Source organism: Cervus canadensis, chromosome 11 (genome assembly GCF_019320065.1).
Source record: "Cervus canadensis isolate Bull #8, Minnesota chromosome 11, ASM1932006v1, whole genome shotgun sequence".
NCBI classification, from domain to species: domain Eukaryota; kingdom Metazoa; phylum Chordata; class Mammalia; order Artiodactyla; family Cervidae; genus Cervus; species Cervus canadensis.
The window spans coordinates 39,472,065-39,573,559 of NC_057396.1; the positions used below are offsets into that span (position 1 = coordinate 39,472,065).

At 40.9% G+C, this 101,495-nt stretch overlaps 1 protein-coding gene, 1 long non-coding RNA gene and 1 other non-coding gene across 5 annotated transcripts; all 3 read right to left on the bottom strand.

Moving 5' to 3' along the window:
• Positions 1–377: 377 nt before the first annotated feature.
• LOC122449507 lies at positions 378–56,931 on the bottom strand. 2 transcript variants are annotated; one of them, XR_006271963.1, is made up of 4 exons: positions 56,488–56,931; positions 41,688–41,768; positions 6,769–6,848; positions 378–518 (listed from the first exon to the last, which is right to left on the bottom strand). It is a non-coding gene; the product is annotated as an uncharacterized LOC122449507 (long non-coding RNA). The 2 variants fall into 2 exon arrangements; XR_006271962.1 differs by lacking the exon at positions 41,688–41,768.
• Positions 56,932–58,172: 1,241 nt separating this feature from the next.
• On the bottom strand, positions 58,173–58,236 carry LOC122450664. Its single transcript, XR_006272166.1, has one exon. It is a non-coding gene; the product is annotated as a U7 small nuclear RNA (small nuclear RNA).
• A 16,444-nt stretch (positions 58,237–74,680) lies between these two features.
• Positions 74,681–88,984, bottom strand: WEE1 (WEE1 G2 checkpoint kinase). 2 transcript variants are annotated; one of them, XM_043482162.1, is made up of 11 exons: positions 88,129–88,984; positions 86,468–86,673; positions 85,947–86,010; positions 85,334–85,506; positions 84,549–84,670; positions 80,974–81,120; positions 78,711–78,806; positions 78,538–78,623; positions 77,007–77,177; positions 76,769–76,914; positions 74,681–76,025 (listed from the first exon to the last, which is right to left on the bottom strand). In XM_043482162.1, the coding sequence occupies exons 1-11, from the start codon at positions 88,702–88,704 to the stop codon at positions 75,872–75,874; spliced, it is 1,941 nt and encodes a 646-aa protein (XP_043338097.1). In that variant the 5' UTR covers positions 88,705–88,984; the 3' UTR covers positions 74,681–75,871. The 2 variants fall into 2 exon arrangements, with proteins under 2 accessions (XP_043338097.1, XP_043338098.1); XM_043482163.1 differs by lacking the exon at positions 88,129–88,984 and adding an exon at positions 87,466–87,892.
• Positions 88,985–101,495: the final 12,511 nt, after the last annotated feature.

Below are 101,495 nucleotides of genomic sequence, written 5' to 3' on the forward strand. Positions count from 1 at the left end.
GAAGTCCAAGGGACTCAAGAGTCTTCTCCAACACCACAGTTCAAAAGCATCAGTTCTTCGACACTTAGCTTTCTTTATAGTCCAACTCTCACATCCATACATGACTACCGGAAAAACCAAAGCTTTGACTAGACGGACCCTTGTTGGCAAACCAATGTCTCTGCTTTTTAATATGCTGTCTAGGTTGGTCATAACTTTTCTTCCAAGGAGCAAGCATCTTTTAATTTCATGGCTGCAGTCACCATCTGCAGTGATTTTGGAGCCCAAAAAAACAAAGTCTGTCACTGCTTCCCCATCTATTTGCCATGAAGTGATGGAAGCAGATGCCATGATTTTAGTTTTCTGAATGTTGAGTTTTAAGTCAGCTTTTTCACTCTCCTTTTTCACTTTCATCAAAAGGCTCCTCAGTTCCTCTTTGCTTTCTGCCATAAGGGTGGTGTCGTCTGCATATCTGAGGTTATTGATATTTCTCCTGGAAACTGATATTTCCACCTTATCCCTCTTGAATTCCAGTGGGACTAATAATAAAAATGAGATAAAATAGATTAACAGGCAAAATGAAACATTTTAATTCATGCACATGGAGATGCCATAGAAATGGGACCTAAGAATTGGCCAAGGCAAGCAACTTTTATACTTTTTAGATAAAAACAAAACAAAACAATAAATTTGTGAAGAAGTGACAGGACAAAGAATTTTTGGTTTTGGACGCTCAGTTAGTGAAGAATCTAAACAGAGTTTGGGCTTGAGGTAGTAAATTAAAGAAGTAACAAGGTTTGTTTAGGATTTGTCTGTTCAGGATTCTTGGCCTGAATTCCTTATCTCTAGGGATAGGGTCTCCTTCTGCCTCCAGATGCAGGGAGGGCACCTTTCACATGAGAAATCTATTTCCTGCTTTCAGGGGGAATGAGGGGAGGTCAAAATGTCCCTCTTATGTTGGCCATTTCTTACATAACTTTATTCAAAATAACCTATATGCTATGAAGAGCATTTTGGGGTGGCCTGCCCTAAGCCCCAGAAATACACAGAATATACCTACCAGAAGAATCAAAGCAGCCAAAAATATTAACACCTACTTTGAAAATTAATAAGAATTTAAATGTATTTTATTATATTTAGCCTCCTTTGGCATTATAATTACCTTTTTATGTGCTTCTTTAAAACTTTCACTTTGAATCATGGACTTTAGAAATGTTAATTAACTATAATTATTATTCTTTTTTGATGGTCAAAGAGACAACATGGCCATTGAGAGCCCTGTTATATTGGCTTCAATGTCCAGTCAGTACTATTTCAAGTTTTTTTGGAAGTATCATTTTCTCAGATATTATGAGCCCTCCCTGGTTTTCCCCTGTTCCAAGACACGGAATTAACTATGCTTTAAAAAGTCTTGGGAACTTCCCTGGTGGTTCAGAGGCTAAGACTCCATGTTCCCAATGCAAGCGGCAGGAGTTAAACACCCTGGTCAAGGAACCAGACCACATGCCACAACTAAGACCTGGAGCACCAAATAATTAATATATATGTATATTTTTTAAAGTCGAGGCTTTTTTTAAAGGAGCATAGTAGAATCCAAAATCTGGATATTGGGTGTGCAAATCAATTTGGTAGTGAGTAAAGTTGTTTACAGGTGACAAAGTTGAAAAGTATTTTTCTTCCTGAGTCCCCATCAATTTGCATTAAATCTTTCCACTTTTATCCAACTCTTACTTATTCTAATATATGAATATAATAATTTAATATACATTCTACATCCTTAATTTTTAACTCCTCACCAAATCTATGATTATAAGTTCTTCTCTTTTATAATCTTTATTTGAATCATCTATCACCACTCAGAAGTCTCTTCATGGATGCAAATTTGTTTGCATTCTTTTTTTGGTCTGAAATGAATTTAGGGCTCAACTGTAAGAAAGATTTTCTTAGCTGTTAACATCTATACCTTGGTTATTTAGAAATGACATGTGCTCTGCTTCAATTTTGATCCTTTTGGGGGAATAATGTAGGTATAAATATGAAACAAATGAACAGCTTAGTGTTGTAATCAAATAAAATTTGGTAACAAAGCAAATCTGATACATATTTCATGAGTTGTTATTGTGATAATAAGATAATTAACTATGTATGGAAAAGTTTGCATAAATGGTGGTAAGTATACACCTGAAGATCGTATGTCAAAGCTTAGATATTAGGAGAGCTAAGGGAAGACTGGACATATGAGAGAGATCAGGAAGCTATTCTGAGGACCCTGAACAGTTCTCAAGTGGTGCTCAGCAGCACCCACATGTCGAGACCTTTTCAAGTCATCAGCAGAAAGGACAGGACATCTACCCAACTCTAAGTCCATGAGGGGAATGGTTTACCCACATGTTCTGTGTTGGATTTCAAGTGACTGCCATAATACCTGACACAGAGAAGATGCTCAAAGCTTATTCGTGAAAGGAAGAAAAGAAGGAAGGCATGAAGGAAGAAAAGAAGGGAGTGAATGCTTATATTTCCAGTCATTCCAAACAACTGTGTAAATATATAACAAAGGCAGCACAACTAATTATATAATACAAGCATACCTCAGAGATACTGCGGGTTAAATTCACTTCTGGCTATCACAATAAATCATATACTGCAATAAAGCAAATATGCAATAAAGGAGAGTCTATGAGTGACTATGCAATAAGGTAAATCACATGAATTTTTTGGTTTTCCTAGTGCATAGAAAAGTTATGTTCACACTATACTGTAGTCTACTTGTGCAACAGCATTGCCAAAAAAACCCACTGTACCTACTTTAATTACAAAGTACTTTATTGCTATAAGCTGCTGTCACCTGAGACTTCCGTGAGTCATAATCTTTATACAATAGTAAAAGTAGATAATATAAAAAATCAGTGTTCACATATCACCATAAAAATATAATAATGAAAAAGTCTGAAATATTGTGAACCAACAGACTTGTTCAATGTAAGGTTGCCACAAACCTTCAATTTATAAAACTCACAGTATCTGTGAAGTGCAATAAGTAAAGCACAATAAAATGAGGTATACCTGCACTAACTAAGCAAAACTACATCATTTCAGGAAATCCCCCTATAAAAGGGATGTGTGTGTGCTAAGTCACTTCAGTTGTGTCTGATTCTTTATGACCTATGCACTATAGCCCACCAGGCTCCTCTGTCTATGGGAATCTTCAGGCAAAAATACTGGAGTGGGTTGCCATGCCCTCCTCCAGGGGATCTTCCCAACCCAGGAATCAAACCCACATCCCTTACATCTCACAAGAGGATTGGCAGGCGGATTCTTTACCACTAGTGCCACCTGGGAAGCACGTGAAACAGAGAGACATGACAAATGCCACTGATGGAGCATGTGAAGTGTTTAATGATTAAAAGGGTCCCACCTCCATACAGGAGAGCCTCCACAAATGGTTCCATTTGAACAAAGTGTCCAAAATAGGCAAATCTATAGAGACAGAAAATGCCGTCTCTGCTGGTTGCCTGGGACTTGGAAGAGGAGGGAAGTGGGGAGTGACTCCTAATGAATTTCCCATTGCCATGATGAAAATGCTCTAAAATTGATTGCGTGATGGTAGCACAACTCTGTGAGTATACTAAAAGCTATCGAATTGTATACTTTAAATGGTGAATGATATGGTATGTAAATCTTATCTCAGTAAAGCTGTTACAATAAAAGGGAGGAGGGCAGACTCATGCACACTAGCTCAAGTTTAGAAGATGTCACCAAATCCTCTGCTCCAGCCAAGAATCAATTATAAGTAACCCCAAGACTTCCCTGCTAGTCCAGTGGTTAAGATTCTGCACTGCACTTCCAATGCAGGGGGCCCAGATTTGATCCCTGGTCAGGGAACTGGATCCCACATGCCTCAACTAAAGGTCCTGCATGTTGCAATGAAGATTGAAGACCCCATGTGCCACACTAAGACCTGGCACTGCCAAATAAATGAACTTTATTTATTTATTTTTTTTTAAACTTTTTTTTATTTTAAATAACCCCAACCTACATAAATAACCTACAACCCTGGCCAGTATGAAATAGTATTATTTTAATTTGAGGTCTAGTAAAATCACTGTAACCTAAAAAAAGTATCTAAATAAGTATTATATCCATGAATAAGCATAGAAGTAATGAAAAAGAAATTAAATCCATAGTTTTAACAATTCAGACTTAAATGTGGTTATAGCCTTTGTGAGTATTTTGTTTTCACGTTTCTGTCTGCTATTTGGTGTGTTGGGATGTTTCAGATGTTTGAGGAATTAGTCTTACTGGATTTGTGATTATTACTCGGATTGGTTAGGGGAATTTAAGTAAGTGATGTGGTGATCATTAGGATGGACTTCTCAACAGTCATTCCACTCTGGGATAATTAGTAAAAGCCAACTGGCCATCCCATTCTCCTCACCAGTGACTGGTTTAGGAACAGGCATGTGACACAACTCTGGCCAATGAGATGGGAGTTAAGTCCCCAGAGAGCTTCTGGGAGTTTTCCACAGTTACAAATAAGGGAAGTAAGAGTCTTGCTTTCTCTGAATTCTTGTGTCTGGATATGACAATGTCATTGCAGCAGCCACAATGCTACAAGCCTGTGGGTGGTGCCAGCCCACAGAGAAGGGCAGAACCAAGAGGATCTTAACGCAGTGGAGCTGCAGCCCAGGGGCACCATGCCCGCAGCCCACCCCCCTTCAGGGCGTTCTGTTATTTCCAGCCAAAACAAACATTTTATAATAGGATTTAAATGTAAAACTTTATTTTGAGAAGCTTTAAAAATTTATTAGTTTTGTCCATTGATTAGGCATATAAATTTGATAAACTGAGCATCAGTTAGACTGGAAGTTGTAGAAAATGTTTCTCTGCACAGAAAGAAATCCCCTGGACTCTGAAGAACCTAGAAATAGTGTGGCAAGGCAAATTGCAAAGAGAGCTTCATACCCTTGATCCTCGTAAGAGAACCTACTGGTAACATGACACATGTCTTCACCTGTAACGTTTATTATAAACTCAGGGAAGGAATCACAAACAACTGATTTCTGCTGGTATCTATAGGAATCACAAACACTGGTTTCTGGTGTAGGGCAAGAAGTTTGAGAGCCCAAAGGAACAGATCACTAGTAGCTATGCTCTTTTATCAACAACCAAAGGAGACTTCACAGACCAGGAGTCCCCAGTTCAAATGCCTTCAGGGCCCAGGCAGGGTCCATACATGAAGGAAAATGAGTGGAAATGAAACAGTAGGGAATGGTGCCCCCATCTACAGGCAGCATCGCTACTCAAACCCAGTGATGCTATGGTGAGGAAATGCAGCTTTATTGTTGCCAAATCTTCCCTTTTTCAAGAAAAACCAAAAAACTGGATCATGTGAATCATATGAAGTTTTAGATTAGGGCAACCAATTCAATTTTTTAAATATTTATTTGTCTGTGTTGAGTCTTACTTGTGGCATGCAGGATCTTCATTGCATCATTTGGAATCTTCTCGATGTGGCACATGGATTCTCTAGTTGTGGTTCTCAGGCTTGACTGTTGTGGCATGCAGCATGTGGGATCTTAGTTCCCCAACTAGGAATCGAACCCACATCCCCTGCATTGCAGGGTGGATTCTTTATCATGGGGCCACCAGGGAAGTCTCCAACCAATTCAATTTTAAAAACAAAACACTGTGGGGCCAAATAGAATACCTCTACAAGCTATCTGTGGTGCATAGAGTATCAGTTTGCAACCTCAGCTGGTAGGTTTAAAGCACGTCCATAGGATGGATATATGTGGAACTGTGCAAACATTTCCTTCTCACAGGAGCTGCTCATATACTGAAATTTGGCGCCACATAGCCGAAAAGATGTAATCCATAACAATAGCCCAGCAAGGATGAGCTGCAAAATGCACATGCACAGTTGAACAAAATAATCTGTTGCATGCAGCTGATCAGTGTCATCTGCTTAAATATCAAACACGAAGACAAAATTTTTATTTCAATCCTTGCCAGAGCCAAATTGGGTATTTATGATTAGTTACCAACATGATCAGTCCTACTAAATTCCTTTATTGTGTTCCCAGATTTTATAAATCAGGATCAGTCATTCACTTGCAACCGAAAAATTAAAAGAGAGAGAGAAAGACTTTGACCACTGGCCCAAATGGCACATGAGTCTCAAGAGAGTCTTGTCATACCTCTCTGGAGCTTCCAGCATAGCCCAGCACAGTCCCTGGTCTGCAGGGGTCACACAACAAGCATTCCCTGGTTTCTTGAAGATAAGAGTAAATCCAAGGCCTGTGAATGCCTCTGACTCATAGAAAACTCTGCTCATTTTCATAAGTCTATTTGTGTGTCATTTTTTAAAAACTGTGATATGACACATGGTAGTAGGAGGAACTTAGATATTAAGAACAATTTCCGGACCAACAGACTGTGAAACATTAGAGCAGGTTACAAATGAGGAAGTGGAGGCTCCATCTATGCAGGAAGTTTCCCCCAGTGTAAACGCCTGATTCTGTTGGTCAGATGCTATCACTGGTGACACAGAGGTGATGTTTGTGCAGTGCGTCCCTGCCAGTCTGCTCTTCCCTTTCAGTAACAGCGGCCACTGACCAAGGGTCAACCTGCTCACTATCCTAGGTCTTTAACTTATCCAGTCCTCACAGAAACCCAGTAAGATAAATTATCCCCATTTCACAGATGAGGAAATTGAGACTTCAGAGAAATGAAATATCTTGCTCAAGTTCATCCTGTTAAATAAATGGCAGAACCAGGATTAGAACCCACCTCTGTGTAGCTTCCAGGTCTAGGCCATTTCTCTCAGGCCATGCTGCTACAGGTCCCGTGGGCAGAACACCTGTGGCTACCTGTGGGAAGGAGAAATCAAGCAGCAGGTTCAAGCAAGAAGAGCATTACGCAAAAAAGTCATGAGAACTCTGCTGAGACCAAAGAGGAAGCCAGTGTCAGGAAAAGACAGAAAATGCCAACTGGGGAAGTGACAGAGACATGCAGGTGGTAAGGTCAAGGGGTATCCTTCCAGAAATGAATCTGTAGTGACTTGGAGAGTCCAGGAAGTGAAGAGGGAGTTCCTTTTAAGCTACACCTAGCCTGTGAGCTCAAGCTTGCCAAGCAGCAGACTGGGAGCTACTGACTCATCCACTCAGATTTTCCTTTGGTGACTCCTAACCTACTAACAGCGCCCACGGACAATTTTCATTCCCACTCCCCCACCAACCTGCAACTTTCTTTGATATAGAGGAGCGACAACACTATTTCCAACAATGATTCTACAATTTAGTCAAGTGCTTATGTCCATATTCAATATACATGTAATCATGTAACTATCCTTCTCTAAAAAACTGTCCCTGTTGTTTCTGCCATGATAGGGCCCAAGTTCTTGGATTAGCATTATTGCTACAATAGAAGAGGGCCAGCTTGAAAATTAGTGGGTCCCTACAGCTTCCATATATTTATATGTTAAGCCAAATCAAAAGATTCAAGGGATTAGATCTGATAGACAGAGGGCCTGAAGAACTATGGATGGAGGTTCATAACACTGAACAGGAGGCGGACCAAAACCATCCCTAAGAAAAAGAAATGCAAAAAGGCAAAATGATTGTCTGAGGAGGCTTACAAATAGCTGAGGAAAGAAGAGACGCAAAAGGCAAAGGAGAAAAGGAAAGATATGCCCATCTGAATACAGGGTTTCAAAGAATAGCAAGGAGAGATAAGAAAGCCTTCCTAAGTGAACAATGAAAATTAATAGAGAAAAACAACAGAATGGGAAAGACTAGAAATCTTTTCAATAAAATTAGAGATACCAAAGGAATATTTTATGCAAAGATGGGCACAATAAAGGACAGAAACAGTATAAACCTAACAGAAGCAGAAAATATCAAGAAGAGGTGGTAATAATACACAGAAGAACTATACAAAAAAGATCTTCATGACCCAGATAATCACGATGGTGTGATCACTCATCTAGAGCCAGATATCTTAGAGTGCAAAGTCAAGTGGGCCTTACGAAGCATCACTACAAACAAAGCTAGTGGAGGTGATGGAATTCCAGCTGAGCTATTTCAAATCCTAAAAGATGATGCTGTGAAAGTGTGGCATTCAACAAGCCAGCAGATTTGGAAAACTCAGCAGTGGCCACAGGATTGGAAGAGGTCAGTCTTCATTCCAGTCCCAAAGGGCAAAGCCAAAGAATGTTCAAACTACCACACAATTGCACTCATTCCACGTGCTAACAAAGTAATGCTCAAAATTCTACAAAGTAAGCTTCAACAGTACATGAATCGAGAACTCCCAGATGTTCAAGCTGGATTTAGAAAAGGCAGAGGAACCAGAGATCAAATTGCCAACATCTGCTGGATCATAGAAAAAGCAAGAGAATTCCAAAAAACATCTACTTCTGCTTCATTGACTATGCTAAAGTCTTTGACTATGTAGATCACAACAAACTGTGGAAAATTCTTAAAGAGATCGGAATACCAGACCACCTGATCTGCCTCCTGAGAAATCTGTATGCAAGTTAAGAAGCAAAAGTTAGAACTGGACATGGAACAATGGACTGGTTCCAAATTGGGAAAGGAGTATGTCAAGGCTGTATATTGTCACCCTGCTTATTTAACTTATATGCAGAGTACATCATGAGAAATACCAGCCTGGATGAAGAACAAGCTGGAATCAAGATTTCAGGAAGAAATATCAATAATCTCAGATATGCAGATGATACCACCCTAATGGCAGAAAGCAAGGAGGAACTAAAGAGCTTCTTGATGAAGGTGAAAGAGGAGAGTGAAAGAGCTGGCTTAAAACTCAACATTCAAAAACTAAGATCATGGCATCCGGTCCCATCACTTCATGGCAAATAAATGGGGAAACAATGGAAACAGTGACAGACTTTATTTTTGGGGGCTCCAAAATCACTGCAGATGGTGACTGCAGCCATGAAAATAAAAGACACTTGCTTCTTGGAAGAAAAGCTATGACAACACAGATAGGGCATTAAAAAACAGAGACATTACTTTGTCAACAAAGGTCTGTCAAGTCAAAGCTATGGTTTTTCCAGCAGTCATGTATGGATGTGAGCGTTGGACCATAAAGAAGGCTGAGTGCCAAAGAACTGATGCTTTTGAACTGTGGTGTCGGAGAAGACTCTTGAAAGTCCCTTGGACTGTAAGGAGATCCAACCAGTCAGTCCTAAAGGAGATCAGTCCTGAGTTAGCAGAAGGAAAGAAATCTTAAAAATTAAGGCAGAAATAAATGCAATAGAAACTAAAGAGACCATAGCAAAAATCAACAAAGCTAAAAGCTGGTTTTTTGAAAAAATAAACAAAATTGACAAACCATTAGCAAGACTCATTAAGAAACAAAGAGAGAAGAACCAAATTAACAAAATTAGAAATGAAAATGGAGAGATCACAACAGACAACACTGAAATACAAAGGATCATAAGAGACTACTACCAGCAGCTCTATGCCAATAAAATGGACAACTTGGATGAAATGGACAAATTCTTAGAAAAGTATAACTTTCCAAAACTGAACCAGGAAGAAATAGAAGATCTTAACAGACCCATCACAGCAAGGAAATCGAAACTGTAATCAAAAATCTTCCAGCAAACAAAAGCCCAGGACCAGATGGCTTCACAGCTGAATTCTACCAAAAATTTAGAGAAGAGCTAACACCTACCTTACTCAAACTCTTCCAGAAAATTGCAGAAGAAGGTAAACTTCCAAACTCATTCTATGAGGCCACCATCACCCTAATTCCAAAACCTGACAAAGATGCCACAAAAAAAGAAAACTACAGGCCAATATCACTGATGAACATAGATGCAAAAATCCTTAACAAAATTCTAGCAAACAGAATCCAACAACATATTAAAAAAATCATACACCACATCAAGTGGGCTTTATCCCAGGAATGCAAGGATTCTTCAATATCCGCAAATCAATCAATGTAATACACCACATTAACAAATTGAAAGATAAAAATCATATGATTATCTCAATAGATGCAGAGAAAGCCTTTGACAAAATTCAACACTCATTTATGATTAAAACTCTCCAAAAAGCAGGAATAGAAGGAACATACCTCAACATAATAAAAGCTATATATGACAAACCCACAGCAAGCATCACCCTCAATGGTGAAAAATTGAAAGCATTTCCCCTGAAATCAGGAACAAGACAAGGGTGCCCACTCTCACCACTACTGTTCAACATAGTGTTGGAAGTTTTGGCCACAGCAATCAGAGCAGAAAAAGAAGTAAAAGGAATCCAGATAGGAAAAGAAGAAGTGAAACTCTCACTGTTTGCAGATGACATGATCCTCTACATAGAAAACCCTAAAGACTCTACGAGAAAATTACTAGAGCTAATCAATGAATATAGTAAAGTTGCAGGATATAAAATTAACACACAGAAATCCCTTGCATTCCTATATACTAACAATGAAAAAACAGAAAGAGAAATTAAGGAAACAATACCATTCACCATTGCAACAAAAAGAATAAAATACTTAGGAGTATATCTACCTAAAGAAACAAAAGACCTATACATAGAAAACTATAAAACACTGATGAAAGAAATCAAAGAGGACACAAACAGATGGAGAAACATACCGTGTTCATGGATTGGAAGAATCAATATTGTCAAAATGGCTATTCTACCCAAAGCAATCTATAGATTCAATGCAATCCCTATCAAGCTACCAACGGTATTTTTCACAGAACTATACCAAAGAATTTCACAATTTGTATGGAAATACAAAAAACCTCGAATAGCCAAAGTAATCTTGAGAAAGAAGAATGGAACTGGAGGAATCAACCTGCCTGACTTCAGACTCTACTACAAAGCCACAGTCATCAAGACAGTATGGTACTGGCACAAAGACAGAAATATAGATCCAATGGAACAGAATAGAAAGCCCAGAGATAAATCCACGAACCTATGGACACCTTATCTTTGACAAAGGAGGCAAGGATATACAATGGAAAAAAGACAACCTCTTTAACAAGTGGTGCTGGGAAAACTGGTCAACCACTTGTAAAAGAATGAAACTAGAACACTTTCTAACACCATACACAAAAATAAACTCAAAATGGATTAAAGATCTAAATGTAAGACCAGAAACTATAAAACTCCTAGAGGAGAACATAGGCAAAACACTCTCCGACATAAATCACAGCAAGATCCTCTATGACCCACCTCCCAGAATATTGGAAATAAAAGCAAAACTAAACAAATGGGATCTAATGAAACTTAAAAGCTTTTGCACTACAAAGGAAACTATAAGTAAGGTGAAAAGACAGCCCTCAGATTGGGAGAAAATAATAGCAAATGAAGAAACAGACAAAGGATTAATCTCAAAAATATACAAGCAACTCCTGCAGCTCAATTCCAGAAAAATAAATGACCCAATCAAAAAATGGGCCAAAGAACTAAACAGACATTTCTCCAAAGAAGACATACAGATGGCTAACAAACACATGAAAAGATGCTCAACATCACTCATTATCAGAGAAATGCAAATCAAAACCACAATGAGGTACCATTACACGCCAGTCAGGATGGCTGCTATCCAAAAGTCTACAAGCAATAAATGCTGGAGAGGGTGTGGAGAAAAGGGAACCCTCTTACACTGTTGGTGGGAATGCAAACTAGTACAGCCACTATGGAAAACAGTGTGGAGATTCCTTAAAAAACTGGAAATAGAACTGCCATATGACCCAGCAATCCCACTTCTGGGCATACACACTGAGGAAACCAGATCTGAAAGAGACACATGCACCCCAATGTTCATCGCAGCACTGTTTATAATAGCCAGGACATGGAAGCAACCTAGATGCCCATCAGCAGATGAATGGATAAGGAAGCTGTGGTACATATACACCATGGAATTTTACTCAGCCGTCAAAAGGAATTCATTTGAACCAGTCCTAATGAGATGGATGAAACTGGAGCCCATTATACAGAGTGAAGTAAGCCAGAAAGATAAAGAACATTACAGCATACTAACACATATATATGGAATTTAGAAAGATGGTAACGATAACCCTATATGCAAAACAGAAAAAGAGACACAGAAATACAGAACAGACTTTTGAACTCTGTGGGAGAAGGTGAGGGTGGGATGTTTCAAAAGAACAGCATGTATACTATCTATGGTGAAACAGATCACCAGCCCAGGTGGGATGCATGAGACAAGTGCTCGGGCCTGGTGCACTGGGAAGACCCAGAGGAATCGGGTGGAGAGGGAGGTGGGAGGGGGGATCGGGATGGGGAATAAGTGTAAATCTATGGCTGATTCATATCAATGTATGACAAAACCCACTGAAATGTTGTGAAGTAATTAGCCTCCAACTAATAAAAAAATTAAAAAAAATTAAAAAAATAAAAAAATAAAGACACCTTGAAACAGAGCAATTACCATTTGAAAAGAAGTACTGCTTACAGAAACAAAAAAGACATTTTCCAAGATAACTTTGATACCTTACTCAAATTACTGGCTTAAAGGCTTTGTATCCTCAATAACTGTTCTTTATTGTCCTTGTTCAACCATTACTTTTCACCTTGTTATTTATTAATTTTTTCTTTGTAAGTAATCACACCTGGCCTTATTAAAAAAAAAAAAAAAATGTGCAACAAAAAAAAAAAAAAAAAAAGGAGATCAGTCCTGAATATTCATTGGAAGGACTGATGCTGAAGCTTCAATACTTTGGTGACCTGATGTGAACAGCCAACTCATTAAAAAAGACCCTGATGCTGGGAAAGATTGAAGGCATGAGGAGAAGTGGACAACAGAGGATGAGATGGTTAGATGGCATCACCGACTCGATGGACATGAGTTTGAGCAAGTTCCGGGAGATGGTGAAGGACAGGGAAGCCTGGCGTGCTGCAGTCCATGGGGATGCAAAGAGTCGGACACAACTGAGTGACTGAACAACAATAAGCCATATCACCTTTCCTACTTAACAACTGTGACTGAAGACTTGGTATTTTTATTGCAAAATCAGTCAAAAAATGAGGTCCAGGCCAACTTTGGAGCAGGAGTCCCCTGTAAACTATTTTAAGAGGTGATGTGGGGGACTTCCTTGGTGGTCCAGCAACTTAAGATTCCATGTTCCTAATGTAGGAGGCCTGGGTTCGATCCCTGATCAAGGAACTAGATCCCACATGTCACAACTAAGAGTTCACATGTCACAACTAAAAGTTCCTGTGTGCTGCAACTAAGACCCAGCGCAGCCAAATAAATAAATAAAATTACCAAAAAACATACAAAAAAATGTGTGATTTGAAGGATTTCCCTGATGGTCCAGTGGTTAAAGAATCCGCCCTGCAATGCAGCGGACATGGGTTCAATCCTTGGTTGGGGAACTAAGATCCCACATGCCATGGAGCAGCTAAGTCCGTCAGCCACAATTACTGAGCTTGTGCGCTCTGTAGCCCATGTGCTATACCTAGAGTCTGTGCACTGCAATGAAAGACTGTGCATGACGCAATGAAGATCCCACTGCAACTAAGATCCAATGCAGTCAAATAAATAAACATTAAAAAATTTTAAAAAGATGTGCTTTGGATCCTTCATCCCCTCTCTTGAGAGTTCATTTCCTAAACTCCAGTATGGCCCCAGTAGCTCCAGTCTCTATGTTCAGATAGGAAATCCAAGGAAATGAATACAATCTCAGAGACACAGAAGAGATTCACTGGGCTGGGCTTCCAGCTGCTCAACTATATCTGATATCCAGTTCCTTTAATTAAACTAGAAAATTCCTGGACACACAGGTCTCAAGAAGCAGGAGGGAGCCCCAAACCTGTCCTGCTGATCAGTGCCTTTGGGAAATTCTTTCATTCAGTCCGTACTTTCTTGAAGCCCATTCCCCACTAATTGTGAGGGCAGGAAGAGAAAAATAAACCAGAAATCAAATAAGTAAACAAACCAGAAGGACTTTTCTTTTCTTTCAATGGCCTTAGGTTGGCCAGGTCAACAAATCAACACAAGGACACATCTTCCTGAAATTATTTCTCACCCTACCCTCCCAGGGGTTTCCCAGGTGATTCAGTGGATAAAGAATCTGCCTGCAATGCAAGAGACATGTGTTCGATCCCTGGGTTGGGAGGATCCCCTGGAGAAGAGCATGGCAAACCACTCCAATATTCTTGCCTGGAGAATCCCATAAGGTTACAGTAGCTCCTCTCCTGCAAAGAGTCAGTACCACTGAAGCAAATGAGCATGTACCCACCTACCCCTCCAGACACTATGAAAAAAGTTAGAGCTGACTTGCCTATGACTACACTGAAAGCGTAAAGTTCCCCAGTCCTTCAAGAGTTTGGCCTAGGCATTAGCACAATTCTGGGAAATGTTTGGGATTTTAGGCTCATTCAGTTAACCCATAATCAATTTTTGAGTACTTTCTATTTTCTTTGTGCTGAGTCAGAAATAGTGAAATACCCCCCCAGGATCTGCCCAGGACACAGATTCTGCTCTTTAGCTGCTCAGGGTGCAGTAAAGGAGATAAAGCATGAATTTGATGACTGTAATTGAAGGAAGAAAGTGATACATGCCACAGAGAGAGATAACCAAAGAATAATCATCATTTATATTTGAATGGGGATTTCTGAAGTCAGTTTCCTTATATTATCTCACTTGCTCCTTGACAAACTTGTGGTGGACATCTGCCATGACTCTCATTCAGCATCGTTTCCCCCTTTGGGTTAAATGTACCCTAACTTCTCAGGGAAGAAACTCCACCCACCCACTCTGATCCTGTGTCCTACTGCCAGAACAAGTTTCCCAGGCCCCAGCCAATCCAAGCATGGTGTTCTCCTAGCCATTGGTGACCACCTCAGGGACTCACTCACTGAGGGCAATGAAGTTTCAATTGGGATTTCTTTGTTTTTGGTCACACTGCAAGTTTTGTGGGATCTTAGTCCCTTGACCAGGGATCCAACCCGGGCCTCAGCAGTGAAAGCACAGGGTCCTAATCCACTGGTCATCCAGGGAAACTTCTAGTTAGGACTTCTGAGAAAGAGATTCCAAATTAGTCTGCTAGATTTAGAGCACAAAGACTGTGTGTTCTGGCACTGCTGCCACTCTTTGAACCTGAGCCTGGAGGTGACAGAGCAAAAAGCAGAACTGAAAGGAGAGATACCAACTCTTGATTGTATCATTTGAGCCTGGACTTCACCCATGCCTGAAGCCATCTCTGCCCCTCAACTTTTCACTTATATAAACCAATAAATACTGTTTCATCAGAAGCCAATTTGGTTCAGCTATATAAACCAATAAATACTGTTTCATCAGAAGCCAGTTTGGTTTGGGTTTTTCTGTCACTCAAAAGCAAGAGTCACAAAAGAAACTTGAACTCCATGGGGTAGATATTTGTACCTCCATTTTATATAAGAAAAATTGAAGAATTTCCCTAGTGGGCCAGTGGCTAAGACTCTGCACTCCCAATGCAAGGGGCCCAGGTTCAATCCCTGATCAGGGAACTAGATCCTACATGCCACAACTAAGAGTTTGTATGCTACACTTAAAGATCCAGCATGCCACAACTAAGACCCAGCACAGCCTAAGTAAACAAATATTAAAAAAAAAAAAGAAAGAAAGAAGAGAAGAATTGAGGCTCAGATCGCTAAAGAGTAGAAGAACCAGTACTTCATACTGCTTCCCTCAGTGACAGAAACTCAGAGGAAGCACAGGTAACTTGAGGCCAGAAGGATCAGCCAGTCTTTGCAGGAGCACCAGCTGAGCCGGACTTTGAAACGCAGCTTGGATTTGGCCTGAAGTGATGGCAAAAGTATTCTGAGTAGTGGGAGGGAGGTTCGTGAGGGAGGGGACATATATATACTACATATATATACTAATAGCTGATATAGCATTAGTATAGCAATCACATTGCTATACGGCAGAAACCAACACAACATTGTAAAGCAATTATTCTCCAATTAAAAACAATTTGTTTAAGTATTTTGGGTGAGGGGTAATATGAAAGGTCATGGATGTGAGAAACTTCAGCGGCACTTGGAAAATAGCAGGTACTTGGGTGTATCAAAAGATTGGGTGTATAGGAGAAGATAATAAGAAGTAGAGTTAGGAACATACTTAGGATCAGAATATTTGGGGAAGAATCTACAAAAATACTAAATCACTATGCTGTACACTTGAAACTAATTAATATTGTAAATCAACTACACTTCAATTTTTAAAAATGTTTGGGGAACTTGACCTCTATCCTGAAGGTCAGAAATTCCCAAACCCCACTGTATTAAACATTGGTTTTAATTAACCAAAACTCAATTTTCACCAGCTTAGTTGTACTAGATCTTAAAGATGAGCTCTACTGACACAGGAAATAAGACTCAAAAGAACCCAGTGAGGAGAAAGAGTTAAATACTTGGCTTTGTATTCCAAAACAGTGTCTAGAAACCAAGACAAGCTGACGGAACTGAAGCAGAACTCACTGCTCACACAAAGGAAAATGCTGGATAATTTTTTCTTAAGATGTATCTGACATTGAAAGCGAGAAAGGGAAATTCGCAGGGGCCAGAAATCAATAGGAACCCAAAGCCATCACGGTAAGCAGAATGCAAACCTGAGACAGGACAGGTCTTAGGGATTAGGGGTGAGATTTTAATGTTGTTATGGCAGCAGAAGATGAGGCCTTGAGCCCTGACAAGATCTGAAATTGGAATAAAAGTCCTATCTACTCCCCACAGAAGGATAGAAAAGCTCTGCTTACTACCCTGGGGAAGGAGCAAGAATGTTCTCCACTGGCCTGGGTCACAGGCAGAAAAGGAATCACCAATGATAATTTGGGACCCCAAGCCTGTTCTGCACCAGTGTGGGACCCAAATTCACATTATCCATCAGGTTCAGGTGACAAATATTAAGCAAAATACAAATAAATTCAACCCTAGACATTATAGTAAAATGGAAGAACATCAAATATAAGAGACAAAATTTAAAAACAATCTATGGAAAAAGAATACCTACAGAAGCTGAATAGTCTTTAGCAGGCCATCATCAACAACAGTAAATGGCAGAAGACAAAGGAATATCTTAAAGCCGCTGATCTATTGAGATGCTAAAGGGCAATGAGAATGAGAATCAGGAGAATGCTGGGTAGCCAAGCAGAGGGATGTTTTGAGAACAGAGCAAGTAGTAACATCAAAGCTGCCAAACAGTCAGGTACGATCGGGACAGGGAAAAGTACACTGCATTTGGCAACCTGGACATTATCATCAGTGGCTTTGACTTAGTGGTTTCAGTAGAGGGATGGGGGACAGAAAGCAGGTGTGAGGAGGCCAAATTCAACACAAGGAAGTGAGTTTTTATCTCCCCAAACCCCTTACTTCAAACACATAGCCAGCCATGACATTTAAAAATATAAAAATTATTTTTTTAAAAAAGATACAGCTGGGGACTTCCCTGGTGGTCCAGTGGTTAGGACTGCATGCTCCCGAAGCAGGGGGCTCAGATTCCATCCCTGGTCACGGAACTAGACCCCACATACCACAGCTAAAGCCCAGGTGCCACAACTTAAGATTCTGCATGCCGTAACTAAGGCCCAGTGCAGCCAAATAAATTAAAAGTAAAAAAAATTTAGCTGTACCCTCATATACGTCCATGAGCCAGAAATGAAACACAGTAAGATCAGTGGGGCCCATGTCTCAGGCTTATGGGCTCCAAGTCTGGAAGCTGGAACTGCCAACCCAATTGGCAGTTGGGTACACATTCAGTGACTATGGGGATCAAGTGCTCCCCTTAATGGAGGTTCTGAAACTCATGGCTTGATACCAGAGGCTTATGTCTGCTCCATTGTTTGTGAAAACAACCCAAACAAAACAGCTGGACTCTGGCTTTATTAGTGTCTGGGGAGGTGAGGGCACCTTCCTACCAAAGACCAAGTCATCTCCTGGCCCTTGATCAGATATGACATTCCTAACCTCTGGGGATGGAGGATCATAATCCTCCTGGCTCTATCTAGGTTGAGGGCCAGACAGTGGCATCTTGAGAAGGCATGAAAGGAAAGTCAGAAAAAGAGAGAAATCAAACAAAAACAAATATTCTCTTACTCAAACTATAATTCCAAAACATATGAAAGAACCTACTTGGTGAGAGAGATGGCCTTTGAAATTAACCATCAGATCAGAAATTTTCTCAAATTTCCACTGGAAATTTGTGAAAGTGTGTAAAGAGACTTTAAAATAGGATGTTGAAAACGTTCCGAGGTGAATGCACACCTTCCATTTCAAGAGGAAATTATTAAGCAAAAACAGACTGAAATGAAACAATATGAACAATAACCAATCAGAAATCCTTGAAATGAAAAATACCCTAATTGAAATCTAAAAGTCACCAATGGGGCAATTCTCAGTCTTTAGGACACTGCACTTTGACTGCGGAGAGCCTGGGTTCAACCCCTGATTAAGATCTGATCCTGCAAGTCACAGTGCAGCCAAAGATAAAAAGCTTTAAAAGGCCATAATAGGAGAAACTCTAGATTGAACACACTCAGAGAGTGAATTAGAGAACTGCAAGAAAGAACTCAGAACTCACTTACAGTATAACATGAGAATGGAAAGTAACAGTAGTTAAAACATGGAGAACAGATTAAAAGGTTGAAATATTCATATAACAAGAGCTTCAGAGAAAGAGAATTGAAAGAAATAGCAGAAAGAGCAATATTTGAAAAGCACTGAGTATTTTTTTTCCAGAATTGAAGAAAAAGTCTTAGGAATGAAAGAAATTTATTTCATTTATTTATTTTTAGTCAAAGCAAGCATGATGTTTAGTTGCAGCATGTGAACCCTTCATTGCAGCACATGGGATCTAGTTCCCTGACCAGGGATCAAACCCAGGCCCCCTGCATTGACAGCGCCAAGTCTTAGCCACTGGACCACCAGTGAAGTCCCTGAAAGAAATTTAGACTCAGCCAAATTATTATTCAAGAGTGTTAGGGGAGTTGAATCTCAGCATATAAAAACTAACAAATTCTTACCCCTCATAGGCCCTTCCTAATGAACTAGTGGATTTTGATTCTAATATGCACATTTGTTCACATTTTAACATCTCTGAAGTCACAATGCATATTACAATCAACTGGCAACTTTTAGTTTTGTTTCCCCTTTTTTAAAAAGCCTAGATTTTTATTTCCTTTAGTCTTCTATGTCCTTATCCTAGTGTATCTTCAAACATTCCATCAGCTGTGTGAATCTCCTTTCAAGCATACTTTTTCCCTTTAGTCATGCTATCTATCCCATCTCCTTGAAATCTTCCCTGGAGCCTTCTGACTGGTTCCAGTGTGAGCTGGTTGTCCTCTAAGCCTGCAGCATCATCATCATCTTGGCTTTTTCATTCACCATTGTTTTGGGGACTTCCTTTCCCTCCCTTTCGAGACAAAGACCTGGTCCCCTAGTTCCCATTCTTCCTCTCTTTTGGTTTATCCCATTGTTTTCCTGGAGCAAATTCTCCTGTTATGTCCCAAGAATGCATTGGAAGCAAAATTTTTTGAGACTTTGAATGTCTGAAGAATTTTTTCTACCATCACTTGATAGCTTGGTAGGGTTAGAATTCTACTTAAAAAATATTTTTTTTTCTCAGTATTTGGAGGCATTTTTCCATTGCCTCCTAGCTTTCCATGAGAAAGGTGAGAATTCCAATGTCTTACCTTTAAGGCTTTGTAGAAAATGGTTCTCTCTGAAAGGTTTTGGGAACACCTCCTTGTTCACACTGTTCTGAAATTTCTCCACAGAGTACTAATTTTGACTCACTCTGCGAGACTTTCAGCAGATTCTTTCATGTTATGATGGGACCTTCATCCCAGGTCCAAGTCTCAGCAAGTCCAAAGCCTCATCTCCTGTTGCCATAACAACATGAAGTCCCATCCTGAGACCCATCCTGTCCCAGCTTTGAATTCTGCTCAGCATACTAGCTTTGGGCTACATTTTGATTTCTGCCTCCTGGAAATTTCCCTTTCTTGCTTTCAAGCTGCCTTGGTGACATCATCCTGTCTCATGGTCTTAAAATACCATCTATACCCTGAAACAACTTGAAAATTATATATCCACAACAGACCTCTCCAAACCTACATATTCAGCTGTTCCGTGATATCTCACTTGTATGTCCAACAGAAATCTCAAGCTTAAAATTCCAAAGTGGAATTACTAACAGTTCTACTAACCGTGCCCCTCCCCTAGTCTTCTGCTTCTCAGTAAACAACATTCTTCCAGGTGCTCAATTTGAAAACCCGAGTCACCCTGAACTGTCTGTCTCACACCTGCATACAATGCCACCAGCAAATCCTCTCAACTCTACTTTCAAAACACATCCAGAAACCAATGAATTCCTCCCATCTCTGTTGCTAACACCTAGGTCCAAACCACCCTGTTGTCTTGCCTCAATTACTGAAATAGCTTTCAATTCAGTGGTGCTGGACTTTCACTTTGGTGCCCTCAGAGAACTTCAGCTCCTATATTCATGCCCTTGAATGGTTCCTCCCTTCAAATCAAAGCTGGCCCTATACCTGCTTTAAATAAAGAGAATGTGGCAAAACTGATGCTGAGCCAAAGTCTTTAGAAGGCTTTCCAGCTTGTACTCCTACACTTCTGGAAGCCCTGCACCGCCACATAAGAAGTCTGGCTACCCTGTTAGAGAGGCCACATGAAAAGAGGCAGAGGCTACCAGACCATCTGGAGGGGAACCAAGGAATCCAGCCAACAGCAGGAGCCAAGCTGCCCCAGACCTGTGACCCCAAATGTTGTTGCAGCCAGACCCTGACTGTGAGCACACGTGAGTGAAGGAACCACATGGGACATTTCAGGCCCAGCAGAAATTGGTAGTCCCGCTGTGCTTTGTCCAAATTCCTGGCCCGCAGAACCATGAGTGACAATAAAAGTTTGTTGCTTCAGTCTCTAAGTGATGGGGTGGTTTATTTTGCCCCACATACAATCTAAACTCTAGCATCCCTGCTTCCTCCTTCACACAGCACCCCTCCCCACTCCTTCGGCTGTTCTCCACAAAACAGCAGGAGAGATCCATCTGAAATCTAAACGAGGCCCTGTCACTCCTCTGCTCAGAACCCTCCAGTGCCTCTCATCTCACTCAGAGTAAAAACAAAATCTTTAAAACAGTCTATAAGGTCTCAGAGGGTGGCAGACTAGGGCCAGTGGGCCAGACCTTTGTACTACAGAAAAAAAAAAGACTTCGACACTTTTTAAAGGTTGTTTAACATTTTTAAAGGAAAAATATGTGATAGAAACCATATGTGGCCTGCAAAGCTTCACATATTTACTATCTGGCTCTTTACAGGAAAGTCTGCCAAACCCTGCCTGTCACAGTCTGGCTCCTTGATGACTCTTGGTCACTCCCTTGGCTCATCTAGCTCCAGGCCAACTCCTTGAGAAGTCTGCAGTTTCTTGCAGTCACTCCACAGCCAGGCGTGCTCACTCCCTGAGGCCTTTGCTCCTGCTCTCTCCTTCGACCCTTTCTTCCCCAGCTAACTCTTCTACTTTCCTCAGGTCTTTACTCAAATGACCTTCTCAGAAGGGCCTTATCTGATCATGTTATTTAAAGTTACAATCCCCCTGCATATATGCCCCAAGTCTCTCAGCTATATTTTCCCTTATATTACATATCACCAACATATACTTTTAACTTTTTATTGTCATTGCTTATTTCTTATATTCTCCAAAAGAAGAGTAAACAGCATGTGGACAGAAACCTCTGCTTTTCACTGATACATTCTCAGTGCCTAAACCTATTCCTGGTGCATTGTAGGTACTCAATATATATTTCATGAATGCCCTTATGAGTCACAAAAACCACCACTGTCCTCTGTTTTCTGTGTAGCACTTGCTCTAAATGCCATATTTAGGGGTTTACCCACCAACTCATGACAGTGGGAACTGCAGAATAAAGCTCAACAGATATCAACTATCCAATGTAATATTTTAATCAATAAATAAATATACCTCCCATGCACCTTTCAAAAGAAGGAATGGGGATTGAGGAGGTAGAAACACAGTAAGTTGACAATCTTCTCAAGAATTTTTGCTTCTTGTAAATAGAAATGGAGAAATGGGATGACTGACAGAGTAAATATGATCTAGGGAGGGTTAAAAATGGGGATCCAAGGCATAATCAGATTAACACAATCAGTAGCATAGCAGAAAGTTCAGTTCAGTTGTTCAGTCTTGTCAGACTCTTTGCAACCCCATGGACTGCAGCATAGGAGAAAGGAGGGGATTAAAGAAGTAGATTTCTTGATGAGATGAGGGCAAAAAGATGTAGAGCGTGGAGAAGAGGTTGACTGGTTATGGGCAAGATCTATCTTTTCTAGAACAGAAGGGAAGAAGGAGCAGACTGCAGCAGAGCTTAAAGCCTTGTGGATGGGAAGATGAGGTAGTTCACATATCCTGGCTTCACCTTCGTGAATGAAGTGTGGGAGGTGAGGCTATCAGCTGAAACTAAGGGGTGAGCAGGATACTGGAAGTTTGAGACGAGAGAAAAGTTAGAGACCGTACTAGAGAAATGTGAAAGGACAGCCAGGCAGTTGTTGAAGGACCATCTGGAATCTGTAATCATATATTTAAACAAAAGCAGTCAGCCCAATTGGTGCTTTCTCTTAAGCATTATCCAGCTAGTTGGTTGCAGGTGCAGAAAAGACAATTGTTGTTCAATCACTAAGTTGGTCCAACTCTGCGACCCCATGGACTGCAGCACGCCAGGCTTCCCTGTCCTTCACTATCTCCTGGAGCTTGCCCAAGTTCATGTCCATTGAATCAGTGATGCCATCCAGCCATCTCATCCTCTGTCAACCCCTTCTCCTGCCTTCAATCTTTCCCAGCATCAGGGTCCCTTCGAATCAGTTGGCTATTTGCATCAGGTAGCCAAAGTAATGGAGTTTCAGCTTCAGCATCAGTCTTTCCAATGAATATTTAGGATTGGTTTCCTTTAGGATTGACTAGTTTGATCTCCTTGCTGTCCAAGGGACTCTCAAGAGTCCCAAACTCATGTCCATTGAGTCGGTGAGGCCATCCAACCATCTCATCCTCTGTCGTCCCCTTCTCCCCCTGCCCTCAATCTGCTGAGTTCAATTAGAGTGACCATAGTAAGGCAGGGGTTATGACTGTGTTATGATTCAGACCAGGAGCATCAGAATTATTGAAAACTGGTAAGAAATGTAAAGTCTCAGTCTTCATTCCAGATGTCCTAAATCAGAAACTCAGAAGGTAGGGCCCGGCAGCCCTTCAGGTGACCCTGATGCTACACCCAGTCAAGTTTGAGCAGCACTGCAATAAAGGGAAAGAACAAGCGACTTCTCTGATGGTCCAGCGGCTAAGACTCTGTACTCCCAATCCAGGGAACCCAGGTTTGATCCTTGGTCAGGGAACTAGATCCCGCATGCTGCAACTAAGAGTTAGCATGCCGCAACTGAAAGATTCAAATGCCACAATTAAGATGCTGTGTGCCCCAACTAAGACCTGGTGTAGCCAATAGATTTTTTTTGAAAAAGGGAAAGAACAAAGAGATCTGACAGTGTTTATAAGGGAATAATTAAATGGCAGACTAGAGAGTCTAAACTGGAAAAGAAAGGAAGTAAAGGCATGAGGGACTGACCAATAATGATAAAGTAATGAGGCTCAATGGCTTAGAATATAATGTAAATAACCATAGTATGGTATATTCATTTTCTATTGCTGCCATTACAAACTACCATAAACTAAGTGGCTTGGAAGGTTTCCATGGCAGCCCTGTGGTAAAGAACCCGCCTGCCAATACATGAGACACGTGTTGGATCTCTGGGTCAGGAAGATCCCCTGGAAAAGGAAATGGCAACCCACTCCAGTATTCTTGCCTGGGAAATCCTATGCACAGAGGAGCCTGGCAGGCTACAATCAAGGGGGTCACGAAGAGTCAGACACTACTTAGCAACTAAACAACAATAAAGTGGCTTGAAATAGCACCCATTGATTATCTCATAGTTCTGTGGGTCAGAAGTACCAGTACAACATGGCTCAGCTGGGTCCTCTGCTCAAAGTATCAAAAAGGCTGCAATCAGTGTGTTGGTTGGACTGCATTCCTCACAGGAGATTGTAAGGAAAGATCTGCTGAGATTATACAGGTTGCTGACTAAATTTAGTTCCTTGAGGTAGGAGGTATGCAACGCAAAACAGGAAAACTTTTGAGGTCACCTCCTCCTGCAGGCACACAACTATTTACACAGCAACTATCTGTGAGAACGTGCTGACAATCAGCAGAAAAGATTTTTCACCACTAAAAGTGGTGGGCTTCCTTGGTGGCTCAGATGGTAAAGAGTCTGTCTGCAATGCAGGAGACCTGGGTCCAATCCCTGGGTCAGGAAGATCCCCTGGAGAAGGAAATGGCAAACCACCCCAGTATTCTTTCCTGGATAATTCCATGGACAGAGGAGCCTGGCAGACCATAGTCCATGGAGTCCATGGAAAGAGTTGGACATGACTGAGCAACTAACACTTTCACTTTCTTTCAAAGATATAAAGAAGGAACTATGATGAGATAGGTAGGAGGGATAGAGGCACAGTATAGTCGAGACCCACACCCCCAGGGAAGTGACCCACAAAGGGAAAGATCATCACAATTGCAGAAGTTCTCCCCAAGGAGTGAAAGGTTCAAGCCACACATCAGGCTCCAGAGGTCCTGCACCAGAAAGATGCAGGGCTTGTGTACAAAGAACCAGAGAACTGTGGGCACCAGAAACTCTGTTCTCAAAGGGCACGTGCCAACTCTCACAAGCTTTAAGCTCCCAGGCAGAGACAATAATTTTAAAGGATCTTGAGTCAGATCCATGTGCGAACCTCGGAGAGCCTCCTGGAGAGACAGAAGGCAACTAGGACTCCCCCTGGGGACACAGATTCTGACCACCACCAACTCTGAGAGATTGTTCCATCATTTAGACACTAGTTTGGCAAGTGATTTTTTGGCATACTCTCTCTAGTTTATTAGCCCTGTGAAATTACCCACCCACCAGCTGGCCAGCACCAGTCCTTGGGACCGCCCCACCCTCCCACCTGAGACCACATAGCCTGCCCACCGGGTCCTACCCCCACAGTCAGCAGGCTGGCACCAGCCCCAGGCCACCCCAGGCCATGCCGCCAGTCACACAGGACTCATCCCCCCCACCACTGAGATTATACAGCCCACACAGGGGGTACCCCTAGAGCATTCAGTTCTGGTGACCAGAGGGGAGTGTGCTGCTGGGCCCCATAGGACGTCTACATAAGGACAGTTCCCCAAGAATGGAAAATGTTACCAACCTACCCAATACATAGAAATAAACACAGAGAATCAGGCAAAATGAGGAACAGAGGAATAAATTTCAAACTAAGGAATAAAACAAAATTCTAGAAGAACTAAGTGAAATGGAGATAAGCAATCTGGGTAGATAAAGAATTCAAGATAGGGATCTCCCTGGTGGTTCAATGGCTGAGACTCTGAGCTCCCAATGCAGGGGGCCAGGGTTTGATCCCTAGCCAGGAAACTAGATCCCACGTGCTGCAACTAAGAGTCCGCATGCCACAACTAAAGATCCTGCGTTCTGCAAAGAAGAATGAAGGTTCCCAGGTACTGCAACTAAGACACCATGGAACCAAATAAATAAATATTAAAGAAAAAAAAAGAATTCAAGATAATGATCATAAAGATGATCAGTGAACACGATGAGAAGGATAACAAAGACTCAGAAAATATAAAGGAACAAACAATAACTGAATAAAAAATACACTAGAAAAAAATCAACAGTAGATTAGATGATACAGAGAGATAGATCAACAAACTAGAAGAGGAATAGAAATTACCCAAGCCAAAGAGAAAAAAAAATTTTTTTTAATGAGGATAGTTTAAGAGACCTCTGAGACAACATCAAGTGTATGAACATTTGCTTTCAGGGTTCCCAGAAGAAGAGAGAAAGGGGGCAGAAAATTTATTTGAAGAAATAATACCTGGAAATTTTCTTAACCTAGGGAAGAAAACAGGTCCAGGAAGCACAGGAAGTCCCAAACAAGATGAACCCAAAGAGGGTCACCAAGTCACATTATAACTAAAATGGCAAAAATTAAAGATAAAGAAAGAATTTTTAAAGTAGCAAGAGAAAAAGCAACTAGTTACATAAGAACTATCATAAAGCTTTCAGCTGACTTTTCAACAGAAACTTTGCAGGCCAGAAGGGAGCTGCCAGACATATTCAAAGTGATGAAAGATAAAAACTACAACAAGAATACTCTAGCCAGCAAGGCTATCATTCAGATTTGCAGGAGAGATAAAAGAGTTTTACAGACAAGCAAAAGCTAAAAAAGAGTTCAGCAGCACTTAACTGGCTTCACAAGAAATATAAAAGGGACTTCTCTAAGCAGAAAAGATCACAAACAGAATTATGAAAATTACAAAAGGAAAAATCTCATTGGAAAAGGTAATTATAAGTAACGGTGGTAGATCAAAACTTACAAGGCCAGTAGGAAGGTTAAAAGATAAAAGTAGTAAAATCACCTATATCCACAATAAGTAATTAGAGGAAAGGATATGCAAAACAAAAAGATATAAAATATGATGTCAAAACAGGGGGGTTTTAAAATGCAGGGTTGTTAGAATGTGCTCAAACTTAGATTAACAACTTAAAATAATCATGTATATTTAAAGGTGCTTATATATTAATATGAACCTCATGGTAACCATAAATCAAAAACTTATAACAGATACACATACACAAAAGAGAATAGAATCCAAACATGACGCTAAAGATGGTCATCAAATCAGAAAGGAGGAGAGCGAAAGAAGGAAGCTACAAAAAAGAACTATAAAAACAGTCAGAAAACAATTAACAAAATGTCAGTAAGTACATAACCTTTTACTATATGGATCACAACAAACTTTGAAAAATTCTTAAAGAGATGGGAATACCAGACCACCTTACCTGTCTCCTGAGAAATCTGTATGCAGGTCAAGAAGCAACAGTTAAAATTGCACATGTAACAAAGGACTGGTTCAAAATTGGGAAAGGAGTACAGCAAGATTTAATACTGTCACCCTACTTATTTAATTTATACGCAGAGCACATCATGTGAAATGCTGGGCTGGATGAATCACAAGCTAGAATCAAGATTGCTGGGAGAAATACCAATAACCTCAGATGAGGTTACATGCAGACAACACCACCCTAATGGCAGAAAGTGAAGAACTAAAGAGCCTCTTGATGAAGGTGAAAGAAGACAGTAAAAAAGTTGGCTTAAAACTCAACATTCAAAAACTAAGATCATGGCATCCAGTCCCATCACTTCATGGCAAATAGAAGGGGAAAATGTAGAAGCAGTGACAGATTTTATTTTCTTGGGCTCCAAAATCAATGGCCAGTGACTGCATCCATGAAATTTAAAGATGCTTGCTCCTCGGAAGGAAAGCTATGATAAACCTAGGCAGTGTATTAAAAAGCAGAGACATCACTTTGCCAACAAAGATCTATCTAATCAAAGCTATGGTTTTTCCAGTAGTCATGTACAGATGTAAGAGTTGGACCATAAAGAAGGCTGAGTGCCAAAGAAACGATGCTTTCTAATTGCAGTGCTAGAGAAGATTCTTGAGAGTCCCTTGGACTGAAAGGATATCAAACCAGTCAATCCTAAGAAATCAACCCTGAATACTCATTGGAAGGACAGTTGCTAAAGCTGAGGTTTCAATACTGTGACCACCTGATGAGAAGAACCAACTCATTGGAAAAGACCCTGATGCCGGGAAAGATTGAAGGCAGGAGGAGAAGGGGACGACAGAGGATAAGATGGTTAGATAGCATCACCAACTCAATGGACATGAATTTGAGCAAACTCTGGAAGATAGTAGAGACAGAGGAGCCTGGCATGCTACAGTCCATGGGGTCACAGAATTGGACATAAGATAGCAACTGAACAACCACCACCACATACCTATCAATAATTACTTTAAATGTAAACGGACCATATACTCCAGTCAAAAGACAGAGTGTGACTAGATAGATAAAACACAAGACCATATACATATTGCCTACAAAAGACTCACCTCAGATCTAAAAATACACACAGAAAGAAAGAGAGATGATTGGGTAAAGATACTCCATGCAAATAGAAACAAAACAAAAAATCTACAGTAGCAATGCTTAAACAAAATAAACTTTAAAACAAAGACTGTAACAAGAGACAAGCAAACACATTACATTATGATAAAGGGATAGATCCAAGAAGACGACACAACCATTATAAACACATGTGCCCAACATAGGTGCACCAAATATATACAGCAAATATCAACAAGAATAAAGGGAAATTTTGATAGTAACACAGTAATAATAGGAGACTTTAACATCCCACTTACATCAATAGATTATCCACAAAGAAAATTATTAGGGAAACTATCACTGTTTGCAGATGATATAATACTATGTACGGAAAATTCTAGATGCCACCAAAAAACTTTAGAACTAATAAATGAATTCAGTAAGATAGCAGGATACAAAATTAATATACAGAAATCAGTTACATTTCTGTACAATAACAACAAAATCTAAGAAAGACAAATTAATAAAACAATCCCATTTACAATTGCATCAGAAAGAATAAAATACCTAAGAATAAATCTAACCAAGGAGGTAAAAGATCTTTACTTGGAAGACTGTAAGACACTGATGAAAAAAATCAAGCATGACATAAACAAATGCAAAAATATACTATGCTCATGGATTGGAAAAATTAATATTATTAAAATGACCATACTTAGACCACACTCTCTAAGGCAATATATAGATTTAATGTAATTCCTATCAAAATACTAATGGCATTTTAGTTCATTCTAGTTCTAGTTCACAGAACTAGAACAAATAATTACAAAATCTGTATGGAAACACAAAAGGCCCCAAAGAGCCAAAACAATCTTGAAAAAGAGGAACAACGCTGGGGGTATCATGCTCCCTACTTTCAAACTATACTACAAAACTACAGTCATCAAAACAGTGTGATTCTGGCATAAAAAGAGACAAACAGATCAACGGAACAAAATAGCCCAAATATAGACTCACACTTACATGGGCAGTTAACCTACAACAATCCCAGGTGGCGCTAGAGGTAAAGAATCTGAAAACCAATGTAGGAGACCTAAGAAATGGAGGTTTGGTCCATGGGTTGGAAAGATCCCCTGTGGAAGGAAATGGCAACCCATTCCAGCATTTTTGCCTGGAAAATTCCAAGGACAGAGGAGACTGGCCGGCTACAGTCCATGGGGTCGCAAGGAGTCAGACATGATTGAAGCAACTTATCACCGGACAATATACAACAAAGGAGGCAAGAATATACAATGGCGGAGAGACAGCTTCTTCAATAAATGTTGCTGGGAAAACTGGACTGCTACATGCAAAAGTATCAAACTGGACTACTCTCTTATACCATGCACAAAGATAAATTCAAAATGAACAAAACATTTAAAAATAAGAACTGAAACTTTTATAAAACTCAGAGAAGAAAATACAACCAATATATTCTTTGATATAAATAGTAGCAATAATTTTTCAGATATATCGCCTCCAATAGGAGAAACAAAAGCAAAGATAAATGAGATTACATCAAACTAAAAAGCTTGTACACTGAGAAGGAAATGATCAACAAAATTAAAAGACAGAAGGAATTCCCTGGTAGTCCAGAGGTTAGGATTCTGTGCTTTCACTGCCATGGCCCTGGGTTCAATTCCTGGTCAGGAAACTAAGATTCTGCAAGCTACATGGCACAGCCAGAAAGAAAAAAATGAAAAGACAGACTCTTAAATGGGAAAACATGCTTGCAAATGATACATCCTATAATGGATTCATATCCAAAGTAAAGAACTCCTGCAACTCAATATAAATAAAACCAAACAACCCAATTAAAAAATGGACAGGGGCTTCCCTGGTGGCTCAGTATGAAGAATCCACTTGCCAGTGCAGGAGATACAGGTTTGAGCCCTGTGCTGGGAAGATCCCACATGCCTTGGAGCAAGGTGGCCATGCACCACAACTACTGAGCCTGTGCTCTGGAGCCAGCAAGTTGCAACCACTGAGTCCACGTGCCCTACAGCCTGTGCTCCACAAGAAAAGCTACTGCAGTGAGAAGCCCAAGCACCACAACTAGAAAGTGGCCCCCATCTCTGCAACTAGAAAAAAGCCCTCAGAGCAACAAAAAACCAGCACAGCCAAAAGAAAAAAAAAAAAAACAAGCAGAGGACCTGAACATTTCTCCAAAGAAGACATACAGATGGCCAACAGACACATGTGAAGATGCTCAGTATCACTAATCATCAGGGAAATGCAAATAAAAGCTATGAAATATCATTTCACACCTTTCAGAATGGCTACTGTCAAAAAGATAACAAGTGTTGGTGCGGATGCTGAGAAAAGGTGGACTGCTGGTAGGAATATAAACTGGTGCAGTCCTATGGAAAACAGTATGACATTTCCTTCAAAAACTAAAAATAGAACTACTATGCTTGTGTGCTAAGTCACTTCAATCATTTCCAACTCTTTGCAACCCCATGAACTGTAGCCCACCAGGCTCTTCTGTCCACGGGATTCTCCAGGCAAGAATACTGGAGTGGGTTACCATGCCCTCTCCCACAGGACCTTCCTGACCCAGGGATCAATCTCACGTCTCTTACATCTCCTGCACTGGCAGGCAGTTCTTTAGCACTGGCACCACCTGGAAAGCCCAGAACAACCATACAAGACAGCAATTCCATTTCTGGGTATTTTTTTCAAAGAAAATAAAAACACTAATTTGAAACGATATATGTACCCTTATGTTCACTGCAGCCTTATTAACAATAATCAACATAATGAAAGCAACTTAAGTGTTCACTGATTGATAAGTGGATAAGTAAGATGTGATATATATATTATGTATATCACATATATTAATACATATATATATATATATATATATATACACACTCACCATAAAAAAGAGTGAAACTTTCCCTCTGTGACAGCAGGGATGAATCTAGAAGGTATTATGCTAAGTAAAATCTCAGAGAAAGACAAATACCATATGATTTCACTTATATGTAGAATCTAATCAACAAAACAAAGGAGTAAACATATAACAGAAACAGACTCAAAGATATGAGAACACACTGGTGGTTGCCAGTGGCTAGGTGGGGTAGGGGTAGCATGAAATAGGTGAGGAAGATTAAGAGGCACAAACTTGCAGTTATAAGATAAACAGGTCATAGGGATGTAATATTCAGCATGAATATCATCAATATTTTAATAACTCTGTAGAGTGACAGTAATTAGATTTATCATAGTGATCATCTTGTATAAAAATATCATATCACTATGCTCTACACCTGAAGCTGATAAAATATTGTAAGTCAATTACACTTCACTGTTAAAAAAACAAAAAAAAACACCTCAGGGACTTCCTGGTGGTCCATGCTTCCACTGCAGGGGCCACAGATTCAATCCCTGGTCAGGAAAGCTCTGCGTGCCACAGAGTGCAGCCAAAAAAACCAAAACAACAACAACAAAGAACTCAGTTCCCTATGGTTGAAGGACTCAGGTCCCCATTCCTTACTAGCTGCCAGGCAGGAGCCTCTATAACTTTTTAAAACTCCTGCATTCCTTTTGTTATGTTGTCTCATCCATCCTCCAACCAGCAACAGCACATGAAGTCTTCCTTAAATCTCAAATATCTCTGACTGCCCCTTTGGCCACATCTCTTCTGCTTTACACTTTTGGTTGTAACTCCCTCTCTCCACCCAGGGAAAGTTTTCTGCTTTTACGGCCTCACGTGATTAGGCTGGGCCCACTTAGACAATCCAGGATAACCTACCAATCTTAAACTTCATACCTTTTCTACATCTGCAAAGTCCATTTTGCCCTGTATAGTAGAATATTCACAGGTTCCAGGATTAGAATGTGAACATTTCTGGGGGACCTCTATCCTGCCCCAACAGCATGGAGTAAGCACAACAGTGAGCTGGAGAACTGGAAGGGGGAGATTTTGCAGGTGGTGAAGATTTTCGTGGTAAGATCTCAGGTGAATCCACAAGAGTAGTAAGGAATAGAAGAAATGTCACTGATGACAAGAAAGTCACAGAATTGAGGGACTTCCCTAATGTTCCAGTTGCTAACACTCTGGGCTCTCAATGTAGGGGGTTACCCAAGTTCAAATGGTTGGGAAGCTACATCCCACATGCCACAAGTAAAAAGATCCTGCATGCCCCAACTAAAGGTCCCATGTCCCCATATCTTGGGTCACAAATCAAACCTCAGTAAATTCAAGGAAACTGAAATCATATCAAGCATCTTTTCTGACCACAATGGTATGAGACTAGATATCAATTACAAAAAAAAAAAACAAACCTGTAAAAAACACAAACACATGGAGATTAAACAATACATTTCTAAATAACGAACTGGTTACTGAAGAAATCAAAAGGGAAATCAAAATATTCCTAGAAATAAATGACAACAAAACATAACAACTCAAAACCTATGGGATGCAGCAAAAGCAGTTCTAAGAGCAAAGTTTATAGCAATACAACCCTACCTCAAGAAACAAGGAAACCATCGAACAGACAACCTAATGTTATACCTAAAACAACTAGAAAAAAAGAACAACAACAAAAAAAATCCCCAAAATTATCAGAAGGAAAGAAATCATAAAGATCAGAGTTGAAATAAATGAAAAATAAATGAAAGTAACAAGAGTAAAGCTTAATAAAACTAAACGCTGGTTCTTTGAGAAGGTAAACAAAATTGACAGATCTTTAGCCAGACTTATCATGAAAAAAAGAAGAATCAAATCAACAAAATTAGAAATGAAAAAGGAGAGGGTACAATAGACAATGCAGGGATACAAAGGATAATAAGAGACTATTATGAACAACTATATGGCAGTAAAATGGATAACCTGGAAGAAATGGACAGATTAAATAGAAAAATTCAATCTTCCAAAACTGAACCAGGAAGAAATAGAAATTATGAACAATCCAATTACAAGCACTGAAATCGAAACTCTGATCAAAAATCTCCCAAAAAACAAAAGCCCAGGACTAGATGGCTTCACAGGTGAATTCTCTCAAACATTTAAAGAAGAGCTAATGCCTATCCTTCTAAAACTCTTTCAAAAAATTGCAGAGGAAGGAACACTTCCAAACTCATTCTATGAGGCCTGATACCAAAACCAGACAAGGACAACACAAAAAAAGAAAACTATAGTCCAATATTACTGATGAACATAGATGCAAAAATCCTCAACAAAATTCCAGCAAACAGAATTCAGCAACACATTAAAAAGCTCATACACCATGATCAAGTTGGGTTTATTCCAGGGATGCAAGGATTCTTCAATATACACAAGTCAATCAATGTGATATACCATATTAAAAAATTAAAAAATAAAAACCATAGGATATTCTCAACAGATGCAGAAAAAGCCTTGGACAAAACTCATTTATGTTTTATGATTAAAACTCATTTATGATTAAAACTCTTCCAAAAATGGGCACAGAAGGAATCTAACTCAACACAGTAAAGGCCATATATGATAAGTCCACAGCAAACATTATTCTCAATGGTGAAAAACTGAAAGCATTTCCCCTAAGTTCAGGAATAAGACAAGGGGGTCCACTCTTATCACTATTATTCAACATAGTTTTGGAAGTCCTAGCTACAGCAATCAGAGAAGAAAAAGAAATAAAAGGAATCCAGACCAGAAAAGAAGTAAAGCTCTCACTATTTGCAGATGACATGATACTATACATAGAAAACCTAAAGATACTATCAGAAAATTACTAGAGCTAACAAGTGAATTTAGCAAAGTCGCAGGATACAAAATCAGTACACAGAAATCACTTGCATTCCTATATACTAACAATGAAAAATCAGAAAGAGAAATTAAGGAATCAATCCCATTCACCGCTGCAACAAAAAGAATAAAATATCTAGGAATAAACCTACCTAAGGAGACAAAAGAACTGTATACAGAAAATTTTAAGACACTGATGAAAGAAATCAAAGACAACATAAACAGATGGAGAGATATTACATGTTTCTGGGTAGGAAGACTCAATATTGTGAAAATGACTATACTACAAAATGCAATATACTGATTCAATGTGATCCCTATCAAATTACCAATTGCATTTTTCACAGAGACAGAATAAAATATTTCACAATTCATATGGAAACACAAAAGACCTCAAATAGGTAAAGGATTCTTGAGAAAGAAGAATGGAGCTGAAAGAATCAACAGTCCTGACTTCAGGACTGTTATACTACAAAGCTACAGTCATCAAGACAGTGTGGTACTGGCACAAAAACATAAATACAGACCAATGGAACAAGACAGAAAGCCCAGAAATAAACCCATGCACCTATGGGTACCTTATTTTTGACCAAGGAGACAAGAATATACAATGGGACAAAAGCAGGCTCTTCGATAAATGGTGCTGGGAAAACCTGGCAGCTACATATAAAAGAATGAAATTAGAACACTTCCTAACACCATACACAAAGATAAACTCAAAATGGATTAAAAACCTTACATTTGTAAGATCAGAAACTATAAAACTCTTAGAGGAAAACATAGGCAGAACACTCGACGACATAAATCAAAGCAATATCCTCTATGACCCACCTCTCAGAATAATGAAAATAAAAACAAAAGTAAACAAGTGAGACCTGATTAAACTTAAAAGCTTTTGCACAGCAAAGGAAACTATAAGCAAGGCAAAAAGACCACCCTCAGAATGGGAGAAAATAAGAGCAAATGAAACAACTGACAAAGGATTAATTTCCAAAATATATAAGCAGCTCATACAACTCAATACCAGAAAAACAAACAGCCCAATCAAAAAGTGGGAAAAAGACCTTTAGAGAAATGTGAATCAAAACTATAATGAGATATCACCTCACACAGGTCAGAATGGCCAACATCAAAAAGTCTACAAACAGAACCCCTAGCTTCTCACAGGGATGGAGCCGGAAGAAGGGACACCCTTGTGGCAGCTGCAGAAGCTTCCCACAGAGCAAGGCCTGCAGCTTCTTCACAAAATAATTGATGGCATTTGTGGCCGAATTTATCCTCTCTACCAGGATTATCACAGTGTTTGGGATTCAACAGAATGGATGCATGTTCTAGAAGACCTTACCACCTTTTTCAAAGCTGTAGTTGGTAAAAATTTATCTGATGAAGCGATATCTCAGCAGTTGAGTCAGCTGAACCCATCTCACCAAGAAGCTATCACGAAATGCTTAAAAAGTAGGAAAGATGAAATCAAGCAGACTCTGTTGGAAGAAATAGTTGATGTTTCCTCTGCACAGCTATAGGATTTTGATTGGCAGTTAAAGCTTGCACTTTCTAGTGACAATATTCAGTTCAGTTTAGTTCAGTCGCTCAGTCGTGTCCGACTCTTTGTGACCCCATGAATGGCAGCACGCCAGGCCTCCCTGTCCATTACCAACTCCCAGAGTTTACTCAAACTCATGCCCATCGAATCTGCGGTGCCATCCAGCCATCTCATCCTTTGTCGTCCCCTCCTCCTCCTGCCCCCAATCCCTCCCAGCATCAGGGTGTTTTCCAATGAGTCAACTCTTCACATGAGGTGGCCCAAGTATTGGAGTTTCAGCTTCAGCATCAGTCCTTCCAATGAACACCCAGGACTGATCTCCTTTAGGATGGACTTGTTGGATCTCCTTGCAGTCCAAGGGACTCTCAACAGCCTTCTCCAACACCATAGTTCAAAAGCATCAATTTTTCGGCAAGATTGCTACATTACAAATGCCACTTTTAAACCTTCAGATAGATGTAAAAAAAAATGGTGAAGTCAAGCCATATTCTGTTGAAATGAGTAAAGAAGAGCTGAAGAATCTAATAAATTCCTGGCAAACAGCTAATAAGGTGGTCCTGCAATTGAAATAACTGGAAATGACGAATAGCAACATTATCAGATTCCACTGATACAACTGATACACAAAGAGAATACCATGTGTTCAGAAAATCTGAATGGCCAGTTGAGAAAGCAGCAGTGTTGAGATTACAAATACAATAATTTATCAACTATCCTAAGGAAAAGGAAATGATATGGTTGACAGGAAATGCATAAAAACATGAAAGATGAAAAGGCTGTAAACACAGTTTATATTTTCATAATGACTGGTTTGCTTCATTTATTAAATATTTGAGTAATTTTTATAGATACAGTTTTATGGAAAGTTAAAAATAGGCTCTAAAGTAATGTAAACATACAAGCACAAATATCTTGAATATTGTTTAAAGAACTATGTGAACAGTGAGGATGCTTATTATGGATATATATGGTGGTTAATCTGTGATATTTTTTAAAAATAATTTTTAAAGTATGTATAAGTTGCATGTAACTTAGGAGATTCCACGTTTTTCTCATATTTCAAAGGAAAAGTTATAAAATGTAAAATTTTATAGAGAAGCTCTCTAGACTTGAATGAAGGGAAAAAAACTAAATCTGGGTGAAAAATTTTGAGTTTTGAATTCTAGAACTAAAATCTTATACTCAAGCATAGATAAAAGTGAAAATAACACTGTTACTTCTGCATTTTTGTGTCTGTTCAGGAGACTATGCTCTGATAAAAAGAATATGTGTCACCGTATAATGAATACCTTACTATTCAGATATCAGCTAAGACTACATAGGTCCCTATTTGTGGTAAATTCTTAACTTAATGAAGTTCTGGATGTTAAAACTTCATTGGAAAGTAAACCATTTTTAATTTCAGTGACCTTTAAAAACAAGCATTCTGAGCAAATAAAAATATATTATCTTTAAAAAAAAAAAACCTCTACAAACAATAAATGCTGGAGAGGGTGTGGAAAAAAGGGAAACTTCTTGCACTGTTGGTGGGAATGTAGATTGATACAACCACTATGGAAGATGGTATGGAGACTCCTTAAAAAACTAGGAATAAAACCATGATGTGACCCAGCAATCCCACTCCTAGACATATATCCTGAGGAAACCAAAATTGAAAAAGACATATGTACCCCAATGTTCATTGCAGCACTATTTACAATAGCTAGAACATGGAAACAACCTAGATGTCTATCAACAGATGAATGGATAAAGAAGTTGTGGTACATACACACAATGAAATATTACTCAGCCTTAAAAGGAACGAATTTGAGTCAGTTCTAATGAGGTTAATGAACCTAGAACCTATTATACAGAGGGAAGTAAGTCAGAAAGAGAAAGATAAGTTTTGGCTACTAAAGTATATATATGGAATCTAGAAAGATGGTACCAAAGAATTCATTTGTAGGGCAGCAATGGAGAAACAGACATAAAGAGGAGACTTACGGACACGGGGAGGGGGAGGAAAAGGTGAGATGTGTGGAGAGAGTAACATGGAAACTTACATTACCATATGTAAAATAGATAGCCAATGGGACTTTCCTGTATGGCTCAGAAAACTCAAACAGGGGCTCTGTATCAACCTAGAGGGGTGGGATGGGGAGGGAGATGGAAGGGAGGTTCACAAGGGAGGGGACATACGTATACCTATGGCTGATTTATGCTGAGGTTTGACAGAAAACAACAAAATTCTGTAAAGCAATTATCCTTCAATTAAAAATAAATTTACAAAATAAAAATAAAGATCCTACATCCCACAATAAAGATCGAAGATCCCTGCATGCCACAACTAACATCTGACTCAGCCAAACAAATAAATAAATAGAATTGAGGTCTGGGTGTTGGATGCTGGAGTCACTGAGAATAATCATCCAGGAGGGATGGAAGCAAAGGCTGTAAACCCAGAACTCATGTTCTCATTAGAAGGCTTTAGTATCATTGAAGCCATCAGAATTACTTAAGGAACACTGTAAACATGAATGTTCTGGAGTTATACTCTAACAATCCTGTATCATAATCTTTGGGGGTAGGACCCATGCTTCTGATGATAATTAGAATAGGAGCTACCACCACAGGCAATAAGAAGCCATTCAAAATTTTAGTTGGGAAGCTGAGAATCAGAACTGTACTTTCAGATAATGGTCTTTTAACTAGGCTTTCAACAGCTATGCAGGTATGGACAGTTTAAGGGCATCAGTTTAAGGGGATCTTTGACTTCCATATGCATTGTTGCCTCAAACTGAAGTAAGGATGCACCTTCCATGTACACCATCATGCCTATTGTCTATCCCCACTACAGCTTTCACAACTGTCCTTCTCTTTACGAAAAAATAAAAAGTGTATTACCCACCCATCCTAAAAGAGAGAGATACCTTAAAAAGTCATCTTTTAAAAGAGGTCACCCAGAGTAGTAGGCTTAACTCTTGCCATCTCCTGTTTCACCACTTCTAATTTACCTTGATTCATGGACCTAACATTCCAGGTTCCTATGCAACATTGCTCTTTACAGCATCAGACTTTACTTCCGTCACCAGTCACATCCACACCTGGGCATTGTTTTTGCTTTGGCTCCATCTCTTCATTCTTGCTGGAGTTATTTCTCCACTGATCTCCGGTAGCATACTGGGCACCTAACAACCGGCACAGTTCATCTTTCAGTGTCATATCTTTTTGCCTTTTCATACTGTTCATGGGGTTCTCAAGGCAAGAATACTGAAGTGATTTGCCATTCCCTTCCCCAGTGGACCACGTTTTGTCAGAAGGCTCCACCATGACCCATCCATCTTTGATGGCCCTACATGGCAGGGCTCATAGTTTCACTGAGTTAGACAAGGTTGTGGTTCATGTGATCAGTTTCATTAGTTTTCTGTGATTGTGGATTTTCATTCTTTCTGAATCAGTGAATTAATATGGACTGGAATGGGCGAATTTAATTCAGATGACCATTATATCTACTACTGTGGGCAAGAATCCCTTAGAAGAAATGGAGCAGCCCTCATAGTCAACAAAAGAGTCTGAAATGCAGTACTTTGGTGCAATCTCAAAAATGGCAGAAGATCTCTGTTCGTTTCCAAGTGAAGCTATTCAATATCACAGTAATCCAAGTGCCCCAACCAGTAATGCTGAAGAAGCTTGAAGTCGAATGGTTCTATGAAGACCTACAAGACCTTCTAGAACTAACACCCAAAAAAGATGTCCTTTTCATCACAGGAGACTAGAATGCAAAAGTAGGAAGTCAAGAGATACCTGGAGTAACAGGCAAACGTGGCCTTGGAGTACAAAATGAAGCAGGGCAAAGCATAACAGAGTTTTGCCAAGAGAACGCACCAACATAGAAAACACCCTCTTCCAATAACACAAGAGAAGACTCTACACATGGACATCACCAGATGGTGAACACCGAAATCAGATTGATTAAATTCTTTGCAGCCAAAGATGGAGAAGCTCTATACAGTCAGTAAAAACAAGACCAGGGGCTGACTGTGGCTCAGATCATGAACTCCTGATTGCCAAATTCAGACTTAAATTGAAGAAAATAGGGAAAACCATTAGACCATTCAGGTATAACATAAACCAAATCCCTTACAATTATACTGTGGAAGTGACAAATAGATTCAAGGAATTAGATCTGACAGACAGAGTGCCTGAAGAACTAGGGATGGAGGTTTGTGACACTGCACAGGAGGCAGTGATCAAGACCATCCCCAAGAAAAATAAATGCAAAAAGGCAAAACGGCTGTCTGAGGAGGCCTTACAAGTAGCTGAGAAAAGAAGAGAAGCTAAAGGCAAAGGAGAAAAGGAAAAATATACCCATCTGAATGCAGAATTCCAAAGAATAGCAAGGAGGGATAAGAAAGCCTTCCTCAGTGATCAGTACAAAGAAATACAGGAAAACAATAGAATGGGAAAGATAAGAGATCTCTTCAAGAAGATTAGAGATACCAAGGGAACACTTCATGCAAAGATGGGCTCAATAAAGGACAGAAATGGTATGGACCTAACAGAAGCAGAAGATATTAAGAAGAGGTGGCAAGAATACACAGAAGAACTGTACAAAAAAGATCTTCATGACCCAGATAATCACAATGGTGTGATCACTCACCTAGAGCCAGACATCCTGAAATGTGAAGTCAAGTGGACCTTAGGAAGCATCACTACGAACAAAGCTAGTGGAGGTGATGGAATTCCAGTTGAGCTATTTCAAATCCTGAAAGATGATGCTGTGAAAGTGCCGTACTCAATATGCCAGCAAATATGGAAAACTCACCAGTGGCCATGAGACTGGAAAAGGTCAATTTTCATTCCAGTCCCAAAGAAAGGAAATGCCAAGAATGTTCAAACTACCACACAATTGCACTCATCTCACACGCTAGTAAAGTAATACTCAAAATTCTCCAAGCTAGCCTTCAACAGTATGTGAACCGTGAACTTCCAGATGTTCAAGCTGGTTTTAGAAAAGGCATAGGAACAAAATAGATCAAATTGCCAACATCCACTGGATCACTGAAAAACCAAAAGAATACCAGAAAAACATCTACTTCCACTTTATTGTACTCCAAAGGCTTTGATTGTGTAGATCACAACAAACTGTGGAAAATTTTTTAAGAGATGGGAATACCAGACCACCTTACCTGCCTCCTGAGAAATCTGTATGCAGGTCAAGAAGCAACAGTTAGAACTGGACATGGAACAACAGAAACTGGTCCCAAATTAGGAAAGGAGTACATCAAGGCTGTATATCATCACCCTGCTTATTTAACTTATATGCAGAGTACATCATACGAAATTCCAGGCTGGATGAAGCACAAGCTAGAATCAAGTTTGCAGGGAGAAATATCAATAACCTCAGATATGCAGATGATACCACCCTTATGGCAGAAAGTGAAGAAGAACTAAAAAGCCTCTTGATGAAAGGGGGGGGGAGTGGACGGGGCTCCAAAATCACTGCAGATGGTGACTGCAGCCATGAAATGAAAAGACGCTTGCTCCTTGGAAGAAAAGCTATGACCAAACCAGACAGCATATTAAAAAGCAGAGACATAAAAAAAAAAAAAAAGCAGAGACATTACTTTGCCAACAAAAGTCCATCTATTCAAAGCTATGGTTTTTTCCAGTAGTCATGTATAGATGTGAGAGTTGGACTATAAAGAAAGCTAAGCGCCAAAGAATTGATGGTTTTGAACGGTAGTATTGGAGAAGACTCTTGAGAGTCCTTTGGATTGCAAGGAGATCCAGTTAGTCAGTCCTAAAGGAAACCAGTCCTGAATATTCATTGGAAGGACTGATGCTAAAGCTGAAACTCCAATACTTCGGCCACCTGATGCAAAGAACTGACTCATTAAAAAAGATCCTGATGCTGGAAAAGATTGAAGGCAGGAGGAAAAGGGGATGACAGAGGATGAGATGGTTGGATGGCATCATCAACCTGGTAGACGTGAGTTTGAAAAAGCTCTGGGAGTTGGTGATGGACAGGGAAGCCTGGCATACTGTAGTCCATGGGGTCGCAAAGAGTTGGACACAACTGAGCAACTGAACTGATCGTAGGCTTCATGTCTTACCCTTTTTAACACATATTTCTGCTAAGTTTGAAGCATCACATTTTAAATGAAGTGATTTGGCACATATTGAGATGTTCTAATTTAGATATAATATAGAACTGGCACAAATAATGATGGCCAGCTTTATTCCTTCTTACATCTCCAGGCAGCTGTGAAAGAATGTATTTCTTCAAAGATAGAATCCTGTGAGAACAAAGCAAAGAGAAGTTCAGCAGCAAATACCTGAGAATAGCAGCACCTTATATCATCCATGTGCAGGATCAGGGCAGGGCTCTCTGCTTTTTCTAACCATTCGATATGGACCTAGAAATCAGATATGTTTACCACGGGGAAATACTACAGGTTTATTGCAATTGAAAAGTTCAGACTGATGGAATAATTAAATTGATAATATCTGGGTTTGCTGATATTTTTTATATGACAGACATTTCCCTTAAATTGAATAAGCCATATCTGCAGCTCTAAGGTTTTAACAAATTATACTCAAAGCCCATAAGAAAAAAAATCACATCTTATTTCTTTTAATTATATAGTTGACCCTTGAACAAGATTAGGTGAGCCAACTCCCACCCCTCCCACATAGTCAAAAATCACATTGTAAAGTTGTGACTCCCTCAAAACTTAACCACAGCCTACTACTGACCAGAACCCTGACATATAATGGCCAACTAACACATATTTTGCATGTTATATGTATTATATACTGTATTCTTAAAGTGAGATAGAGCAAAGAAAATGCTATTTAAGAAATCTTAAGGAAGGACTTTCCCAGTGGTCCAGTGGTTATGCCTATGTGAGGATAGGCACAGTTTAATACCAGTTTTACACGTCATGTTCTACACGACGAATACTTACATGATGATGATGACACAAAGACATCTTACACAGTTCTTACTGAGCAATTATTAGACTTTCATACAAAGACACTCACGCACAAAAGCAACAGATAAGTTTATTAGCTAAACTGCATGATGGAAGTGTATCATCATTAAGGTTTTCATCCTTGTCATTTTCACATTGAGTAGGATGAGCAGGAGGAAGAAGAAGAGGGATAGGCCTTGCTGTCTCAGGGTGGCACAGATGGAAGAGGTGGAGGAAATGGAGGGGAGAGGATGGGAGGCACGCTCTGTAACTTATTCTGGAAATACTACGTAATTTCTATCTGATGCTTTTGCCTTTTCATTTCTCTAAAAATGTTTGTGTGCAGGACCATTCTTTCTGCCACCATTTTCTTTATTTTTGTTTTTTATTTGGCCTTGTCAGATTTTCATTGTATCATATGGGATCTTTCGTTGCATTACACAGCCTCTCTAGTCTTGGAGCTAGGGCTTAGTTGCTCCGGGGCATGTGAGATCTTTAATTCCCTTGTGGTGGTTTAGTCACTAAGTCATGGCCGACTCTTGTGACCCCATGGACTGCAGTCAGCCGGGCTCCTCTGGCCATGGAATTCTCCAGGCAAGAATGCTGGAGTGGGTTGCCATTTCCTTCTCCAGGGGATCTTCCTGACCCAGGAACTGAACCTGGGTCTCCTGCATTGCAGGCAGATTCTTTACCAACTGAGCTACGAGGGAAACCCCTTTAGCTCCCTTACCAAGGATCAAACCCACAACCCCTGCATTATAAGGCAGATTCTTAACCACTAGCCCATGAAGAAAGTACCAAAAGCAGTCTTAATTAATCGGAACCCTTCTGCCAGACTGTCTAATGTCAATTTGTTTTCTGACACTGCTTCTTCTGCGTCTTCTTCCTCTTCGTCTGACACTGGCTCAGAAGCATTCATCTCCATCAATTCATCTTCTGTGAATTCCTCTGGCATGGTGTCTATTAGCTCTTTCATTTCTCCAAGATCCATATCTTGAAACCCTTCACTCCTCTACCTCTCCTGTCATATCCACAATGTCTTTCATGATTTCCTCGATTGGCTCTGTCATATATCCTGAGAAGTCATGCACAACTTCTGAACACAGTTTTCTCCAGCAGGAATTTATTGTTTGGGGACTGATGGCTTTCACAGCTTTTTCCATAACAATGATGGCGTCTCTGATGGTATAACCCTTCCAGACTCATGATGCTCTATCAGTCCTTTCCAGAATACCATGTGTAATGAACCTTAAAAGTTCTTATGACTCCTTGCTCCACAGGCTGAACTACAGAGGCTGTGTTTGGGGGCAAGTAGACCACACTGACATCATTAGTGTGGAATTTGTAGTGTTCTGGGTGGCCATTTTCCCGTATCAAAGGAACTTTAAATGGCAGTCTCTTACTGGCGAGGTGTTTCCTGACTTCAGGGACAAAGCACCCATGGACAAAATCCAGGAAAAGGGCTCTCATTGGTCAGACCTTTTTGTCGTACAACTGAAAGGCTGGCAGCTGGTGTTCATCTTTTATCTTTGAGAGTCAGGGGTGAGCAGCTCTATAGATAAGGACCACCCTGGTCACAAACTGCACTGCATTTGTATAAAACAGTAGAGTTAGCCTTTCCCTGCCTGCTTTAAATTCTGGTATTCTATTTGTATTCCTTACTTACAAATGTCCTCTGTGGCATTTTTTTTTTTTTCCCAGAAGAGGGCACTTTCATCTGCATTAAAAATCTGTTCAGGTGGATATCCTTTCTCTTTAATGATTTTCTTAATGGCCTCTGGGAACCTGTCTGAAGCCTCTGATCAGCAGAAGCTGCTTCTCCCATTGTCTTGATAGTTTTAAAGCTAAGCATGCAAGCTCATCACTCTGTCATGTCCAACTCTTTGCGATGCTGTGGACTGCAGCCCTCCAGGCCCCTCTATCCATGGAATGTTCCAGGCAAGAATACCTGAGAAGGCTGCCACTTCCTCCTCCAGGGGATTTTCCCGACCCAGACCTCAAAAACCCTTGCCTCCAGCATCTCCTGCATTGACAGGTGGATTCTTTACCACTGAGCCACCTGGGAAGTCTTTTCAAGCCAAACTTCTTTCTAAAATTCTCAGAATATCCCTTGTTGGCATTAAATTCTCTAGCCTTCTCTTCACCTTCCCTTCACTTCACTTTGTCATGTAATGACCACTTTTTCTTGACTAGTTTATAGGTATGCCTTTCTTACAGCAATCCGGCACCCACATAAAAGCTGCATTTTCAATACAAGATAAAAAGGTATTTCACAAAAAGTGCAAGGTTTTCATTCCTGCAAGCATAGCTGCAGCAAATGGGCTTCATGAATTTCCTCTTCTTTCTTTTTGCAATAGTCCTTACGCTGGACTCATTTGTCTTGAAATGGTGAGCAACCGCAGCTGCAGATTTCAATTTACAGTACATATCAAGCAATTCAACTTTTTCTTATAATGTCATGACTTTTCTCTGCTTCTAGGGAGCACTTCCAACATCACTAGCAACACTAGCAACATTGTATGGGTCCTACAATGTTACTTAAGGTTTACGGTACTGCTTTAAACACAATGAAAGTTATGTAAGAACCACTACAGATCGCTTACTGTAACATGCTATTTACTGGGGAGAGCAGTTAAGTAACTGCTCATGTGGAGATGATTAGCCTCACAAAGCCTTGTAAGCAGATACAACACTTGAGCTCACTGCAACAGCAACAGGATGTGGCTATGAAATTATTACAGTAGCACAGTATGTACCACAGTTAATTTATGCAGCTATGATTTAATACTGCATCTTCATGTTTGTTTACATCTCTCTGGCCTTCCAGTGGTGCCATGGATGGTCTCTGTTTGTGTACCTAAGTTTTGATACATTTTAACTTTTCATAATAGATCCGTGTAAATTTTATGGTAATAAATGGCAAAACAGACTAGTAACTACATATATTTTATGCATTCATGACATACCGAACTTTCTAAAAATGTTTCACTGTTTCTGAGCTATGTGTTTTGTCTGAGGGTTTTCTCAAATTATCACAAATATCAAAAAATTTCCAATACATTTATTTAAAAAATTCTGCATATAACTGGACCCACGCAGTTCAAACTCATGTTGTTCAAGGGGGAGCTGTATTGCAAGGTATATTAAAATTAATTTTTTATGTTCCCAATTCTTTCTGAGGGTTTCGGGTCAAATAAAATGCCGCTATCTGAAGAATAAAATACATAAGTAATATTAATATTAATTTGTTAAGTCTTGGTAAAACCTTTCTTGGTATGTTTCCCAGGAATTAAGTGAATGAAACTAAGTGGGCAACAGTTCTTTTGAAAGTTAGGTGGTTTCCAACTCTTTTGCTTTCAACAAAACTGAAAATTGAGGTGTCAGCTGATAGATTGTTAAAAATAATTTTGATAATAAATTGCTATGTGATTTCTGGCATTTAATTCAGAAGGGGCTCAAATAATTGAGAAAGTCTACAATATCAAAACTCATTTCCCCGCACACACCAACAGTCAATCATTGACAAAGGAGGTAAGAATATACAATGGCAAAAAGATAGTCTCTTCAGCAAGTGATGTTGGGAAAGCTGGACGGCTGCACATCAATCAGTGAAATTAGAACACACCCTTACACCATACACAAAAATAAACTCAAAATGGCTTAACAACTTAAACATAAGACGTGACACCATAAAACTCTTAAAAGAGAACACGGGTGAAACATTCTCTGACATAAATCATACCAATGTTTTTTTAGGTCAGTCTCCCAAGGCAACAGAAATAAAAGCAAAAAACTTAAAAATGAGACCTAGTCAAAAATCACAAATTTTTGTATAGCAAGTGAAAATTGCTCAGTCGTGTCCAACTTTTTGCGACCCCATGGACTATACAACCTATGGAATTTTCCAGGTCAGAATACTGGAGTGGGTAGCCTTTCCCTTCTCCAGGGGATCTTCCCTACCCAGGGATCAAACACAGCTCTTCCACATTGCAGGCGGATTCTTTACCAGCTGAGCCATAAGAGAAGCCCAAGAATACTGGAGTGGGTAGCCTATCCCTTCTCCAGCAGATCTTCCCGACCCAGGAATCGAACCGGGGTCTCCTGCATTGCAGGCGGATTCTTTACCAATTGAGCTATGAAGGAAGCTCCTTTGTATAGCAAAGGAAACCATTTTAAAAAAAAATGAAAAGACAATCTATGGACTAGGAGAAAATATTTATAATGATGCAACCAACAAAGACTTAATCTCCAAAATATACAAACAGCTCACACAACTCAATAACAAAAAGCAAACAACCCAACCAAAAAATGGGCAGAAGACCTAAGTAGCTATTTCTCCAAAAAAGACACACAGATGGACAGTAGGCACATGAAAAAATGCTCAACATTGCTAATCATTAGAGAAATGCAAATCAAAACTACGAGATACCACCTTCACCAGCCACAGCGGCCACCATTAACGTCTCCAAATAATAAATGCTGTAGAGAAAAGGGATACCTCCACATTATTGGTGGGAATGTAAATTGGTGCAGCCACTAAGGAGAACAGTATGGACATTATTCAGAAAACTAAAAATTGAGTTGCCATATGATCCAGCAATCCCACTCCTGGACATATATCTGGAGAAAACTATAATTCAAAAAGATACATGCACCCTTAAGTTCATAGCAGCACTTACTATAGCCAAGACATGGAAACAACTTAAATGTTCATTGATGGGTGAATGGATAAAGAAGACTTGGTACATATATACAATGGGATACTACTCAGCCATTGAAAAAAAGAAGTGAAATAATGCCATTTCGGGCATTACTTCTCTTTCTTGTTGCCCTTGTCTTTTTGTCTCCACCAGCGCCAGGCGAACAGGCCCAGCAGCCACAGTGAGGAGCAACAGGAGGACGAGGCCTGTGACAGTGCCCACCCAGTGCCGCCCTCAACCCAGGGCTGGGCTGATCTTGGAAGAGCGATTCAGCTCTCCATCAAGAGGGCAGCTGCGGGTGGAGGCAGGGGCTGAGCCAGGGAAAGCCCACTTGCTCTTCAAATCGCCTCACCCTGGGGCCTAGACTCCTCTCATCTTAGGAGACCCAGGTTCTGGTCTTGGCCCTGTTCCTCAATCCCTTCAACCTCACCTGTGTGTGTCTAGATATTCTCATTCTAAATGAAAGTAGGTCAGAAAGAGAAAGACAAATACCATATGATATCGCTTCTATGTGGAATGTAAAATATGACACAAATGAACTTATCTACAAAACAGAAATAGGCTCACAGATAGAGAAAACAGACTGTGGTTGCCAAAGGAGAGGGTAGGCGGGGAGGGAAGGAGGGTGGGACTAGAAGTTTGGAATTAGTAGATGTAAACTGCTACATGTAGAATGGATAAACAACAAGGTTCCACTGTACAGCACAGGAAACTACATTCAATATCCTGTGATAAACCATAATGGAAAAGAATACACATATATAACTGAGTCACTTTGCTGTATGGTAGAAATTAACACAATATTATAAATCAACTATCAGTTCAGTTCAGTCACTCAGTCGTGTCCGACTCTTTGTGACCTCATGCACTGCAGCAAGTCAGGCCTCCCTGTCCATCACCAACACCTGGAGTTTATTCAAACTCATGCCCATTGAGTTGGTAATGCCATCCAATCATCTCATCCTCTGTTGTCCCCTTCTCTTGATGCCTTCAATCTTTCCAACATCAGGGTCTTTACAAATGAGTCAGCTCTTCGCATCAGGTGGGCAAAGTATTGGAGTTTCAGCTTCAACATCAGTCCTTCCAATGAACATCCAGGACTGATCTCCTTTAGGATGGACTGGTTGGATCTCCCTGCAGCCCAAGGGACTCTCAAGAGTCTTCTCCAACACCACAGTTCAAAAGCATCAATTCTTTGGCGCTCAGCTTTCTTCACAGTCCAACTCTCACATCCATACATGACCACTGGAAAAACCATAGCCTTAAAAAAAACAAAAAAAAAAAAACCATAGCCTTGACTAGACAGACCTTTGTTGGCAAAGTAATGTCTCTGCTTTTTAATATGCTATCTAGGTTGGTCATAACTTTTCTTCCAAGGAGCAAGCATCTTTTCATTTCATGGCTGCAGTCACCAACTGCAGTGATTTTGGAGCCCAGAAAAATAATGTCAGTCAGTTTCCACTGTTTCCCCATCTATTTGCCATGAAGTGATGGGACCAGATGCCAAGATCTTAGTTTTCCAAATGCTTAGTTTTAAGCCAACTTTTTCACTCCTCTTTCACTTTCATCAAGAGGCTCTTTACTTCTTCACTTTCTGCCATAAGGGTGGTGTCATCTGCATATCTGAGGTTATTGATATTTCTCCCGGCAATCTTGATTCCCGCTTGTGCTTCTTCCAGCCCAGCATTTCTCATGATGTATTCTGCACGTACGTTAAATAAGCACAGTGACAATATACAGCCTTGACTTACTCCTTTTCCTATTTGGAACCAGTCAGTTGTTCCACGTCCAGTTCTAACTGTTGCTTCCTGATCTGCATACAGATTTCTCAAGAGGCAGGTCAGGTGGTCTGGTATTCCCATCTCTTAAAAAATTTTCCAGAGTTTGTGATCCACACAAAGGCTTTGGCATAGTCAATAAAGCAGAAATAGATGTTTTTCTGGAATACTCTTGCTTTTTTGATGATCCAGTGGATGTTGGCAACTTGATCTCTGGTTCCTCTGCCTTTTCTAAAACCAGCTTGAACATCTGGAAGTTCACGGTTCACATACTGTTGAAGCCTAGCTTGGAGAATTTTGAGCATTACTTTACTAGCGTGTGAGATGAGTACATTGTGTGGTAGTTCGAGCATTCTTTGGCATTGCCTTCCTTTGGGATCGGAATGAAAATTGACCTTTTCCAGTCCCATGGCCATTGGTGAGTTTTCCATATTTGCTGGCATATTGAGTGCAGCACTTTCACAGCATCATCTTTCAGGATTTGAAATAGCTCAACTGGAATTCTATCACCTCCACTAGCTTTGTTCATTGTGATGCTTCCTAAGGCCCACCTGACTTCACATTCCAGGATGTCTGGCTCTAGGTAGACACCATTGTGATTATCTGGGTCATGAAGATCTTTTTTGTACAGTTCTTCTGTGTATTCTTGCTACTTCTGTTAGGTCCATACCATTTCTGTCCTTTATTGAGCCCCTCTTTGTATGAAATGTTCCCTTGGTATCTCTAATTTTCTTAAAGAGCTCTCTAGTCTTTCCCATTCTATTGTTTTCCTCTATTTCTTTGCACTGATCACTGAGGAAGGCTTTTATCTCTCTCCTTGCTATTCTTTGGAACTCTGCATTCAAGTGGGTATATCTTTCCTTTCCTTCTTTGCTTTTGGCTTCTCTTCTTTTCACAGCTATTTGTAAGGCCTCCTCAGACAGCCATTTTGCTTTTTTGCATTTCTTTTTCTTGGGGATGGTCTTGCTCCCTGTCTCCTATACAATGTCACAAACCTCCGTCCATAGTTCATCAGGCACTCTATCAGATCCAGTCCCATAAATCTATTTCTCACTTCCACAGTATAATTGTAAAGGATTTGATTTAGGTCATACCTGAATGGTCTAGTGGTTTTCCCTACTTTCTTCAATTTAAGTCTGAATTTGGCAATGAGGAATTCATGATCTGAGCCATAGTCAGCTTCCAGTCTTGTTTCTGCTAACTGTATAGAGGTTCTCCATCTTTGGCTGCAAAGAATATAATCAATCTGATTTCAGTGTTGACCATCTAGTGATGTCCATGTGTGGAGTCTTCTCTTGTGTTGTTGGATGAGGGTGTTTGCTATGACCAGTGTGTTCTCTTGGCAAAACTCTATTAGCCAATAAAACAAATTTCTTAAAAACTCCTATTCTCATTTACTTATTTTTGTGAACAATGTAACATTTAACCACCAATACACAGACAAAAGCATAGGGCCATCCATCTCATTAACAAAGACATTTTTACTAAAATTTTTTTCATGTTTAATAATCATTTATCATAATTTAAAACACATTTATATTGCTCTGACCAATTATGTACTACTAATAATTATGATGCTAATTCAGCCCAGAAGAAATTTAATTTCTATTATCTGATCATCTTAGGAAATATTTTTTAAACTTCAATTAATATTTTTTTCTTGTTGCAGAAAATAATAATAATCAATAAAAGACTATCAAGGATAAAAATATGTTATATCAGGATAAAATTCCATAGAGAGAAGTACAATGGATTTTTCAAGTTTAAGGAAAAGACGCAACATAAAATTCCAACTTTAAAGGACTTTTTTTTTAAATTAATAATAGTGAGCATCAAACTGCCATGGTATTTAAGTCCTATTGATACACTTTTAAGGTTTTATACCAGTTTTAAATGTCAATATATGCAATAAGCCATAAATTACATCCTTTGAAATTATTTAAACTTATAATACAAATTCTAAACATGATTTTGGGAAATACAGAAGCTCAAACGTCTGAAGACTGCTGGCTGAAGACAACATCAGGAAATACTTGCCGATAGTAGGTGTATTCTCTACCTGGTGGTTCAGTCGGTCACAAATCTGCCTGCAATGTGGAAGACCTGAGTTCAACCCCTGTGCTGGGAAGATCCCCTGGAGGAGGGCATGCCAACCCACTCCAGTACTCTTGCCTGGAGAATCCCCATGGATAGAGGAGCCTGATGGGCTGTAGTCCATGGGGTCGCAAAGAGTCAGACAGGACTGAGCAACTAAGATTAGCACAGCACACCAGGTGTATAAATGAATCTCTGCTGAAATAGCAGCAAATTTAAGACCCAGAGGCAGAGAGACCAAGAGGAGATTGCTACCATAATCCATTCACTTCTTATATTTATTGATGGACTGGCCTCTCTGTTCTGGGACGGTACTATGAACTGGAGATCAAACAGCACCCATGGTCCTGCCCTTGTGGAGTTGACAGGCCTGGAGAAAAGCAATGAGGCCCAAACCAAGGTAGTAGTATCAAGGGTGGAGGTAAGGGGACAGATGTCAGTATTACTGAAAACTTGCTGGTTTATCTATATGTCTGTGTCTTTATTGTGTATCTTCCTTTAAAAAAAAAAATAAGACCAGCTTGCTGAAACTCTAAGTCCAAATATTGAAGGTGCAGATGGAGGGCCTCCTTGAAACTGAGTGCTTTTACGACCCAAGCCCCACCAAAGTTTTAAATAACAAAAATAATTCCTGCTCATTTTAAGAATTCAAGTAAAGTCAAATGTAAAAGTGAACAGTTAGACAGCATATTAAAAAGCAGAGACATTACTTTGCCAACAAAGGTCCATTTAGTCAAGGCTATGGTTTTTCCAGTAGTCATGTATAGATGTGAGAGTTGGACTATAAAGAAAGCTGAGCACTGAAGAATTGATGCTTTTGAACTGTGGTGTTGGAGAAGACTCTTGAGAATCCCTTGGACTGCAAGGAGATCCAACCAGTCCATCCTAAAGGAGACCAGTCCTGAGTGTTCATTGGAAGGACTGATGTTGAAGCTGAAACTCCCAGTACTTTGGCCACCTCATGCAAAGAGCTTACTCACTTGAAAAGACACTGATGCTGGAAAAAACTGAGGGCAGGAGGAGAAGCGGACGACAGAGGATGAGATGGTTAGATGGCATCACTGACTCAATGGACATGAGTTTGGGTAGGCTCCAGGAGTTGGTGATGGACAGGGAGGCCTGGCGTGCTGCAGTTCATGGGGTCGCAAAGAGTCAGACTCGACTGACCAATTGAACTGAACTGAACTGAGCCTCTTTGTCCCATTCAATCTCATTTCTGTAAAAAGATAGTTGTTACAAAATGGGATCAGTTCTATGATGCCAGACCCCAAGTGGAGGAGGATGTAGACCAGATCAAAGACGAATGGGTCAGACTCCTGTGTCATGCTGTCCTGGATCCAAATCTTTGCTTGCCTTGAAGGTCTAAATCAACATGGCAACTTATGCACACATGGACACACTCAGGACTGTAAAAGATGAAACTGTGACATGGTTTATGTTTCCAGCTGGCTCTGACTCCAGGGCCCCAGGGTATCTGTCTGTGTATAGCCCCTGCAGGCCGAAGCCTAGTCCCCATCCATATCAGTCCTTTCAGGGACTTGCATGTTTGAAAATCCCACTCAGTCTCACAATTGGTCTCAGCACTGCTTCCACTGGTCAACATGTCCTGCCCCAGGAGTTGACCTGCTGCAGACAGTTACAGGGAGCAGGGTAGGGGGCAGTAAGCAGGGTCTCAGCCTACACAGCTTCCCTGAACAGCTGTTTGGGAAACTTTGGAGTTCTGATCCTGTATCTGTGCCTGCTTGACTTAAGGCAGGCCCAGACGTCCCCAGCAGCAAAAAAGCAAGCAGATTTGCCAAAGGAGTACCAGCCAGTTCAGTTCATTCTGCTTTCATTTTTCCCACCTATGAGGTGTTTGGCAGCTCAAGTTAAGTGTTGGTAACCCTATGAGACTGAGACAAATGCCCTGCTCAAGGGATACACTAGCTCTTTCATTTACTTGGACACTTCACCTTTTAACTCGGGAAAGCTCTGGCAGGACACAGCACTGCTTTTCTCCACATTTTCCGTATTGCAGGAATGGAGAAAGCATTTGATGAAAGATTGAGCAAATGAATGAATGAATAAATAACTACATGGTTTCTGTAAATTTCAGTTTTTTAAGTCTGTCACTTTTAAAATATGCTTCCATTCCCTGTCTTGATTCAGGACCTCATAATCTCTTACCTGTACCCTGCACCCAGCCCAGAAAGAGTCTCAGCATTATCCCTATACCTGCTCTTGGCATCTTCCATCACTCCATTTCAGCTTTACCGTCACAGTGTGCCTTGGAAACCATCTGACTCATTTCATTATGCTCTAAATTCAACCATTCATTCATTCAACAAACATGTATTGAGGGACCTCCCTGGTGGTCCAGTGGCTAAAATTTCATGCTCCCAATGCAGGGGGCCCAGATTCGATCCCTGGTTGAGGAACTAGAGCCCACATACCACAACTAAAAGTTCAAAAGCCACAACTAAGACCCAGTGCAGCCAAATAAATAAATAAAAAATTTTAAAAATATGTATTGAGCATCCACTATGTTCGAGGTACTGCTCCGGCTCCTTGGGACACATCAATAAATTTAAAAAGACAAAACAAAGATCAGTGCTCTGCAAGGGCTCATATTTGAATAAATATGTTATATCATATGTTATACTATAAAAAGTTAGATAAAAAAGAAAAAGAAAAAAGCAAGGAAGCCAGCATAAGAGCGCAGGGTAAAAGATGCTGCCAGGAGCTATCCCACTGAGAAAGTGAGCTAAGTGAGCTGAGCAAAATCTTAAGAAAGTGGGGAAATAAGACAAGGAGAATAGCTGAGAGAAGGATGTTCTAAGTAGAGAGAACTGAGGCAGGGTATGTCTGACATGGCTGAGGAACAAGAAAACCCTGTTGCTGGAGCAACGTGAATGATGACGGGAACAGGAGGAGCCAGAGAGGCAGTCCTCTAGGTCAGATCACACAGGACTTTGTCGGAGGGTCTTGAGCAGGGGGATTTGCTCTGACATGTTTGAAAAGAATTCCTCTGGCTTCTGAATGGAGGACAGACTCCTGGAGGTGGGGGTGGATTTAGAAGCAGAGGAAACTGCAGGAGCTACTGCAGTAAGCCAGGCAAGAAATAACTAAAAGTGCCTCTGACCAGGATGGCAGCAGTGCAGGTGGTGAGCAGTGTATGGATTCGATTCTGGATATATTTTGAAGACAGAGCCGTAGGGATTTCCTGACAGGTTGGAGGTAGGAGGTGAGAGAAAAAGAATGACTCTCAGGCTTTCTTTAGCCTGAGCGATGGAAGAAGAGCACCCTCACCAACTGAGGCAGGGCAGGCTGTGCGTAGAGCAGTGTAGGGGGTAAGATTAGATGTTTGCGTGTGGACACACTGTCCTTGGGTTGTCTTTTAAACTTTTAAGTGGAGAAGTCAAGTAGACAACTGGATAAATGACTAGGGAGAGAGATCTGGGCTGGCTCTCTCCTGGCTTCCCATGCTTTAAATATGGAGTTCACTGACATCTCCAAAATCAGCTGACTTGTCCCTTAAGCTGCAATTTCTTAAATTTCATTGCCTACCTGATTTATTCATTTAGCTTTCTAACAGGTATCTCAGATTTAATATGTCCAAAACTAAGTTCCTAATTCCCTGACTCCCTCTATAAAACACAAACAGAAGAACAAACAATAAAAAATTTTAAATATGGCAGTTCCATTCTTCCCATGCCCCTGCCTCAGAGCCTTTGCACTGGTGTTTCTTCTGCCATGAAAGCCCCCTCCCCAGAGTTGCAAAATGGTTGCTCTTTCACCTCCTTCATATCTCTGCTTAAATGTTACATCAGAAAAAAATCTTCCCTAACTACTCTACACAAAAACAGTACACCTAATCTCCCTCACCTGGCTTCATTTCTCCCTCTTGCACTTATGATTATTGGACAATATAATACATAGTACTTAATATTTAATATATATGTTTATTGTATGTCTCCCCTAACTAGAATGTGAGCTTCGCAGTAGCACAGACTTTGTTTTGTTCACTTCTTTATCCTCAGTGCTTGGACCAGTGCCTGGCAGGTAGTAGACATTCACTAAATATTTGTGAGAGGAAGGAAAGAGGGAAGGAAGAAAGGAAGGCTGGCTTCTTTGGAGCTTAAGGGTTCAGCATGACACCAGAAATTGGCTGGAGAAAAAAGACCTCAGCACAAACTCTTGAACATGGCATAACCACCCCCCGGCCCCACCCCACCCCACCCAGACCCTCAATAACTTGAAACCCATGAAAGCCTACAACAAAGGGAGATGGTGACATACGCCTGTGGGGTGGAACAGTATACAGCCATTAAAAACACTAATTATGAAGACAGTAAAATGTTTATAGTATGTTAAAAGTAGCAGACTGTGAAATAGAACAGTTCTCAACATATAATTACTGTGTTGCTATAATTACAGCAATGCAAATGTGCGCACACAGAAGAGCTGACGTTTAAAACAAAATAAATTACTGTTAGGCCTATCAGTGGGATTGTGGGTGGTTTTGTAATCTTTCTTTTTTTCCTTTACAATTAAAAAAAAAAAAACTCTTGTATTCTTTCTTCCTTAAAAGGAGCACGTTTTAACTCCCTGGGCACACTGGCTGAGGAAAATCCCAGCCCAGTGAAGTCAGCACCCAAGTTCCCCCAGAGACTCCCCTGCGTGGAGGAGGGGTCCTGGGCCGCCCCTGCACTGAGGGCTGCCCCAGAGGCCGAAACCCAGGGGTAAGTGAGGCATAGAGCGTTTGCATGACTAATCCAGGAAAAAAAACCCACCGGAGACTTATTTCTATTTAAGCACAGAGAAATGCAGAAGTAGATCTACGTGAACCTAATTTGTCCTTAAAACGAAACCAATTGTGCCCCTGAGGCTTTTTTGGGGGCGGTGGGAGGGGCTTCTGTAAGGAGAGAAAGTCAAGTCCAGGCTGTAATGACCCTCACTGGAGAACCAAACACTTCCACTGGGGTCCAGATTCGTGGGCCTGGAGTCGCTCCTCAGGGGAACCTCCGTGTTAGTGCCAAGAGGTCTGAATCTGGAAACCCACTGAATGTCAAGCTTTTCATAACCAAACTAAGGTTATGTACATTGGTCATCATAAAAGCTACCGAATTCTTAACTAGAAAAAGGCACATCACCCCCCCAAATTGGAAACAATTTCAGGGTTGTCATGGACTCCTTAAATCCTAGACAATCTTACTTGGCCCTGTACCCCAGATTAAAAACTCCTGCTGCATCTGCTACATACATTGTGTATGACGTGAACATTCTTTTTCATCTGTTGATACGTTTGTGATTAATAAATACAAATAAATAAGTACAGATTAATTTAAAAGAAATACTGAATTCAGAGACGCTGTTGTTGTTATGTATGTTCTCCAAAGAGACAGTAAACGCCCCTACAGGTCCAGAAACACGTTAAAAGAGGTCTTCCATCCCAGGGGTCCCCTATCCCTGCAGCAAGGCTGAACCCCCAATGTCCCTTCTAAGAGTGGGTCCTGCTGTCTCTCGCTGGTCCCGGGGCCCAGGCATTGGAAGGCGCCTGTGCTTTTCGGGGTTTTTTCACGGAAATGCTGCAACCGCTGGTTGGCTCACCTGTATTTTAAGTTTTACTCTCCAATTATCACTGGGTTTTCCGGACGTAGACTGTCAGCCAGTGTCTAAAAAAACAACCAGCACGGTCCTGAGCGCGTGGCGCAGCCCTCGAGGGCGCTGCGGGTGAGCGCCCTGGGGAACAGCCCTGACGCGCCCGGGCGTAGGCGGCCTCCCGGCCGCGGCCAACCGCGGAATGTCCTGCCCGCGAGCTCCCCCGCCTGGGCGCGCCGGGAGGCCCGGCCGAGACTAGGGAGCGCGCGGCGTTCCCGCGCGGAGGGGCGCGCCGTCCGGCCCCGGCTCCCGACAGGCCTCGGCGTCGGGCTGAGCGGCGCCAGGCCCGAGACGCTGCGGTTCCGGGACACCCTCCTCCCCGGCGGCTCGCTGACCGAAGGGAGACCGTGAGCAGAGGGGCGCACGCGCCAGCCTGTTCCTCATCGCTGACGACTCCAGGACGACCCCCCTCCCGGCTCTCTTCTCCTTCCCTGAGATGCCCCAAAACCTGATTTCCACTCTGGCAACCAAACTTAGCTGATTCGAGCATCTCCGGCCTGACTCAGTCCGGGACTCATCCGACAATAGCATCTGGCACACGTTCTGTATGGGTGCGTCTGCTGAATAAACAAAATATTTTATTTTTCATGTTTGAACGGTGTCTGCTTCAACAACATTTCAACAGTGAGCTCCTTGTTAGGAGTGGGTACAGTCCTTGATGTGCTGAGCAGGATGGGGGGCGGCCGAGGAAGTGGCGGGGCGGGGGGGTGGCGGGGAACGCAGGAAGCTGCTGACTGGAAAGTCAGCTCCTAGAACCTATGCGGGCGCAGCGCCGGGTGCAGCGGAATTCCGCGCAGAGGGCGAGAACCACGCGCCCTGAGGTCACGGAACTGGAAAGACAGATGCTAAAGGGAGAGCCCGAAGGGGGCAGTTACTACCCGACAGCCGGGTACAGGCCCAGCTCTTAGAGGCACTAGAGACGTGGGATTGGGGAAACCTGAGACTCCAGGAGACCTGGACAGGAGGAGAGGAGGAGGCCGGTCAAAAGCGCCCCAAATCCTGCAGAAACAGAGGGACACATAGCAGCCCCCCCCACAAGACACCCCACACACACACGACACCCCCCCCCCCCACACACACACACCCGGGCTGCGGGCTCAGGGCAGATTCTAGGCCCAGCCCCAGGATTCTTGGGTCCTGTGGGACCAAGGCAGCCTGCAGGGGGCAAAATGTTCGTTTCTACTGCTAGGCTGGGACTGAAACCAGAGCCAAAAATAGAAGCTGAGATCAACTGAAAGGAATGAGGCTGAACAAACGTGTGAATGTCTAAAACCCTGATGTGACACATAGTAAATTAATATTCCCAAACACGGGTGTAAAACGGGATTACTTAGTGAGGAATGCTCGCATACATGAATGAATATTTGGAGGGAAAAAAAAGGAAGTTCTACATTATACATTAAAATAAACTCTATGTGGATTAAAATTCTAAATATTTTAAAGAACGTCATAGAAACACTATATTAAATAGGATAAATAAAAAAAATAATAAATAGGATAAAATAGATTTATGGGTAAATGTCAGCATTCCCAAAGGTTTGAAACACGAGAAGAAACTGCAAAGGAAGACTAACATTCAAAAACTGGACAGGATTTTTATTTTTATTTTTTTTATTTTTTATTTTTTTTGGGGGGGGGGTGCTTTCCTGTACGAACCGGACAACCTGCTAGACAAATTCTAAAAGAGCTGTAACACTTGGACAGGATTTTTAAAAGAAAAATGTTTACACAAAACAACAAACAGAAAATCCCTCAAACGTATAAAATTTTGTTTAAATATATATCTAAAACACAAAGATTCCAGTAACTCAATTTACAAAGAAGTATGTAATTCAAGAGGAGAAATAAAATTAGTACACAAGTATAGGAGGAAATTTTCATTGTTCCAGATAATCAAACACTGTAAACTTCAAACAACTTTGAAAAATATTGCATCACTATATTGTACACCTGAAACTAACATAATATTGTAAATGAATTATACTTAAAAAAAAAAACTTTGAAATAGCACCATACATCTACTAAAGTTGCAGAAATGCCATAAAATTGTAATGCATGATGTTAGCAAAGCAATATAATAATGCTCACAATAATACATTGAATACTTTAAAAATTGATTTGTTTTATATACATCTTATGACAATGATAAATTCATTAAGCTGAAGTAATATGGTCAAATATATGTTATTTTATCTTCACTCAATTAACAAAACCCTTAACTTCAGTGGAAAGTGACTGCAAAAAGATTGCTTCACCCCATCCTTTTCCCAGAGCTGGAGTTAGCCAGACGTAAAATGCCACTTCTTCATTTTCACTACACTCAGTCTGCTGCAAAATAAAGTATCTAATGATATGAATTAAAGTACTGCCACAGTTTAGGGAAAGGATCTTCAAAGTAAAAGCAAAAAAAGATCTTGAGTTAGTTTATTCGCTTTTGTGGTTTTAAATGCCATCACTATGTTAATGATTCTCAAAACAGATCCCTAACCCCAACCTCTCCCCTGAACTTCAGACTCAAATATTTGTCTGTCCTTCTGACCTCTTCAAATGGATATCAAACATAAATGTCCAAATCTGACCACTTGTTCTCCATCTCTCCTTCTCCAGATACACACACACACACACCACGCACATGGCTGTTTTTCTAACAGTCTTTATCTCAGTTAATAGCAAGTCAATTCTTTCATTTGCTCGGGCCCCAGACTTGGAGTCATCCTTGAGTCCTTCTCTTCCCTTTAAGTCTGAGTCAGATCATGCCAATTCTCTATTTAAAACTTACCCAAATCTCTCCATCTATCATCATCTGTAAAAGCTGAGGTGCTCACTGTCCCCTAAAGCCCTCCCCCACATCTCTGGCCTTTTCTCTTCCTCCTCTCCCTTCCCATGACCCTTGGTTAGACTGGCCTCCTTGCTGTTTCTCAAACACACGAGGCACATGCCCACCTGAGGGACTTATTTCCTCAGCCAGGAAGGTTTTCCCCTCCGTAGTCTCACATGATACATGCCCCACTTCCTTCAGATCTTTACTCAGAAGCAAAAACAACTTTCTCAGCGAGGCAAACAGAAAAAAACCTCCCTGCTTTGGATTTTTCTACTTTATCACTATCTAAAGTTATGTAGGGAATTCCCTAGTTAGGACTCTGTGCTCTCACTGCCAACAGCCCCAGTTCAGTCCCTGGTCGGGGGGACTAAAATCCCATAAGCCTCATGGGGTAGCTAAAAGTAAAGTATATATGTGTATATATACATATACACATATACGTGTGTGTGTGTGTGATTCCCTTGTGTATTTCGTTTTTGTATGTGTCTCTCACTTGTGTATTTGGTTTATTATCTATATTTCCTTAGAACATAAACCTCTGAGGGCAGAGATGATTGTTTTGTTCACTATGTATACACAGTGCCTGCCACATAATGGACACTGGATAAATGTTCCCTGCATAAATGAGAGAGGGAAGGGAAAGCAGGCAATATTGTACAATGTGGTAAAGATCAGAAATGGGAGGGAATATTCTCATTAACAGAACACTAAAAACAAACCAAAAAAAAACCAAAAAACAAAAAAACTAGCTTAGGGGGATTATTAAGAATACAGATGTAACAGTGCAAAAGGTTCAGCGTGTATGTGTGCTTAGTCACTCAGTCGTGTCCGACTCTTTGCGATCACATGGAATGTAGCCCGCCAGGCTCCTCTGTCCATGGGGAGTCTCCAGGCAAGAATACTGAAGTGTTTTGCCATGCCCTCCTCCAGGGGATCTTACCAACTCAGGGATCCAACCCGGGTCTCCCGCATAGCAGGTAGATTCTTTACCATCTGAGCCACAAGGGAAGCCCACAAAAGGTTCTACAAAATATAAATAGGTGTCTGTAGATATAAAGAACAGACTTGCAGAGACAGGGTGGAAAGCAAAGGTGGGACAAATTGAGGGAGTAGCATTGACAAATATATACAACCATGTGTCAAACAGATAGCTAGAGGGAAGCTGCCGTATAACCCAGGAAGTTTAGCTCAGTGCAAGAATACTAGAATGGGTTGCCATGCCTCCAGGGGATCTTCCCAACCCAGGGATTGAACCTGGGTCTCCTGAATTGCAGGCGGTTTCTTTACTGCTGAGCCACCAGGGAAGTCCCAAAGCAACCCCTGCGTCTGGGGAGTGGGGGTAGCTGCCTTAGGCCCTTCCCCTGAATCAGTCACTGGGCTGGAAGATGGGCTTTCTCTAACTGGTTGACAACACACTGCTGGGGCTGGAAGTGAAGTCAATCCTGACTGAAGAGCATGGCTTCCCTTTAGAAAAGAGAGTGGCATGAATGGGGCGTGGGGACCTGTCACAGGATCCATGACAAAGGAATATCCGCTGAGGGCTGGGATGTGGGAGATTATTGCCTGCTTCTATTCTGATGCAGTCTAATTACCCATCCCTTCACCAGGGCCAGGTCTTGCAGAGACTCCCAAACAACACCCACATATTTTTGTTGGGAACCTGGTACAAAGCCCTAAATTGTACATCAAGTTGCCTTGGGTCTTGGTCTGTACATCATGGAGACCACTCCAATCATGGTCTCCTTTGGTCCTGGTCAATCAGTCTCACTGTGTCTCACTCCCTCCTTGTCATCCCAGGCTAACTCCCATGAAATGAAATATTCCCTGCCGTATGGTGGGCAAGAAGTGTCACAGCCATCCGCAATTACAACCCTCCAAATGTGAATTTCTGAGCCATGCCGACAAGCCCCACCACTCCACATACTAGGAACTTAAGGATGTCATAATCATCAGTGATTACAACCCTCTGGTGTGACCTAAGGGAATTTGAGAAGAAAAGAATATCTTTGTAAAAATGCAGGGTGCTGGCCCCAGATAGTTGAGATGCATATGAAAGGAATGACTTCAATAATCCCAGACTCTTGCATCTTGCACAGAAGAACGCTAAAAGCTTTAACTTGATATCTGATTTACCTTGCTTAACAATAATCTTTGATGTTCAGACTGCTGACCCCCTTTGTTGCAAACATATAGCCTGATGCCCTTTCCCACCTCCTTGGAGCAGTCTGATGGGGCTACTGAGATGCTGTCTCCTGGGTTTGGAGTCCTAAACATTCCCACCATATAAAGCACTCTCTACTTTCAGGTTGTGACTAATTTTTAAGTTAATACACCCAGAATACAAGTCAATCCAGCTACCTGGCTCTTCCCATAGTCTTGGTTGATGCTGCCCTCTGACCTTCCTGCCAGTACTCTCAGTCTCCTGAGCCTGTATCATCAGCAATCTTTTTTTTTTTTTTCACCTGCAGTCTTTGTTCACCTACAGAAAGGAGCTCCCTCCTCTTTCTACCTTAACTGAAATCTGACTGGGAACATGGCTTCCCTTGCTGATCTCTTGAGAGATGCTGACTCAATCCCGTTGCCCATCTATGACGGGACAAGGAAGAGGGTGGTCAGCATCTTTCCACCTCCCACCACCTCTTTTGGACCTTCACTCTGCTTTGAGTCTCCCTTCATTGGCAACACCATCTTTCCGTCTCTCAACATTCACTGGGAAATACTGGCATCATCATAAATACCTTAGTATCTCTGTGGATAATACATTCTCCATCTTAATCTTAAAGTCTCTGACTCTTGTCTTCACTAACCTTTGTTCTTCCTCCTGCTTGAGCCACTGATCCCCTTGGTCATACTCTAAGTCTTGTTACTTAGAAGGGCTACACTCTATGATAAAACCCCATTGTCCAAACACAGCCATACTTGTAACTCTCCTCTTATCTCACCACCTCCTTTGTCTCCTTATCCTTCTATCTTCTTGTCAACACCGACTGCTAAGCAGTGGCAGGGAAAATTCCATTGCCCTGTGGACTGGGGCCAGGGTCTCCAGTTTCAGCCCCCTGACGTCTGGATTCTCTACCCCGTGTCTGAAGTTGCTCTCTCCAATGTCACGAGACTTCTGTATTGCTAAACCAGAGGGACACTTTAGTCCTTATCTAATTAATCCCCTTCTCTACATTCCTTATTCTTGACATTCTCTTCTACTGGGGTTACTGATACACCTGTCACCCCTCATTTTCTTCCGTCTCCTTGGATGCTCTCACTAACACCTTTTCCTCCCTCAATCCCATAAATATTGTTCTTTGGGTTTACTTCTCTCATTTTATAAATTCTTCTTAGATTCTCTCTCTTGAGGCCTAAGGTTTCTTTTCCATGACCATGGAAATGCCAATGATGCCCAACCTAAAATTTTGACATGAACAGATAGGTGATCACCCATTGGATATTGCCACCAGTGTGCCCCCCAGGGACTTCCAACTTAACATGGTCAAAATTGAACTTTCTGTTCTGTAATTTGAACCCTCTTTCTCTTCACTAAAGCATCATACTCTGTGTGAAATGGCAGAGTCAAAATTAAGATCAGCAGATGCTCCCACTCAGCAAGAGAACATAGTGTACAGAGGGGAATCGTGTGCAGGAGCAAGGGGACCTTGATCTATAACTGCAGCACACCCACTTCCTCATCTCAAGTGAGATGTTGATTATTATTTCTGAGCAACTTCTCATGGGAGAGACCAAATTTCTTTTCATATATTACATATGTAGTCTCACACTCATGCAAAATATATGTGCTTTGAGGGGATCTATTTATGTTCCATTGAGAATCATTCTTTCCAATCAGGAATCTCACCTGCTGCTTTGTCTGTGTGGCCAGATTCCTGGCACATTTTGTTTGTGTAAAGGTGCTTTTTCAGAGGGTGAAGTGAGAAGACCCATGAGTCATGCAGTACAGAGCAGGGTCTAGGTGAGTAGATATGATAGGGACAGAGTAAAAAAAGGACAAAGTAGATGATTAAATAGTTAATCCCACTTGGGGGTTGTGCAGGCTAAGTCACTTCAGTCGTGTCCAACTCATTGCGACCCTGTGGACTCCAGCCTGCCAGGCTCCTCTGTCCACGGGATTCTCTAGGCAAGAATACTAGAGTGGGTTGCCATGCCCTTCTCCAGGGGATCTTCCCAACCCAGGGATTGAACCTGCATCTCTTTTGTCTTCTGCATTGACAAACGGCTTCTTTAGCACTAGCACCACCTGGGAAGCCCATAGGAAAAAATATGGGGGACCCCTGTAAGTTAATGATCACTCAAGAAAGCAGGTTTGCTTAACCAGAAAACCAAGCAGGCTTGTTTAGCAACAAAACCCTGCAACAGAAGCAGAAGACATGCCCAAAACAATAAAACAATGGTGGCATGAGCCCCACATCCTGCCCAGTGAGCTCACTAATTTAATGATCCCTAGGACATGCTCTCTGCACACATAAAAAAACAATAATTTGTGGACCTAACTTGACCATATAGGGACAAGAAAACTCCCCTGCTCAACCTGGAGGAGGAGCTGATGATGGAACCATGATGTCTACTCAAGAAAAACAAAGAAGGTCTTCTCCCCCTCCCCACTTTTCCTTTGATTATAAAATTGTAGCCCAATACGTTCTCAGGGTGTGACATTCTCTTGCCCACCCACTCTTAAGGCTCACAAGCTCTCTATTCTGGGCTTCCCTGGTGACTCAGATGGTAAAGAATCTGCCTGCAATGCAGGAGACCTGGGTTCAATCCCTGAGTCTGGAAGATGCCCTGGAGAAGGAAATGGCAGCCCACTTCAGTATTCTTGCCTGGAGAATTCCACGGACAGAGAAGCCTGGCAGGCTACAGTCCATGGGGTTTATTCTAATAAATCACTTCTTATCTATCACTCTACCTCTCGCTGAATTCTTTCTGCACTAAGACATAAAGTACTATAGTGCCAGAGCCCACGAAATGACACCAAATGATATCAGATAGAGTGCATTTGTCTGCACAGTTAAAAATGAGTTTTGCTGTATTGCAGATGTTCAGCTTCCTATGAGAAGAGGCCGGGTCAAACGTGAAGCTAAAAGCAGACATCCTCTGAGGAAACTCCAGGAAAGTGCCTGGCTGTCTGGGTCTCCTATTCTCTCCCGAACTGTGGGCTCTCAAAGGCAGCTCCCAGGTCTTTATAGGATTGAAAGTTTCCTAGAAGGGCAGATACAAGCTCTGGTCATGGAGCTTTTAAAGGGGGTGCAGAGTGATCTGAGGTCTGAGAATGAAGAAAGCTTTGGATAAGATTAATTTAATCTAAAAAAAAAAAAAAAAAAGATTAATTTAATCTACTCAGTTCGTCACCCGTGTAAGAGAGACCTCTTGGAGTGTGATGCAAGAAACCAAAAACTACTTTGAGAAAGAAAAACAGGGTTGTGGGGCTTGTTGGAAGGATAACTGTTTCAACAGCAACTAAACTAGAGGAATGGGAGGGAAACCCTGAGTTTGGGTCTCAGTCCCTGGTAGCTCAGCTGGTAAAGAATATACCTGCAATGCAGGAGACCAGGGTTCGATCCCTGGGTCGGGAAGATCCCCTGGAGAAGGAAATGGCAACCCATTTCAGTATTCTTGCTTAGAGAAGTCCATGGAGAGAGGAGCTTGGTGGGCTACAGTCCATGGGATCTCAAAGAATCAGACGCGACTGAGATATTAACGCTTTCACTTACAGATATAACTAGAACTAAGGATTCAATGTCTGGTTCTCTCTGCATGCTGACTTTAACTTTGCCCACTAAGCAGACCGGGCTCCTCAGGGAGGCTGAGTGCCAGTAGCTCCCTGGCCTCTTACCTCCCACCTGCCCGCCTGCAGAGAGGGACTGGCTTAGTCTCTCTCTGCTCTGAGAGGGGATCCTGTCCTGGCTTGGGTGGTGGATTGACTTCCATACTGAAACTGAGCAAGTCCGTTAGTGGCCTTCCCAGTGCCAGACACTTCTGTGTTTCCACTGATGGCCTCTTGGGAAAAGAGGCTATAGAAATACACTGTGACCTCCTAGGCCCTCCGTGTGGAACAAACAACAGGTCCCAGCAGTTCATGTTTGGGGAAGTAATGAATGCAGAAACAAAGACTGCACAGTCAGGCAGGAGAGTAGTCGTAAGTTAAACAATAAATCAGTCACAGGGACCCATCCCCCAACCCCACCCCACCCACCACCCCCTGCCTTCACTGTAGAAAAAGTAAAGATAAGTCTGATGCACATTCTTAAGTTATTTTGCAGATACTAAACCCCCCAACTAGGGACTTCCCAGTGGTCCAGTGGTTAAGAATCCACCTGCCAGTGCAGAGGACACTGGTTCAATCTCTGGTCCGGGAAGATCCCACATGCCATGGGTAACTAGGCCTGCGCACCACAGCTATGAAGCCTGCACACCCTAGATTTCATGCTTCTCAGTAAGAGAAACCACCACGACGAGAAGCCCACACACTGCAACTAGAGAGTAGCCCCTGCTTGCCACAACTAGAGAAAGCCCACTCACAGCAACAAAGACCCAGGGCAGCCAAAAATCAATTAATTAATTAATTTAAAAAAAATACCAGGTGGAGGAAGCTGACTGCCTGTTGACAACCAGCACATAGCCCCCAGGCCAGCTTGACCCAGAAAGCTGTTGATGTTGACTCCTAAGTATAATACTACCCTGTTACCTCACCACCAACCAATCAGAAGCATGCACACAGGCTGATCCCTCACCCTGAGAGCCACTCTTGCATCCTGCCTTTGAAAACCCTTCCCCCAAAGCCATCCAGGAGCCTAGGACTTTGGAGCAGGAGTGGTCCCTTTCTCCTTGCATAACACTTGCAATAAACACCGTCCTTTCCTTCACCATGACCCAGCCTCCGTGGACTGGCTTTGCTGCATGGAAGGCAAGCAGTTCCAAGTTTGGTCCCATAAAAATACCACCAGTGACTGGGCTATGAAGGGATGTGAGAGCCCTCTTGAGTCAAAGTGTCTTTCACAGGATCAACCAGCTGTGCCGAGGAGATGATTCCCAAAGTACAGACCCACTCGCTGGGTAACTACCCCGTGTAATAAGGACACTTCCCAGAACAGAAAATGTATTCAGTTCAGTTCATTCACTCAGTTGTATCCAACTCTTTGCAACCCCATGAACCACAGCACACCAAGCCTCCCTGTCCATCACCAACTCCCGGAATTTACTCAAACGGACATTACAATTACAATACTATAATTAGGGACATCTCTGGTGATCCTGTAGGAGAAGGCAATGGCACCCTACTCCAGTACTTTTTTTTTTCATTTATTTTTATTAGTTGGAGGCTAATTACTTTACAATATTGTAGTGGTTTTTGCCATACATTGACATGAATCAGCCATGGATTTACATGTGTTCCCCATCCTGATCCCCCCTCCTACCTCCCTCCCCATCCCATCCCTCTGGGTCTTCCCAGTGCACCAGCCCTGAGCACTTGTCTCATGCATCCAACCTGGGCTGGCGATCTGTTTCACACTTGATAATATACATGTTTCAATGCTATTCTCTCAGATCATCCCACCCTCGCCTTCTCCCACAAAGTCCAAAATTCTGTTCTATACATCTGTGTCTCTTTTTCTGTCCTGCATATAGGGTTATCGTTACCATCTTTTAAAATTCCATATATATGCATTAGTATACTGTATTGGTGTTTATCTTTCTGGCTTACTTCACTCTGTATAATGGGGTCTAGTTTCATCCATCTCATTAGAACTGATTCAAATGTGTCTTTTTAATGGCTGAGTAATATTCCATTGTGTATATGTACCATAGCTTTCTTATCCAGTCGTCTGCTGATGGGCATCTAGGTTGCTTCCATGTCCTGGCTATTATAAACAGTGCTATGATGAACATTGGGGTACACGTGTCTCTTTCAGATCTGGTTTCCTCGGTGTGTATGCCCAGGAGTGGGATTGCTGGGTCATATGGCAGTTCTATTTCCAGTTTTTTAAGGAATCTCCACACTGTTCTCCATAGTGGCTGTACTAGTTTGCATTCCCCCCAACAGTGTAAGAGGGTTCCCTTTTCTCCACACCCTCTCCAGCGTTTATTGCTTGTAGACTTTTGGACAGCAGCCATTCTGACTGGCGTGTAGTGGTACCTCATTGTGGTTTTGATTTGCATTTCTCTGATAATGCCACTCCAGTACTTTTGCCTGGAGGAGTCTTGTGGGTTGCAGTCCATGGGGTCGCTAAGAGTCAGACATGACTGAGTGACTTCACTTTCAATTTTCACTTTCATGCATTGGAGAAGGAAATGGCAACCCACTCCATTGTTCTTGCCTGGAGAATCCCAGGGACGGGGGAGCCTGGTGGGCTGCCGTCTATGGGGTCGCACAGAGTTGGACACGACTGAAGTGATAGAAGCAGCAACAGCAGCAGCAGCTGGTGATTCTGTGGTTAAGAATCCAAGCTTCCACTGCAGAGGGCATGGGTGTGATCCCTAGTGGGGAAACTAAGATCCCACAGGCTGCGCAGTGCTGTAAAAACAAAAACCAAATGCTATAGTTAAAATACAGGCAGCCACCTCTAGTAAGCATTACTATGTCCTTGCTAAGTAAATGTTTTTCAATCCTTACCCAAAGCACAGTCAAACAGACTTAACACATTGCCCATGCTGAGTTCAAGGGCTAAAACACATGGGGACATGGCTGAGCCTCTCTGCTTGCTCCGTCATCCCTCTCAGGCCAGTCAACCGCCCTCCCTCTGCTGCACTTCTGAGGCCTCAGCCCCTCTCATCTCTCCCAAGCTGCCCATGTCTTTTCACAATCCACCCTCCATATTTCCTTCCCTGGCACCATCTTATCTCTGAGTTGCTCTCTTTTTTATTATGCCCAAAGGAAGAGCCTCGACGTCGCCTCCATTCTTAATGCTGCTGCTGCTAAGTTGCTTCAGTCGTGTCCGACTCTGTGTGACCCCATAGACGGCAGCCCACCAGGCTCCCCCGTCCCTGGGATTCTCCAGGCAAGAACACTGGAGTGGGTTGCCATTTCCTTCTCCAATGCATGACAGTGAAAATTGAAAGTGAAGTTGCTCAGTCGTGTCCAACTCTTAGTGACCCCATGAACTGCAGCCTACCAGGCTCCTCCATCCATGGGATTTTCCAGGCAAGATTACTGGAGTGGGGTGCCATTGCCTTCTCTGTATTCTTAATGCAAACAGATGTAAAGCTGCATCTGCTCCAGTTTTTCAGAAGGAGCCTTGGTGGTTGAGGAAGAATTTCCTTCCCAGTGCAGAGGAAAGCGGGAGGAGCAGTCCCATCACAGGCTCCGCATCTGGGCCTGGGTCTCTCCCTGGATGGAAGGGATTCTTTGGCCTCCAGATTGCATGAGCCAGCATACGTGTGAGCTCACAGAACCAGTGTAACACACTAACTCTACACAGCTGACAACCAGTGAAGCAGCCGAAGGGAGTGTGCCAGGCTGATCTGAGCCAGAATCCAAGCCTTCTACCTATGGCTTGCAGCTGAATTTGGTTTTCTATGCTGCAATTTGGTTTTAGATTTAGCTCTTATTCACCTTCTAGCCTCGTTGGTTAGGATTTCATTTCCGCCTTTCATTTTAGCCTTTCCCTAGATCCCTCCCCCCCAACCTGCTTGGCAAGCACTCTAGTCAAGATCATAACAGCACTATCACAGGGGCTCAGCTGCAAATATGCGTCCAACTCTAGAGGAGGAGGCTGCTAGGTCCTTCCTGGCCCTCTCTGGACACCAATGAGTAAGAAAGGAAGAGAAGCAGCCGCCCTTGCCAAAGGGGAGGAGATGCTTATTTCCAGAGTACAGGCCTGCCCTCCGCCACCTGCTCCAAGTCTTGTCTCTGCTGGAATGGCTCAGCATTCAGGGACCAGGAGCTAGGAAGCGGCATGTGGGTGGCAATGCCTGAGCTCAGGCACATGGTCTGGGCACAGAGGAGGCAGTACCAGGAGCACTGGAGGCAGGAGGATGATACAGAGGGCAGGAGGAAGAGTGCCTACAGCTGGCCTGCTCCTGGAGCGGACAGCAGGAGCAGACCCTCCAGGTCCTTGCCAGAGGGTGGGGCTCGGGAGAGGCTGAGGTTGCAACAGTGATCTAAGCTCTTCTCTTCTTTTCCCCCCACAGTTGTTGTAGCTCATATTTCTTGACTGACAAGACCTAGGACCTATTATTTATTTTTCTTTCATTTGTTCATTTATCATTATTTTCAACTCTTCTGCACAAGAATAAACAGAAATCCATATTTCTTAGCAGTTTGTCACAGAACTGAAAACCCAGAAAAGGAAAACATTGGCAGGCGGATTCTTTACCACTGAGCCGCCAGGGAAGCCCACTCCCCTGGTTTCTATCTCCAATTTCTTCATTCAAAAATAGCATGTTTGGAACTTCCGTGGTGGTCCAGTGGTTAAGACTGTGTGTTCCCAGTGCAGGAAGCACTAGTTTGATCCTTGGTCGGGAAACTAAGGTCCTGCATGCAGCACAGCGCAGTAAAACAAACAAACAAACAAAAAAGCGTTTGTGACATCATAGCAATAGTGTATGGTAGACAGGAAAACAAACTGCACAGTCTAATTATTGTCTAAAGGCTTACCAGGCTAAATCTCTTGAGCTGTTAATAAAATTGTGTGGTGCTAATCATGTTCAGCAGAATCCTTTCTGGAACTGTTGTGTCTGGTGCTTAGCACAAAATAACCACTAGAAAATTGATGCTATAACATGTAACCAGAAAAAACGCGGCAGGCCAGGAGAGGTTGCTGAGGAGTCTGCGGCTGTCACCCAGGAGTCTTGACCCAACAGGAGCCTTAACGAAGGGATTTATTAGGAACCCTAGGATCTTTGGCATACATTCAAAGGAGTGGGTTTATTATCAGAAATTTTAGGGCCCACAGATATGATCACTGGGTAAGTCCGCAATTCAGCTGACTAAGCCCCATTTGTACTAACTACAGATGTTAAAAACATTCAACATTTTTACACTTTATTTTTTCTGATTAAAAAATAAATGCTCATTGTTTAAAATATAGAAGGTTCAGAAAGAAAAAAAGGAGTGAGAAATATGCATAATCTCACCACTCAAATGACAGCCATTGTTAGGCCTCATTCTTCCAGTGCTTGAAAAAAAAATGCCTTACATACAATTTTGCTTCCTTTTTTTTTTCACTTTAACATTATAACTCATACATTTCCCTCAGTCATAAAAAATTCCTTGAAACTTTGCTTTAAATGGCCATATGTGGTGGTGGTTTAGTCGCCAAGTTGTGCCCGACTCTGGAGACCCCATTGACTATAGCCTTATAGTATACTCTTCATATATTTCCCTCATTTAGAAAGAATGCAGTGGAGTGGGTTAGTATTCCTCCCACATATGTTTATTTGTCCATAGGCATTTTCAGTTCATGGGACTCTACTATTGAGACTTCAAACTGGAATTCTCCTCTCCCATTTCCTTCATTCTCCCCCATCACTTTTAAGCTTGTCTCATCCACATTCTTCCTCTGCTCAAAGGAATTGCTATGAATTCGGCTAGTAGTTCAGCCAAACACTTCAGGCTTAAACACTGAAGCTTTGAAGCTATGTCATCTGGGAAATCTGTTTTACCTCTCTAAATATCATGTGTAAAGTGGGGATTTTGTGTAGAATTCTTATGAGGATTAATGACATTATGTATGGAAAACATTTAGCTGATCAGTACACAACAGCACAAGATCCAAAGATTCCTCTCTAACTATTCGGCCCCCTCCTCCCTTGTCGTGCATTTTCAGCCATGTTTCTTAAAAGGAATTTATGCTTGCTGTCTCTACTTGTCCATCTCCCATTTATACCTCACTGTAATCACTTCTGCTCCCCCTCTATTGACACTGCTTGCCAAAGATCGAATAAATTTCAGATGCATTCAAAGAGCTTCGAGTTGTTTCTTAATCTTTTCTGCCTATAGGCACAGTCAACCAATTTCTCCTTCCAAGTTCTCTCTTGGTCTCCATGACTCTAGAGTCTTCCCAATTTTCCTAATTCTCATACTGATCCTTCCTACTCTCCTTTGCTGCCTCACTCTGCCCTTTAATTAGTGTTGCTCTCAACTTTCATGTGTCTGGAAAAAAAGCACAATTCTTTGCTATGAGGTCTGAGTTGGAACTCTGGCTCTCCTACTTAGCAAACTGAGTTCCTAAGTTACTTAACTACCTGAGCCTCCATACTCTAGTCTGGGGAAAGAGAACTCCTCTCCTGGATAATCAGTCTAAATGGAGTCATTGTACACTGACCCTTCCTTTCCCATGGGTGTAATGAATCAGTAGAACTGGAATTCCAGACTTAGAAACTAATTTCCTACCTTAAGAATGTCAAAACTCAAAACAAAGAATGTGCTCTTCAAAATATTTATTAACCGTATAAAACTAAACAATATGAACTATGATATAAATGTTCCTTTGAGGCACTTTTCTTCATGGGCTGGACTGGCCGAGGTTTCTTAGACTCTTAGTTTAGTGAAGTCTGGACAGAACATGTGCTCTTTTGCTGGTAACTCTTCCTAGGGCATACACAGATATTTTTCCTTACTCTAGGAGACTTCTGAACTACATTGAAAATTAGGGTCATCTGCCACGAAGAAAAAAAGAGGAGGCCTCTCAAAGTTTCTGAAGGTTAAATGTTGGAAGAGGGGCAGTTTCAATGATGTCTTGTGTGCATGCGTGCTCAGTCTTGTCTGACTCTGCAACCTCATGAACTGTAGCCCACCAGGCTCCTCTGTCCATGGGATTTCCCAGGCAAGAATACTGGAGTGGGTTGCCATTTCCTCCTCCAGGAGATCTTCCTGACCCAGAAATCAAATCTGCATCTCATAAAAATCTACTTTGCTGAGCCTCTGAGAAACACCTAACAATACAACCAGGTTTGCAGGACAAATGTCTAGATCTGCACACTCTGCAGTGATGTTTTTGACAGTTATACAAATGCCTTCAAAACACTGATGGAGGCAGTTTCCTCCAAATTCCTAGTTCCAGGGCTTCAATTATGATTTTCAGTGTCCAAAACAAATAATAAATTTTAAAAACCAATATCTAAAACACTTCCACAATTCCTTTTGATCCATCCTCTTTGCTGATTGCTTTATTGACCTTTAATAATTTCACAAATATAAGTATCTCAAGGATGCAACAACTCTAATCTGTTGGCTAGTCGGTGAGACACTTTGTGGATATGAATTAGAGAGGAAGAAAAACTTTCAGGCAGGATGCTGCTGCTTAATAATTGGGAGACAGTCAAAGCGTCATCCAAACCCAGCTGTTATCAATTAAGTTCCATTTCTTGCCCTCTAGAACAGCGTAAAAACCGAAGTTTGAGAACTGGCTCTTCAAAAGGCATTAGTTCATTAATTCAAGGGGATTGCCTTGGATTCTTGGCAGGATAAAGATAAGACAACTGTGTCAATTTGTAATCAACTGCAATATATGATTCCTCCTACCCAACTGCCTAGTCAATATTTTAAAATTTTCCTCCTCACTAAAGTTAGCTTTCCAAAAAAGTAACTTTATAAGTGTTAAATATCTGTCTCAAGCAATAACAGACCTCTGCATTTTAAGTGATTTTTCTGGGAAGTTTCCATTTTTCCATGTTAGCACTTGCAGTTTTCCCCAATACTGATGTTATGCTAACAAATTATATTATGAAAAGTGTTCAACATAGTGTTCCTGATGAAATCCCATCCCCTTGTTTCCATCCATAGGCTTCCTAGTTCAGGCCCTCCTTAATCTCACCGATTTAGTACAATGGCTTTGAAACCAAGCCAAACATAACTGTCATGGTCCATTCTCTTAATCTGCTACCAGCATTTTCCCAACAACTGCATATCTTGCAGTTGTCCTTTGAGCCTTCCCTTCAACACAGCACTAAACAAATTTTATTGTCATTTTGTGTTTACATGAGTCTTCTGTATTTTATCTTGAGTATCTAGTGGACAAAGACCATTTCCTTGGTCTACCAGATAGCACAAAAAAGGTACTTAACGTTAAGTATCTTATACCGAATACGAGCCCAGCTCTTTTATCAGCTTTCAGATAGCCTAAGAACTCTCTTTGAAAAATCAGACTTTTTTTACTACTCAATCAACTACCCTTAGACAATGTGAAAAATCTACCACAAATCCTGATGAAAAACAACTGATTTTTTCTTTGAAGCTAGTGCACTAGAAAAATACACCCTAATGACTTAGTGAGTGATGCTAATAAACACCAATTATTATACTTCTTTATAGCTTTGTCCTTAGTGGCTAAAATGTATTACCTGCTCCAGCCTATGTAACTTTAAGATTTCCTGTCTCCCACACCTATCAACTTAAATATATCTATTTTTTCTATCAACTCCTCTCACACTTCTAAATTGCGCTTAAAAGCTAAAATAAGGTTTTTAGAAACGCTTATAGCAAAAATAAATGGACCCTAATGAAGAAGTGATGTATGTACCCATGATGAAAAAGCACAAGGATCTTGTGACATCTATTACCTGCTAAAAGGCCTTCACTACTAATTCTGTCAGAAAAAGGTGTGTATAATTAGCACTGTTAATCACTTAAATTTGCACTATCAATTCTAAAATCTAGTCCAGTTTAGTGAGTTAAAACCCTCCCCACTTCAAAACTCTCTTCTGTCACTCAGTTCAAATTAAAGTTGTAAGTCCTATCCATTACACTAACTTAGAGCTATTTCAAACCACATTATACATTTCTAGCAGGTCAAATGCATAATGTGCAATGTGATATAAAGATGTTATCTATGACAAAAAACATCCAAGGTTGACAGGTAAACTTTTCTTAAATCTCAAAATGTAACTAATGTGGAGTAAAACAAAAGTGAAAGTCACTGTGTCCAACTCTTTGTGATCCCATGGACCATGTTATTCTCAAGGCTAGAATACTGGAGAGGGTAGCCGTTCCCTTCTCCAAAGGATCTTCCCAACCCAAGGATAGAACCCATCTCCCACATTGGAGGCAGATTCTTTACCAGCTGACATGAGGGGAGCCCAAGAATACTGGAATGGGTAGCCTACCCCTTTTTCTCCAGGGGATCTTCCTGACCCAGGAATTGAACCAGGGTTTCCTGCATTGCAGGTGGAGTCTACCAACTAAGCTACAAGGAAGCCCAATGTGAACTAAAGCTCATCATTAAATCATGTTTCATACTCTATCAAAAATGTGTCCTCTGTCTTTAGTACTTTAAATACATTATATTCAACATTTTAAAATGTAGTGTTAAAAAAAATGTAGTGATAATGGAGATAAAATAGTAGAAAACAGGCACCACAAAGATTCACACAATGAAGGTAAGCTCAGAGTGACTTTTAATATGCCAATCAATGTTAATAAAACACAAGTCAAACAGACAAGTGCAAACATGTTTTAAAAGAAAATAGAAAAACAAACAACAGACAAATTCTATTTTTTTTTTTTTTTTGCAACATCTGTTAGCCAGTATTATTAGTCAAATGGCTAATCACAGATAAAATATATTTTGTGAAAAGCTTGGGATAGTCAGAAGTCATTCTGGCATTTCAAACAGCTATGTACAGTATCACCAAGATTAGTTTATATACACAAATATTGAAGAGAAACCGGGAAAAACATTTAAAAACAGACTAACAATACAATCAGGTACAAAACTTGGGTGGAAGGAGAAAACATTTTTTAAAAAGTCAGAGAAGAGTATTATCAGGAAAAAAGTACAAAACCAGTAATAATTATACTACATTAATACAGCATTCCAAAGGAGAGGAGGGAGGTGCATTTCTCCAATGCACTAGCTTCAAAGTTCAAAGGAAAAAAAAGGCAAATAGCTACTTTCATCAAGAGCAGCTATATATTTCACATAATTGTTTTAAAAAGAAAGCCTATTAACAACAATGATTGTTTAATGCTACAATTTTACAGCAAAGACAAAACTAAAATAGCAGCAAATTCACAAGGCAGTACTTCCACAGAATTATCATTCCATGGTTCATGCAATGCCTACAAAGTGCTCCCAGTTGGATATACAAGTTTAATTCACAATTTAGGAAAAAAAAAAAGAAATATAAGATTGACACACAGGTACATTGAAAGCTGAGGAGTACTGAGCCTCTTAGCATTTCCCTTTTCAAAGGGAGAACAGGTATGTAATAAAGCCCTTGAGTCCTTTTTTTAACAGGTCACTACAGGAAAAGATACCTTTTATTACAATGCAACAGCAAACCATAAGCAGCACACCACCACAGTGGTTAACCCCGGAAAGGCTGGTGTAACATCCAACAGTGACTGACATCCTACAGAAAACAGACTGCTAAGACTAGACAAAAGCCTGATAAAGCACTGGTCAAAATACAGCTTTCAACTGTAATTCACAAATAAGTCCTAAAAGGTATTTCAGTAAAACTACTGACACCGATTGAAAAAGGAATTGCTAACTGGATTCTAGCAGTGATTTCAACCTAGCTTTCTCTTGTCACAGTTTTTTTGGGGGGAGGTGGGTAATGAGTAGTTCAGTATATGGTAAGGCTGACAGAGCGGTTCATTTTCTTTCCAATAAGTCGAGATGTTCTATTACTCTGGGTGGTGGACCTGGTGGCCATCCGATCAGTGAAGAGTGCTCTTTCCTCGGCTGCAGCTTTTGCCATCTGTGCTTTCTTGAGTTCTCTAACAACATAAAAATAGGAAACAAGACTTTTCACCCACTGCTATTAATCCCAGAAAGGGATCCTAAGAGGCCAAATACAAACTACATTATCAGCTGGGAGATTTTTGTGTGCCATCATTACTCCAAGACACAATTAAGGAGAGAAAAAAAGATAATATTGTGAAAATCTACTTACATAAGAGACAAAAGGAGAATTCTTCTTCCTCTTTATATGAACTATGCTGGCTATCAAACTAATGGCAAAAGAACCTTTAAGTATTTCAAGTCAGTTTTATTAGAATAAAAATGGTAGCAATAAAGCAAATGAATTAGATAAACACTCCAACCAGTTTTCCAAAAATGTCAAAGGTCATTCAGATCAAATGTGAAACTCATCTAACCTAATTGACATTAACTTCATCCTTTCATAAAAGTAAACAGAACATTTCGAGGAGAATGTCATTTATGACAAGAGTTTGGAGAGAAAAAACTGATACTTGCTCACTTTAGTTTTTGGGACAATTTGGGCATAGGATTATCACCACTTTCAAATATATGCAGTTTAAAAATCTTTTAAGTCCATAATTTCAAAGTTTAGAAACAATGCCAATTAATAGGTCAAATACCAAGGCAGAAGTCCCCAAACTTTAACCATATAACATGCCAAGCCACTTTATTCTTCAATGATGGAAAGTATAAATCATTTCTAATTAAAATCTGAGAATAAAAATGAGAAATTAAAAACAAAAGCCCCATCACTTACTTCTGCAAAAGTGAATTTTTGAACTTTTCAGCATTCAATTCTATTCGTAATTGTTCTGCACTCTTCCTCGAAGCAGACAGCAATACTGAATGCTTTACCAGTGCCATTGCTGAAGGTCTTCTCTCTGGATCTGGATGAATCATAACCTTAAAAAGAGAAGTAAAATTAACACAAAGATATGCAGTTTAATAAAATACTGAACTGTGTAAATAAAGTGCTTCACATATAAAATGCTCACTTTTAGCAACTCTGTAAATTCTTGGGAAAGCACTTGTGGAATCCGAGGTAATCTACCCTGTCTGATTTCATGCCATTGGTCTCCATTTCTGGGAAGAGGCTCAGCACCAGCGGCACAGACCACCGTGAGGGCAAGGGCAAAAATATCTGCTTTCGGTAGATGAGTATAGTTCTGTAAAATTAAAGGAAAAAAAAGTTAAGGGAATATAAAGATGGCCAAAATAAAGTAAGATTACACCTCAATGATGATTTGGGTGAGAAATAAGACTAAATTAAAATGTCCACTGATACATTTAAATTTAGGACATATTCAGAGAACAAGCTAAATTTGGGGAGATTATAATTTTTTTAATGACAAAGTAATATACACTCTGGGGCTTTCCTGGTAATTCAGTGGTACAGAATTCGCCTGACAATGCAGGAGACACAGGTTTAACCCCTGGGCTGGGAAGATCCCTCAGAGAAGGAAATGGCAACCCACTGCAGTATTCCTGCCTGGGAAATTCCGTAGACAGAGGAGCCTGGCGGGCTACAGTCCATGGGGTTGCAAAGAGTAGGACACGACTTAGCGAATAAACAACAATACACTTTGGGGTGGGATGGTAAACACATTTCCTAAAGTATTCAGGTTATTTCTAAAAGGCCTCCTCTTTATCACCAGCCTCACTCAACTCTCAGAAGAAACCACCTCTAGGGGCATTCATATGAAAATACAAACATCAACAAGTTAGAAATATGCATATACATATACGACACAAATATACATAAACAGAATAGTGTCATACAATTCCTTTGTTCTAGTTTTTCTATTTCTATTCAAAACACTTATGAAGAAATATTTTATAACACGGTTTTTGAAATAGTATTATGGGGCTTCCCAGATGGCTCAGATGGTAAAGAATCTGCCTGCAATCCAGAAGACCTGGATTCGATCCCTGGGTCAGGAAGTTGTCCCCTGGAGAAGGAAATGGCAACCCACTCCAGTATTCTTGCCTGGAGAATTCTACGGACAGAGGAGCCTGGTGGGCTACCGTCTATGGGGTCACAAAGAGTTGGACACAACTAAGTGACTAACACACACTTTCACATTATTAACTGTATGCCATACTTTATTTAATCATTCCCTTATTGCTAAATATTAACATCATTCTCAATTTATTTGTATATGAATATTTCTTTAAGAGAGACTCTCAGAAATGGAAATTCTGGGTCAAAGGGGATGTGACTCTAAAATGTTGACAGATATTAACACTTTGATCTCCGAAAAGACATTGTCATTTTAAAGTTTCACCAGTAATGCGTGGAAGCTTCTTTTTCACTGCAACCCCACCACTGTTGGATATGATAAATCTTTGCCTTTATTGATTTTTGCTAGATTAAATACCCCAACAAGCTAATAGTTTACACTTTCTATTCTGTATTACCTTCCTACTGGTTATTAGCTTAAAATTTCAGTACATCTGCATTTATACTTTTCTAGCAGCTGACAGTAAGTGTTACAAAGCAAATGACTTAAAAAGAAGAAAAACTACCTCCTGTAAAACTTCATTTGCAAGAAAACGGCTATCACCCTCTTCAACTTGTGGACTAGAGATCCTTGTTACATGCCCAAGGTCACCTAGAAGTGTTGAAAAAAATACAGTCAAGAATTAAAACAAAAGAGCCTCTATTTTAAGGAAATAATTTGGTTACTTTTCTTTCTTACCTATTTTAAACATAACTTTGTTGGATGCCCAGTCATCTTCATCTCCTTCTTCAGAGGCAGCATTTGGGATTGAAGTTCGAGATATGAAAATATTACCTGTCAAACAGTTATTTAGGTAAGCCATACTAACAATTAATAGAATCAAAGTTCACAAACAAGTTATACAACAGAATCATTCAGAAAGAGCTTATACATATAGACTATGTGTTCTATCCCAAACCCAGCGAGAATGAAAGGGGACTGTATTTTCTAGAAATACATTTTCTGGTCTAGCACTGGTCCTTTAACACTTGAAAACCACTGCATTAGACTCTTGTCACCTACACATTGATCTTCAGCAGTTCTAATTACTTAGAAATAATGCAAAGGGCAATTAACATACTAATTCATGATGCTACTGAAGCACAAATTTTAATCTAATGCTACAAGGCTGGTGTGAAAACAAGTCATGCAGTTATTGAGTTTGGCTGACCATACAGTATCTATATCCCAAACAGGTTTTGTGGTTCACTATTTCTACTGTACACAAACTTTTTTTTCATCTAATTCAGGTAAGTTTACATAAACATAAGCTTCAGCAGCAAACTTTATTTTAGTAGTTTTATCAATGTTACATTCACTAGTGTCTTTTCAATTTTATTTTACAGGACAACTTATTTTATGGGGATATTTGTAAATTTAAAACTTCACATGCCTAAAAAAAAACAACAAAACTTTACATGCCTTAGTATTTTCAACTTTTGTACCTGTAATGTAATGGTCCCCTGTTTGTATAACATTTAATACAAGCTATGAGTATGGGGAAACCTCAGTGATCCACATTAATTGCAACCATTTCAAACATAATTTTTCCTTTTTGAAAATAAATGTTTTAATAAGTTGACATATAAAAATTCTTCATATAATTCATATAATTAAGTTGTGAAAAATGATTTAAATCACACAGTCCATGGGGTTGCAAAGAGTAGGACACGACAGCGTAGATTAAAAAAAGAACCTCAATAATTCAATTTAAAAACACTCAGCCTAAAATGTTTACTTAAATCCATCAACCTTTTAGTTGGGCTTCCCTGGTGGCCCAGATGGTAAAGAATCCACCTGACAATGCCTAAAAACACCTAGCCTAAAACGTTTAACTTAAATCCATCAACCTTTTAGTTATAACTTCTAAATTAAAAGATGGAAAAAGGAATTAGCTAAATGATGCAAGGAAGCAACCAGTCAAACCCAGAAGAAAGGAAATCTGGCAAGACGTCTGTATTATTATTATTTAAGTAGGGGAAGGGTAAAACCTAAAAAAGAAAATGGATTTACCCTGATGTAAGGCATGGTTCTGAAACGGACACGAGTTTGGGTGAAGCAACTACTAAGGACTTTGGTCAGCTGGGAAAAATTTTAATATGATCTGGCCAGTAGGAAATTATTGAAATGGAAAGGCAGTGACAGCGTCTTTTAAAAAAAGTTCTAAAACAGTATGTACCTTATGATGTTATTTTTGACGACAGGGATTTGCACTAAAATGTTAGTGTAGGATTCACTTGCATCCTTTTTTAAACTCAAGATAATAAAAATGCATGTACCATTTTGTTTTCTGAACAAAACGGTAATAACAATAACCCTCTTAGCCGCACAAGCATTAATTTAAAAGTACAGATCTAGATAGCCTAGTACAAGAGACAGGCTTTAAACTTGAGTTCTTTTAGTCTCCCATCAGTTCCACTCTAAGACTGTGGTTCCCATAAGTTGCAGAACATTTTTTTTCAGCTTTTAGTAAAAATGAGCTTATTATTTCAGATCTTTTGGGGTAACAAGGGAAGAGGTGATGGGAAATGAAACACTACTACTAAGTAGGTCAAAAATCTTTTAAAACTAAAATAAAATGTACACACTGCTGTATTTAAAATGGATACCCAACAAGGTCCTACTGTCCAGTACAAGGAACTCTGCTCAATGTTATGTGGCAGCCTAGATGGGAGGGGAGTTTGGGCAGAATGGATACATGTATATGTAAGGCTGAGTCCCTTTGCTGTCCACCTGAAACTATTACAAAATTGTTAATCAGTTGCGTGCTGCGGTTCATGGGGTTGCAGAGTCGGACAGGACTGAGCAACTGAACTGACCTCCAGTATAAAATAAAAAGTTAAAAAAAAAAACTAACAATGAAAAAACATAGCAAAATGTTTATGTTTCCATATTGTTTTAATGAAGTCATTTATTCTCTAAAACCCTAAAGAACATAGGTCAGAGAATCTGTAATACTTACTAGGCTTTATATCCATGTGAACCAAAGACATTGAATGAATATACCTCAAGCCCCGGCCAACTTGTAAAAGGAGATCCTTCAACTCTGCTTCTGTAAAGTAACTCATACTTCTGTAATTTTCACTTATGGCATCGGCTAGACTTCCACCTGACAAACACAAGAAAAGTTAGAATTTTCTTCTTTCTGAAGTATCATTTTTCTTTACTGTATGACTAGACGCAACCAAGAAAGTGACATTTTACAGGACCTATTCTCTTCAACCTGCTTGTGAAATCAAACTTGTATTTATTCTTTCAATAGCTAAAACACTCACATGTGTACAAACTATAATATAAAGTCTCTGTCTTATCAATACATACTCTAGCAACCCACCTGGTTCTCTTTCCCAGAGTAATGTTATGAATTCTTTTCAACTCCTTTTTATACAAGCAATAACACATTTTCATTATCTTGAAGATCATTCTTTATAATATACAAAGACCACTCCTTTCTTAGGTATACAGAATTCCATTGCATAATTGAATGGTAATGCACTAACCAATCCCCTAATTGATGGACATTTAAAAATTATTTCCAAGCCTTTAATACTACAAACTATAATCTCAGGAATTCACACATATTGTTATCTCCTACAAACAAACTTCTGGGTCAAATGGTATATACAGTGTAATATACACATTCATTGTGTGTAAGAGACACTATTTTATTACATATAGGATAAATTCCTATAGCTGAGAGGGCCATTTCCATTTACCCTACAAAATAGCCTTGTACAGCTTTTCACAGTATCGATGCTAAGACTTGATCACCTCTGAAAGCTCACGTAAAATACACTCAGTTCCTGATTTCAAAATGGCTAATACTTAAAATCTGCTAGCATAAGCTTATGTATATCTGGGGATTTGGAAGACAAATCTGGATGATTACACACAGACAGAGTGCCCTTTAGAGAAGGCTGTACCAAATCACACTTCCATGCTTAATGTACGAGAATACCTATTTTCCCACACACATAACAACAGAGTCTACAAATTTTATAAGTAAAATCCAGTATCTTAGTATAGTTTTAATTTATACCACTCTTACTATGAAAAAGAACAAACCTGCTTTTATAGAATCAAACCAATCAGCTAATTTGTTTATACTGTAAAAAACTTTAAGCTTATACTTCATAAGTTTTATTAAAAACTTTGTTTATACTCTGTCTCAGAGGAAATGAGGAGTTATGTTTAAAAAATAAACAAACCACTTCTGTTTAAAGCTTAGCTGGGAATAATAAAACCAGAAGCAAGGTAATAAAATCTAGGTCAATGATATACTACTCAGAAAAGGAGGTCCTGTAATTTGAACAAGTCTAAACAGCAAAAACATCAAATGTGTGGTAAAAATAAAAGTAAATCAAACACCTGTATAGTTTAGGATTAGGTATATTCTCCGAACTTAATTTGTACAATCTTGAACTGTGGGAAAAAGAGAGCTCTAGAAGGGAGCAGGTCAATAAGCTTTTTGGGATATGTGAATTTGAAGTCCTAGGTCAAGTTTACCAAGAAATAATATGGCTGCTTTTTAATGGGTCTAGCAACTACAGCTGGGCCAGTTACTTCTATCTTGCTGCTGAAAGGGTAAGAAAGGTTAGAAGAGCAAACCATTCATCTGATATTTCAGGTTCTCCCCCGCTATCAATTAACATTTTTCTACACCTGCTTATCAAGAGTAGAAATTCCGTCTATCACCAAATCAAGAAAACAGGCTCAAAATGCAAACAACTGTTTGTGATAAAAAATCAGTTAAGATAAAGGATATCAGTTAATCAATACTACAAATGAATGATAACAGAATCCATCCCTGTGAAACTACAGAAAAGGATCTAAAGACTAGGTCTATTAGGACATTCAAGGGTTTATGTGGAGAAAATGGTGGAAAACGAAAACAGAAGAGTTCACAAATATACCTAGATAGCCTCGTTTTCTTTCATCTACGCAAAAACACCAAAGAGGCTGTTCTATTTTACACAAGTCTATTTATTTTTGAAAGACCCATATTCCTAAAGTGCTTTAGACTGCTCCAAAATAATAAACTATTTCAAAAGATTATTTTATAATCTAACTTTATTACAGGACAGGGTCTTTGTAATCTGAGAGGGTAGCAAAACAGCTTATTCTCCTCACCCAAATTCCAGGCCCAAGCCAGTTATCTCAAAATCAACTAAATAACACAACCACGTATTTGGTAGGTTGTTACAAATTTGTGATTTCTGGACTGTGGCTGACAGCAAGTCACATCAACAAGGTGAGAGGTAGAAAGAAACTAGGAGATGGTGTCTAGCAAATATGGAAGAAAGAAGGTATTATGATCAAGTTATACTATTAGTAAGTGCAGTAACTAAAAAACGGAGGTTAAGCAACAGAATAGTCCACAAAGCATAGTGACAGTTACATAAATATTTTGATGATATGAATAGAAACATTTCAAGAGATGTGTGAAACCAGCAGCAATGCTGCATACTGAGCAATTATATTTTTTCAAGGGTGTAGAATAAAATGACAACTCAGTGAGAAGTCAGGTATGAGAAATGGATCTTCTACATCTGTTTTGTTCATTATCTTCCAAAACAGAAAACTTGATCTACTACTTATTTATAATAAGAGGATTATACCACTTATTTATTCACAAGCTATGAAATGGCTGGTCTTAGGGGAAAAAATGAGAATCAACAAAAATAATCTTTGCTACTCAAGTGTTCAATAAATTCTAAATTCTCTAATATTCACTGAAGATGTACAGAAATAAAAACCCATCATATACAAAATTTTAGGTATAAAATTTAGGTATAATACCAGATGTGTAAGAATCAGAAGTGAGGCCAGGACTTTGGCAAAGATTTAGTGAAAAAGGAAGGACCCAGGATGACTGTTGATAGACCTGCTGAAATTAAAAACCATATAAAGGTCCAAAGTTAAACCTTTATAAATGCTTTTTTTGGGGGAGGCAGGGAGGAAGGAAGGAGGCAGGCACAGCTAGGGAATTAAAGAGAATAACTCTCTCTTTACAGAAACATTTCAGTGGATTCTAGCGGTAAACGAAGGGTGGATAGATGGTAGGGGTAGCAAGATTCAACAAATGGCTGAATTTATATCAATGGAGAGTCACTGTCATTTTATAAGTAACCATTATCAGTTTCAGCAGCACATAAAATGAAATGCAAAGCAAAGGCTAGATACAGGGAGCTTGGCTTACTAACTACTATATCCCTCCCACACACTACGCTAAGTGCTAGGAATACCAAAATATATATGGCAAGACTGCTATCCTCTCAAGAAAATCAGTTTAATTTGCGTAACAGACATACAAATAATATGCATGGTTCTACTATCTAGGTAGAAAGAACAAGGTTTTCAATCTTATCTTCCAGGTAAGAATAACTTGCACTTCAAATTCATGTCAGGCTTGTGATCTTTGAATTTATAACAGGTAAAAGATATATGAATTAGAGCAAGACTTCAGATAAAAAATAAATTATTTCCTTGGTGTTCGTTTTCTTGAGCTTACACATTTACAGGGGAACCATTACTCACCGTTACAATATTCATTCTGTATAAGCATATGATCATCTTCTGCCCATGCAGAGAAGTAACGAACTACATGAGAATGTTGCCCAAGCACTGCATGAGCGTATACTTCTCTCAAAGCATTCTGCCTAGAAGTTTGAGATTAAGAGAATCGTAAATCATTTTTATTTAAGATAAACTGAGTTAACTTATCTGAAAGTTCATAAGAGAATCTTGACTTCTGGATCTATCATTCATTATGCTGAAGAACAACTTGCTTAAGAGAGAGGAGGATTAAAACTCTGTATGAGATTTTCCCAAAGGCTTCCATTAAAGAATCTGGAGTAGGAAATGGCAACCCACTCCAGTATTCCTGCCTGGCAAATTCCACACAGAGGAGCCTGGTGAGCTACCGTCCATGGAGTTGCAAAGAATCAGACATGACTAAGCACACATCATGCCATTTAAGAATGTTAGAAAGAAGGAATCTTGCTGGTCCTATGATTCAGGGAAGATAAAATTCTACTCTGTGAATTCATGGATGCTATTAGAAATAGAAAATTTAAGTTAGGTTCCAAGATCAGACTCCTCATATTATTCTATCAAATCCAATAAAAACTAATGGGGAAAAAAATTAATTAATTAATTAAAAAAAAAAAACTAATGGCACAAAATGAAATGGATCAGATTTAAATCATTATAACTTCTCAAATATTAGAGGTTAAATTCAGTGACTGACCACCTAAAACCTTAACATTTCTAACACCATACTGATGAACAAAAGAGCAAAAGACAAAATCTTTAATACATACTCATCAACAGAGCCAGCCAATGGCTTTTTTGATCGCTTTATGGCATAAACGCATCCATCCAGCCTCTTCACACATTTAAACACAGAACCAAATTCTCCAGAACCAATCTTCTCTAGCTCATGAAATTCTGTTGTATACCGAGACTTCATATTGCTTTCAGTAATTGTAATTCTCTGTAATAAAAAGTGTATCCATATATATATAATATAAAGGTATGAAAGTGATTTTTTCACTAAGGTGATAACACTATGAAATTTAAAAATTTTATCTTGTTTTAATGCTTATTTAACTTGTATATATGGGCTTTCCTTGTGGCTCAGTTGGTAGAGAATCTGCCTGCAATGCAGGAGACCTGGGTCAATCCCTGGGTCAGGGAGATCCCCTGGAGAATGAAATGGCAACCCACTCCAGTACTCTTTCCTGGAGAATTCCATGGATAGAAGAGCTGGGCAGGCTATACAGTCCATGGGGTCCAAAGAGTCAGACATGACTGAGTGGCTTTCAACTTCAACATGTATATATGATAGCTTGTTAAGTAGTAAACAAATATCAAAACCAATAAAAGGAAAAAAATTTTTAAAAACCAATAAAAAAGAAATCAAAAGCTACTGACTTTAGCAGGTCTTGTTTCATCTTCAAACTCATAATCACTGGCTTCCATGTCTTCACCACAGGAACTGAAAAATATTATTTTTTCTATCAATATATTTGACAGATCCATCAACTAGAGATCCAAAACTATCTGATAGATATATAGCAAAATGAAAATTTAATGAATGAAAACCGAAAAGAAAGCATTTACTTTTGTAATGACAAGATACAGCCCAAGTGATGAAAATGTTCCTGTTTAGATATACCACCACCACCACACATATCAAAATTAAAGCCTTTCTAAATCAACTTTCTCTGCTTGCCTCATTTTGACACCAGCAGATGTACTAGAATTTATCTAGACTTTTTCTTTCTTCCTTTCCCACGCCACTCTTTCCCATAGCTGATTCCTGAAAATTGCTAGTAATGGAGAAAATTCTCGGCCCATAAACTTCCAAATTATTTGGCTGAAATTAAATTTTAAGTATGCCAAACCAATCTTGGGTGGTTGAGGAACCAAACTGTTGAAAATAAATAACGTACTCATTCCAATATGCTCTCTTTCTTCTACGACACTGTCCTGAGGAATGCAGTAACAGAGAATCTGGAGTAAAAGGATTAATATTCACTTGAGGAGTCTGTCGAACGTCAAATTCCCTTTTTCCTGATTTTTCTGTATCCATGAATAGAGAGCCACCTCGGAGTTTAACAGAACTGGAATCGATTCCTCGAGCTTTGGAGAGCAAACTCTAGGAGAGGAAAATAAATGCTTAGGATTCAAGCGCTATAGATAGCCTTCTCAACCTAATTTTGAACAAGTCTTTCTCCTGGCTGAATGTGTAGGTCAAAGCAACACACCAACCCTTAGTTAATCTTTCAAGCAAAATAGACAGTGGTTTACTTAGGAGCCTGAAGCTGGATACTAACCACCTTTCCTGAAAAAGTCACGTAAAACAGGACTCTAACCCTAAAAGGAATATGAATGAAAACTAAAATTAAGTTCACTCTAGGAGCTAAAAGTTAAGAAACCTTTCAATCCATCTAAAAATAGAAAGCATTCTGGGAGTCCCATAAAAGCTCCCCTCCCCCATCCAAGTAGGGCTTTGAAAGCCACCTCCATAGAGCTCCTCCCCTCAATTCCAGACTTGCCTTGGGCAAGTCGGCCAATAAAAAGTAAGGCACAAAAAGCACACATCTCCTGAGGTTTATGACTAGTAGTCTGGACTGAGACTCACTTTAAAAGGTACATTTTCCACATTAATCTTTTAAGTTCGATACTGTCTGAATTTCGGGAAGTGTCTGCTTTGAAATCTGCTGTTACTTCTAAAGTTCTACAAGTGGTAATCTGCATACTCACTTGCCACTCAACACACAGGTGCTGAATACCTACTTCTTTAAGAGACAATATCAATGGTATGAAAGCCTGAGGGTCCAGGAGACAATATCCACGCTGGTTTTTTACAGTTGGACCTTCCTAATCCAGACACTTCGACTGATCAAACTCGGGAACTGCAAACCCAAGGGTGTAAACAAACGCTTACCAAATAAAATATTCTTTCCGGAAAGAGGCTTAAACGCTACCCCGAGTTCTATACGAGCCTTTTAAAGACTGTAAATACTTGAAGGCCAGCCTTTTCTCCCAAGTCGAAGCGCAGTCTCCCTCTGTATCTCAAACTTTCCCCCAAAAGGCCACCTGATACGAAACGATAAGTGCATTTTTTTTTTTCTAAACCGAACTCCTGCGTGCGCCGCCCAAATTACAGGACTGATCACTGCGTTTAAAAGGCACCAGATGGCTGCGGCGCTGAGGAGTGTCAGATGGCCGGGTCAGCACCACTGGTGCATCCTTCCAAACCACGTTATCGGTGGCACACTCCCTCCTGCCACGCTCTGGGCCGCCCCGACTCGGCGGGCGTTAAATCGTCAGCCACCTGGACGGTGCCGATCAGCCCCTTTGAAAGATGAAGAAGTTCCAGACGAGGCCCATTGTTCAGTTACATAATCTTAACGGACAACTGCTGGGCAGGGCCCAAAAAAGGGGCTGCCAACTTTTTTGTTACGGCGCCGGAGAGCGAGCGGGGGTGAGGCCGGGCGGTTATGTAACCGAACCCAGGCAGCGCCGCGCTCCGCTCCCGGCGCCGCGGCCTTTTTAAAAGGCTGGGCCGGCGCGGGCTCTGGGCGCCCCGGCGGCCGCGTCCTCTCACCTTGGGGGTGTGCGGCGTGTCGAAGAGCCGCAGCTTGCGGAAGGTCTTGTGGGGCGGGGTGCCCGGGTAGTCCGGCAGCGGCGAGCAGGCGCCCTCTCCGGCCCCGCGCGCCCCGCAGCCCCGCGGCGACGCATCCCCCGGGCCGCCGCAGCGCACTGGCGAGAACGAGCTGCCCAGAAAGTAGGGAGCCGCCGGCGACTTGACCGGCGACGAGGAGCCAAAGCCCTCCTCCTCCCACGAGTCGCCCTCGGCCCCGCCGCCCGCCGCGTCCGCGCCGGGGCAGGCGCCCCGCAGCAGCATGTCCTCCTCCAGCTCCCCCGGGCTGCCGGGGATTGTGCCCGGAGAGCGACGGCGCTCGGGCCCGGGCTCTGTGGGGCTCCTCGCGGGCGGCAGCGGCGAGTCAGGCTCCTGAAAAGCCGAGTCCTCCCCGGTGCTGTGGCCGCTGCCTTCTTCCTCCTCTTCTTCCTCCTCCTCCTCACAGTCGCTGCAGGGCGAGAAGATCAGCTTCTGCCGCAAGGTGCAGGAGGCCGCGGCGCGGCGGGGCGGCGGCGGCTGTTGCCGGCTCAGGAAGCTCATCGCGCCCCTGGGGCCGGGGCGGAGGACCGGAGAACCTGAGCCCCCGGAGTCCAGGGCTCGGCCGGCCCAGGGGGCGGGTCCGCCACGTGCGACGGGGCGCGCCCGGTGGCCGCGGCGGCGGCGGGCCTGCGCGGCGCCGGCAGCGAACGGCGGCTCCGGGACGCTCTGGGCGGCGGCCGGCGGGGGAGGCGGCAGCGCGGGCTGTCCGGCAGAGGCGGGGCGGCCCGGGCGCTGAGTCTGGGGTCTCCGCAGGTCCAGCCGCAGGTTCGGGTTCCGCGGCTTCCCGCGACCGTTAACCACGTGAGCGCCCAGTGCACCAATCCCCGCCCAGCCTAGGGTTTGAAAAAAATGGAGGGCGCGACGTAGCCCGCTGGGGAGGGATCAGCTACGCGATTTTGGCGCGAACTCGCTGGCTCCGCCCCTCCCTCTCGGCGCCGGGCCTGGCAAGGGCGGGCGCGGCGCGGCGGGCCTATGAGCGAGCGGGATGCCTGGGAGCTGGGTCTGGCGCCTCCCGGACTGGGCCCGGCAGGGGACCTTAGGCGGCCCTCTGGGAGGGGCAAAGGTTGAGGGCTGAACTCGGCCGAGCCGAGCGCCAGCCTGGACCCTACATCCTCGGCGCTCTTACGACTCCTCGGAGGTGGAGCTGGACTGGCGGCTGGAGAGCGCCTCAGAGTCCCTGCGGGTCGTGGCGAGCAGGAGACCGCCGTGGCCCTTGATTGCTCCCGGGGGAGACTGACCTTAACATCCCGCATCCCTTTGGTTCCGGCCCCTGGGGCGCATGGGCGTGGCTACGGGAATTAGGTTCCCAAGTCGAGGTCTGAGCGGGGAATGGTAACTCCGGCCTCTGGACTGAAGTGTGTGCAGTTGGGTTAGGCCGACACCAAAAGTCGGAGGAGATGGACACTACTGAGCGACTGAACTGACTGGAAGTCAGAAGGAGGAGACTCGAGTTCTCAGGCGAGGTCCCTGATTGCAGGGCGGTCTCTGAGCCTCTGTTTCCCTCCAGAGAGGCTGTTATGGGCCGGAGTGTCTGCAGCGAGGGGAGCGCCCCCAGACCGCGGTCCTCTTTGCCATCCGCGCTGCCCACCCCCCCCCCCCCAACTCGTTCACAGTAAATAAAGCAGCTCCACACTCGGTCCCAAGCACAAAACCAAGTGCCCACCACGCGGCCACGGTGTTTGTATTTGTTTGCCAGCACGTGGGCAAGTGTTGGCAAAACAGATCGGCTTAGCTTGTTGCAAACTTCAAAGCACCTTGAGAAAAAATTTCTCTAGTACTCCCGTCAAATTGTGATTTATCCGTCCCTTATTGTCGAAAACAGAAGTTTCTGACAGTTTTTTCAGTTGTAACCCCCTAATGAATCTTCTTCCTTCTCTTGTTGTTTTTTCTCCGCTTTGTTTTTTATTCTTTAGGATACATTCAAAGAAGTAGGAATTACTGGGTCAAAGTATATAAACTGCCAAATTGCCCTCCAGAAAAAAAAAAATTACATTCTCACTGGCAGTGGATTAAGTACACCCTTTGAGAATTCTGGACATCAGTGGGTATTTAATGTTTGTTGATGTAATTTTGTTTTGATTCATATCACTGGACAGTTTTCATAGGCTTATGGCGCTTCATGAATATAAACACTTGACCATATATGCTGTTCTAACACTTTTAAAAAGTTAAAACTTAAGCTGGGTTTTTAATAATGGAAACATCTTAATATTTATCACATGGGAAATTCCCTGAGATTATATAACTGAAGAGGCAGTGAAGAGTAAACAGTCATTTTCTCCAAATATTTGCTGATATTTCTTTTTTTGTGTTAATCCAAACTTAATTTTAAGCTAAGACATGAACTCTACTATTTTGTATGTTTCAAGGAGTGCCATTCTCTGAAAAACCAAGGAGTGGTTTTTAGCACCCTCCCAAATGGCAACCCACTCCAGTATTCTTGCCTAGAGAATTCCATGGACAGAGGAGCCTGGTGGGCTACAGTCCATGGGGGTCACAAAGAGTTGGACGTGACTGAAGTGACTTAGCACTCCAACACCTCTTCTCTCCTAGTGAGAAATATAAATTCTTTGATATGGATAGTTGACATTTTCTCAATTTCATGTGAAGTATAAATAAAAATAACTCTGTAAAACTTATACTATGTTGATCTGTAACATGAATTGTATGTAAAGCAGTGTGCTTCCTAAACACCTCTGCCCCCAAATTTTTTGCCCCAAGCCTCTCCTATATAAAGAATTCTATATATGCTGTTTCTACCTAAGCAAACTCATGCTGCCTCCCACCCCCTTCACTCTTTCATAACATCCTGCTTCATTTCCTTAACAGGCTTTTATCTATCTCAGAGTGTGTTGACTGTTTACTACTATTCCATTCTAGGAAATTAGGTCCTTGAGTATAGGGACCTTTCTTTTTGTTTATTGCAGTATTCTGATATGGCTTCAGTTCAGTTCAATCACTCAGTCGTGTCCAACTATTTGCGACCCCATGGACTGCAGCACACCAGACTTGCCTGTCCATCGCCAACTCCCAGAGCTTGCTCAAACTCATGTCTACTGAGTCGGTGATGCCATCCAACCATTTCATCCTCTGTCGTCCCCTTCTCCTATCTTCAATCTTGCCCAGCATCAGGGTCTTTTCAAATGAGTCAGTTATTTGCATCAGGTGGCCAAAATGGAGCTTCAGCTTCAGCATCAGTCCTTCCAGTGAATATTCATGACTGATTTCCTTTAGGATGTACTGGTTGGATCTCCTTGCAACCCAAGGGACGCTCAAGAGTCTTCTCAAAAAAAAAAAAAAAAGAATCTTCTCCAATGACACAGTTCAAAATCATCGGTTCTTTGGCGCTCAGCTTTCTTTATGGTCCAACTCTCACATCCATACATGACTACTGGAAAAACCGTAGCTTTGACTTTGTGGACCTTTGTCGGCAAAGTAAAATGATATGGCTTAGGTGCTCAGTATTTTTTGAGTGATAATAGGACCCTTACTTACATATTTATTGATTAGTTTATTTTATCTCTCAATATTATTAGTTCATATGGTACAGAAGTCTCCCACTTAACCTTGCAACCCCCCTACCCAAGTCCTCTTCCTGGAAGTGAAAAACTCTTCTAATATTCTTTGTTGACTCTTAACCTTGCCACCTCTCTGCTTCCCTAAACTGGGATGTTCTTAAAATCAACTGGGGCAAAAAGGGTGTGGGTTCCCATTGGGAAGGGAAGATTTCTTGGTTCACACCCAGGTCCTCACACAGAATAGGAGAGGTAAATTCCCACCAGATGTATAGGATGACTGGGGAAAAGACGGAATTTTTTTTTTTTTTTTTTAAGTATCGTTAAAAGCGATACTCAGGGCAAAAACCCTTTGACTTTCTCCACTTCCATGTAAAACAGATATTCCCTGCTCCAGACTTTCCACCACACCCTGCGTGGACTATGTAACACCCTTTGTTTACTTGTCTGGCTTCTCTCCTAACCAGGGCTGAGATCAAGTTTTATTTATCTTTAGAGCTGCAGAAACCAGCAATGTAAAAAAAAAAAAAAAAAGGTGCTTAATAAATGTTTCTGGAATAGTTAAAATGTAGTGTTCTTTAGAAAACAAAGCTGCCAAAATGAGTAAGAAACCCAGGCCCTGTCTCCTGCAGCTGAGAACATGGCACAATGTTATAGGTTTAACTGCAGCAATATCCTAACTGAAATTCTAAATGATTGTTCCGATTTTTTAAATTTCATGCTCTTCAGAGTACAGCGCTCACTGTACTGAGAGACGGGGTTATGCCCACCTGCCCCAGGGCATATCTAATTCAAATTTCCTGCTCTTTCCCTACCCTGTGTTGTTTTTAACTGTAGTGTTACTAGGCAGCTTTTGCATCTTGTGGTAATGTTGTAATAACTGAGTAAAAATCATGCCTCTGGGAGAACAAACTTAACCTGTTTCTCTCCTTTACAATGATGATTTACCAAGTAAAAGACTTTCATTCCACTGTTATTGGCCCATTCACCTGCCTTAGCCGCAAAATAAGTCTCCTGCCCTGAAAATTTATAATTGAGAGTCCTAAATCACCTTCTCAAATACTTTTAATATATACAGCACGTAAATATACATGCATATTCTCGTAAACGTAAGCCGTGAACTTTTGAATGAAAGGTCCTTGAGAACTAGGAACTAATTTTTCACAGTGATGTAAAGTCTCTAGGAATGTTTCTTAAGACTAGCCTGCTTTTACCCACAGCTGAATCCTTTCTGGCTTATGCTTTTTATTCTGGAGAAATAATTTTTTCTAAAGACAAGCCTACTCTAGTAGATATCTAATTTTTTTTTTTTAAAGTCATGTTGGTCAAATCTGTTTTTCACTTAAAAACCAAATAATATGCTTGAAAAATTCAACTGTCTTTCTTTATCTTCCTGGTGTCTTTACCTGTCCTCTTCTGCTGGTTCTCTCAGCAAACTTCACCTCACTTCAACCCAGCTCTAACTGTTACCAACTGCCATTTGGCTCCAGAATCCAGTTCTCAGGCTAGAATGTGATAACCCCTACCACTGCTCCCATTTTACTTCTCAGGTGTAGTTTAGATTTCTGTACTTTGTCACTTGCCTTAATACCCTCTGATGGATGACATTGTTTGACCATTTCACCAAGTGTTCATCAGCTCACTCTGATACAGAATAACCAAATCCAGTTCCTCCTTAGTTGTTCAGTAGATTAAATGGGAGACTAGCATTGTCCCTTACAAATAGTGTTCAATAAATCTTGTGTGTACTTTTAATTATAGCAATTTTTTTTAGAGATTTTTTTATGTGGACCATTTTTTACAGTCTTTATTGGTTTTGTTACAATATTGCTTCTGTTTTTATGTTTTGGTGTTTGGGCCACAAGGCATGTGGGATCTTAGCTTCCCAACTGGGGACTGAATCTGTGCCCCCTGCATTGGAAGGCAAGGTCTTAACTACTGGACTGCCAGGGAAGTCTTTAATTACAGCAGTGTTATTTGGCTTTAATCAGTAAATGCAGCCTATGATTCCTGGTGTCCTCAAAATAAGTTTGTCTGATGTGAAAAACTTAGGACTTCCCTGGTGGCTCAGAGGGTAAAGAATCTGCCTGCAATGCGGGCAACCTGGGTTCAATTCCTGGGTTGGGAAGGTCCCCTGGAGGAGGGCGTGGCAACCCACTCGAGTATTCTTGCCTGGAGAATCCCCATGGACAGAGGAGCCTGCCAGGCTACAGTCCATGGGGTTGGAAAGAGTCAGACATGACTGAGCGACTAAACACACAATGTGAATAAAGAGTTAAGTCTGTGTACAGCCAGTGAGGATGATCAAATCAGAACAGAGATAGTATTGATAAGAACTTGAAAAATGTAGCTAGGAAAGAGTGCCCAGTTGAAAGCTTGGATTTTAATGAAATGAACATACTTTATTTTCATGCCTAATTAATCTTTAAGGATTACCAACATACTCTTTTCATTTATCCTTCTAACAATTATGTAAGATCAACAGCAGATTCCATTACATGCAATTATATCAATTATATAGATTATGTACAAAAAGTTTGAGGATCTAAAACTCTCATTCAGTTTATCTTTGGGGATTTCAACACTGAAAAGACCGTGCTAGGGTACTTAAAAGTTGTATCTGGGGAATTCCCTGGTGGTCCAGTGGTTAAGACTCAGGAGGTACAATCCTTGACCAGGGAACTAAAATCCCACATGCCTTTCAGCACAGCCAAAACAAAAAGAGAAAAAAACAATTGTATGTGTACATACACAAAACCTCTGCTATAACCAGTTTTGTTAGTGAAAGAAGCCTTCAGGCCTACTCCCAGTTATCTAAGCCTTTACATAGCCCCTCTAATCTTCAAAGACTTGATAGTCCACTGCACTCAGTAAGGCCTGTGGCAATAATACTAACTTTAAGACATTTCCCAAGAGACAATACTGGCCACTGGACATATCATTCCTAGATATGAGAGGAGTTCTCAAACAACATTTAAAATTATAGCTCTGTGAGGCAGCCAAAACATCATGCTTCCTATCTGCTATTTTAAAATTCCTTTTTACCAAAATGGAACTAAGTAGTTCCATTTTCTCCAGTATTGTTAATACTTGCAAAGAGCTGCTTTTCTCTAAATTCGTAATGAGTTTCAGTAACTAAAAAGGTCACATCACAGGAATCTGTTTATAAACAGGAGGGATCATGAGTGAGTGACTAACAGAACCCCAGTGCTAAGTACACAGTCGAGTAATTGATTAATTGCCTCTCCTCCTGGGTTAGTGACACACACAGGAAATGATCTGGAGAACTACAGGACTGCCAGTCTCTGCGGCCACACTGTGATTAGCTGAACCAGCTTTGTTCAGATTACTGCAGCACAAAAGATGTGATGACACCTCTCCAGTGAAACAAGGGGCCCTGTCTCAGTAGGAGAGGGAAAGGAGATGAGGCAGACACCCCTTGCTGGTCTTTTGTGTGGCAACAGGGGTGTGTTTGGGTATTGCTATGTTTTGATGACTCAGTGGTGAGTCAGTTTTAAAGTTCTGTAAAATCCAGCTTAGACTGGATTGAGAGATGAGCTCATCTAGTAGCTAGCTGGGTGGAGAGTACCCAGTAGTACTAGGTACGATCAGCTGATTGGTGGCATAAATATGTACATGGAAAAAAAAATACCCATGAGGGTGAATTAGTTCCTGAATGCAGAAATCAACCCTACCTGGCATCTTCTATTGGGTGTGTGCCATGTTCAAACATGATCCATGTCCTACCTACTGCCCCTTACCTTTATACGAGTCAGGGTATGAGAAATATCCTAAGTGCCACAAAAAGCTGGGGTGCTTTGGAGGGAGCTGGGAAAGCTATAGTGCCAGCTATATATGGCAGGCACTGAGCCAGATGCTTTCCATATTTATCTAATCTTTATAGGAATCCTCCAAGAGAAGTATTTTAATTCACATTTTACAAATGAAGAAAACGAAACCCAACTAGGTTAAATGCCTATATCACATAGTCATAGAGCCGGTATTACTGAGACTGTGTCACTACTGACTTCAAGACTAGCTTTTTTGCATGTGACGGTGATCTGGCTGTGACATCTATCACCCCATTAATCACCAGGGTTGACTCAGCTGATCTGGCTGGCTAGGCCAGTGTCCCCATCCTGCCTCACCCTTTCACATGTGTCCCTCCTCAAGCTGCAAGCTCAAGCTCGTCGAAAAGGGTATTGGAATAGTTGCTCTCCTCTGCTAGAACCTTCAAACAAACTCTCAGGACTAGCTCTTTCTACCTCGACAAGGATGGGGTAAGGTGAGGGTGAGAACGAATTGGGAGACTTGCTGAAGACAGGGTCACAGGACCCCACCATGGGCAGTGTGCTGCTAGAGTCTGGACAGCAGGATGCGGTGGAGGGTCATGGGTGTCAAAGACAGTCATATTTGGCACCTCTGCCTTTTTGTTATACCATAAAACCCACATGTATTTTAAATTCTAAAATCAAGAGGAAAGATTACAAAGATTGATACTATGGTGTGTTGCAGAAGGTTTGGAGAAGCTCATTCCTGTCCACTATGGGGGTGGGTGTAAATTGGTACCTTTTTAAAAGACCATTTTGACTGTTTCTTCTGCAATTTAAATATTGATCATCTTTGACTCAGCAATGCTACTAAACCTTTATACAGGTCTGCAAAAATATGTAAAATAATGTTTGTTCTTTAGTCGCTAAATTGTGTCCGACTCTTTTGCGACCCCATGGACTGCAGCCTGCCAGGCTTTGAACCTAGGTCTCCAGCATTGCAGGTAGATTCTTTACCCTCTGAGTCACCAGGCAAGCCCCAGAGGGTTGGTGGGGAGGTGCTATTTTAATAGGGTGATCTAGGAAGGCCTTTTGAGGAAGTGGCATTTGAGCAGGAATCTGAATAAAGTGAGGGAATCAGCCAAATGGAGATCTGGAGAATTGTGTTCTAGGTATGGTGTATAATACCAAAAATTGGGAAGCCACCCAAATGTCCATTAAATATTAAGTAACCACAGTTTGCCAAATGATGAGATACAAAATGAAAAATGAAAAGATATCTAAGATATAATTTTTTAAAAGATTGCAAAACTATATAACGATTCCACAAACCACAGTTTGCCAAATGATGAGATACAAAATACAAAATGAAAAGATATCTAAGATATAATTTTTTAAAAGATTGCAAAACTATATAATGATTCCATTTTAAAAAATTAGCCTACAGTAAATATATTTACTGTGGTAAATATATTTACCATCTGGAGAAATATACAAATTTATAAAAAAATCTCACTTCCAAAATGCCTGGGTACCAACTAAAGAGAGAGCCAAGAGAAAAGCCGTAACATTGCTCTAAAACAGGATGGGGCAGGTGGAATATGGCAGAGATTCTGCAAACCCATACCCTGCTTTTTCTGACATCCTGTATCTCTCCACTCTTTCTGGTCACTGATGATGCCCCAGCCCTCCTTCCATTTCCTCGCGTCCCCGCCTCCCTGTCTCCCTTCTCTGGCTTTGCTCTTGGGGAAGGAGCCTGTGCTCCAGTTCTCTCAGCCTGGTTATTTCACTTGGACTGGTCTTCCGGCCGGTCTCAGACAAGCAGCTCTGTGTTCTGCCTGCCATCTATGGTGAGTGCTGATAAGGAAGGGGCTTCCAGGATCCCTCTTGATTTATTACAGGCTCACTTCTAAGTGCAGAATAAAAGATTTTGTCCCTAGTAACCAGCTTCGGAATTTAACTGATCCAGGAACTCAGATTGGGGCATAAGATAGCTCACACATGCTCCTGCCAATTCTGACTGGATCACCCGCTTTGCCATCAAAGCAGGTTTTTGAAGCAGCCAAGTCTTGTGTTTGATGCCTGTCCCCACTCCCACCCACCATGACCAAGCTCTGCTGACTCTCCAGGGCCTTGTGTGTCTGTCTGTATGTTTATCAACCAGTAGTTAGAAACAACAAGAGCACAAAAATATGGCAAGGATGAAATAAATACACAAACTATGTTCTATCCTCCTATATTACTTGTAACAATTTTTCAGTTGATTGTTTTGGATTTCTAGGTAGACAATCATATATTTGGTCATTCTGTCCTTCTTACTGGTATTTTTTTTTTTTTTTTGTCTAATTGCATTAACTAGCACTTTCAGGACAGTATTAAGTAACAGGAGAGGTGTTCAATGGCTGGTTAGCTCAGTTAGAGCATGGTGTTAATTATAGGAGAGGTAGAAAGTATCCCTGTCTTGCTCCTGACTTTAATGGGGCTATTAAGAATAATAGTTCCAATTTGCCTTGATTCATGGACCTAACATTCCAGGTTCCTATGCAATATTGCTCTTTACAGCATCAGACCTTGCTTCCATCACCAGTCACATCCACAACTGGGTGTTGTTTTTGCTTTGGCTCCATCTCTTCATTCTTTCTGAAGTTATTTCTCCACTGGTCTCCAGTAGCATATTGGGAACCTACCAACCGGGGCAGTTCATCTTTCAGTGTCATATCTCTTTGCCTTTTCATACTGTTCATGGGGTTCTGAAGGCAATAATGCTGAAGTGGTTTGCCATTCCTTTCTCCAATAGACCACATTGGTGAATACAGCCATGAAATTAAAAGACGCTTACTCCTTGGAAGGAAAGTTATGACCAACCTAGATAGCATATTAAAATGCAGAGATATTACTTTGCCAACAAAGGTTTGTCTAGTCAAGGCTGTGGTTTTTCCAGTAGTCATGTATGGATGTGAGAGCTGGACCATAAAGAAAGCTGAGCACCGAAGAATTGATGCTTTTGAACTGTGGTTGTTGGAGAAGACTCTTGAGAGTCCCTTGGACTGCAAGGAGATCCAACTAGTCCATCCTAAAGATGATTAGTCCTGAGTGTTCATTGGAAGGACTGATGTTGAAGCTGAAACTCCAATACTTTGCCCACCTGATGCGAAGAACTGACTCATTTGAAAAGACCCTGATGTTAGGAAAGATTGACGACAGGAGGAAAAGGGGACGACAGAGGATGAGGTGGTTGGATGACATCACTGAGTCAATGGACATGAGCTTGAGTAAACTCTGGGAGTTGGTGATGGACAGGGAGGCCTGGCGTACTGCAGTCCATGGGATCACAAAGATTCGGACATGACTGAGTGACCGAACTGAACTGAACTGAATAAGTTTTTGGTTGATAAGATATGTATATATGTACATGTGGACTTGATTTATATCTACTATATTAGAGAAGTATTCTTTTGTCAGAATATTTGAGGAATGAATATTCCATTTTACCCCATTTTTAACATTTCTCTTAATTAGTCTTTTTTCTGTTTTCAATTGTGTATGTGGTTAAGTAGATTAATAGATTTCCTTCTATTATGCCACTCTATCCTTCCTGAAATAAATTATTGTCAAGCTGCTTTCAAAATATACTGTAAAATTATGTTCATTTAGGCATTTTGCATCTATATTTATAAATGGAACTGAGCCATAGTTTTTCTGTCGTACAATCTTTATAAGATTTTGGCTTCATAAAATAGTGGAATGTTTGCTTCTTTCTCTGTGCTTCTTTTTTTTTTTTTTTAGTTCTACCACTTTATTGCTACGAACCCATCTCCCTCCACCTTCGTGCACACATGCTCAGTCATGTAACCCCATGGACTGCAGCCAGCCAGGCTCCTCTGTCCATGGACTTTTCCAGGCAAGAACACTGGAGTGGGTTGCCATTTCCTTCTCCATCTCTGTGCTTTTGAACAGCTTTAATAGTATAAGAATGGTTGATTCTGTGAAAATTTGAAAGAAGTTGCTCATTAATGTGTCTGGGTTCAGCATTTTCTCTTTGAGCTTTTGACAGCTTCTGTCCATGATTATTTGTCTGTTTAGATTTTCTACCGTCTCTGAGTCCCTGTTGGTAATTTATATTTCCTTGAGTATTATCCATTTCTTTCAGATTTTAAATTGTAATAGGGCCAAGTTTTCACTTGTATTTCTCATTATTTCCTCTTACCCATGCTTATAAGCCCTTTCTCATTCCTAATTTGTATATTTATATTTTGTCGTCCTTTTTTTTGGCTGTGCCACAAGGCTTATACAATCTTAGCTCCCCAGCCAGGAATTTAACCTGGGCCCTTGACAGTGAAAGCACAGGGTCCTAACCACTGGACCACCAGGGAATTCCCTATTTTGTCTTTTTTTTTTTTTTAATCATTTTAGCTAGTGGTTTATCAGGTTTTTTTTTTTTTTTTTTTTTTGGTTTATCAGTTTTATTGTTTGCTTTCCTCCAACCTCAAAGAACTAGATCTTAGATTTATTAATCAATTGCTTTTTGGCTATTGAACTAATTCATTTTGCTTTTATTTTTATTAATTTCTTCCTTTTGCTTTCTTTAAATTTTGCTTTGCTCTGACTTTTTTCCTCTTCTAATTTCCTATGTCATCTGCTTTGTTAATGAAATTTTATTTTTTCTTCTTTAGCAATAAGTGTGTAAGGTCATGAATTTTCTTGTGAATACAACTTTGGCTGTGTTCCATAAGTAATGTTTCATTGATTTAGTTTTAAAATAATCTATAATTCAGTTTTTCTAACTTTATATTGAGGTATAATACACACCCAGAAAAGCAAACATATCAAGATATGTACAGTTTGGTGAATATTCAGAAATTCAACACCCAGATTAAAAGGACACGGACTTTCCTGGTGGTCCCATGGTTGAGTCTACCTTGTAATCCAGGGAACAAGGGTTCAATTCTTGGCCCAGGAAGATCCCACATGACACGGAGCAAATAAGCCCGTGCACCACAATTACTGAGGCTGGGCTCTGGAGCCTGTGCCCTGCAACAAGAGGAGCCACTGCAGTGAGAGGCCTGTGCCCCACAACTAGCGAGTAGCCCCGGCTTGCCGCACCTAGAGAAAACCCTTACACAGCAATGAAGACACAGTGGGCCAAAAATAGCCAAAATAAAATAAATAAAATTATAAAAAAAAAGAAAGAAAGAAAACATTACCAGTACCCAGAAGCAGTTATATAATTTACAGGGCCCAAAGAGACATGAAGATGCAATGTTCCAGTTTTATTAAGAACTGTAAGGTGGTGACAGCAGAGCTTGAAATCCACTGTGGGGTTTTTCAAAGCACAGGGTCCTATACACACGCCCCTGAAGATGGCCCTTCGAATCCCCTCTTGGCTCTTCCTGTCCTCAGCCCCGCTCCCTACCACAGGTAGTCAGCGTCCTGACTTCCAATAGAGAGAATAGTGTGGTCTATACTCTTGCGTCCAGCTTCTTTTGCTCAACATTAGATTTATGAGGATCATTCATACTTTCACATGCAGTTGAAGACCATACATTCTCACAGCTATATGCTTAAAACTACTTATAATTTAGTTTTGGTTTGTCACTGATTAAAGAGTCATTTAGGAAAGCTTGAAAAGTTTTCCTAGGGATTGAGTGCTAAGTTCTAACTTCCTAGTTTCAGAGGTGGAGCTAGAAACAGGCTCTTCTTCTTCTGAATGAGTAAATCATCACCGCATATACAGTATGAGTAAGCTCCTCCTTTTCTTCTGATACCCAGTAAAGAAGAAAAAGGAAGAAAGCTAGCCAAAGAAGGTAGTTAAAGGTTTTATTTTTTATTTTATTTTTTTTTTTTTAACATTTTTTAAAACATCTCTAGAGTAGTAGCAGCTGCAAACCCTGGCAACAAGGTTAGAGCCTACTTTTTAAAAAATGTTTATTTTGTTTGTGCAGAGTGTGGGATATTTTTAGTGGTGGTATGCAAGATCTTTAGTTGCAGCATTTGAACTCTTAGTTAT

Bases quoted from the DNA above. Each gene is read 5' to 3' on its own strand.
- WEE1 (XM_043482162.1), bottom strand. From the start codon at position 88,704: ATGAGCTTCCTGAGCCGGCAACAGCCGCCGCCGCCCCGCCGCGCCGCG. The intron at 86,674-88,128 runs GTGAGAGGACGC...TTCCTCTCCTAG, and splicing joins ACACGCCGCACACCCCCAAG to AGTTTGCTCTCCAAAGCTCG. The intron at 77,178-78,537 runs GTAGTTTTTCTT...TTAATTTTACAG, and splicing joins CAAATGAAGTTTTACAGGAG to AACTATACTCATCTACCGAA.